Here is a 143885-nt window from a genome sequence, read left to right on the forward strand (position 1 = left end):
AGAGCCCAACCAACATAGGGCTCGATCCCAGTACCCGGAGACCATGACCTGAGTTGAAGACAGAGGCTTAACCACTGACCCACCCAGGCGTCCCTAGAAATGCAAATTCTTTAGTCTCACCCCAGACAAACCCATTCAGAAACTCTGGGTGGGGTCCAATGACTAGAATTTCGGTAAGTTCTCTGCTGACGCTCGTGCATGCCCTGCCCCAAATGTTTTACATGAATGTCTCATTTAATTCCAAAAATGCCTTAAGAGATGGGAATTAATATCTCTGATTTACAGATGAGAAATGAACTTCAGTGAAGTTAGTACCTTGCCCCAGGTTGCACTCTATTGCCCTTTGTCCTCCCAGAAGTGGGACAGTTTTGTTCCCAGAGGGTGTCCTAGGGGCAGGTGTGAGAGGCAGGAGTCCCTGGTAAAGAGGGAACATTCTCCTGGGCTGATGAATAGCATAGCTGGGTATTTTTACATGTGTGCCAGACCAGCTGGACTGTTTTCTTTTATGAAAATGGGCAAATATTTAGTGAGAGGGCTGTCCTACTGAGCTGGCTTTCCAGAGACGACGCTCCTAGTTTGCAGCGTGCCCAGAGCACCTGCCTTCTGCCGGTCGTGAGTTTCAGCAGCACTGAGACCTGTGGCCCCACCTGTAGATAACACCATCAACAACGTACTGGACTCCCGCTGCCGGCTCTAGAGGGCACCTAGAGGGCATCTCCACCCGGCCTTATTACGCCCTTCAAAGGATGAGATTCTCAGGGTCAAAAACTCACAATCAAGGGGTAGGGATCTGGCCTGCCCAGCTCTAAAGTTCAAATTCCTTCCGTCATGCTTCCATTATGAGAAGGCAGTTCTCAGAGGCAGGCAAATCTCGTCCTACCCTTGGCGCCCAGGCCCACTTGCCCTGTGGGGTCCTTGCACCGGGAGAAAGCCAGGGGCCGACCACCAGCGCAGGTGGGCCCAGCGCCAGGCGCCCAAGCCAGAGGAGCCCAAGAGCGCCCTGTCCGTGGCCACAAGATGGCGCTGTGGTTCAGGGGACTCGGGGGCCAGCCGGACACCTGCAGGACCGAGAACCAGGACCCACCAGGTCAGGCCGGTCCCGCGAGGGGGACCCCCAGATCCCGGAAAGCGGTTGTGGAGGAGACTCCCCGTTCCTTCCTGCTCCCGGCCGCATCGGGGAGGCTGGACCCCGCGGAACAGGGACTCAGCAAGGGCTCCCAGGCAGCAAGTGCCCTTGGAGCCCAGCGGCTTCTCCCTCCCCTTGTCCCGAGCGCCTCCCCGCCAGCGGGCCGGGCCCAGCCCACTGCCCTCCCACGTTACACGTCACTTCAGCCCGGTCCCAATTTGAGGATTTTAAATATTGCAAAACTCAGTCTCAAAAATGATCGCTTCCCAACTCAGTAACGTGGGAATAGCTTGTATGGTGACAGATGGGGACTACAGTTATCACCGTGAGCCCTGAGTAATGTATGAACTTGTCGAGTCGCTGGGCTGTGTGCCTGAACCTGATATACCACAGATGTCAACTATACTTCAATATTAAAAAAAATTTTTTAAATCACAATGAAATGATCTCTTCACCTAAGGTACGCTCCAGCTTTAAAACCTAGCCATTGAAGCTTCTTCTTTATATCAAAAATAAGTTACAAGTGGAGTCAGAGTCCTGTGCCTGCTGTTCCCTCTTTCCCAAAGTCTTTTCCCATCACTTAAGAAAAACATGCACAGTATGCTTGTGCACATGCACGCTCGATGAGGCAGAATTCTGAGTTCGAATCCTGGATCTGCATTAAAAGTTGTGTACCACTTAGCGAGTCCTTTAATCTCCCAGGGCTTACTTTTCTCATAGATGAGATGGGAATAATAAGGGCACCTGGGTGGCTCAGTCAGTTAAGCGTCTGCCTTGGTGGGCTCAGGTCATGATCCCAGGGTCCTGGGATGGAGTCCCACAAAGGGCTCCCTGCTCAGCGTGGAGGCTGCTTCTCCCTCTGCTTCCTGCTCATGCTCTCTATTGCTATCTGTTGCTCTCTTAAATAAATAAATAAAATCTTTTTTAAAAAGAAGGATTAAAAAAAAAGAATACACCCAATAAACCATTGCCAGAATCAAGGCCATAAACATATCCATCACTTTCCAAAGTTAAACAAAAAAAAAGAGGAGGAGGAGGAAGAAGAAGAAGAGGAATGGGAATAACACCAGTGGATCGTTGGAAAAAATAAATCCATATAAACTATGGGGAATAGCGCTTAGACATGTAGTAAGTGCTCAATAAATGTTACCATTGTGATTTCCTTCCCACTCATACTTACTGGTGTGTACTTATATTAGTGGTGAGCATAGTCCCTTGGCATTCAGCCCAGGTAGCCTTGTGTTTCGGACTGATTTCATTTGGAATATCTTATGGCCGGGGCATATGTCTATGCTCAGAAGACCCAACTCCTCCCGCCGTGAGACACACTAAAGTGGGTCATCGTGGTCCCCACAGACCACAGCCTCCAGCTGCCACTCTTCCTCCCTCTTGTCTTCTCTGAGTGGTGGGTGCTCGCAGAGACCAGCCATTGCAATGGCTGAGTGTCCCCCCTCTTTTCGGCTGTGGGGCAAGTGGTGCCCGGTTGTGAGTGGTAGAAGATATAGCCTTTTATTTTCCTCTAGGCCAGGGGGCCCCTTCTGCTCCCCAGGGCTGGGGGGATATCTCAAGTGCATAGGGAGCGGTGTCTATGCCTGTTTTATTTCCACCCAGTACTGGGGAGACCCTGTGTTCCGTGGCAAGGCCTGCAAGGGCGGGGAGGACCGTGGCTCCGGAGCATTGGCCAGAGGAAGGTGGTGTGCAACTCTCACCGCTGCTGTGCCGGGTCACACTGGTGAACAGGTCAGTTGTAGACATTGGTGTCTGGAGTTCTGCGGGGTTTCTACTTCTGTCTTTCCTGACTTCTGCATTTCTGAGAGCTGGGTGTTCCCTCACCATCTCTCTGTCTTTCACAAACCCATGTCTGACAAAAAAGGTTTCACAGGCAGGGCACAAGCCTTCCACATGAGTTGACTGACTGCCCGACAAACTGGCTCTGAGACCTCAACCAAGATCTTTCTAGAAGCCGCAGGCAGACCCATGGACCCATTAGATTCCATCAGGCGTCCCTGCTGAAGTTGTTCCCAAAATCACTCCATGCCGACGAAAAGCTACCCGTGTATGCAAATGAGTGTTGGACATGTGGGGAGCAGGGTTGGTAACGGGAGAGTAGAAAGGGCTTCTGGTTCATCTAGGAAGGCTTTCTGGTTGGGGGTGGGGGGTGTGCTGTTGAAGCTGTAATTAAAACGGATGCAGTTTGACAAAAATGAGAGAAGGGTGTGGTTTTAGGCCATAACCCATCCTTTCCTGGTTCAGGTCCTCACTTGAGTCATTCCAGAGTTCCCCTGCCAGCCCCTGGGAAGGTTCCAATGCATGACATGTCTCAGGAAGCTAGCGAGGTTCCTAGAAAACCACCCACAGAGAGCAGATCTACCATCTCCACCCCCAAATCTTTCTTAGAAATCCTACCTGCAGCTAGGAAGGAACAGATCGGAGGTCAAGGATTAAGCAATAACTGGGTTTGGAGCACCTCCGTAATAGAAATCTGGTTTCTGGTCAGAGCCACTTGCTGGCACCTACTCCCTGGGGGAGGACACAGGACAGATGTGGGTTGAGCGCAGCGGGGAAGGGGGTGTCTGAGGGGCTCTCCGACGTCACTATCTCTCGCTCAGCTGGCAGAGTGGGGCCGGCTCGGCCAGCTGCTCTCCGAAGCGCTCATCTTCCTGTTTTCTCTTGGGGTTTTGAGAGGGAAATCTAAACCGTATGTCTCTGATTCATTACTGTGAACTCATCAAGCTGGTGTTTGGCAAGAGTCCTTGGATATTTCAGAAAGAGCTTTTGGTTTGGTTTCGTTTGTTTTTGTAGTGTTTTTCCTTTGAAATAGGAAGTTCGTTTTTGCCGAGAGTAAAATGACAAACTAGATTGGAGTTTGGATCAGAACATAAGAAGAAATTTAGATATTATCCTTTTGTTTCTCTATTTTTGACTGTGCAATACAAAATAAGTAATAGCTAACATTTAACCTTGCAGATTGGGTCCTATTATTATCATCTCCCACCTACAAATAACAAAACTAAGGCCAGAAGAGTTAGGTGAAACGCTCAAGTCCAAAGAACCGGGAAGTGGTAACCTGATATATCCACACGGTGCCAAGGGCCCACGATAATACTTTGGGGGACTTAGAAAAATGTTTTAATTTCTTAAATTTTTAATTAAACTCAGAAGGAAAAAATGAATTTTTAGATCTGAAGATAATGTTTTAATACGTCATAGAAATATTCATCTTGGGGCACCTGATGGCTCAGTCGGTCAAGCCACTGCCTTTGGTTCAGGTCATGACCTCAGGGTTCTGGGATCGAGTCCAGATCAGGTTCATTGCTTAGTGGGGGCCTGCTTCTCTTTCTTTCTCCCTCTGCCCCTCCCCCCATGCTCTCTCTCTCTCAACTAAATAAATAAATAATCTTAAAAAATATATTTGTCTTTATACCAGCATAGCCATGTAAGTTGTAATTATTTTAGAAGCAGCTCTCGAGGCGGGTGCCAGGTGGAATTAGAACACAACAGTAGCAGCCGGTGGTGGAACTGCCCAAGTATGAGCCGATCACTGGGTACAAAGTGATCAGACACCACCTACACCACCACAAAGACTCAGACACCACCTTACCCCCTCCCTGGGGGAGCCAGGTCCACAGCCGAAGTTCGACAAAGTACTACCAGGTCTGCTCGGGGAAAGTCACGAGAGGCTTCATGAAGGAGTCGGTTCTGAACAAAGAGGCTTAAACGTGAAAGGAGAGAAATGAGAAAGTGGAAGCATTTGTGGGAATGGGAACGTCACTCATATGGGGAAATTGAGGCAGCTGAGAGGTTGTGTTGGTCATCAGCTGACATTCAGTTCCAAAACTACTTTTGAACATTTTTCTTATGTTTCACGTCCAGGACTCATATTTAATTACTAACCTCCATCAGTAGTACTGAAGGCCTAATTGCTACTTAAACTCACAAATGATTATCTTACGTAACAGGAGGAAAAACAGGACTTCTGTTTTGCTCATAGTTCTCTCCTGTTAGATATTAACTCATATTCATTCTTTAGTAGTTAGTGTCCACCAGTTATTAGCAAATTGTCCTAAAGTTCATAAGAAAACTTCTCACTTCCTTATTTTTGCATCATAGTGACATACTAAGTTTTGCAGGTTTCCGTGGGGCAGACTGGTGGTTTACAAACAGGGCTCCTCAGAGATAGAGCTTGGTAAAGATGCCCAGAGTGGGGGCTTGGGGCCTTTCTGCCTGCTTTAACCTGAATATTAGATAGATTGATTGATAGATCGATAGCCAAGGACTTTCACTAAATAAGAATAGCTTCCATCTACACCACGTGCTCTCTGTGCCTGGCCCTGTTCCCAGCGCCTCATACGCATTAGCTCCCTTGATTCTCACTATAACCCTATGTGATGAGTACTGCCCTTACCCCCATTTGACAGATCAAGAAACAGAGGCCAGAGAGGCCCAATAACTCGCCACAGTCATAGCACAAGATCTGAATCCAGTTTTGCTCTGTGTGTTACCCACTCACCATGAGGCCTCTGCGTCTGCCATGTTGCAGCCCGCTGGTTGGGGATGTTCCTGGGCCTCAGATCCCCAGTGGTACCCTCCAGTGGGCCTCTCAGCCTCATTCTGGTCCATCGTGTTTGGTAGCTGCCGGTGACACCTTGTGCTCTGTGCAGGGCTAATTGAGAATGTAGACCCCAAGGAAGATCCAGGGCCTGAAGGCCCACAGGAGCACACAGAGGGCCTTCCTCACAGTGGACAAAGCTCGGGCAAACCGAGCCTGTGAGGGAGCGTCAGGGCTGTATCTTACTAACACTAATAACTTACCAACACTAATAACTCATAACTTACTGTATCTTACACTAATAATTAGTGTGACCAATGGCATTTATAGCAGTTGCTGTTCTAGACCTTTCACACTCATGATCTTATTTAACCCTCAAAGCAACTGAGCAGGCAGGTATTATGAGTCTCACTGTCCAGGGGACACTGAGCCATCCGGCAGTTTGAGTGACTCCCCAGAGGGCACACTAGCTCCCCTGTACCTGTTACCAGGCCACAGTACCTCTGCTCCCTATGTGGCCACCACCACATACCCACCAAACCCATCTGTGCAGAAGTTCCTCCATGAGTGTTCTCGGGATCTTCCTCTGCTTCTGTTCCTGCCTCCGACAGTCAGTTCCTCAAAAAGGTGAAAAGTTCTACTCACCCGCTCTTTGTGAGCTGCCCCCGCACCCCCGCCAACCAATGCCAAGGACCCCACAGGAAGTTCCGGGTAAGTTGAACTCTAGTGAGATGTTCCAACTTCATGGCTCTGCTTGCATCAGCAGCTGGCATCTCTGGTCGAAATGTGGAATTAGGGGCACCTGGGTGGCTCAGTCGTTAAGCCTCTGCCTTCGGCTCAGGTCATGATCTCAGTGTCCTGCGATGGAGCCCTGCATCCGGCTCCTTGCTCAACGAGGAGTCAGCTTCTCCGCCTCTCTCTGCCTGCTTGTGTTATATCTCTCTGTCAATTAAATAAAATTTTTTTTAATGGGTAATTAAGGACGCAGCCTCAAATGTAGTTTTCTGTTCCTTTATCCCTCCCCCAAACCACTTACTTGGGGAGACAGGCATAAAGCATATATCTACCCAAACGCCCCCAAAATGTCCCTACAGGTGAGTGTCCAAGACCCAGCCATTTAAATCATCACGCAAATGAGGTGACAGCCTGTTAGGTGGCCAGAGCCATCTCTGCTCACACCCAGAGGGAACGCAAACACTGCCAGGCCAGCCTCAGTCCCCCCAGCCCGTCCCTGGCCTGATGACTCAGGGAGAAGCCATGCAGCGGTTTACTCAGCAGCCTCTCGATTTCCCTGCCCGTCCTCCGGCCCGCACCCGCACCTGCATCTAACACAGACAGGGAGAGGTGGTAATAAATGGGCTGTTCTCAGCTGTCATGGCTGGGCAGCGAAAATGCCCGCTCAGCCTGATTCATGAAAACACACTCCCCTACCTCTGAGTGATCCCTGGGCGTGCAGAGATGCAAAGGGGCAACTAGGGCTGGGCCCAGCTTTGGTCTTGGGAAAGCGTCATTCATCTGTGTGAAGCACAGATTGTGACAATGGAGCACCAAAGTTTCCTTTTCCGCCATCTACAAAGACGTGAATTTCTAAGCAAATGAATTCTATGGTTAGTTTGTGTCTTCAGTGCGTACATGGTGTGCACTTGGTGAGGACTGAGGCAATAACTAAAGATGACCCCTGGTGACAAGAAAAAAATGGGTAAGATAATCAGTTGTAGCATCTTCGCCTATGAGAGAAAATCAGGCATTTCCAAGCCGTCCCAAGGCACCGTAGATCAGCAGGAAAACAGACCTGTGACTGGCAATGTTTCCCTCTTTGCTGGAGCAGATCGGTGGGACCTCCTTCTTCAACCGTCTGTCCCTCCACTCACTAAACATGCATCTGTTTGAAAGAAGCAAAAGCCATTGAACTTTATTTAAATAACTTATCTTCTAAAAGCCCAGACTCTGCTCCCTACCTCGGTTATTCTGAATGAACAAGATGGCCCTACAGAAAGACTTTGTGAAGAATCACGGGGGTTTGGAATGTATCAAGTCCTTGCCACTCAGTTCTGTCTGCAGACCGGCAGCATCAGCATCACCTGGGAGCTTGCGAGGAACAGAGGCTCTGCAGCCCTTCGATCTCCTGGGGCAGGATCTGCAGTTTAACGAGATCCCCAGTCTCTTCCGGTGCCCACGGAAGTTCCAGAAGCCGGGCTGGGTTGGGTTACATCTTCACGGGCAGTGACTTCCCTTGCAGAGTTTTGCTCTGCTCCAATGATGCTACCAGAGGCTGGTCATCTCTGAACAGGTGCTGCATTTGGGGGTGGAGGGGCAGCGAGTTCTGGGGCTTGCTGAGGATAGGGGGGGCAAGGAAAGAACAACCCAAGGTATGGGAAGACAGAGTACAAGGTGGGGTGTGTGCACCAGGACCTTGGCGGCTGGCCTGTAGGTGGGGAGGAACAATGAGGGGAAGTAGCCCAGAAAGCAGATTCTCCCAGGGGGTAGTGGGCAGCAGGGAGGGGGGGTCCATACCCCGTGAGGGGAAGCATCTGTCCTCAGTACAGGTGGTGGGAATGGAAGAGAAAAAACCCTTCAGGATCAGCGCAGTGATCCAGGAGGTCTCTCTCTCAGCTCGGCGCGTGGTGGGGAGGGGTAGGGCTGTTGGCTGGGGCTAGGGAAAGGTCAAAGACAAAGCCAGGCTGAGAGAGAGCTGGGTCAAGGCCCAGTTCATCACTCCTGGAGCATCTGCTCCTCATCTGCACTAAGAATATGAGAGAAACAGACAGTGCTCCAGAGGTAGGGAGATAAGCCTGGGCTTCTGAGCCTCTGGCTGCAGAGCAGAGAAAGACAAAGGCAGATCAAGGCTGGCTCTGAGTTAAGACCACCCATGCCAAATATGTGTCATTTTCTTGGGACAAACCCTGAGCCCATAAGATGAGCACAGTCAACAGCCATACCCCTTTTACTCCCCTAATAAGGTGACATTCCTCCCCCTCAGCACTTCTCAGACAGAAGGCAGACTCGGGCTTCCTGAGTCCCCCAGACTGCAAGGATGTATACGGAGGGCTGTAAGCTCCCTGTTGAATTTCTCTTTCTTAACCGTAATAGATGGAGGCGGCCCTCACAAAGCCTTTCTCGCCCCTTGAATGCACTTGGCGTAGCTGGGAGGTTTCAACTTTCAGACTATAAGCTTTAAGTTACCTCTGGGGTAAACTTATATCCAGTCTATATCTAGTTCCTTTGGAAGGTCTTCTCTACCCTAACAGAGTAGCTGAGTCGAAACCTCAACACTACATCTTGTGTATGTGTCACAGGGAAAAGAAAGCAACTAGGAAGGCCCTCAGTGTTGATCAATATTGGTTCTGTAAATAAGAGACATCCGTTCTTGGGATAGGATGCAGTAGTTAAAAAGAATGAGGTCTGTCTCAGTGTGTGAGCATGAGATGGTGTCAAGATGTATCTAGTATTGTCTTATTTGTACCTAAAAGGAGAGGGAAAGATGTTCTCATAGATGTCTTTATGCATAGAATATTTCTGGATGTATATATTAGAAGCCAGATTATCCACTGCTTTTAAGTAAGGGGCTTTGAAGGTTAGAGCTAGAGAGGGAAGACTTAGTTTTTACTGCACACCATTCAGTAGTCCTGAATTTCTCCGTGTGTGTGCACATGTATTTTCTGTATATTTATAATATATAAACATATATAAAGATATATCTGATGTAAGTATGTGTATATGTATCCCCATTACATTTTCAACTCCCCAAAAATTAGTCATTTAAAATGGTGATTATGAAGATTAATGTAGCAACACGGAAAATTTTATGACATAATGTTAAGTGAAAAGGGCAAGATTCAAAGTCATTATGTGCATTCTGATTTCAATCATATGAAGATAAGGAGATGAATAAAATTTAAGAGCAGTTTTATTATAGTGCTGGAATTTTCCATACTTATAAAAATCAACAACAAAGTGGAGGTATAATTTATATACAATATAATGCATATCAGTTATAAGGGCACATTTGGATGAAATAGAACTATCACTACAATCGAGTTACAGAATATTTCCATCATCCCAAAAAGGTTCCTTGTACCCAATTCCATTCAGTGCTGGGATCAGTCCCACAATCAATGATGTGCTTTCTGTCACTATAAATTGGACGTGACTTTTCTAGAGTTTCATAAACATGGAATCTTTAGCATGTACTCTTTGTGTCCTGGCTTTTCTTTTACTCAGTATATTGCTTGTATCCATCCTCCCCTTCTTCCTTAATAACCAAACTCTCAGTAAAAGATTATACCTCCTAACCCTCCTTGAAACTAGATGTGACCATATGATAAAATTATGGTCAAAGAAACATAATTAGAAGGGTCTTCCGGAAAGTCTATGTAAAAGTGAGAGACAGATACCCACTTTCTTTTCTTCCCCTTTCTATAGCTGTTGGCCTGGAATATGGACCTGATGAATGGCACGCCAGCCGCCATCTTGGAATACGAAATGACATTAAAGAAAAGGAGCCTGAGTCTTTTTTTTAAATAGATTTTTTTAAAGATTTTATTTGTTTATTTGACAGACGGAGATCACAAGTAGGCAGAGAGAGAGGAGGAAGCAGGCTCCCTGCTGAGCAGAGAGCCCGATGCAGGGCTCGATCCCAGGACCCTGAGATCATGAACTGAGCCGAAGGCAAAGGCTTTAACCCACTGAGCCACCCAGGCGCCCTAAGCCTGGGTCTTTGATGCCACAATAGCACTGCCATACCAGCTTGACTCCCTTCCCCTTAAGCAGCTTTTACACGGAAAAAATACATATCTTGTTCAAGCACAAATATTTTGGGCTCTTCTGCTAAATTTGTGGTTGAAACTAACTCTAAATGTAACGTAAGCCTTCAAGCACAAGTTGACATTTTAAAACATTATGCAAATATTTGATTAAATATTAATTTTAATTTTAAAAATAAACCTTTATACCAAAATCTTACAAAAATAGTTCAAGAAAAACACCAGAGACCACTCTTTCCCATGAACATAGTTGCAAAAATTCCTTTTTTATAAAAAAATATTTTATTTATTTATTTGACAGAATGAGATGCAGCGAGAAAGGGAACACAGCAGGGGGAGTGGAAGAGGGAGAAGCAGGTTATCAGCTGAGCAGGGAGCCCAATGCGGGGCCCGATCCCAGGACCCCAGGATCACAACCCGAGCCGAAGACAGACGCTCAATGACCGAGCCACCCAGGCACCCCACAGTTGCAAAAGTTCTTAACAAAATGTTGGTAAATTGAATCCAGCAATATACAAAAAGAATAAGCTACCATGCCCAAATGGAGTGTATCCCGAGAATGAAAGTTTGATTTGACATTCAAGAATAAATTAATGTAGTTGACCGTTTTAACAGAATAAAAGATTTTTGAAAATCAAACCATCATGGCACCTGGGTGGCTCAGTGAGTTAAGCCTCTGCTTTCGGCTCAGGTCATGATCATTGGGCTCTCTACTCAGCAGAGAGTCTGCTTCCCTCCCTCTCTCTGCCTGCTTGTAATCTCTCTCTCTGTCAAATAAATAAATAAAATCTTAAAAAAAAAAAAATCAAACCATCATCTCAGTAGATGCCGGGAAAAAAATTTGAAAAAATTCAGTATTTCCTCATGACCAAAAACTGTCAGCAAAGTAAAAATAGAAGTGAACTTCTCAACTTGATAAAGGGTAATTCTGGAAAAACAGAAAACAAAAAACCCTACAGCTAGCAATATACTTAATGATGAAAGACTAAATGCTTTCCCCCTGATGTGGGAAACAATGAAATGATGACTACTTTTAACGCACGTATTAAATATTGTGCTGATGTCCTCAGCCGATGTAAAAAAGAAGACAAATTAAAAGGCACAAAATTTGGAAAGCAAAAAGTAAAACTTTCTCTATTTACAGGCAACATGATTATCTACATAGAAAATCCCAAGGAATCAGAAAAATAAAATCCAACTAGAATTAACAAGTAAATTTAGTGAGGTTAAAGAATACAAGATCAGGGCACCAGGGTGTTTCAGTCTTTAATGGGCTGCCTTCAGCTTAGGTCATGATCTCACGGTCCTGGGATAGAGCCCCGCATCAGGCTTTCTGCTCAGTGGGGAGCCTGCTTCTCCCTCTCCCACTCTCCCCCTGCTTGTGTTCCCTCTCACTGTGTGTCTCTCTGTCAAATAAATAAATATAATCTTTAAAAAAATACAAAATCAATATACAAAAACCAGCAACAAACAATTGGGAAATCATAATCTTATAAATTCCATTTACAGAAACATCAGAAAGCAGACAAGACTTAGGGGGAAATTTAACGGAAGGTGTGCAAGACCTTTCTGTTGAATATTATAAAACATGGAATTTATAAAAAACATTATATATAAGCAGAGAGAAATTAAAGAATGCTTAAACAAATGAATAGATATATCACCTTCCTAAACTGGAATACTCAGTATTTTCAAGACATTTACTCTCCCCAAATGGATTCACAGATTCAGCACAATCCTATTTGAACACAGCTGTGGTCTTCAGACATTGACGAGTTGATTATTAATTTATACGGAATTTTTAAGATAATACAATGAATCTAAAATAGAATAAAACCAAAGCAAAGCCGTCACCAAGGCAGCAGCGAAGAAGGAAGAAGGGCTTGGATCAGGTAACTCAGGAGCTCCTCCGGGGAGACACGGTCTGAGCTGGTAGTTAAGTACTTAGCAGGTGCAGACATTCATGAAAGGCATTGATTTACTTAGGTTTTCCCAATCGTAAGGAACTAAAATTCACCCCATTTCGTTAAATGAAGGAATTATCTAGAAGATTAAATCTCCCAGAAATCCTTAGAGACACCTCGTAGATTCTGAGCTTGGAGGGCAGTCCTGGATCCAAAGCTCCTCTTCTGGCCGCAGCAGCTGGACCCCCTAAATCTTTAAGGTCAGCTCCTGCTGTCATCTGCTTTATTCTCTCTACACCTCCGGGAAAGAAGCTAGAAGGATAGGTTAAAACCAGATGCAAAAGACTTTGTTTGCCCAGGCAAGTTGGTTTTTATCATTGTAGCCACTAAAGGTTTTTATACAAGAGGAAGAACTGATCGGATTTGGCTCTGGGGCACATAATTCCATTGGTGTGTGGAGACGAGAGGCAGGATGTCAGGGAAGAAAAGTATTGCAAAGAAGAGAGACTAAAGCTCAAAACCAATGGAACTCAGTGAATGTGGGGTTTGGGTCGTAGCAAGACACATCCTACTCCGGTCAAAAATTTTTCTATCTCCTTAGGAAACAGCAGGAAGGGGAGTTCACGCATCTGCATTTTGCAACAACTCGCCAGTTGATGCTGGTTGAGAACGACTAGTCCAGACAAAGTGGCGTTCCTAGGGATGGAGTGAGAACAGAGAGAAGACAGGGATGGGGGACCGCTGGACCCGGCGGAGCAGGCGTCCAGGTAACTGGAGCTTCTCGCTGAGGAAGCTGGGTGGGTGATATCTCCTTTTGCTAGGCCTTGAGAACGGAAGGCCAGTCTCGGTTTCTATACGGGACTGGAGGTGAGAGAGGTGGAGACGGTTACTTCTGCACGTCGCACAGAGAGCCTAGGAAGTCGGTCCCCTGACGTACCCAGCAGGCAGTGCCAGAGATGGGCCGACTCCCGCCAGCGCTTGAGCTTTGCCTCCCTGGGGCAGGCCCTCCTGGCCAGAAAGGTGCTCTCTGGGTGTCAGTCAGTTAGATAGACTCTGAGTCTCAGACTCTGAGCAAGTCCAAGGCAACTTTCTCCCGGTTTTGCTGTGGTGGTTGCCATGTTATTTAGCATGGACTTCGTTAGCCCTTTGATTTAGAATATGCTGGAAGCAATTTCACCAGCATATCCAACAGGTTCCAGGATTCCACTCTGCTGGTTCTTCTGAAGAGACTTTAATAAAGGGGCATGGGCAGGAATGGGGGGAATGGACAAGGAATGTGGAGGCCCCCAAGGGATTTCAACGGCGGGAAGCTGTTACAGGTAGGCCGGACAGAGGGAGAGGCTGGTGCTACTGAGGCCCAGGGGAAATGGGCTGTGGAGGAAGGGTTGCTCCTGCAGGAGAAGCTACAGTCACAGAGGAAGCAGCCACTGCCAGAAGGAAGGTTCCAAGTCAGAGGGACAAGCAAGAAACAGCCTGGCCAACATCTCCCTGCTCTCACACTCCAGTCTCCTACTGGTACCTCTGCTGGGTGAACACCAGCGAGGAGCCAGCCATCGGGAAAGCCCAGGGCGAAGGCCCTGGGGATCGGCCTGCAGACACAGAGAGGCAGGGAAGGCTGGAGAACGGATCAGGTGCAGATGCTGAGGCGCAAACTTTGAGATGCACCAGCACAACCACATCCCCCCCCCCCCAGCCTGTGCGAGGCAGCAGCTTGAAAAGTCTGTGAAAGAACAGAAAAACCACATCCCAGGAAGTCAAGATGCTTGGATTCCAACAGGCCGACCCTCCCACACATCAACTGTCTTTGGGGGCACCCTGCTGGCATCCTGGCCTTGACTGCCTCAGCTCTGAAAGAGTAGGTTGGACCACGTGACTTTCAGGGCCTTCCCGCATAGGGTCCCCTGACCGTGCTGTCAGCCAGCTTGCTCTCTGCCCGGCAGACAGGGCTGGCTGCTGGGTCCCCGCTCCTGGGGCTGTCCCCCGCCCCCATGCCCACTGGGCCCTGAGCCCAACCGAGGGCAGTGCCGGGGAGGGCTCCTGGGGCCGGCCGGTCTCCGGAACTACACAGCCTGCTCCTCTCTTCCAGCGAAGCCCTGCAACCTGCAGAGTCAACCAGGGACTTTCTCAAACGTATTTTTTTGCTGTGATAAGGTACATTCAAAAAGAAAGAAGAGTGTATTCATCTCCAGAAAGCAGCAGCTCACAGACCTGCGCTCCAAGCTCCAGGTCCTATGCCCCTGCTCAGTTCCTGATAACTGAAGACGAAACTTGAACAGCAAAAGGGAAGTCTCCTGGCTCCTACAGGGTATCAAATCCTGTTTCTACCCAGTTTCAGTTCTTAAAGACACAGGATTCCATATTTTCTCACCCAAGATGCTGGAAAGCCAAGCATGTTCAGTGACCACCAACCACCTTCGTTTGGCCCCCGGGGATCAGCCGGGGGGTGGGGAGGGTGACATGGAAGCGTGCCACAGAGCCTTTCCGAAGCCAGGCTTGGAAAGGGCATCTGCCTCTTTGTGAAATGCATCATCATCTTTCTCCTTATTCATCTAAAGAAGCGGTCTGGGCAAGTGCACAGATTTGCTCAGCCTGATCTGGGGCCCAGAGAGCCTCTGATGCTTTTACTTTCCTAGCTTCCTGCGGGGGCCCAGATGACTCATCATTTTCTTTTGGAGGTGGGAAGTTCTGTGCACCCTGGCTTCAGGTTCACTCCAAGAGTGGCCTCTGGGAGCAGCCCGCTCCCCCCCTTGAGCCTCTGCTGGAGAATAGCCCAAGATTCAATGTATTTGGGGTCCTGTTGCTTTCCATGCATTTATTTGCAAATACACGTTCAGTTATGTGGTTGTTTTGTGGGCTCTGTGGTTTATTAAAGAGGACAGAGGAGGGGGGAGAAGAAAGAGCAATATAAAAAAGAAAAGGTGCCATAGGTGTTAGTAAGGGTGCCCATGCATATGAAAATACACAAGAAGGAAACCAAGGGGGTGTGTCCACCGACAGAGAAGATGGGAAATTGTTTCCACAATGGTTCTCTTTAGGACTAAGAAGTTTTTTCACCGAAGTTAGATAACAGAACAAGCAGTAACAATCGAATGGGATGTGTGCTCTGACTCACATCCAGAGTCCAGGAAAGCCCCTTAATCAACTTTGTGGGATCACAGAAGATTGCTGGAGAAAATCACATTTCGTGGTGACGTAAAGGATGGTCGGGAGTTTGTGTTAACAGTAAGGAGGAGGAACAGCAAATCGGAGAACCTGATTCAGGATAATGGAGCCCAGGACAGCAAAACAGGAGAAATGGCCCCGGAGACTCTGCCCCTTCGAGATGACACACTCAGTGTCAATCAATACACTGCCTGGCTTTCTTGGACTCTGTCCGCATGGGGAGAACATCGCCCAAAAACACTAGGGTCATTTGGTCATTCAAGTGCAGGGGTGCCTGGGTGGCTCGTAGGTTAAAACCTCTGCCTTTGGCTCAGGTCATGATCCTAGGGTCCTGGGATGGAGCCCCGCATTGGGCTCTCTGCTCAGTAGGGAGCCTGCTTCCTCCTCTCTCTCTCTCTCTCTCTGCCTGCCTCTCTGCCTACCTGTGATCTCTGTCTGTCAAATAAATAAATAAAATCTTAAAAGAAAAAAGTGCAAACAAAGGCAAAGTCAGGGCCCTTGTTCAGATATGAAATGAACAGGGGTTAAAATTTTTACTTATTAGAGATTAAATAAGATCATAAAGATTAAAAGTCATTAATCGTTGGGGAAGCTGAGCTCTTATGTAGCCCATTCAAAAGAGAATCCAAAGAACCACCATATTTACAGATTCGGAATATTGAACTGAACACGCCCATGGAAGCATGACTGGTTTCTCAAGGAGGAGGGAGGGAGAAAAGTAAACTGACTTCGAGGAACAGGACATCATTTGCATGTCTAGAGATGAGAATCAGTTTGCGTTGTTACCAATTAGCTATCATTTACAGAGTTGTAAAACGGCTCAAAGACATCGAAAGGCTATAATTAGATAACGCCAGAAATGTCCCTCACGACAATACATAGTTTTCCCTTGAGCTTTTCCCCTCTAAGACTCATCTGCTCAATTCCTTTCTTTTTCCCCTGCAGACCAGAGCCACTGGTCTGGTGTGATTCCCGTATCCACCTGCATGCACAGGATAAGTCAAATACCCCTAAGCAAATAGTAAAGACTTAGAAAGTAGTGTTGTACAGCAAATAAAAATATAGTGACTATTTACAGCATTTAAATTGCAGAAAACAACTGAGAGTCTTGTTTCTTGTGTGTTCTCTGCCCCACACCTACACCTCCCTCGTCATCAACCTATTGTGCTTTTGACATGATCGTTACAAGATCTTTATGAGGCAACTTCACTGCTGACTTACAGGAATCCTTAATTTAAAACAGGCAGACTGACCCAGATGAAGAATTATAGGAACGAAGGAAGTAGGTTAGGTCCATGCCCTTAAATGGGGAAATCACACTGAGAAATTCACATCACAGATGAAGTAATATTAAATGATGGGGGTGTGGAATGGGGGTGAGGGCTTACCTGGAATGAGGACTACGGAAGAAGTAACCGTTCATTCCATCAGTCACTCAGACGGGTGTTTCAGGGCTTACCATGTGCTAGCAACCATGGTAAACAACCAGGGATATATGGATGAATAACGCAATCCCTGTCCTACAGTTATTTACGATCTAAGTAGGAATGTTACCGGTTCAGACAAGATGGAAAAGGGTCTGGAGGTGGGATTTCAGAAGTTCTATGTTAAGGTGATTCTCTAAGATACGTGCGTGTGTTGAGGGTTATCTGTCCCTTGCAGGTCCTTGTTACCCTCACCCTGACACGTGCACGCACACACACACACACACACACAATGGACACTTAACTACTGATCATTTAAACAATAGTTAATTCAGGGGTGCATGGGTGGCTCAGTTGTTAAGCGTCTGCCTTCAGCTCAGGCTATGATTCCAGGGTCCTGGGATCAAGCCCCATCGAGCCCCACATCAGGCTCCCTGCTTGGTGGAAAGCCTGGTTCTCCCTCTCCCAATCCCTCTGCTTGTGTTCCCTCTCTCGCTGTGTCACTCTCTGTCAATAAACAAAATCTTTAAAAAAAAAAAAAAACCAAACAGCTAATTCATAAATTAGTAACAACTAATCATTCATAGTTTTATTTTTAAATAAGTGTTTTGTTATTTACTTCTATAAATAAATGTATTGGTTTGGTACAATCAGTTATTAGAGTGAATAAGTAATTACTAATAAAGTTTAGTAATCATTAATATTTAGCAAATTCACCACAATAGTTCGTGAACTACTGCAAGGTACATTCACTGGTTCTTCCCATTCTTTTACCGTGGGATGCTGGCCCCCACTGGTGTTCCTCCAACTCTCTAACTTTCTCAATTTCAGAAAGTACTGCCTGGCAGATTGAGCCTTCTGTGGGTTTGTGACATTTGGGAAGGTACTTTCTTGCCTTGCCGCTAGTCTACAGGAGAGATTGCAAGGAACCCCACGAATGCCGGGGTGCTTGGGAAACACTGCCACTTTCCAGGCCCCGAGCAAGAACACTTGCTCTGTCCACGAGTGAGGGACCGTAGACTGAGACGGAGCAGAGGAAGTCTTCAGAGCTGAACAGAGGCTGATGCCCCGCACACGGCCACTGAGAACTTAAACCAGTTCAAGAAAGGTCTCGATAATGGATGGATAGATAAGTAGCAGGTTTTTTAGGGAAATCAGGGAAGTTCCAATTCCATCTCTGGCCTTTCAGGATGGTGCCTTAGAATGCAAACACTGGGCTGTCCCTCGCACTTTCCTCAGCATCGTGGTCGGAATTCTGGGCTAGTGGCCTTTGGTCTGATCTTGGATGACATTTCTGAACTTCTCAAGAATATCGGACCCGAAAAGGTCACGCTAGAACACCCAGAAGAGCAGGTGAGCTGCCCCTAGGGCCAAAGTTGGCCCTGAACACCGCTCCAGATTTAAGACACGAGTTCTTCAAGCATGCCACACCAAGTGCATCGGCACCTGCTAAATACAGACTTTCATGATGCCTGTGGTGGTGGACGTGAACCCATTGATCTCCTTTGGTCTCAAATAGATAAGTGGGGGCCATCTCACCAAGGAGGTCCATTTCCAAGTGGGCAAGGCAGGAAAGTTCCCTCGACTCCAAGCGTGGAGTGGTTTGCAAACATTCTGGCCTTGGCCAGCACCACTCTCCCCCCTCGAGTTACATGTCAGTATTAGGGGGCTTCCAGGTGCACAAACCCCTGGGGATTCAGCATCACTTGCCCAGGAGCAGAATGCTTTTGGTTCAGAGCTCAGGATCCCCCCTCCCCCTCCCCCTCCTTCTCTCTTCCCCTCTCCCTCTGTTCCTCTCCCCTTCCTCCTCTCCATTTTCCCTTCTTCCTGCTCCCCGACTTTCCTTTATAAGCCTTCTTGCTGTGGCATGGATGACCCTGCCAGGACTTCCCAGATACCGTGGGAAGGGAGATGTGTCCATGAGATTCAGGGCCTCCCCCTTGTCTTCCAGCTCCTGCTAGGACAGAACTCACAGCCCTGGTAAGTACAGCCCAGACTGTGGAAACCCTAGCGTTGATGGGAAAGAAGAGAGGGGCTTTTGGGTCTCGCTTTCCTGTCCGTTAGTGTCATCATTCTCAACCAAGGTTTGGGGCCCAAACTGGGGCCTGATTCATTGATGGAAACCCCAGGCTTCAGGGCTGGGCTGCAGCTACACAGGGAGGGGCTGCGGACAGGAAGTGGTGTGGCCTGTGTGGGTGTGAGGGCAGGGTTTCCTCCCTCTGACACTTTCTATGCTGAAGGGGCCTTTCTCAGCCTGCCTCCTACCTCCCACAGCCCCCCACACACCGGCACTGGGGGACTCAATCCAGATGCGGGGCTCCAGGCCACGCACACAGCAGCCGCGTGAATACAACCGAGTAAACCCGATCCCCGGCAACCTACGGACTTCCCTTGTCCCTCCTGGAATAATACAGTACTTCCTCAAGTTTATACAGAATTTTTGCTTCTTCGGAGTAGGGGCCTAGGGAGTGGAGATGCCCCAGTGGGGAGGTTGATAAGGGCGTTCTTATCAGCTAAGGTCAGTGAACATTTGGTTTTCAAAACTCTTGTCACCATGGCCAGTTATCCCGGAGGGGACTCGGACCCCAGCACCATGATGCACTACCCTGAGCTTCCCTGGCTTGACGTCACATTTATTGTTCTGACATCAGATGTGGGGGCGGCTCCACTTTAGTGAATCCGCAGCTCGGGGGGAAGGCCCCCGTGTTTAGCAGCTAGTTGGAATCAAGGCCTGGTTAGCAGATAAAGCCATTAGCCCATTGGAGCAAAGTGACTGGATCTGGGGGTATTTAGGAGATCCAACGGAAGGGCTTGGTGAATCACTCTGGGAGCATAATGGTTCTAGCTATGATGCCAGGTGGGGACAGAGCCCTTTATTAGACAAGCAGGAAAGATCGAGAAACATCTTTGAAGGGAAGACGATACGATCGTGAGTACAGCTGTGAACGTGTCTAGTGGGTTATGATTGTGTGATGTGCTCTTGGAGACATGGGAAGGGCCCCTGAATATACCAGCCGTTGTTCTGGGTACGGAGGCAGGAATTATTAGTTCAGGGACAGATGGGAGGTGGAGGCCCCAAGAAGAGGAGCTCCTTTCTACTGTGCAGCAGCAGGTAGAGGCATGGAAGGAAATGCAGAAGCTAGCGCCGTAACCTGAGGGAGCAAAGGAAGACAAGACCTGAAGTGTGGCCATTAGATTTGGCAGCCAGAGCTTGCTGGGGCCCTGCAGGAGGACAGTTTCAGTGAGGGGGAGGGAGCAAAGCTAGATCTTCTGACAGAGACTGACAGGTAGTCCCCAAATCCCATTTGTCCCCCACTGAGCACATGGCCGAATTTCAATCCCCAATGTCCCCGGTAGCTCAGTGAGGCCATGCAATTGAGGACTGGCCATGGGCTGTGGGCGGAAATGGTATGAGAGAGATCTGCTCCCCACCATCCTTCCTGGGCCCCTTGTCCTGAGTCTCCTGGCCAGAGGAGAGGAGCCAGGGGGCCCCAAGGCCTTGGGGGTACAGAGCAACTGCATGGAAGGAGATGGTCTCTGAATCATGGTGCAGAGCCAAGGCACTGGGGCCAGGGAGGCCAGCAGGCTCAGACACCCCGGGGCTCGCAGTGGAACCGGGGAGCAGCCGGCCAGACACGGTGCCAGAAGGGGTCAGAGTGGATCAGCGGGCAGGCTGTGGAGGACTGTGCAGGCCAGGACTGCTGGAAGTCCCACGGGATCTGGCTGAGATGTGACCAGCACGGAAGGTGCTCCCTGCAGGGACAGACGGTGTTGGAGGTAAAAGACAGCAGCTTCCAAACACCTGCTGGTACAGGAACACAATTTATGTGTTCATACTTACAGCCACGGTGGCTCTGGGACCCTGGTTCTGAGTCTACCACTCACGAATGGGCTGGTCACCAGCCTGTAGTGGTCCTGGCCAGCCTTGGGAGGTACTGACAAGAGGTCATGCCATGTATAGACCCCAGGTCCTGCCCTGAGTCACCTCCTGCGACATGGCTTCAGCTTGATGTTCTTGGTTCTGAGGTGCACCAGGAGTCATGTCAGACCCTCTGGGATTCCGCCCTGGTTCTGCTCCTTGTTCTCGGGAGACCTTGGGCAAGGCCTTTCCCCCACTGCCTCAGAGCCCCTTGTCTGCAAAAGTGCACGAATGAGGCCGGATGATTATGATTTATAAAATGTCTCCTACAAAGAAATGCCACCACTCCCCTTAACAGCTGCATCCGGGAAGCTTCGGCCCAGTTCTGCCGCTGCCTGGGTCTCTAATGGCAGATTCCAATGCCTCTGACCAGGGAAACCTTGCATCCTGCAGCTGGTGTGAGTTATAAGAGACCCTCACATGAAAGGTCTGGGGGGGCAGGAGACACTTGCCCAGGAAAAAGGAGACCCTCCACAAGTAGCCAATATGTATACTTGTATGAAGTCAGCAAGTTGGTCACCCCTGGGAGGGTCTGGGTTCTCTCTTTTCTTACTTTCTTCTTTTTAACATCTACATTTATAGCAAAGTATTTTCCTTCTGTTCCCATTTCTTGTGCCCTTTAGGATGGTATGGCTCTGCCCTCCACAACTCCCTTGGTCCAGGGAAAAAGAAAACTGCAAGAGGATGGGGGAGTCCTCTGCCGTTTTGCTTTTCTCTCTTGGGCCACCTTCGACTTGTCTTGGTTCTGCTTTTCCTGAAATAATAGTTAGACGGGACTTTTGAAAGGAAATTGCTCTCCTCATCTGCCAAAATATTTGTTTTTTTTCAACTAGGGGACAGATTTCCCCATTCTGTTGTGATTCATACTAACATAAAGTCAAATTGTCCTCTGATCCAATGACTACTTTTGGAATGGGCAGGTGGCCCAAGAGTGTACAGAAGAGACAGGAAAACCAGCCTGGAAGAGAACATTTCCCATGAGAGCCCAGCATGGGCGGGGCTGTTGACAGAGACAGAGGGCCACCCAAACCAGAAGACAAGCCCAAGTCCTGCCCAGCATGACTATCTCTTCACGACCCAGCTGGGGTGGCAAGAAGTCCCATCGGCCTTTACTCTGCAGTTCCCCAAAGGTGCCTCCTGCATCAAGCCCAGTTATGACCACAGGGACGATGACCAGGATGGGGAAGCAAGACCCAGGAGCCACAAAACAGCCTAAGGAGACAGAAGGCGGCCACCTCTCCAGGACTAAGAAACATTCTGTCTTTCTAAATTCCAAGAACTTGGCCGAAGGAGAGATCATAACCACTTTTATTCTCCAAATTCTAGAGGAAATAATTCTGCACAACATGGAAACTACTAGCTGCCAGAGTGGATTGAGGGGACTCCTGAGAGTGGCCTCCCGGCCCAGATCCACTCAGGGCTCCGAGAGGCGCCCTCGGGAGCGTCCTGTGGTAGCTGTGCACTGAGGACACGGCCAGGAGCTCCGAGGAGGTGACCTGGCCACCGGTTCCCCCTGGACACAGACACAGAGGGAACCATTCCCCCACCAGGTGTGAAAAAGACCAAGGCTCCTCCGTCGGCAGAGGACGACGAGCCTCGGGCTTCATCGGGGCAGGCAGCCAGCCACAGGGTCCGGCCGGGGCACCGGCACAAAGTTCATGGGGCACAGCAGCAGCGGGCACATCTTCTCGTGCTCCTTCAGTGCCTCGCTCAGGTGCTTTAGCTCCTCTGTTAGCTTCCCGATCTCTCGCCGCAGCACAGTGTTCTCCTGCTCCAAGCACTCGTACTCCTGCACAGAGACACGGGGTGGGTGACGTGGTGGCTGCAGCCCCATTCCCTCCTGGGATGCCGGCCTCCTCCCCCCGGAGAGCTCCCTCCAGAGCCGAGCCTCCTTCTCCGCTCCTCTGTTTGCTTCCTGTTTCTCTCCTCCCACCAGGATGAAAGGTCCAAGAGGGCAGGGCTGTGCTCTTTGAACTGGCCTGAGATACGATTTACATCGAATAGAATACACCTGTTTTACGGGTCTCGGGCAGTGAGCTTTGGTAAATGTCAACGTGCATCAAGAGAATGTTCCCGTCACTCCTAAAGGTTCCCTTGTGCCCCTGTGCAGACTGCCTCCCTCCCCCAACTGCTGAGCATCTCTGTAAAGATCTCTGTTGGGGTCACTGCTGTGGGCCCAGCTCCTGGAGCAGTGCCTGAAACACAATACGCGTTTGCTGACCGCATGAGTAAATGAATGAAAGTATCCCTTGCCTTGGCTCCGCCCCCAACTCTCACCTGTGAAGTTTCCACCATAGCGGAGTTTGCAGAGACTTACACCTGGAGGGGCTCACAGATACCCCTCAGCCCAACCCACCCAATGCAGAAACCAGACATCCAACTTGGACTGGGCACTCTTTTCTTCAAAGGACAGTCCCTGCCTTTTCTGAGCTGCTCTATTAGAAAGCTCCTCTTTGCACTGATACAAAATCTCTCGCTCCTTCAAACCCATCCATTGGGCTTGGTTCCACCTTACAGAACCACACAGAGTAAATTCAATACTTGTTCAACATCGCAGTTCTTGCAATATTAGGAGACAGCCCCATACCACTTCCCCTTAGGCATTCTCTAAGCACAACTGTCTCAGGTCTCCTGAGCTCCTTGAGTTTAGGACTTTTGGTCCTTCTGTCCTCCTGGGGGTCATCCCAACACACACTCTCACCTGCCAGGATCTATCTGGCAAAGGGTCATTCCCAAAGTGATTCTGGGGATGGCTTGACCATGCACAGGGAAAGGCACAGAGGTGGCCTGCCCTGGGGCTGGACCAGGCCTGCAACCACCTCACCCTGGGGACTCGCCCTGAGCTTGCAGAGAAGTACAAGCTCCGTCTACCTCTGCTGCTTCTCTGTCTATATTTGGACGGTGACTGATGTTCTGAAGATTAAGGTTGGGCTCTACATCCACTTCTGACTTTCACTGCGGCCACCTGGGTGCCTTCCAGCCTAGCAAAGTCTTTCTGAAACGTAACGGGTCAGCTCGCGAATCACGATACTACACAGCTATAAGCTGCCCGTTGACTTGATAATTAGGTCTTCCTTCTCTTCCTCCGAATCACTGGTAAGTTCTATAGTACTTGGCCAATGGCAGAGCCACAGGGCATGTCAACAGAAATCATCTTGAAGCTGAGAGCCTTATTTAAATATTTTTTTTAAAGATTTTATTTATCTATTTAACAGACAGAAATCACAAGTAGGCAGAGAGGCAGAAGCAGGCAGAGAGAGAGGGGGGAGGAAGTCCCTGCTGAGCAGAGAGCCCGATGTGGGGCTCGATCCCAGGACCCTGAGATCATGATCTGAGCTGAAAGCAGAGGCTTAACGACTGAGCCACCCAGGCGCCCAACTTTATTTAAATCTTGCTGCAATTTTGTTTACCATGCATTTCCTGACGTGGGGACCCAACCTTATTATTATCCACCACATCTTTTCTCTTACTAGTAAATTTTCAAAAATATCACTAAAAAAGTCTGATCTTTTTACAGGCCCCTAAAGCACATGCAAATTCTCAACTCTGGCCCTTTGCTAATGCTGTTCTCTTCCACTGGAGTATGTTCCTCCATTTCTGTGTGAGCCCAGCTTAAGCCCACCACCTCCAGGAAGGCTTCCCTGATCACAGCACCTAATGGAACCACAACCCTCATTACGTGTTCTAGTCAATCTCATATCACATTCAATCTTACTTATACTAAATAAGATCGCTTCCCAAAGATCAGAAATGTGTAGCACCTAGGAGCCTCTGCTACCCTCTCCTGTAGCTGCGCCCGATGGGCCACCGCCCAGTGACTCCTCTGTCTCCTTCTCGCACTGGCTTCCTTCCCTCCCCACCTCTAGGCACCAGAGGTGCTGCACACAGAGGCCTGTCTGAGCCTTCCCCAGGCAGGCCCTCAGGGTGGTCTGGAATATGCTCCAAGGCAGCAGGCGGCACCCACCCCCCTCCCACTCCGCAGGCCGTCCCAGGTCAGGCCGGCTTCATTAGCCCATGGGCCCCCTTCCGCCTTCAGCCCTGCTGCCAGCCCCACTCCTCATGCTCTCCTCAGGCCTCTTAGAAGCTCTAGTCCTGGAACCTGAGTTCCATCTACAACGCGGCAACAAGCCCTCCATGGGCCAGGGGAGGCGGTGGACGGGAAGACAGTTATCCAGGGAAGGCTGCCTGCAGCCGCAGGACGACGGGCTACAGCTCTTTGGAGCGTGTGTACACACACAATGCACACACGCACATACACACACACACAACTGGACACACACACACACACACACTAGACGTGCTCCTCACCTCCCAGTAAAATGGAGAATAGATGTGAATGGTTCCAATGAGCAAACATTTTAACTAGATTCCAAAAACCAGGAAAGTCTCTTACTGTGGCAGAATATTCCATGTCTGTATTAGCTTGTTTGCTTGTTGAGTTTTGGGGCAGGATGCTGCGAGCTCCTGAGCCTTATCTCTGGAAGCCAGGAGGGGCCACGCTGCCCAATGTCTTCCGGAAGTAACACTGCTTCCCCCAAACCCCAGCCCATCAGGTCCCCTGTTTGCCTCCTCTGTGGGGACTTTCTCTTCTGGGATTTGATTTTTTACTCATCAACCTGCTAAGGGACTTTCATGGAGCTGAGGGAATAAAAAGGAGAGAAAAAGTCAAGATCTTCTGGTGAGATCAAACAACAAAAATAAAAGGAGGAGGGGCATCTGGGTGGCTCCGTGGCTTAAGCCTCTGCCTTCGGCTCAGGTCATGATCTCAGGGTCCTGGGATCGAGGCCCGCATCTGCTCTCTGTTTTGCAGGGAGCATGCTTCCTCCTCTCTCTCTGCCTGCCTCTCTGCCTACTTGTGATCTCTCTGTCAAATAAATAAAAAAGAGTCTTTTAAAAAAATAAAAAATAATAATAAAAGGAGGAGCTGGGGCGAGTGGAGAGGAGGTGAGAGGAAATGGGGGTGAGAGGGGAGTGAGCAAGACCCACTTCACACCGAGAAGAAGTTCCCCGACTTGACAAACGTGAAAAAACATCTTACAGCGCACAGAGCCCCACCCCCCCGCCACCCCAACAAGGAATTAGCTGGCCCCAAATGTCAACAGTGCCAAATTCAAGAAACCCTGGTCTGGGCATCTAAGGGAGGTTGACTAGGGAACGAGGGGCTGTCTGGGGATATCCAGGGTCCAGGATGAAAAACTAGCAAATGAGCTAATGTGGGTCCCCGGGGCCAGAGGTGACGGTGAAGGCAGAAAGGAAATGAGGGGTGGAAAAGGCCATGAGAAGGGCACAGCCACACACAGACCCCATTTCACAAGTGAAGAAAGTGAAACTCCGAGAGCCACAATGACTTTTCCAAGGTCGTGCAGGCTTGGAACCTGACTTCAAGGTCAACTGCAGCCCTTGAGCAAGGAAGTAATTCTGCTTTCACTTGGCAGTGCCTGGCCCCAAATTTCCCCGTGGTGGTTACCAGCAGTCAAGGGCTGTGAGTGCTCAGGATTTTACAATAAAGCCTATTCCCTCCCCTACCCTGAACTTCCCAGCAGACAAACTGTGTCATCAGGGAGGGCTATACAAATTGGTGTCATCATCAGTTTCTGAACCAAGGAGGGGGGACGACTCGAAGCATTCTCTTAGAACATGCAACAGCTGAAGAAGCCGTGACAACAGACCACAACCGAATTGCCTAAGAAATCTGTCAGTTGGTGACATTTGGGGTTCCTGAGGATGGCATCACTGCCTTCCTTTTCTGACTCAACGTTCTTTCTCAGTCTTATACCTTGGGCTGGCTTGAACCAGTCTGACCCACTTCTGAGACACAGTTCTCCCTGCTGTAGAGCTGGACTGTTCACGCACATCCTTATTTGTGGACGTGGACTCGGGCGTGTGCCCAACGTTCAGAGATGAACAGGGACTGAAATCCCCCTGAGAGGTGTAAGCGCCTTGACAGGACGATTCGAAAAGCCACAGTGAGCGCTGAGGTACAGACACACACGCGTTAGGAATAGCTTCTGGGCACCACACTCGGGCTTCCAGCAACCACCTCCCTGAGGGGCAAACTCAGACTGAAGAGTGACCCCAGCCTCCCTCTGGCAGGGCCTGCTCAGGCTCTCCCCGCCCTGCCCTCCAGGGAGGCCCGGCCCCGACGGGCTGTCCCTCCTGTCCCCCAAGATGGAGAACTAGGAGCTGGGGGAGGTAGCCCAGAGGCTTCTAGAAGCTGGGACTGGAGGAGGTTTCTCAGGGTGTCGGAGGTAAGGGGACTCAAGGTGAGTGAATGAGGCGGGCAGGAGAGAAGGGTGGGAATTCTAAACAAGCTCCAGATGGTCCCCTTCGTGGTGTTCAAGGAAGGCAAATAAAGACCTTGAGTTCCTCTGAGAGACGCACCCATGACATCCCACAGGATGGGACTGAGTACAGAAAGGACTGAGTACAGCCCTTCTCACGGCCAAAGCTCCCCAGGGAGTGGCAGTGGCCCTGGCTACCAGATGGCAGCTTTCTGGACCCTTTAGTGTCTCTGAGAGAGAGAGACTGACCCCATGTTTGAGGTTTCTGAGAACTGTATCTGGTTCCCACGTGCCCCATCCTTGATGGGTCTTGGAGCCCGAGGAGGCCTTGACAGGCTTTTCTGCCATGACCCAGAGCAGTGTGCTAGGTGCTCTGCCCTCAACTCACTTCCTGGAGCAACTAAAGCAATTCTTCACCACATTTTTAAACCAGACACCCCATCCTCAACATGCATATTTTTTTTCAAAGTTTAAAAAAAATTTTTTTTTTTTTTTTTACTATATTTACTCCCCTCCCTCCCCGCCCACCACCATGGTGGCCCTACAGAGCAAAGATTCCTATAGCTGGGATGCCGTCCCTAGAAGGAGGTGAGGAAATAACAGCAGAGCTATTATTCATGTGCTACCCTTCGACTCAGAGACAACATTCCTCTTCTACAGCAGGACTGGGATGTGGTTGCATTTTCCTGGGCCGGCCACCTGCTCCCCCACTGCCCCTTGTGACCAATAACACTAGTATGTAGCTAGTGACAGTAAAGATGGGGGCTATAGCTTTGGGGTCTATATATGGATGGACCCACTGTCCTGGCCTCCTGGACACTGAGTTTCTCAATAAGACTGGCATCGATGAGGTGATCTGCCAGTGATGGGTCAGCAGGATCTACTCTTCCTGCTCCACAGAGGCAGAGAAGGGAGTTTTCTCCCATGGAGGGAATAGGTTTCAGATCAATTAGCTGCATTTCCCAAAACAGCACCTGCCATATCTGGTCACGTGACATGGTAAAGAGACTGCAGAAGAAGCTAGGAACCCTACAGAAGGGGGACCCCCCATGGTTCTAAGGAGGATCAGGCAGGAGTAAATGTACCACCCTAACTTTCCCAGGCACCTGGCTCATTTGGGTATCAAATTCAACAATGACATACTGAGAGAAACTGTCTTCTTTGACCCTGTAGGATTTATGCTACCTTCTGAGTTAGGCTGAATAAAGGCTTCCCAAAGATGTCCCAAAAGATATCTACATCCAACCTCTGGAACCTGTGAACATGTTACCTTATGCGGTTAAAAAAAAAAAAAAAAAAAAAAAAGACCTTGCAGATGTGATTAAGAATCTGAACGTGGGGAGATTATCCTGGATTATGCAGGTGGATCCAATGTAATCATAAGGGTCTTAGTGAAAGAAAAAGTCAAGAGTCAGAGGAGATGTGTCAGAGGAACAGTGTCCGAGTAATGCAGCATGAAAAAGACTTAACTAGCCAGTGCTGGCTTTGAAGATGGAAGGGGACCACAAGCCAGGGAACACTGAGAAACTTCTAGAAGCCAGAAAAGGCAAGGAAATGGATTCTTCTCCAGAGCTCCTGGAAAGAATACAGCTCTCTTGACACCTTGATTTTAGCCCCATTGAGACCCATTCCAGATGCCTGACTTCCAAAATTGTAAGATAATAAATCTGTTTTGTTTTAAGCCACCAAATTTGTCATAATTTACTACAAAGTCCATACGAAATGAATATACTTCTGTTGAAAACTCCTATGCTTTCCAAAATGGGAAGGAGATCTTATTCCTCTCTTTGTAACCTAGCATCAAGGCCTTGTCCATGGGAGTGCTAACAAATATTTGTGGAACGAATCTCCCTGCTCTTGCTCTGTGGAAGGTCTTACCGTCATTTAGCCACCACCACACACATCATCACTTGGGACTTACAAATGAGTGTCCCCTAGTGTTTCCTTATATTAATGCACCTGGCTTGGACGAGAAGCTTCTTGAGGGGAAGGGCCCTGGCTGTCCAGCTGGCACACAGGGTCTGAACGCAGGGCCATGCCCTAACTGGGCTGCAAGTGCCCTCTGGGGTAATCTGGTAACATGAGGCTAGAACCGGGACTGCTTCAACCGCAAGGGGGAAGGAAGAAAGGAGACAAAGGACATTCCAACTCCTCTCTGGGAAGTTTACAGGACCCATTCAGGCTGGGAAGGATCTCTTCTGACCCTATCTCCTTTTAGGGCCCAGCCTTCCTGCTTCCAGGAAAGAGTCTGATATTCGTAATTCATGCCCTGTGAATTTCTATCATTGGTCGCCTCCCCCAGAGTATGTACATCCTAAACCTGTTCTCAGTTCACTGTCAAAGGCTTTTCAGATTGTTTTTCCCCTCATAATACCTCGGTATCTGCTATGTTGTCAATGCCCCCAGACCCACCTTGCTAAGACTAGCTGTGACAAGACAGCAGGCAGGGAAGGGCTAAACTAAAATCCTTAGTGATTTACACCAACCTTGTCTAAAGATGAGCGTTCAGAACTATCATCAGTTCTTTGCACAGGCACTTGGATACCTTTGAGGCCAGTGCCTGATACGGGGCAGTTCCCATGTTCTGTCTGTGAGATTATGTGGGATTAAGCATAAGGGTAGAGGAAAATGGGAAAGTTCAGGGTAAATCCCAGGTTCCTGACGTGGATGATGAGAAAACTGGTGAGCTCCATTAACTTCACTTGAAGACAGGAGGAGAAGAGAGAGTTTCAGGGTAAACACACATATCAGGGCCACGCTGCATCCGAGCAGCCCGCAGCCCACCCATCTGAGGACATCTAAGCAGACATTGGAAATATGGGGTCGGGGGGCCTCGAACTGAGGTCTTGCCTTGAGTAGTCAAAGTGGGGAGCTAATGCTGCGAGAACAGATGAATAGATCGTACCTTCAGGGTGGGAAGGAAAAAGAGCAGAATCTGAAAGCCTGGTCAACACCAAAACTTAAGAGAACTGACAGAGGAAGAGAAGGTAGCAAAGAAACAGAGATGAAAGGTGGTTAGGAAGGTCCAGTGGGAAATGCGGTCTTTTAGAAGCTGAAGACCTTGAAAGAAGGTCTCAGGAAAGGGGGAGGGTCAATGGTATGAAATGTTCAGCAAGGTCAGCAAGGTCACAGTCGATGAGTCTAGAAAGAAGTCCCCGGATCAGGTAGCGCAGAGGCACTACGGGTCCCCGCAGGAGCACCCTCTGAAGAAAGGATGTGTGCGCGGACGTGCACGTGGCCCGCGTACGGTCACGTGCCTGTGGCCCGCGTACGGTCACGTGCCTACGTGCGTGTGCGTGCGTGCGTGCATGCGTGCATCCGTGCGTGTATGCTGGGTGGGGCGGGGCGGCAGAAGCGCCAGCACCGAGGACTGGGAAATAAATGGCACCGAGCGTATGGAGGCAGCAGGTCTCTCTGGGCGGAGCAGGGAGGGGAGGAAGGAAAGAAAACAAATGGGGCTTGAAAAGGAATTGGTATCGAGAGGAGGTTTTGTTTCCTTTTGTTCTGGTTTATAATGAAAGGAACTTGAGAGAGGAGCCACCAGCGGATGAGGGATAAAGATGTCCGTGAAGGATCGGAAAACTGGGCTGGAAGGATGCAGTGACATGAGACGTACGTGTCCAAATTGGTGGTGACCAGGACATGACCTTGGGGCCACCACCACAGCTCCTTTCCGTGGCCCTAATGTGGCTCTGCCCCAACCACAGGCTCACCTCGTGGAGTTTGTCAGCCTTCTGGGTCTGCTTCTTCCGACTTCTCTGAGCAGCAACTCGGTTTTTTTCTCTCCTTCGGACCTTCCGGTCATCATCGTCTGGGCTCTGGGGGGAAAATGTGTGGTTAGGTGTGCTGTCGGGGCGCCTTGCTTCGCCTTCCTTCGCCGTCCTCTGCCTTCCTCTGCCCTGCCCCTTTCCTCCGCATCGCTTCACCATTTTACTTGCAGTCCTGACAGTGCTTGTTGCTAGATGGATGGGACAGCACCAGCCCCTTGTTCAGCCTTGTGTCCTGGCTGAGTTTAGCTGCTCATTCCCATGACCCCCCTGAGAAATGTATGGTGAGACTGCCATTTAAAAGATGAGGATAAGAAACTCAGAGAGGGGAGAAAAAAAAAAAAAAGAAACTCAGAGGGGGTAAGGAACTTGCTCCAGGTATCACCGCTAGACGTGGGTAAATGGGAAGTGGAACTCAGGTCTGTTGGACTCCAAACCAACGTTCACAAACCTCTACCCCACAGGGTGTGTGCCTGGAAGAGGTGCGGTGTCAACGTGCATCTCAGAACAGGGAAGGCAGAAGGCATGTGCTATCTGGAACTCGCTCTGTGGCAGGCCTTGACCCACCACATACAAACAGGTACTTTTGATACTGCATGCACATTTTACACTGATAACTAATTGCAATCACACAATTCTATCAACACATCAAACGATCTCAGACACCTCATTTGAACAATGCTCGATGGACATTTTCACAGGTCAGAGTGAATCAGAAAGCAGACTCATGATGTGTCTTGAAAGCTCTCAGCTCTCTATGAGATTTAACCAAACCTAGTTGAATCCTTCAAGAGTTATCCTGAAACAGGCAGGATTTTTAAAAAAAATGTACCTACCAAGATAAAAAACATTTCAGTTATAGAAAAAACATGGAGAAGTAGAGAATATCTGCTTTCCGGAGCCCTGTGAGAAGGTACCAAAGGGGCAGGGAAGCGATACGCTAACTTTAAACAGTTTAAAAGCCAAGAGGTTAGTGGGATACAAACATAGGAAAGCTACTCAATTATTAACATTAATGGAGGGCAAATATTGATAATATAAGATAATGGGTAATTTCAGTTATTTTATCTGGTCTTGTATTCCAAATATGGGAGACACTTCTCCCCAAGCTCTGGTGAGTAAAGAATTTTCACTATACAGAAGAATATAAGCCTATAGAAGGAGACAGATAAAATATTATAAAGAACACAACAAATGGATGTGGTCTGGAAGTAGTGCTTAAGGGAACAGGCACAAGGTGTTAAAATGTAGCTTTTCAGGGGAAAAGAAGTCTTGGTTAACATAACCAGGACACCACAGGAGCAAAATGTGGTTTACAGGACAGAACTCTAGCTAGAAATATAGAGCCACTGGTTTTGTCTCTTACTGTCAATTCAGCTTGGGGGAAATGGCTTAAATTCTCTGAATGTTCAGTTTTCTCATTTATCCTAAGTGAGAGTCATTCATTCTCTCAACAAGTATTAACTGAGTACCTGCCATGTGCCAGACACTGTTTTAGGCACTGAAGATGCATGGCCAGAACAACCGACCGGTAATCACTGCACAAATCATTCCAACAGCCTAATGCTTGGGACTAGCATACGGATAAAAGGAGATTTTAACCTAAAGCTCCCAGCACATGGTATGCCCTTAATAACCTAAGGAGGCTATTATTATATAGTAATAGGTTACTACTATTACAGTAACCTATGGAGGTTGCCATTTTTCGAGTCTCCCGTAGTGCTTATCTCCAAATCATGCCTTTTTGTTCACAATTAAAAAGTCATAGGACCCAAGGAAGCATCCTGTCCTCTGGGAGCAAGACACTCTAACCTGGATGTAATCACCTATCCATATGGTCACAGCTGAGAACCCAGCAGTAACAGTCAATCAAAACAGAAAGAGGGGAGCGAAGTGTTAATCATAAATTATTAACCATATCTTAATTAGTCATAAAAATTTCGAGAGGTTATTGCTATATTCATTCTACAGATGGGGAAATTGAGGCTCAAAGAAGTTAAGCAAAATGCTCAAGGCCACTCAACCTGTGTGTGGTTAAACCGAGATCCAAACTCAGAACTGTGTGACTCTCTAGCGTCACCCGATGACACTACGTGCCAGGCAACGAATTGGGAAGGCGAGGGGGGGGGGGGCATCACGAGGAAGACTCCCTTCAGAGCAACCAAGTGGGAAGTTCTCTGATTGCCATCCCCGCGGGCAACTTTATCTGTTTCCTGAGTAGGCAGTTGTACATGTTGCCAAGGACAGCACAGAGGGCTGAAGGCGGGCTGAGGGGTTTCCACCAGCGGCGGGACTGGAGTTCTCCCACTGCGGGGGGGCCCCCACCCCGCACCCTTAGGCTGATGGGTCGCGAGTTCCCCATTCGGCGGGTAGATGTGGGGAGTGCCTGGACACGAGCTGCCCCTTCGGACCGAATTTCCCCTCTATGCACCCTGGCGCCCGCGAAGGGCCACGCGCGCCGGGGGTGGGGTGGCAGCGGGCGCCAGCGCAAGGATGGCGACACCGGGACACCGCGGATTCCACGTGCGGGGAAGCGTGGACTCTGCCCGGGCGTCTGCGCCCTGCGGCCTCTCCGCTTCCCGGGGCGCAGGAGCAGGGTCACCGTTCCGGAGGCGGCGGGCACTGTGCGTGAGCTGGGGACCACAGGGCAGAAGCGCCCGCGGGATTCCTGCCCTGCGCCCCGACTCCTGCAGGACTCAGCGCCCTTCACCCCAGCACTCAGCGCTCACCACCCCGGAGCCCCAGACCCATCTCCTTCCTGCCCCTCGGCGCTCCCATCCCCGCATGCCCGCGGGCCTCCCTGAGCCTCTAGTCCACTACCTGCGGCTGCGGCTGGTTCCCCGGCGCCGCGACGCTCCTCTGCAGGACGCTGCCGGCCGCCGGGAGCACTTGCGACATGCCGGGCACTCCTCCGGCCCGGCCAACCCCGCCGCGCAGCCTCGCGGAGGAGCGGCCGCGCGGCCCGCCGCGCCTTGCACGCGGGGCGCTGCCTACGGGCACTCGCGGGTCACCCGCATCCTCGCGCCCCCGCACCTGCCGGCCGCCGCCCTCCGCCCCGCCCCCTCGGGCTTCCCGCTCTCCCGGCGCCTGCGGCCGCCGCGCTGCCCGGGTTTCCCCTCCCCCGGCCCCGGCCCGCGGGCTTGCGCGTCCCGAGTCGGCCCGCCCCTCCTCTCACTCCCGCCCCGTTTCCTCCTCTCCCCGCCCTCTCGCCGCACCTCGGGGTCCCAAATCCCACCCCTGTCGCGGCTTTCCGCTGGGCCCCTGTGCTTCGTGGAAGTCACGTGGCGGCTCCGGAACCCGGGAGGGAACGCGAAGCCCCACTCGCGAGAAGGAACGCTGGGGCCGTAGGGGGTCAGGGAAACGCAGCGCAGCCTTTGGGGTCCTTCGGACGCTCTCGGGGAACTCGGGCTGAGAAACAAGTGGGTGGCTTGGACGGGAAGGGAGGTGTTTCCAGGTCCATCTCGGCATCTTCCTGCGCGCCCGGGGCCCCGCCTTTCCCTAGCGCAGGGGTCAGTTCTTCGGGACTTTCTTCGGGGCAATCGGTTGCCCAGGCTCCATTCTCACTCCTTCCTCGACCCGCGGCTCCCCTGCCCTCGAGGCGCAGGCCAGGAGCCGGCAGCCAGCTTTGCCGGGTCCCAATGCCCACCCTGAGAGCCGCGGCCCCCCAGGGCCTGTCTGCGGGGGGCATGTGCCTTCTTTCCACAGACGCCGCGGGGCTGTGGGGGAGAGCGAGACGGGGGCGGCCCCGAGGGTGAATTCCCTCATTTGGGGGGGGGGGGGGGGGGGGGGGGGGGGGGGGGGGGAGGAGGAGGTTGTCCTGAGAGCGAATCTACCGCGGTGGATGTCATTCTTGACAGGGTCTGAACCTCAGATGCTTTTTCCTTTAGGTTAAGGTGCCAGGTGCTCTGCCCACAAGTTAAAATGCGAGCCTTAATGCCAAGCTGGGGACAGGGTAAAGGGTATTGGCGCTTTCCCCTCCACCTGCCTGCCAGTGAAAAGATAACAAAGTTAAGCAGTATCGTACTTGGGTCCACCGAAGAGAAAAAACGAGCGGTTTCGGGTTTGTGGTCTGCTTACTGCGAGCCCCGGGAAAGAAAGATAACCGCGAACCTACATGGGCGGGTGGGAACCAGCGCCCGGAGGTCGGACGTGCCTTCCGACTGTGGTCGCTTAAGTGTTGAGGCTCGTGGGCAGCAGCAGGGGATGAGGGCGGGCGCTTCGGGCTCTCAGGCCAGCGCACGTGGCTCTCCGTCAGCATTTAAAATCCTGGCAATAGCTTTGAGATGCAGCTTGAGTGAACTTGGTTGCCTGGCCGGGAGCCAGGAAATCAGCAGACGATCTCGTCTCCGGGATCGGGGGTTCCACCAACGGAGCAGAAGGCTGAGGGGCAAGGCAAGGCGGTGGGGAGGACTGAGGGTGGGAGCAGCCCTCTTCAGGGACAGTGCCTCACCCTTAGACCATCAGGGTTACACAGCGGAGCCGTCTCTACGCTAAGTTATCCGCCTAGATTTATTGTCTCATCTTCCGTTTGTCCTTTTCATCATGCTACATCACTCACGGTTGCCCCGGAGCTATTCTTTTGCAAACCACACAGGTACACAGTCTTCCTAGTACAGTGCTACACACACACACACACACACACACACACACACAGAGTAAATTCATTGTAGTACATTGGCTGAGAGCCCTCAATTCCTGGAAACATAAGGACTCTAGCAAGATAGGAAAACATCTGAGTCAAGTGGTCTCGAATTTTCAGAAGTGCTTTCGTTCTCCAGTGCTCGTTAGGAAGAGAAAGGGTAAGGTGTAAACACAGCGGACATTTCGGTGCTGTCCTATCCTACGTTCTGGGTATTGCCAATCTCCTGTTCCCACGGAGCCACACCACACTAGAAGTCCTCTGGGGCTGTACCTTCTACCTCGCTCCCCACAGAGCGTTGATCCATGTCCCAGCACATGAGAACTCTTCATATAGGCATAGGCCTTGTGTCTCCTCAAATATATTTAAAGGACGACTCTGGGTTAACTAGTGAGCATTTAAGGAACAGGTTAATTTGACCTATTACACATCAAAATGGATGGATTAAATAGTTAGATACAGAAAGTAAGACCAGGGAGATAAAACAGAATTAAACTATTTACTAAAGCCCTAGGATTAAGAATCATGGAGAGAATTTTCTAAGACCACATGTGACAGGAGATACCACATCAGAAAGATCTGAACTGTACAAGAATGCTAAAGTGCTTTCTTTAGATGTGAGCATGTCCAGAAATGACAAAGACATGGGGAAAAAATATTCACAATAGCTATGATAAAGGGTTCAAATTTCTACTATTTTATAGCCCATCAAAAGAAATAAGAACAATATTGAGACAGTCTCTCAAAAGTAAACTGCACAAAGGACATGAACTGACATTTCCCAACAGAGGAAATAATCAAGAAAAATAGATATAGAAAAATATGTATATTAGCATGAGAAACATTTAAAAATATTAAATTAGCAAAATAAAAAGTATCAAATGTTGGTGAGAGTATGAAATTGCTGCTTTCATATTTCATTGGCATTGTTATAAAATGGTACAAACTTACTGGAAAGCAAATTTATTGCCACTTTTAAGAACCATGCAGTAATCATTGGTTTTTGACTTCATTTTCCTTAGGAAAGTTCTAGAAAATCATCATAGGAAGATCACTGTAAATACTAGAGAGTAAACTATTATATGCAATGAAATAATAATATTTTTAAGAGTAAAAAATTATAAGCAACATAAATGTCCAATTATAGGGGAATGGCTGACTAAAATATGTTTTAATCATGGGATAGAACAGTCATGGGATAGGGGCGCATGGGTGGCTCAGTGGGTTAAGCTGCTGCCTTCGGCTCAGGTCATGACCTCAGGGTCCTGGGATGGAGCCCCACATCGGGCTCTCTGCTCAGCAGGGAGCCTGCTTCCTTCTCTCTCTCTGCCTGCCTCTCTGCCTACTTGTGATCTCTCTCTGTCTCTCTCTCTCTCTCTGTCAAATAAATAAATAAATCTTTAAAAAAAAAAAAAAGAACAGTCATGGGATAGAACAGTATGCATCTTTAAAATTACAAGCATGCAGACAGATTTGCCACGTGGAAGATTTATTGGATATAAGGTAAAGTGAGAAAAAAAATCAAGTTACAAAAAGGACAAGCATAACATGTATAAAATGTGTGTGTAACACTACTGTACTGTATGCTTAAAAATGGTTAGGAGGGTAAATTTTATGCTTTTTTTTTCTTATCACAAAGACAAAATGTATGCATATGAGAAAAAATTGGAAGAGCGTATAACAAAGTGGTAGCTTTTCTGCTGTGGTGGTGGGATTATAAGTAATTTTCTTTCCCCCCTCCCTTTTTTTTTAACTTTTGGAGAACATTTTATTATGTTAACATCTTCAAACATCTTATGTTTATAAGCAAGCACTAACTATTGCTTTCCCTGATACTAAGCTCACTAGTCACACCAGAATGCCAACATCTCTTTGACCAAGTGGAGGCTCTAATAACAGCCTATTTTCTTGCTTTTCTGTGAGTTCTGATTCATTTTATTCTACGTCAAAAGGAGAAAAAAGCAGTGAAAATGAAGAAAAGATTAACAAGAACAGACATTTCAAGTGTCTTCTTTTCTTCTTTTGCCTTTCCTTTGTATCCATAGTTTTTCCTTTGAACAGGGGAGGGGGCAGAAATTACGTGGTTTGGCAATTTCCTATTACTACCGCAATGACCCTGGATTACATCTCTAGGGATGGGGGAGGAGGTGAGGGAGATTTATCGCTCAGTGATCAAATCCTCTGGTGATTCGCTTCATAAGATGACAGTTCTTCATGTCACTACCCACCCTCTTTTAGGGAAGCTGGCTTTCCAGTAACTCTGTGTTCCCTGCTGTTTCTCAGAAGGTGGTCCTGTGAGGTTATGGTGGGGCTAGAGAAAGGAAATTTGAAGGCAGAGACCCCCATGTTTACCAGAAGTGAGTCAGACAATGGACAAAGCAAAGATCCACACCTCAGGGAGTTAAATTCTAGGGAAGGGAAACAAGCAATAAACAAAATACAGTATTTAGAGGGAGAAAATGTAATATTTAGATGGTGGTATATTCTATGGGGAAATATAGAGGAGGGATGAGAAATCGGGCACAGTGAAGGGAGACCAAGCACAGTTCTCCTGAAGGAGGTGACAGAGGGGGCCAGGCGAATAACTGGGTGGGGGTGGCCCAGGCTGCATGAACAGCAAATGCAAGAGTCCCTTGGGAACATGCCTGACCATTCTAGAAACTAGAGGACACTGGAGTGCGGTGAGGTCAAAGGTGAGGCCAGAAAGGCAAAGGGACAGGCTTTTACTCAAAGCGAGATAAGAAAATATTGGACTTTTGAACAGAGGTGTGACACGATCTAACGTTATATAGGATCCCTTTGATCTAGATGTTAAAAACAGTCCTACTGGGTTAAGGAAGAAACAAGAGGTGATGGCAATAATCCAGGAGAGCGGGGACGAGAGCTTGGAAGATGCTGAAAGCAATGGGGGCCAAGACCCATGTGCCAGGAAGTCAATGTCTGTAGACTTATGGTTCTTCACTTGGGTAGGCCACTTTCAAGACCCAGAGGGGGCCTAGCAATGTGTATATATGGTGATAGGCTGTAATAAGATTTGCAAAAGTGGGATATTTCAACTATAACTGCTTAAGACCACTGTTTCTTTTCACCCCAAACTCTCCCACTCCCTTCATGTCTGGTGGTGTTGAAAGCCATGTCTGGCTACGGGCATCTGGGGGACTTTGCCAAGGAAGGTTCATCAGAGCTCTACTTCTGTATTGGGTTATATTTATGTGGTTTGTAGTCACTTCTGTCTAGAATCACATTATTGCTAATTGTACGGCTGCCAGGAATATCCCTGCTGACCCCATGCTAACTCACCGGAGGCAGTTCTCAGTTGTGCTGAGAAATGAACATTTTCACACAGCACCGAACCAATGGCCCCAGAAGCAATTCTCTGAAAATTCTCCAGATCATCACACATGCAAAATTGTAAGCAGAGGATTGAGTACTTGTGTATGTCTAGTCAAAAAAGCATCCTCTCTTGCCAGGAATAAACTCAACAATACAGCTTATATGATTATAAATACACCTTAAGTGGTTTTTTCTTTGCTAGGTGGTATATTTTATAAAACTTGATAACATTTTAATTGCTGTTCAGAAATGTGTTCTGGAGGGGCGCCTGGGTGGCTCAGTGGGTTAAGCCTCTGCCTTCGGCCCAGGTCATGATCCCAGAGTCCTGGGATCGAGCCCCGCATCAGGCTCTCTGCTCAGCAGGGAGCCTGCTTCCCCCTCCCTCTCTGCCTGCCTCTCTGCCTACTTCTGATCTCTGTCTGTCAAATAAATAAATTTAAAAAAAAAAAAAAAAAAAAAAAAGAAATGTGTTCTGGAATATTTTCAATAGAAGTTAGAAAATACAGACCCCTGATTTGTTCATGTTTGAAGGACACTATCTTTTATCATTGCTAAATTTATTTATGTATTAAATGGAGAAAAAATGTATAAAATTAATGAAATGTAAAAAGTGGGTGAAGATAAGCAATTAAAATCAGTGGAGAATTTTCTGACATGAAAAAGCAAACTGTAAAGACAAATTTCAGGTTATACTAGAAGCAAAGACATCAGAAGAAAAGATAATGTCAGAAGGAAGCAACGAACGGGGTCTTATATGGTCTGATGATGCCATAATGAAGTAGAGTGGACCATACACTATGGAAAAATACTTACCGTTCTTGCTGCTCTCTGTTGAAACACTGACATTGACAGAGATAATGTGCCACCACAGCGGGGACAACGGTAATGATTGCTTGACGGGTGTCACCAGTTCTAAGAACATTTAGGATGAATCAGTGGAAAACAAAAGGAAATGCCCTGAAATACTACAACTCACACATTAAAAATCTTAGAAGGGTTTTCCAAGTGTGACAGTTCTAAAAAATGGCATTACTAAAAATGTGTTGTGAAGGCAGTTATCTAAATATTTTTTAAGTCAGATTTTCATCCACATGGAAAGACTGGATTATCTTCCTACTCTAGTTATAGAAACCCTACATTACAGAAGCATTGTCTTATGAAGAAGAGAACAAAGAGTATGTAGCTTACAATTGTAAAAGGAAAGTATTATAGAGGTATGTCAAGGAGGCAATTAAAAATATAGTATTTTTCTGCTGTTTTTGATATTTGTCAGGTTTTTAAAATTTTTAACTTATTGTACATTTTTTAGAATGAGAAAATTCCCTTCCTAATTTCAGCCCTGTTGTGTGATAGTCAATGAAATTGTAGTAAAGGCAAGAAGGTAGCTTAAGAGTCAGCTAGCTGGCTTTATAACCTTTGATATTTTTGTGATTCTGGTCATACATGATGATAAACTCTAGAGTTGACTGAAAAGCATACAAAAGAGAAAGACTTCCCATTATCCATGCACCCACCCATACAGAGATTACTCTTAATATTTTAGCATATTGTGATGGCCAATTTTATGTGTCAACTTTACTGGGCAAAGAGACACCCAGATAGCTAGTAAAACATTATTTTCAGGTGTTTCTGGAAGAGATTAGCATTTGATTCAGTCGACTGAGTGAAGAAGACCCTGCTTCACCAATATGGGGAATGTCCAATCCATCGAGGGCCCAAATGGAGCAAAAGGGTGAATTCTCTCTCTCTTTCTGAGCTGGGACATTCATCCATCTTCTCCTGCCATCGGACATCAGAGCTCCTGAGCTCTTCAATTTTGGTCCTTCCAACTCTGGGACTACTTAACCAGCAGCTCATCACACCACCCCCAACCCCTGGTTCTCAGGCCTTTGGACTCTGACTAAATTATACAGCCTGATTTCCTGGTTCTCCAACTTAAAGATGACAGCTTATGGGCCTTCTCATACTCCATAACCATCAGAACCAATTCCTATAATAAATCCCCTTTTGTATATCTCTCTATATATATGCTATTGGTTCTGTTTCTCTGGAGATCACTAATACACATATATTACTTTCTCACATTTTTTTCTCACATTTTTTAATGTAAGTGTATACACACTATGTGTTTACATGCATAAAACCATACTCCAACCTGCTTTTTCCCTTGAGAACATAATAAACCTCTCTCCATGAACAATAAATAATCCATCTACATCATCATTTTAAACAGGTATAACACCCCATTGTAGACATATACCATAGCTGATCTACTATCTATTACTTTACTATGTTGTTTTCAGTTTTTCCTTATATGTAAACAACATTGTTCTAAATGTCATTGTCTTAGTCAGCCAGTGCCTCCCTAACAAAAGAGCATAGACTGGGTGATTAAAACAACAGAAATTTATTTCTCACAGTTCTAGAGGCTGGAAAGTCCAAGAACAGTTGCTGATCAGTTAAGTTACTGGTGAGGACTCTCTTTCTGGCTTGTAGATGGCTATTTTCTCACTGTGTCTTCCCATAGTCGGGGAGAGAAAGAACGGTGTCTCTGTCTTTCTCTTTGTAAAAGGCCATGGTCTTATTAGATGGGGGCTCCTCCCTTATGACCTCATGTAACATTCACTACCCTCTTAAAGACCCAATCTCCAGCTACATTCACTTTTGGGACTAGGGTTTCAACATGTGCATTGGGGAGGGACATAATACAGTTCATAGCAGTCACCGTACTCACATAGCTTCACACCTCCCTGAGTATGGCCTTATATTTAATTATCGATAGGAACAGAATTGCTACCTACTTTCAAGGTATTCAACCAATATTGCAAAATGACCTTGCAATTAATAGTCCTGTCAGCAGTGTATGAAAATCCTACTAGCTAATTAGGGAACATTTTTAGGTGAACTACCGTTCAGCGTCAGAAGGATTGAACTTGATTCTCAGGTCACTTGTTGGACTCCTGGTAAAGAAGAAAAAGAAAAACAGGAACAGAAAAATATAACATGAGGACCTGCCCCAAAGAACATGTCAAAGTTTGTTTTTAGCGATTTCCCTTCCCTAACCCCTTCTAGAAACACCCACTACCTGAAGCTGTCTCCCTGCTGCCTAGGGTTCCCCAGGAGGCTTGCAGCCCAAGGCAAAGCTCTGGACCTGCAGCCCAGATGGAAACACATCAGGACATTTCCTCCATACAAACTTCACAGGCCTAGGGCTTTTCTCTCCCTCACTTCTCAGAGAGGAAAGACAAAGACAGCAAGGGTGTTCTTGGTACCATTACTGAAAATATTTGCATTTCAAAAGGAAAAAGTATGGATGATGTATTCACACAAAGGACAAATATCAAATAGTGGAATTGTAGCCTCCCTAATTTTACCAGTGGGAAGATACTTGGAGAATGTGTTTTAGTCACTCTGTGTTAGGCTATTACTCTCTTACTCCTATGTATAGAATTGGCACTGAAAAAAGTCTGACTCTCAATTTCAACTCAGGGTTATGAGATCAAGCCCATGTTGGGCTTCATTGCTTAAGATTCTCTCTCTCTCCCTCTGTCCTTCCTCCCTCTAAAAAAAAAGTGTATGTATACATAATTGTGTCAGATGCCTCATCAGTTATGTCCTGAACTCTGAGGATTTCCTTTTTTTTTTTTTTTCTCAAGATTTTATTTATTTATTTGAGAAAGAGAGAGAGAGTTAAAAGAGAGAGAGCATGAGCAAGGGCAGAGGGAGAAGGAGAAGCAGACGCCCTGTTGAACCGAGAGCCTGAGGTGCAGCTCAAACCCAGGACCCTGAGATCATGACCCCAGTGGAAGGCAGACATTTAATGGACTGAGCCACCCTGGTGCCCTGAGGACTTCCTTTTTGAGTAGGCATCCATGAGCACCAAATCTTCCATTGTTATACAGCCAATAATTGGAAGGCTTGGCCACCAACTAGCTTTGAATGAGTATATTTCAAACCTTCACTGCCTGCTTACTTCCGGTGCCAACACCATAGGACACGTTCATATCACAACAACCTCTGCCTTGCACCTTCGCATGGCAAGTGAGTCGGCATGGTGGGTGTTAAGAGTATCCTGGTAGCCATTCCCTACACCAGTCTCCCAAAGTAAACGTATACCAACCCAACTGCCCTTCGCTGTCTCTCAAAAATGTACACAGTCATCCTGGTGTCACCTGACAGGAAAGGAAATATGCCAAAGAGAAAGTTGGAGTGAAAAAAAGGAGTAGGGGGAAAAACCCCACTGTCTAAATTAACTGCAGTTAAAATATCTTTCTTCTGCTAATGTTATGAAAATACATAACTTAATAAACATAGTGCTATGATCGCTTCCCGGGCCTTGGAAAGATCAGCACGATGTCCGCACACTTCACTGACTTCAAAGTAAAACCAACTCTGCTTCTATCTCCAAACTTCTCTGGAATTCCTCCCACCTTTCATTTCCCCCTCCCCCATTGTCCTCTTTCCCCTGGACTGTAGAACAGCCCTGTAATAGACCTTCCTTCTCCAGATTTCATGAGCCTCCAGCCCATCTAAAAATGCACATTTGGCACATGACTCTTGTATTTAAAATCTCTCCCTGTCATCAGGTGTCCTTTGTCACCAGGGTGAAGCACGACCCATCTCAGCTTCTGTGGCTCCCTCCACCTCTCCAACCTTCTCTTGCTTCTTGAGCCACAGCATCCCTTGTGCTCATGTACTAGGACTGCTTGGGATCCTTCAGATCAGCCGAGTATTCTCCACTCTCTGTGTCTTTTGTCTTTCTGCTTCCATCTTCTTTTTTCCAAACATATCCCCTTCTCAGCCCTAACTCAGTTGGTATGATGAGCATCTACTCCTCTTTCATGGTATAATGTAAGCATCTCTCTCTCCATAAAGACTTTCCTTGACAATCAGAATTAGCTATATATCTTTTTACTCTATTCTTAATAAAGTTCAAAATTTTTTTTAATTTACATAACAAATCCATGAATACACTCTCACTGTAAAAAGGGGAGACTCAACCACTATGGATAAATTGAGTGATCACCACCGCCAATGCTTGTCATTTGTTGGGTGTGTGTTTTTCCAGCTTTTATGTATATTAATGTCCCATTCCTCATTTATACATCTTTCTTCCCCTACTAGATTAGAAAACCCAGGAGGGCAAAGGCAATGTCTTATTCATCACTCTATCCCCACTCCCATGTAGGAATAGCCAGCACTAGAAATGCTTTGAAGCACAGAGAGTTTAAGGAACTTGCCCAGGTTACCCAGAAAAGTGGCCAAGTTGGTATTCAAACTCAACTAGAACATGTACTCACTGAAGGTTTAATTGTTTAATAATAATGAAAACCCACATTAGGACAAGCAGCATTTGGATTAGAAGTGTTGCCTCCAGAGAAGGTCCACCATATACCATCCAAGCCGATATGAATGTGCTTAATGACTCACATAAGAACCATGGTAGCATACATCACAAAAAATTAAGTAATTGCTTTTCCTTTTTTTTTTTTTCCCCTCCAATTTTGTTTCCTATGGAAAGACATCTAGTAAACGTGTTTTCACTAGTTAAATAGTGCTAGTATCTAGGGCAGTCCTACGTTATAGCATACCATGAGAATTATAATAGCCAAGAGGTTACTCATTATTCTTTTTAAAACAATGAGTAAGACATTTGTGGCTTGCTTTTTAAGATAACTTCACTCATTTCCTGTACAACCTACCACTATCTACAATTAATTTTAATTTCCTTGCGGGCAGCTCTAATTTGTATCTAACAAAGAGCTAGGTTCAGAGCGCTAGTCAGACATCTGCTGAAGGAATTTTCCTCTGAAAATGCAGTAGATTTCACTAGAAGGAGAACCATAGCTTTGATAGTCCCCCAGACATTCAAGATGAGTGACTGGGATTGTCTCAAGAAATCTCTTTTCTCTCTTAACAATCACCCATGCTCTTGGCTGTCTAGAGCTGAAAGAGCCTTAGTTTTCTGTAAGAAAGCAGCCCAAAGCCTGCTTCTCAAAAGAAGCTGCGCTAGTTCCCTCCTAGACGTCAGGTACAGAAAATTGGAATAACCTTTATTCTTGGTTTCTTCTACTCTGTTATCACTGGCTCATCAATGGATTTATTTTAATTATTTATTACTTTTTAAAATGTATTCATAACATAACAAGTGTCTCTAAATCTACCACTGAGGGGTGCCTGGGTGGCTAAGTCAGTTAAGCGTCTGACTTGAGCTTGATCATGATCTCAGAGTCCTGGGATTGAGCCCTTTGCGGGGCTCACCGCTCAGTGGGGAGTCAGCTTATCCCTTCCCTCTCATTATTCGTGCTCTCTCAAACAAATGAATAAAATCTTTAGAAAAAAAATCCAAGAATCAGTACACTGACCATCTCTCATTCGCTTTTTTGCTCCTTTCTATTCCATCCCCTTTCACCCTTCACTATCCCAAATTTTGTGTTTATCATTTTGTTGGGTTTTTTTACTTAAATTTTTTATTTGGAGATATTTTAGATTTGATTGCCATGAGAGCTCCGGTGCCCTTCACCTAGTTTCCCCCAGGGGTAAAATCTTAACAAAACTAAGGTATGGTATCACCACAGACACTAACATTGCTATAGTCAAGATGTAGAACATTGCCATCGCCACAAAGAACATGCGTGTCGGCAATACCAGCTATAGTCGCGACCACTGCTTTTTCCTCCTCGGTCCACCTTGATCCTTGATCCCTGATCCCCTTCCTTGATCCCTGGCAACCGCCGATCTGTTCTGCATTTCTAGAATTTTGTCATTTCGAGAGTGTTGTATAAACCCACAATGTGTACAATATATATTATACGATATATAATCTTTTGAGATTGACTTTTCTTTACTCAGCATAGTTTTCTGGAGATTCATTCAAGTTGTTGCCTGTATCAGTAATTCATTTTTGTTGTTGTTACTGGTGAGTAGTATTCTATGGCATATCATTTAATCGTTCGCCTATTAAAGGGCATCTAAGTTGTTTCCAGTTCTTAGCTATTATGAATAAAGCTGCTATAAACATTTGTGTATAGGAATTTGTGTGAACATAGCCTTCATTTCTCTGGGAAAATGGCAAAGTGTGCGATTGCTGGGTCATAGAGTAGTTGAATGTTTAGGTTTTCAGGAAACTGTCAAAGTGCTTTCCAGAGGGGTTGAATCATTTTAAATTCCCACCAGCAATGTATGAATGATATCAGCATGCTCTCCAGCATTTCATGTTGTTACTATTTTTTATTTTAGCCATTTTGGTAGGTGAGTAATAATAGTTCATTGTGGCTTAAATATGCATTTCCCTAATGGTGAATGAGGTTGAATATTTTTTCATGTGTCTGCCATCTGTATATGCTCTTCAGGTAAAATGTCTTTTGTCTATTTTATAACTGGATTGTTGTTTGCTGTTAAGTTGTGATTTTTTTTTTAAGATTTTATTTATTTGTCAGACAGAGAGAGAGTACACACAAGCAGGCAGAGTGGCAGGCAGAGGCAGTGAGAGAAGCAGGCTCCCTGCTAAGCAATGAGCCCGATTCGGGACTCGATCTCAGGACGCTGGGATCATGACCTGAGCTGAAGGCAGCGGCTTAACCAACTGAGCCACCCAGGCATCCCAAGTTGTGATTTTTATATACTCTAGACTCTAGTCCCTAGTCAGATGTATGGTTTGCAGACATTTCCCCCTCCTTCATAATTTGTCTTTTTGTCCTTTGGACGGAGTCTTTTTGCAGGATAAAATTTAAATTTTGATAAAGTCTAACTTACCAATTTTTCTTTTTACTGACCATGTTTTTAGTATAAAGCCTAAGAACTCTTTGGCTAGCCCTAGATCCTAAAGATTTTCTCTTATTCTTTTTCTAAATGTTCCATAGATTTTGCATTGCATTTTATATCTAAGCATGTGATCCCTGTTAATGTCTCTATAAGGTATGAGTCTTAGTTAGGGTCTTTTTTTTTTTTTTTTTAAGTGTATGGATATCTAACTGCTCCATTTATTGAGAAGATTGTCTTTTCTCCACTGAATTGCTTTTGCATTATTGTCAAAAATCAGCTGAGCGGGATCACCTGGGTGGCTCAGTCTTTGAGAATCTGCCCTTGGCTCAGGTCATGCTCCCAGGGTCCTGCAGTCAAACTCCCCAGGATCCCAGGATCCTGGGACCGTTTCCTCTCCCTTGCTTCTGTTCCCTCTCTCGCTATGTCTCTCTCTGTCAAATAAATAAATAAAATCTTTTTTGAAAAAATCAACCGAGCATATTTGTGCTCAGTTTTGCATTACTGTCAAAAATCAAATGAGCATATTTGTGTGGGTCTATTTCTGATTCTTTATTCTGTTCTGTTTATATATGTGTCTCTCTGCCAACACCACATAGTTTTGATTACTATACCTACAAAATGCCTTAAAATGTGAAAGACTGATTCCTGCTAGTTTCTTCCTCTTTTTCAAGATTGTTTTAGCTATTCTAGTTTCTTTGTCTTTTCATACAAATTTTAGAATAATATTGTGTATCTCTACAAAATCGGGGATTTTTATAGGAATTGCATTAAGCTTTTGGAGAAAACTGGTGTCTTTGCTAGGTTGAGTCTTCCAATCCATGAGCATAGTAAGTTTCTCCATTTACTTAGATTTTTTACTTCTTTCATTAGTAGTTTGTAGCTTTTAGCATAGAAGTTCTATATGTGTTTTGTTAGATTAACACATCAATATTTCTTTTTTTTTAGTTATTATAAATGGTACTGTAATTTAAATTTTGATGTCCATGTGTTCATTTGATTTTTATAGGTTCATCTTGTGTACTGTGAACATGTTGAACTCACCTGTTAGTTTTAGGAATTTTTTGTAGATTCCTTGGGATTTTCTATGTAAACAAGCATGTCATCTGAAAATATGAACAGTTTCATTTCTTCCTTTTTGATCTGTATACTTTTTATTTTATTTTCTTGCCTACTGCACTGGCTAGAATATTCAGCACTGTGTTGAATAAGAGCAAACTTTATTACCTTGTTCCAGATCTTATAGGGGAATGCATTCAGTCTTTCACCATTAGTATAATGTTAGCTGTAATGGGTTTGGGGGGTATTGTTTTGTTTTGTTTTGTTTTGTTTTTGTTTTTGTTTTGTTAGATGATCTTTATCAAATTGAGGAAGTTCCTCTTTATTCCTATTTTTCTGGGAGGTTTTTTTTTTTTTTTTTTAAAGATTTTATTTATTTATCAGAGAGGTGGGGGGAGAGAGCGAGCACAGGCAGACAGAATGGCAGGCAGAGGCAGAGGGAGAAGCAGGCTCCCCGCTGAGCAAGGGGCCCCATGTGGGACTCAATCCCAGGACGCTGGGATCATGACCTGAGCCGAAGGCAGCTGCTTAACCAACTGAGCCACCCAGGCGTCCCTTTTCTGGGAGTTTTTATCATGAATCATTGAATTTTGTCAAATAGTTTTTCCACATCAATTGATATGTGTGATTTTTCTCTTTTAGTCTGTGAAGTAGATTATACTGATTGATTTTCAAATATTAAAACTGACTTGTATCATTGGAATCAACTCTATTTGGTCATGGTGTGTATAATTCTTTTTATATATTGATAAACCCTGTTTGCTAATAATTTGTTAAGTTTTTTTTTTTTCTGTATTCATGAAGTACTGACTTTGTCTGATTCTGGTATCAGGATAATACCAGTTTCACAAATGAAATGGGAAATGTCCCCTCTTCTATTTTCTGGAAGAGATTGTATAAAACTTGTATTAATTCTGTTTTAAATGTTTAGAATTCTCCAGTGAAACCATTAGGATCTGGAGATTTCTTTGTGGAGGGCTTTAAAAGTACAGTTAATTCCTTTAGGAGTTATAAGGCTTTTAAAATTGTCTGTTTCATATTGGGTGAGTTCATGTTTTTCCAGGAATTGGTCCATTTCATCTCAGTTGTTAAGTCTATGTGTGTATAATTGCTCATGGTATTCCTTTATTATTCTTTTGATGTCTGGAGGTTCTGCAGTGATATTTGCTGTTTCATTCCTGATATTGGTCATCTGTGTCTTCTCTCTTTTTTTCTCTATCAGTCTTGCTAGACATTTCTCAATTTTGTTAATCTTCAAAAAATCAGCTCTTTGTTTCAGTGGTTTTTTCTATTATTTTGTTTTTCATTTCATTGATTTTTATTATTTCCTTCTTTCTGCTTGCTTTTGGCTTATCTTTCTCTTCTTTTTCTAGGTTCATAATGTGAAAGTTTAAGAGATTTCATGCTATAGATTTCCCTCAGAGCACTGCCTTAGCTGTGTTGTGCAAATTTTAATATATTCTATTTTCATTTTCATTTGTTTCAGGTATCTTTTTTAACTTCGCTTGAAATTTCCTATTTGACCCATTGGTTGTTTAGAAGAGTCCTCAACTATTTGAGGACTTTTTGTGTCCAGTTGTTTCCAGTTCTTAGCTATTATGAGTAAAGCTGCTATAAACATTTATATATAGGAATTTGTTATAGGAATCTGTTATTGATTCTGTTATTGATTCTTGATTCCATGTGGTCAAAAAATGCATTCTGTATGATTCTACTTCATTTTTAATTTGTTGAAGTTGGTTTCATGGCCCATCTTGTTATAGGTTTCATGGGCGCTAGCAATGAAGTGTTTCTGCTGTTTTGGGGTGGGATGCTCCACAAATATCTATTTGATTTGTGTTGGCCAATAGTGTTGTTGAGTTCTTCTATACCCTTGTTGATTTTTGTCTAATTGTTCTATGAATCATTGTCAGATGTCTTAATTTTTGCCTGTCTAGTAGGTGGAAAATGTTATTTTGTGGTCTTGACTTGCATTTCCCTGAGTTCTAGTGAAATCAAGGGTCAGATTAAATACTTTCCTTCCTCTCTAGTTGCAGCTTTTAAAACATGTTGTTGAGACTTTACTTTTTTTTTTTAAAGATTTTATTTATTTATTTGAGAGAGAGAGAGAGAGCACAAGCCAGGGGAAGGGGCACAGGGAGAGGTAGAAGTGGACTCCCCACTGAGCAGGGAGCCTGATGCAGGGGCTGGATCCCAGGATCCTAAGGTCATGACCTGAGCCCAAAGCAGATGCTTAACCAACTGAGCCATCTGGGCGCCCTTTAAGGAGAAGCAGACTCCCCACTGAGCAGGGAGCCCACCTTGGGGCTTGATCCCAGGACCCTGAGATCATGACCTGAGCCCAAAGCAGATGCTTAACCGACTGAGCCACCCAGGCTCCCCAAGACTTTCCTTACAAATTATTCAAACTTTTTTTTCCTCTTGTTTCTGTTTTTTTGTTCTTGTTTTTGTTCTCACATATGTAGTGACCCTGGTGATGCATCTGAAGAGAGAAATAAGGAATATGCCTCTGGATAATCTCCATCTGGCATAGTGCCACAGCAATTAGACACATACTTGGGCCAAAGCCTTCAGTGACCCTCTGTTTTCTAAAAAATACAGTCCTATTGCTTCTTGGCATTTTAGCTAAGATCAAGTGTAAAAAATACAGACCCAAACCTTAGCCTGGCGTTTAAAGTCCATGTGATGTACTTCTGATTTAACTAACCCAGCTATGTCAATGCCTCTCTGTTCTTTGATAAGTTGGCTCTTGCCATTCCGTCTGCCAAGAATGTTCTTGGTCAGTCAAAATCCTACCTATGCTCTAAGTGTTGCTCAAATGCTCCCTCTATAGAGACTTTGTTGATTATTCCAGCGGGAAGTGATTGCCCTTTCCACTGTCCTATAACATCTGTCCTATGATGGTGCACAGCTCAGGATCATAATGTTCACACCTGGTAAACCACTGAGTGGCTTCATGTCAGTGATTCAGACCAGGACTGTGCAGTTGTTACTTTACATCTGTTTCTTGGCTTGCAGACAAAGTGCCCCTCCTTCAGGAATATTCTAGCTCCCATGGTGAGCGTTGTTAAAATTCTATCTCAAATGACCAGATTCACTGAAAGTACTATATTAGGCAAGCCAACAATTTGTTGAGAAGAACAGATTAGATGACTAAATAATTTAGAATACTGATAAACTCGTGCTCTGAAATTATTTCTATATACATGTCAGTTGAATGTGAGACATATACTAGCAAAACAAATGAAAAATATATTTTTAAAAATCTGAGTTTGCCTTATGGACTTCACTGAGTTTTGAACTTTTGTTTCTTTAGGCCAGGTGATAGTTTCAGTAGACTAGTAGACTGTATAATATAACAGGACTTAAAAAAAAGCAAGTCTAGATAATACCCTATGTTATTTTTAAAGTAAGAAATTCCAGGAAAGATTCATACAACTTATCTACATAAAAGTAGCTGTGAAATTTCATATCTCACATTTTCATACACCTGGTAATTCCAGTCTTTATTAAAAATCAAACTTTTTTTTTTAAGTCACAGAAGACTAGAAAAAATTTTGGGGGGAATTCTTACCTTAAGAATGAAACTCTTTTATTGTAAAGAATTAGAAAATAACAATGATAATAGTTTTTATTAATAATTAATAAACTATTAGGTACTTAATTAATAAATAATTAAGTATTGTTACCAACCATAATCCCTTTACTCAGCAATGACTATTGATAACATATGACTTTGAAAAAGTTGTTCTAGATCTTTCTGGTTTGTGTTTAGACAAGACTGTTATTGTTTTTTTTTTTTTTTTTTTTTTTTTCAATGAAGAGTCTATACCTATCCTTGGTGTTCCAGGACGTAATAACACTGATGGTTGGCAGTGAGTGCTTCGTGTTTATTTTCAGTTCCACATGCTGTTCTGCAGACCCATTTCCTCTTGTTCTCTCCCTAGCAGAGGCAGAGAAGTGTTGACCTCTCTCTTCCGCCTCAGAATTTTCCACAGAATGAAACCACTGCACCTTCAACCTGCTTTTCCCCAGGGTGAATCAATCATCTCTCTCCTTGACATTTGAGTCCCATTTTCCAATTATTTTTTCACTTTGAAGTATCCTCAGAAACTTCTAAGGGCTGAGAGCAAGGCATATTTTTCCCAACAACTAATTGACTTGGCTATTTCACGTTCTCTTTCCTGAGAGCAGGGGAACTGAATAGATGATTGTGGAGGCTTACTTTCACTTGTGACTTCACTCATCTTTTTATGGTGCCTGACATGAGGATTCTACATGCGGCAAACATTTAGTAAGCCTTCCTGGCTGTCTGACTCAAGAGTGTAGTTCCAAATAAGAGCCACAAATGGTAAAGGCAGTTCCAGGAATGTGCTGGTTACTCAGCAGTGTTGGATCAAGCTGGGAAGACAATGCATGCCTCCTGCCCATTTCCCAGCCTCTTCTCCCTACATTCATTGTGAAATAGATGGTCACAAAGAATGATCTGAGGAACGCCACATTGCCCCTCACAAGGCACTCCCTGGCAGGGAACGTGCCTTGTGGATTATGTTCTTCAAAGAAGCTCATGCCTCATGGGGGCGGCTTTACTCAACATGGAATAGAGCTGTGGGTAGTCGAGGCTCACCTGGTTGCCTCCTCTGGTTTCATTGTTTCTTTCCAAGGAAGCCATTTTTAAACATAGCATTATTGAGGCCATCCATTGCTGCCCTGAGATATGGCCATGTTCATCCTGTGCCTCGATGTGAACCCTTTCAGAAGTGAATGGGAAGACCAAGGGAGTGGGAGTCCAAGCAGTGGAGTGACAGTGCCAAAGTGATATTCTTCTACAGTCTGCCTCAATAAATGTTCACCTTTGCAAAAGCTTTCCAAACACTGGAAAGCTTTTACAGAAAGTGCCCATGAGTATCAACTCCCAAATTGGCCCCCCCTTCTTTGCAGTTACTCACCAACCCCTTCACCCATCTTACTCTTGTGTTTTGGATATTTTCTTTTAGATCATACTGCTTGCCCAGAATATCACCAATCAACTTCTATCTTCTCCCATCATTCAAAGCGTTTCTGAAACCACCTCTTCCAGGAAGTCTTCCCTGACTCACTAGAACAATGAAACCTCCTGGCCTCCCTCCCCACTAACCACTCTCCTCAAAGAACTTCCCCTTTGTTTCCACAGAACATAAATGCTGCAACTTATTTATTAGCTTAATGTGTATTTTGAATAGATTCTCAGGAAGGATGCCTTCCTGAGGCATCATAATAGGTGATGACTTCCAAGAAGGAGGATGGTATCTAACAGAGGTATAATGACCCCAGACGTAAGAGCAACAAACAAGCATTGCTATAGGTATGATTTTGCAGATAGCTGCTCAGACTTTGCCTTTGGAAACTGAACTTCTACATCTACATAGTAAAACGGAATAAAGAACAAAAACACTGATCATTCCTGAAAATAAGAGGGGAGTATATGATCTTCCAAAGTGGCTTCAAGATACGTTGATATATTAAATGCTTCCAAGTTTAACAATCAAGTGTACTCATGTTAGCAACAGGTCTTAAAAAACAAAGTCAAGCAGAGAGAGTCAATTATCATATGGCTTCACTTATTTGTGGAGCATAACAAATAGCATGGAGGACAAGGGGAGATGGAGAGGAGAAGGGAGTTGGGGGAAATTGGAAGGGGAGGTGAACCATGGGAGACTATGGACTCTGAAAAACGATCTGAGGGTTTTGAAGGGGCGCGGGGTGGGAGGTTGGGGGAACCAGGTGGTGGGTATTAGAGAGGGCACGGATTGCATAAAGCACTGGGTGTGGTGCAAAAACAATGAATACTGTTATGCTGAAAAAAATAAACAAATTAAAAAAAAAAAACTAGCCCATACCAAGTTCTTGGATAACAGTTGACACAACCATCTTCCTTAAAAATAAGCTATCAAATTAGTGCAATCCCAAAAATTACCAACAGGATTTTTTTGGCCTCTGATGCTAAAGTTCATGCGGGGAAATAAGCAAAAGTAGCCAGGAACTTTCTGGAAAAATAATGATAGTAAGTGGAGGAGGAAGAGTCTTAAGGGAAAATAAATATATCATGAAACTATAAGAATTAAAGCAATTTAGTATGGGCATTTGAATAGAAACAGACCCCAGATTATTAGGTTTTATTAAATGGAAAATGTGGCATCTCAAATCAGTGGCTACTATCAAAAAGAGGTACTGTTGAATAAATGGGGCCAGGACAGGTAGTTAACCATCTGAAAGAAAATAAAGGGATCGGGGGCACCTGGGTGGCTCAGATGGTTAAGCATATGCCTTCGGCTCAGGTCATGATCCTGGGGTCCTGGGATCAAGCCCTGCATCGGGCTCCCTGCTGAGCAGGAAGCCTGCTTCTCCCTCTCCCTCTCCTGAGGCTTGTGTTCCCTCTCTCGCTGTGTCTCTATCTCTGTCATATAAATAAATAAAATTTAAAAAAATAAAATAAAATAAAGGGATCGGATCTCCCCTATAAACTACTATTCTATTGAATGGTAGGAGGAAAAAAAAAAGCCACTAGCATTAGTCCAACTCTGAAAATCTAGTTCAGTCCAATTATTGAAACAGTTTTTAGGAAGTAACTGGCTCTCCTATATGATTTAATATCTTTCAGATTTCCTTGTTCCTCATCAAGATTGCATATGGAGGGGTGCCTGGGTGGCTCAGTGGGTTAAAGCCTCTGCCTTCGGCTCAGTGATCCCAGGGTCCTGGGATCGAACCCCGAATCGGGCTCTCTGCTTGGCGGGGAGCCTGCTTCCTCCTCTCTCTCTGCCTGCCTCTCTGCCTACTTGTGATCTCTGTCTGTCAAATAAATAAATAAATCTTAAAAAAAAAAAAGATTGCATATGGATGTGGGGGGAAGAAGGGTCTCCAGAGCCATCCAGGCAGATCCTTGTACCTTCTTTGGCCCCCCTGGTTTCTGTGGTGATGCACCTGCCACCTGGTGTCTGGGCACATCTGACATTGTGGTCTAGACAATCTGGTCGAGGCTTGTGGCCTTTTCTGCCCACATAGCTCACCTCAGCTCCCACTGGCCACAAGGATGGCTGTGACTCCCTTTTAATGTCCAGACCAATGTAGGGTGATTCAGTCATTCTTCCCAGTGTCCCTGTGATGGGCCGCCAGCCACCTCCACAGGCTCCTCCCACAGTCATGTAGGCATCTCCAAATGCCTTTTGTGAAACAACAGAGCTAAGACAGTCTCGGGGGCTGAATTGTGGAGCACCATCCCAGCACTGATTTTACCTTCCTGTCGGCTCATGGTTAGATGGGGAGCACGGGGACAGTGTGCTTCCAGGCCGAGTCCCTTCCTTCTCCTCTAGTCTGAGACCGCTCCCCAGAGAGGGGACGTGGGGCTCTGAGTCTACCCCCGCTGCTCCTCTTTCACTCTAGTCCTGCTTGACCAGCCTGTTGGATTCTCCAGTGGCCAACGGTAGGTGGCTTGTGCGCGGGGTCTGTTCCTTGGCTCACATGTGCATAGCCATAGGCATCTTAGCACCCTGTTTGGATTCATTGAGTATTTGTGGAATAAAAGAAGGCATGTATGAAAAATGGCTTTATTTTATTCTTTAAAGATTATTTATTTGACAGAGAGAGAGACAGTGAGAGAGGGAACATAAGCAGGGGGAGGGGAAGAGGGACAAGCAGGCTTCCTGCTGAGCAGGGAGCTCTACGTGGGACTCAGTCCCATGGCCCTGGGATCTTGACCTGAGCCGAAGGCAGCCACTTAGCCCACCGAGCCACCTGGACATCCCTGAAAAATGACTTTAAAATATTGTATGGCACGTGAGTGGGAAAGACCAGGAGGCTCCGAGGCTGGGGTTTGGGGACCTGGAGCAGAGGGAGACAGGTTACCCCAATGTTATTATGCAGCCACTGCCACCCCTACAGCCTCCCGGGATCAGAGATGGGCAGATGTGACGTACCTAGAATATGACAAATCAGCGAAAGTTCATACCCACACTAATTCTAACCTTTTTTCCCACCAAAATCTTGGTTTTTTTTGTTTTTGTTTTTGTTTTTAAATCAGGGAGGGAAATGAGGCAAGATATGCAGGTCAAATCATTCCTCTTCTTTTTCTACCTTCTCTCCCAGTGGAGATACCCTACCCAGCTGCAAGACGAGGCAAAAGAAAAGGAGGCTCAAAGGCAGGAACAAAGGAAAAAGCCACCAAACCAATGGCATAGCCAGAGGGCAGGGGAGGGAGTCCTAAGGGGTGGCTGGGGGGGGGGGGGTCGGTGATGCAGGCAGCAAGGGCCCTGAGGGGGAGAGCAACCTCAAGTTGCTTGGTGGGGAAACCAAACCTCAGCAGAGTTTGAAGAAACAAACAAACTAGCGAAATGAAATGCTCTTTCACTACTTAGGGACTGGTGAAGAGGAGCACGGAGGGGATTCCCATCCCGGTAACGCCAGAGGCAGGAGTGGACAGAGTTCCAGTGCCGCCAGTGGCAGGAGTGGGCGGCAGAGCCACGCGTGTGGGCAGCAAGGGAGGTCTTGGAAGTCTCTGACGAGGTATGAACCCAGAGGCATGGGGGCCATTCTCTGACTGAGGCTGATCAAGGTGAAAATAGACTGCCTGATCCTTCACAGGCAGGGGGGGCAGCCGGAGCAGGGGACCCCAAGGGGCCAAGTTTTCTTATCTGGCTCTGCCAGGTCACACAAAGTCAAAGGAATGCAACCCAAGGAGAAGTGGGCCAGACGGAAAATAGATCTGTTAGCACCATGGAGTCAGTTTGAGAGTGTAATGCCATCCTCTGCTCTGAAATCCTCCGGGATATGGGAAGCAGACTTCAGCTTCAGTAGCCAAGAGCCCCTAGAGTTCTAATTCAGGCAAGTCCCCAGGATTTGCCCCCCAGTCCTTTAGATCCCACCCCCTCTCATGCTCCCACCCCGACTTCCTGCAGTACAAAGCTCATCTTCTAAACTCAAGTAATAATGAACATGAATGCCAAGTCATTAATGTCAGACTGTGAGCTAGAGGAAACTGACAAGTCAGAAATTTGCAATGTGAAATCATTCATCCATTGAACTAATATTAGTGAATAGCCCAGAGGGTATAAGCAATGATTATGGGGAGACTTTGAGCTCTAGAGTTTCAAATGAATATAACATTAGTTTCCCCCAAATCCTTTCATAAAATCACTGCAACCTCTTCAGTGGTTCTCCAGAAAGATACTTTTTCATAATTTTTATACACAGAGGCTGCATAACGGAATCCTATTTGCAAAGCAATAGTTCAGGGAGAAAAAAAAAAAAAAAACCCTCTAAAGAAACCAAAACTAAACTCTCAGCTAAAACCAAAGTCTGCGAGTCTGATCTGAAATATACCGAGAGAATGGAACTGAAACCCTGCAAAAGCCTCTGGGGGATTTGTTTCTTAATTCTCAGTGATAGGAATAATGAAAGAAAGAATCGAAGATTACTCATATTCACTCGCATATTGCGTGAGTTTTAAAATCACTTAAAAAATGTAATTTATGCAAGTATTACATGCACATAAAAGAATCAAATCCTTAAAGCTTATAACAAAAAAATCTCAGTTCATCAGCCTGCTCCAGCCACCTCAGTTCATTCACTTTCCAGTCTCTTAGCAGTTTGTTTGCTTTTTCTGGTATTTGCTTGAATCATATCCACCTTGTGGTGTCTTTTGGTTCAGCTGTTTCAGGGATTATGCACAGACTTTTACTTGTGGTGAAGATTTTACTCCCCAACATTCCCACTTCATGGCTGATGCTCAGATGGTCACACAGTTACGACCACGTGAGTGGTTTCAGTATTACAAGATGAACTTCTGCATTGGTTGGTCCAGAAGCTCCCTCCGTGCCCAATCCCTGTCGCCCTGGCCGCTCCCAGCTGGGACACCCTGGACTTCCCCAGAGCCCAGCAGTTAAGGGGGGACCCTGAACCCAGCTCTAGTGCTTTCATCACTACTCGCCCCAATTGCCAAGTGCCTTCCTGTACTGATTATTTCCCAATCCTCTTACCCCTGCCCCCACAGAACTGTTCCAGTTTTTCATTGAATTCAGTTTAGAGTGTTCCTTATTATATCTGTATAAACACTGGTCACTGTGAAGCTGATTTGTAACTGTGAGTACATTTCCTATCGTTTTCTGCTTGTACTATAGCGAGTAGTTGTCTGATTTATTTGGTTCGTTTTTCTGGATATCTAAATATCACAAATATCTCCTTTATATGGTTCTCCAGGTGGTTAAAACGATCACTCCTTTTGTCAGTTCTATTTCCTCCTCCTGAAAATACCTCTTTTCTAGTCCTTCCTATTCCTGCTGCAGCCTGGTCTGGCTGCATGGACTGTTCTCCAGATTTGCTGACTAGTGTCCTGTAGACTCGAGTTTGTAGCTCTCCATCTTTTAGCTTCTCTTTGCTAGACCCCATGGCTGCTGCTTTTTTGTTTACCCTTTGTAGTGGAGCACATCCACTAGTAGTGTCCCAAACAGCATGCTTTGGGGGTAAAATGTATATATTTTAAAGTATGTATTTGTTTAAATTTTATATGTCTGAGAATGGCTTTAAGTTAAACTCTCAATTGACTGATAGTTTGGCTGGGTGTAGATTTCTAGGTTGCAACTCATTTATACTGGATGTTTCTAGGTTTATTGCTCCAAAGAGTTCTAGATTAAAAGTTACTGTTTAGGGGCACCTGGGTGGCTCAGTTGGTTAAGCGTCTGCCTTCAGCTAGGTTATGATCCCAGAGTTCTGGGATTGAGCCCACATCAGGCTTCCTGCTCAGGGGGAATAAATGCTTCTCTCTCTGCCCCTCCCCTGCTCATGTTCTGTCTCTTGCTCTCTCCCAAATATATAAATAAAATCTTAAAAAAAAAATTACTGTTTAGTAGTTTGATGCCATGCGGATTCCTCTTCCTTTATGATCTTTCTCCCCTAGTGGAAGCTTTTAGGAACTTCTCTTTAATACAGTGATGTGCCTTGGTGGGGGCAATTTTGGTTTTTTGTTTCTTATCTTCATTTCTTGTGCTAAATACTCAGTGGGCTTTTTCCTTCCGGAGTTTTGGAATCCATGTGGAGTCTTGGTATCTGGGAATGTTTCTTGTATTATTTTTATTTCTTTACTCTTGTTAAATTGAGGTACATTTCACATCCCAGGTAATTCACCCATTTAAACTGTACCAACCAGGGGCGCCTGGGTGGCTCAGTGGATTAAGCCTCTGCCTTCAGCTCAGGTCGTGATCCCAGGGTCCTGGGATCAAGCCCTGAACCGGGCTCTCTGCTCAGCAGGGAGCCTGCTTTCCCCTCCCCCCAACCTACTTGTGATCCCTGTCTCAAATAAAGAAAAATCTTAAAAAAATAAAAAATAAAGTGTACCAACCGATATTTACCGATCAACAATCACTAATACCAATTTTAAAGCATGTTCATCACCCCCAAGGGAAACCCAGTACCTGTGAGCAGTCACTCCTCGTTCCTCCTACCCTCCCCTGCCCTCCATCCCTGTTTCTATAGATTTGCCGACTCTGGAGATGTCATATAAATGGAATCATACAAAGTTTTTTTGTGAGTGATTTGTAACTTAGCACACTTTCAAGTTTCATCCACATTGTAATATGTACTGTACTTACTGCCAAATAATATCCCATCAATTGGATATACCATATTTTATTTTTCTATTTATCAGCTGATAGACATTTGAGTTGCTGTTACAAACATTCATGTACAAATTATTGTGGAGACATGTCTTCAGTTCTTTTAGGTTTGAATCCCTGGGTCACATGGTAACTGCATTGTTTGATAATTTTGCTCCTTGGCACTTTCTCTACTTTCTGGCAGATATAGGACCCTCTGAATTTATTCTCTTTATTCTTATCTTTTCTAAATTGCCATCAGTTAATCTTCTTGTTTTGCTTTTGGGAAAATTTTGTATTATCTTCCAGCCTTCCTAACTGAATTTCTTTCAACTTCTACACCTATAATTTTCAAGAACTCTTTCTTGTTTAATATTCAGATATTTAATTTAATATTCAGATATTTAATAAATGAAGTATCTTCTGTTATCTCTGGGAGGACAGTGATTATTCTGGAACTTTGTTTTATATGTATCTCTAGGTTTTTTGAGGTCTTATTTTCTCTTTGGTTTTAGTGTACTTGTTTTCATTCACTCGGTTAACCAGTATGCACTAAAAAACTATAGGCCAGGCATTTTTCTAGGTGTTTGGAATACATCAGAACAAAGATTCTTTCCTTTGTGTAACTCATAGTCTTTGGTCTCTGCATTTAAAGGTCAGTCAAGTGTCTGACTCTTGGTTTCAGTTCAGGTCACGATTAGCGTCATGATCTCAGGGTTGTGGGATCGAGCTCCGTGGCGGGCTCTGTACTCAGTGGGGAGTCTGCCTGAGAGTCTCTCCCTCCCCCTCTGGCCCTATCCCCACTTGCACATGCTCTTTCTCTAAAAAAAAAAAAAAAATCTTTAATAAATAAATAAATGCCTCCCTCAAATGCTGATGAATCTTGATTTGTGTGTTTATTTTTTTAGATAAAACTTACATAATAAAATGCATAAATATGTAGCGAAACAGTTATACACAACATTCGGATCAAATACAGAACCTTTCCTTTACCCAAAAAAGTTCCTAGTGACCATTCCCAGTTAATATCTCCCCTCTCCCCACAGGTAATCACCAGATTGGTTTTGCCTATTCTGACTTCAGACACAATATGCACTCTTTGTGTCTGGCTTCTTTTATTCAACATAACATCTTTGAGATTTATCCATGTTCTATCAGTAATTCATTTTTTAAAAATCCTTGTGTTTCATTATATGTATATGCCACAACTCATTTTTTTCATTCTACTACTGATGGAGATATGGGTAGCTTCCAGGTTGTTTTTTATGATGTCCACTTATTTTTTAGAATAAAATACAAAAATGTTTCTGGAAGCTCTGTGTAACTGAAACTTAGACACTGAATGATTGCAGTGTAGGGTGGTTGGACTGGCCAGCTGCATATGTGGTTTGGGGTCTTTAAATATCCCACTATTGTGGCTCTTTTCTGTCAGGTTGTTCAGTTTCTCTAAAGGAACATCTAAGATGTGTGAGCCAGAATACCGTGACCAGTATTCTGGAACTTCAAATCTTACCATTCCAATGGAGAATTTTATTCTGAGCATTTGTTTGTTCTGAGCTTCACCTTTACTCTCCAGGGATTCTTTATTTCATTTTTTTTCAGAAAACGCACTCCTCTGGCAAAGGCAATTACGACAGTGAATGGAGGGGCGGTGGACACAATCTCATTTATAGGCTCCTCCATCTCATCTCAGCCTTTTGTAGTGTCCTCCATTCTTCAGCTCGCCAGAGATCCTGGGGGCCAACAGGCAAATGTCTCTCTTTGCAGACACTTCTTCTGATCTGCTAATTCATTACCGTTTCCTCCATACACATTCTTTCTTCATATGTTATGGTCTAGGCAACATACCTCCTGGTTTCATCATCAGATTGACTTCGTATTTCTCTCATTCTTGCTATTTGGGGGAAATGCTACACAAGAAGAAAAAGGGATTCATTGCCAATTCTAAAAAGTACAAAGTCCTTAAGAACTGACCCTGCCTCTTTTCAAGTTCACTTATAGCAAGTCTTTTTAGACAAGATACATATAGCTGTACCTGATGGTCCTCGGTACATCATGCTCTCTCCCAACCACCGGCCTTGGGAAATTCTCTTCACACTACCAGCAATCTTCCTGATTTTTCACCTAAAATAATCAAAACTGCTGACACGTCACCTCCTCCACAAAGATTTTCCGAGCTTCTTCCCAAAGTTTGCCAATATACATCTATTTAGCATTAGCTGCTTTGCACGATCATTGTTTACATGCTTATTGTCTCCATTAGAATGTATGGGCTTCTTGAAGACAATGTTTAGCCAATGTTTAGTGTTTTCATTTCTTTCATCAAGCCAAGCAGTAACAGTGCTTACAGAATGCTCACTATGTAAATTGTGCACCAAATACTAGCCCAAGGACTTTGTTATGAACACATTTATTTCACATAACCCTGTGATATAGGTATTATCATCATCCCCATTAACAGAGAGGTTAAGTAACTCTGGTATTCCATATTCCAATACTATTTAACTAATATTAACTGATATTAAACTAATATTAACTAATAATAACTAATAGATGATCTGGGTCTCTGAACCTGACTTTTGAACTGAATAGGTGCCTAACATGTATTTGTTGAATGGATGACTGTGAAGAGAGAGAAGGAAAAACCATGGCCTTCAGCAGAACTCAAACAAATTCAGTCTTAGAAAAAGCTATATTTTGAAGCAAACAAAAAGTCTGATTTTACTGACTTTGTTCTTCATGCAGCCCAAGCCTTGATGACCCAGAGAAGTTCTAGGATATGATTTCTATTGCCTACTGGTATGGACTGAATATTTGTGTCCCCTCAAAATCCTTCCAGTGTGGGCTCTATTTGGAGATGGGGACTCTAAGGAAATAATTAGGGGTAAATGAGGTCATATGGGTGGGGCCATGATCCAGTAGTATTAATGCCCTTATAAAAAGAAGTACCAACACTCCTCCCCCACCACCATACATATACAAAGGAAGAGAAACCTCACCAGAAACTGAATTTGTTGGCATCTTGGTCATGGACTTTAAGCCTCCAGAAATAGAAGAAATTAAATTTGTTTTTGAAGCCATCCAGTCTAATGTGTTACAGCAACTCAATCAGACTAATAGTTTCCAATGGCTGAAGTTTAGAAAACCCATTTTCCTTCACTTCTTTCAGAAACTAGCTGCTTTAACAGCATTCTCTCTCCCTTGGAACTGGATTTGACCTTCTTGTGCTGGGCTTTTTTGTTTTGTTTTTGTTGAAAGCAAATTTTAAGACACCATCCAATCCAGTCTTCTTTTTACCATAAGGAGGCCAACACTTGACTTTGTTTTCCTTCAACATTGCCTACAACTACAGACTTTCTTTTCATTATCTTTGTTAGCTAACTCTTGGCTTATGCAGGAATCCAATTTCTCCTCCTAAAAATGTATACTTTGGGCACCTAGCTGGCTCAGTTGAAAAAGCATGTGACTCTTGATCTTGGGGTCAGGAGTCCAAGCCCCATGCTGGGTGTAGAGATTACTTAAAAAAAAAAGTATACTTACCCAATACTTTCACTGATATCAGCCAGGCTTATCCTAATTAATAATGCTAATATACTGTCCTGCCTGGTATTTCATTTGGAACTCTGCTATAACTGTGGAGTGATACTCTGGGCTCTCTGAGGGATTTCAAGTTTCAGTTGTCTGGGAACTTTAAAATGTAACAAACTTTTTTTTAAAATTTTACAAATTTCCAAACAGGTACAAGAGTAGAAGGATGGCTATATCACACAGATCCAACATTATTAAGATTTTTGCCACATTTACTTAATCTATTCCTTTTTTTCCCTTGACGTCATATTTCAGAGCAAATCCAAGACATCGAGTCATTAAATTCTATGTCTCTCAATATGTATCTCAATATGTCTCTTAAAAAAGGAAGACATTTTCTTATATAATCACAAAGCAATTATCTAATCTAGGAGAATTTACAGTAAGTGTTTTGTTTATAGGCTGTTGAAATGAAACAACTCATACAGAATTTTATGCTATAAAAATATTATAAAATACTATAAAAAACATAGCACTGTATTATAATAACAATATTCTGTAGCTTCAAAACAATTTCAAAGGGAAATTTAGTATGTTCTGAAAGGCAGGATGTTTACCTATCATTCAACTAAAGCTGAGTTCAAGATGTTTCCAACAACTAAAAAATACACAGTATCAAGATTTCAGTCTTCATACATTATTTTAATTAAAAACACACTGCAATTACAAACATACAGATTTGAAATTGCAACATTAAAATACAGAATGCGATAAAGTGGCTTTGTAAATTTTCTTCACTGAGACACTTTGTCACATTTTCATTGATTGTTAAGACATAATAAATGAGAATTACAGATTTCCCAACATCATGATTAAATTCCTCTGCAAACGAATGAAGTTATAGGCATCAAAGGAGAAAAGTGAGATGGCCCTGCCTACACTGTATTAATGTGTGGAAGAGACACAGTAAGAGCTATAATAAGCTAAAGTGAAATATTAGAGCTATAGGTGATACAGCTTTCTTTGCCTTCTACCAATAACATCCTTGATAATAAACAGCCATAAATATAAAAATAGTTCAGTATGATTGCAACTATATTTGTTCCACAATGACAATTTGTTAATTTTTAATCCAATATATATTTTTGAACTGCAATCATGTACGAAGATATAATAAAAAAATTCTGAAGAGAAACCCTTAGTCCCAAGTCAAATAATATTTAGAAGTTGAAAGGCCTATAGAAAATAAGTACGGACAAGAAACATTGGCTACATGCCAATTTTTATTTCTAAGAGAAGTCTTATATAAATAAGTCATCTTTGTCTTACAAAACAAAAACAAAAAAATTCTAAAAATAATACCACAAACCCAAATTAGCCAAACTTGGAGTAACAAAGTCAAAGCCAGTCTCCTCATCTGCATATCAGTGTGATAAATCAAACTGCATTGGGGAAACAAACAAACAAACTTTATCTGCTCCTAGCTCCTAAACAGAACTGATGATTACTTTTAGCACTTAGAGACAACTGTGACACTGCTCTTCTTAAAAGAAAGATGTATACTAGAAATCCAATAGAACGTGTTACTAGTGATATTCCACAAAAGCTGTAAGACAGCGAAGAGCTAATTACGTTTAAGGACTGTAAAAGCCTGCACTCTTAATGCCCACTGATGGGCTTTGTGCCAATATTCAAAAAACATACTTCTCATCTACCAGAGATGAAATGATGAGGAAATACAATTATTACATTATATCCTAGCATAGAGCTACTATATTTGTATAAAGGAATCACTAGTTAAAGAGTTGTTTGTTTGCCTTTTTAAATGAAGTCCTGTCTAGGCATTAGGCTATAATCTAAATGTTGACAGGGTCGAATTTCAACTCTCAAGACAAACAAGAAGAGTTTATGTGTCAAGATTAATTCTCTTTGGCCGCAGTGGATACCATTTTCTCTGGGGACAGTCTTTAGGTCGCCTTCTTTTCAGGACCAGGTCAGTGGCTTTCCTGGTTGAAGTCTCTGTTGGTGTGGTTTCTATTTGTGTTATAAAGCTCTCAGGTTTAACATCTGGTTTCCTATAACAACCGGAAAAGACTTCTTGGTGGACCCTCTGGAGCTGGATAATAGGCTGCATCTTTAAAACTTGGGAAAATCCATCTCCTTGTTCAATTAATGCAGGCAAGGACTTAAACAAACAACAGGAATACATAGCATTAATCTCAGGTTGGAACACAAACACACAGAGACAGATACAATGCTCTAGAATTTCATTCTTCAGTTAAGGCTTTTTCTAAGACCTAATTATTTGGGTCATGGATATTTGGCTTGACCTTAAAATACCAATATTAATTGAGGATTTTAAACAAAAGCTAAAACTAAAAAGATACATTCTACTCCTACAATGCCTGGTAGTAAAATAAAACTTTGGCAGCAGGAAGTAACAGAATTTCAGAACTGAGGATTTATTGTCTAAAATTCCATATTTTAGGACAGAAGTATTTTAGAAATCTTGATCATCAAGAGCAAGAACCAGTACATTTTTCCTGTAAAGGGCCTTACATCTCTGTCACAGCTACTCAACTATGCACTGTAATGTAAAGGAGCCACAGACAATAAATGAATGGAAACAGTTGTGTTCCAATGAAGTTTTATTTGCAAAGACAAGTGGCAAGGCTAGATTTTTGCCACCAGTTTGCCAACTCTTGATAAAGAAAATGCTTTTGGGTACCAGAAAATCATGGAATCAATACAAACCGCAAAAGAATGTTACAGAATATTATCAAAACATGGGAGATTCCAAAGAGTTTTGAAACAATTTTCATAAACTAGATATACAGATGTTTTCCTGTATGCATAAAATAAATGTCAAGAATATAAACAATTTTATTATAACAATATTAAGATATCCAAGTCGGATATGCAGCATAATATAGCAGTTAGCAATACATATATAGGCTCTGGAGCCAAATATCCAGGGGTTAGTTTTGACTCATTTATTTATTTGGGCAAGCAACAGCCTCTCTCTGTGCCTCAGTTTCTCAACTATAAAACAGGGAAATTAGCAGTTATCTATTTCATAGGATTATTGGAAGGTAACATATGTAAAGAAGATAAATGGTGCCTGATCCATAAATGCTCACTAAAAGTTAGGCAGTATTATTATCCAAAACTGTTTGATGTACTGCTAACTCTCAGAATTCAAAAATATGATCAATCTTCAAAAAAACCAGATAAGAGACTGGCATATACTGGTGCCTACTAAATGTTAATTATTCTCAGTGTTACTGTCTCTTTAATAAATTCATTAAAAATCTACTTAAAAGACTACTGAGAATTCCTGTTACAATACACTAAATATATATCCATTTTTAAAGCAAATACCTAGCTACATTTTTTTCATTTTATAACTTTTCGGCATATAGCTTTTACCTTCATGGCTTCACTGATTTCCTTAGCTATTGTTTCTCCTCTGCATTTCAAATTTTCCACACGACAGGCTGCAAAGAAACCGCCAAATAGTATTTTAGGTTTTTTATCTAATATAAACTCATAAGAGACATAGATGTTATTTGGACAAAAATCTGTTAGGATTATCCACCTTAGCTCAATCTTTCTTAGAATACTTTGTAATCTATTAAAGTAAGTGTCCTATTAAATTTATTTAGATAAATAAAAAGGTCGTGGAAACATTAGAACAGTAGAGTAAAACTAACAATTACGACAGGCAACAAGAGTTCTATTAGGAGCAGTCTTAGCACCTGATAGCCCTGTATTTGTTCTATACGTATCTACACTGTGTTCAACATCCTCAAGTCCTGTCACCACATTTTAAATAGATATAGGCTAATATCTGATATCTGTATTCCTGAGTATTATATAAACAAAACATCTTTGAATTTGGAATATACAATATCACACTGCATCAAGGATACCTAAATGTTATTTCTGGGGGAAAAAAACCTGGATTAGACTGTCAGTAATATTAATTTTTCTTTCCTTCCTTCCTTGTTGCTTTACTGATTCCTAATACATTTTATTTCCTTCCAATCTTTGTTATAAATGTTCACGGCTACTTCACAACAGAACTGCATATTCAATGATATAATAAAATTATAATACATAATTTTATTCAAGGAATAAAAATGCTACTAAAACTCCAAGCAAAACTGGATAAGAAAAATCATTACTTGGGGTGCCTGGGTGGCTCAGTCGGTTAAGCGTCTCTCTTTACCTCAGGTCATAATCCCAGGGTTCTGGGACAGAGCCTCACATCGGGCTCCCTGCTCAGCAGGGAGTCTGCTTCTTCCTCTCCCTCTGCTGATCCCCCTACTTGTGCTCTCTCTCAAATAAAGAAATAAAATCTTGGGGCACCTGGGTGGCTCAGTGGGTTAAGGCCTCTGCCTTCGGCTCAGGTCATGATCTCAGGGTCCTGGGATAGAGCCCCACATAGGGCTCTCTGCTCAGCGGGGAGTCTGCTTCTCCCCCTCTCTCTCTGCTTGCCTCTCTGCCTGCTTATGATCTCTGTCTGTTAAATAAATAAATAAAATCTTAAAAAAAAAAAGAAATAAAATCTTAAAAAAATCATTCCCTTTGGAAATCATCTACAAATTAGTTTTAAGAAGAGTAGTTATCAGTAGAAATTACTTCAAATCTAAGCAGATACATAACCATGTTAGGAGAGCTACAGCCTTACTGGCTTCAAGGAAGTGGCAAATAACAAAGCAAAATATTTCTTTCATAGCTGCTGTTTTCCTTTTCTGACTTTCTTTAGGTCAAAAAGTGAGAACACATGTAGAATAAAGGGGAAATGAATAGCAAAAGTAACTGGGAGAAAGAGGGTACTCAAAGAAAGAGAAAGGCAAAGGCAAAAGGATAGCCTCTGTAAAAGGGTTCTTAACCAGGGGCGCCTGGGTGGCTCAGTGGGTTAAGCCTCTGCCTTCAGCTCAGGTCATGATCTCAGGGTCCTGGGATCGAGCCCCGAATCGGGCTCTCTGCTCAGCAGGGAGCCTGCTTCCCTCTCTCTCTGCCTTCTTGTGATCTTTCTCTCTGTCAAATAAATAAACAAAATCTTAAAAAAAAAAAGGGGGGGTTCTTAACCATCTTTGCTACCAGAGACTTCTTTGGCAATTTGATGAAGCCTACAGATACCTTCTAAGAATAGTTCTAAATATATTAGTTTTTTAATTGAGGTATAATTTACATATAGTGAAATGCAGATGTCAAGTTTAACATTCAGTCACCTGTGATATATGCATACCATGCACAGGATACTTCCATCACCCTAGAAAGTTCTTTTGTGTCCCTTTCCCAATCAAACCTCTCTACAAGAAACAACCACTCATCTGATTTTTATCATTATAACACTGCTTTTGCTTACTCTAGAATTTCAGAATGTTTTTAAATTTCAAAATACAATTATTACAAAGTTATGATAGGTAATACATGTGCTTATTAGTGATTTAAGTAACAAGATCAAATACCAGGTCTAATAATTACCATAATGTGAAAATAGTGAGCATAAACAATAATGTGAGGTAACTGCAACAACTGAAATTGAAAATATCTATGGCTTTTGGGGCACCTAGTGGCTCAGTGGGTTAAAGCCTCTCTGCCTTTGGCTCAGGTCCTGGTCCCAGGGTCCTGGGATCGATCCCCGCATTGGGGCTCTCTGCTTAGCGGGAAGCCTGCTTCCTCCTCTCTCTCCGCCTGCCTCTCTGCCTACTTGTGATCTCTGTCTGTCAAATAAATAAATAAAATCTTTAAAAAAAAATCTATGGCTTTTAATAGCAAAAAAAATGTTTACAGGTACTGCTAATACTACCACTGTGACCTACATTCCACACTGAAAGAAATGTTAAATCTCAGTCTGAGGTTAGTAAAAAATAATGTAATTTTTTTTCTATCCAAATTCATAATCCCCCTTTATTCTAAGGACCCTTACCTTAGAATAATACGCTAATTTCAATTCTTTTAAGATTTAGGGAGATTTCCCCAAAGTACTTAGGCAATTACTAAATTTCCTTCTGAGGTCGCCTGGGTGGTTTAGTTAAGCATCTGCCTTCGGGCTCTGTCCTGAGATCAAGCCCTACATGGGGCTCCCTGCTCAGGGAGAAGCCTGGTTCTACCTCTCCCACTCCCCCCCAACCCCTGCTTGTATTCCCTCTCGCTGTTTCTGTCAAATAAATAATCTTTTTAAAATAAGTAAATAAATAAATTTCCTTCTGAGTATGACAATACATGATCCATCCGCTGGTACTCTTGTGGCAATCTGGCTTCTGGCCAGGCCCGCCTTCCAGTTCTCTCCCACCTGTGTGGGAGTTGCCCATTCTTCCAACATTTATTATATATTTTCCGTGGACTAGGCCCAGCACTAGGGACTCAGAGTAAGGAAAAACGGTCTCTGCCTCTCAAGGAACTTTCAGGTTAGAAGATAAACACACAGAAACAAACCAGCACTCACTGAAAATCGGCTCAAACTTTTCCTGTGCAGCCTCACATTTCCATGATCCCTGCCACGAATTCTACCCTCTGCCTGAACTGCGCATTCCCGGGCTACAGACTGTCACTTGTCCTGACAGTTCCAGTAGAATATCTGGAAGACAGCCCTGCACTGATTGGTTTAGAACAGCTTCTCAACCCTATCAGTCTCAACTTCCTCCTTTAGAACATGTTTCGTAAAGTTCCCCTTACTATTCCAAAAAAATTCATAGATGATATTTCTGTAAATATAAATAGAAATACAAAGGATAAATGGACATTTATAATAAAATATTAATATGTTTAGTATGTTCATATCCACCACATCAGAAGACATAATGAAGTACTCAAATAATTGTAACTATTATACTAAGTTTGGATTTAAGAAAATTTATATTAGAAGTCCTTCTACATAGAAAACACAAGATCAGATAAACACAAATAGAAAAATTAGTGTTTTATGAGAAATAACAGACTATGCAATTTTAATATGGTTAGGAGGAAACAATGAACTATGAATAACATACTGAGACAAAGTATAGGCTGTTGAAATGGTAAAAATTAGAAGGTGCAATATTTCTATAAATGAAATGGCCTTATTAAAAATGCTGTATCAAAATAATTCCCTAAATTATAATATGAGAAGGTGTTAAGATTAAATCCTACTCTGAAATTCCACCATAATTCTGACTACATTTGTTATAAACATTTACTAGAAAGACTTGATGAGGAACAAAGATAGACTGGGCCAAAATGAGAATATGAGAAACTATAGAGGAGATACATGGTAGATCTTTATGGACGAATTCTGGATTGTAGATAGATCTCTGGGGATAGCTTTTGAATAAGAATAAACACAGGGGCGCCTGGGTGGCTCAGTGGGTTAAAGCCTCTGCCTTCGGCTCAGGTCATGATCCCAGGGTCCTGGGATCAAGACCCGCATCAGGCTCCCTGCTTCCCTTCCTCTCTTTCTGCCTGCCTCTCTGCCTACTTGTGATCTCTGTCAAATAAATAAATAAATCTTGGGGTGCCTGGGTGGCTCAGTGGGTTGGGCCTCTCTCCCTTTGGCTCGGATCATGATCTCGGGGTCCTGGGATCAAGCCCCGTGTTGAGCTCTCTGCTCAGCGGGGAGCCTGCTTACCCCTCTCTCTCTCTCTGCCTGCCTCTCTGCCTACTGTAATCTCTGTCAAATAAATAAATAAAATCTTTATTAAAAGATGCTATTGGAAATGCCCCTAAATAAGTCATTGTCCTTTGAAAAAAAGGAGTATTAAAGTTGTAACTGAACCTAAAACATTTGCATAGACTGATAAAATTTAGCTCTAGTTGCAAAGATTCCTTTGTTTAGTTTGTTTCTTTTTAAAAGTTTTATTTACTTTTCCTGCACACGTTGACTAACAGAGAAGAATATTTTAAGAAATATGATGACGTAAGTCAGAGTGGTTACCTCTGATACCCAGGGAGTACTAAACAGAAAGGAAGGTGAGGAAACTGCTTTGGGTACTAGAAATGTTACGTAGCACAGACTGTCCATAAAATCAGGAAGCAGGATAAATATGTGTTAGTTACATTTTCGATAATATATTCAATATCTCTTTCTTTAAACTCAAATATTTCTAAATTTAAGGCAATGGGTCCAATTATTAATACATAATAAATATACTATTTTTCTTGTTTCTAGACTTTTGGGATACCTTCAGTTGTACTTACTGTATACATGAAAACATAATGGGCACATTATGTGACAATATGACACACTATTTACAAATAAGTTTATCCTATGTTTCCCAACCATGCAGACACTCAGCATATCCAGATCAAGGTGGCAGTTACGCATGTTTATGTGTATGAATGTGTATGAATTCATCAAGCTATGCATAGTCCATTATACCTCAATATATACACACATCCATACAATAATGAACAGAATCTTTTTTAACATCTACTCTAGAGGGATATGGTAATATATATTCTTCATTGTTACTGCATGATTTATAAAATAATCTGTCACCCAAGGGATTCTTTTTTTTTTTTTTTTTTTTTTTTATTTAAGATTTTTTATTTATTTATTTGACAGATAGAGATTATAAGTAGGCAGAGAGGCAGGCAGAGAGAGAGGAGGAAGCAGGCTCTCCAATGAGCAGAGAGCCCGACGTGGGGCTCGATCCCAGGACCCTGGGATCATGACCTGAGCCGAAGGCAGCGGCTTAACCCACTGAGCCACCCAGGCGCCCCTGGGATTCTTAATTTTTGTAAAAATACGTGCTATTTTGAAAAAAAAATTGTCCATAAACCCACACTAATGGACAACAATATCTGTTATCTCTTGTATAAGCAATGACAATGTAAAAGTGCCAAGAGTCGTTTATGTGCAGAATGGAATTAGGTCCCAGGTTTGGATAATTATAAACATATTTTCACACATGAACTTCTGGTGGAATATTCTAAAGTTTTGCTGGACATAGAAGACATTTAGTGTTCCTGGCTCCTGACCACAAAATGTCAGCTGCACCCTCTCCAGGACTGTGGTAACGAGAAACTTACCCCACTTTCTGAAAAGGGCCGCTAGGGGGCAGTACTGTCTCCAGTGAGAACCATGGTGTTATTCATCTATTAGCATTCCTTGGGAACAAGAACCTCATTCTCTTAACCTTGAACTCCCTGGTGTTGAACACAGTGCCTGACATGTAGAGCAGATGCTCAAAATGTACGATGAAACAAGGCTATGACAAGAGTGCTGTGGAGGTACAAAGAAGGGTTAGGTCAATCCAACAGGGGAATTGAAAAAGAGTAGAGGCTTCACAGGTGTTATAAGAAAGTTTCCATAGAAGAGGATCTGATGCTGGATGGCTGGGGTGAGTGGGAATAGGAAGTAGATGGTAGAGGATGTGCTATACCTAAACAAGGGAATAAATCAAGAAAGAAGACAACACAGGAACCAGGAAATATGATTCAAAACAGAAGTGCAGGAAACTCCTAGGATGGTGAGGAAAGGAACGGATGGGACAGAAGCTTTGCAGCAGCCTAGACAGCAACCAGTCCAGATTAGACTAGGAAGACAAAAGCCTCCCAGAAGAATATCTCCAAGAAAAAGGAAAAGGTTTTAAAATTAATTTGATGGATAACCTTAAGTGTTTACCATACTGAGAGGAATTCTACAGTTCTATTAAAGAGTTTGGGGAAGAATTACTGATAGACACAACAGCAAACAAAACAAACAGAAAAAGCAATTATCATTCCAAAGGAGGATGGGAAGCTGTTCAAGAAAAATGTACTCACAGTAATGATGACTTGACTTACACGGAAGAACATGTAGTCATAACAACATAAATACTAAATACTACTGCTTTTTTGACAAAAATGAGATATTAAAAGCAAATCTGATGAGTGCAGTTTATTTTGAAAAGAAAACAGAAGTACCGAGAAGAGAAACACTATGACATGACAGCCCACTCCTACAGCGGCAGGGATGGCATCCATTGCCAATCAATCTTGTGTAATAACCATTAGTAACCCTGTGAGGCAAGCAGGTTCCATCAGCCTCCTTTTACAGATAAGAAAACAGAAACTGTGAGAACTGAGAAATGATCTAGAATAGAAATAGAACCCACATTTCCTAGAATTCAAAGCATATGCTCTTTTATACTCTGTATGTAACTTTCCAAAATACCCGGCTGTCCAGAATTATAAGAATTAAAGTTAACAAATGCTAAAAAGTTAGCTCCAATGTAATAAAAATCCCTTTGAAATAAAAATAAATTATGTCTGGTAAAAAACTGAAAATAGCACAATTCTAGATTTAACTCTTTTAACTATTAACATTATAGTATATTTTTAAAGTTACATGAATTAAATTTCTTTCATTGAAAACTAAGGAAAAGCAATGATTTTAGGGATAAAAGCAAGCACACAAAGATTTTAATAAGCACTAGAAGACGGGGGAAACACACACACAATTAAAAATGATCACTAAATATATGAATGTTGCCTCTAAAATGCATCAAAAAAGGCATTTTCCAATATTAATATCTGCTTAGAAAACTTCAAAATATATAAACTTTTCACTCCCTCACTCAAGATTATTTTAAATGAATTTCTCACTTCTTGTAACTAGTAAAAGAGCGTGTAAGTACTCCTGACATACAAACTTCTGACTAAAGAATGTATCACATGCAGACGGCTGGTCTCTGCCATGTTGGGGACTGCAGATGACCTTCTCTCCACAGCTTTCATGGGGACATCTCTGTGACTCCACTATCCTGTCACTGCAAAGGTATTTAGGGATCCAAACTGTTCCCTCTAACTCCTATTTAAGCATCTGTACTGGAACAAATGTGCATCTGAAACGTGATTTTCCTAGTATTTTTCAACGTAAATGGGTAGTATTTCAGCTACATTATAGGAAAAATTGGTCTTTAAAGGGTAGCCTAGAAACTTACCCATTTATACTACTACTTGCAAATTTTTTCAGAGGGGAAATGCATTTCAAATTCTAAAGCTCAGACTGAATAAAAATTTTGAAACGTAACCATTTGTAAGTGAGTAACTACCTGTAAATATTCTGGCAGTGGCTGAAGCAAGTTGGCATTATTAAGAAAGAAGAGGAACTGTCCCCAAGTCTTCTGCTTGTAGGGTCAGCAAAAGAACTGGAAGTATTAAGTCTACTATAGAGAAACTTAAAATAGCTCCTTGTCATCACTACATGTTTAGTGAAGGACAGGGGAAAAAGGGAGTCTCTTCAATTAACTTTAAGGAACTTTTCAAAAAAAGAAGACAATATAGAAGCAATTATTAGTTTTACTAATAGGATCACAAAAGGTTATAGCTGACAAATGAAAACTCATCTTACTGGTAGACAACTAATCAGAGGATTGCTGCAAGGATATTAAAAAAAAAAAAAGTTGCCTCTTAAAAATGTGGAAGCAAGCACCGTTGAGGACATTGCCTCCCCTAGGCACTTGCTTTCTAAAACATAGGGAAATGAAAAAGTGGAAATGAAAGATTGGGTAATCAACCTAGTTTTGCTTTCAGGTCACTGCACTGACTAAACTGGGAAACATGAACTTCGAAAAGCCTGCACGAATGTAGACATTCAGCAAAAAAGCACTAACTGAGGGCTTCCTTTCTATTCCCAGTGTATTTTATGTGCATAAATGAGCAAGTGAGCCTGCATTACATAGGATGTCTGGCTTATACTGGTTGCTAAAGGGATGATTAAAGGCGTGAATAAGAACCATGAACTGAAAAGTAGCACCCCTGCTGAAAATGAAACAAAAAACTAAGCAGTGATTTATGACTTTCCGGAAGGTAACCATTTGCTACAATTTAAACAGAGCTGTCGAACACACCTGCTAGGTCACAGATAAAACATAATCTTGTATATCCACTCCCACTTGCACCTCACCAGCATCTTCCATACTGAAGAGTTGTATCTCTTTTAAGGTACCATATATTTTCAAACTCCTCGCCTGTGGTTGCTGGCCTGGGCCAAGGCTGTAACACTGTCCAATAATGTTCTTTCCTACTATTCCCTTTACTGTATCCTCAGTGGTCTTTTACTCCATAAATACTCAAGAACTATAAACACTCTCAACTTAGGAAGCTTGTTCTAGCTCTACCCTAACTGAAAGGCTCTTCTTCTTGTCATAAGAGAAATTCCTTCTTGCTACTTTCCCAGAAAGTACTTATCACTTAAACACATGACCCTACACGGACTGTTTACTTTTATATTTGTTTATACTTTTCTGCTCACAACTAGAGCATCAGCTCCACAGAGCTTGTTTGTGTTGCTCACCATTATATCCTCTATGAGGAGAACAGTTCTGCATACAGTGGACATCTGATAAGTATGCTGAGTGCATGGATGAGTAACAGCCCCTCAAAATGTCCTGACATGGTGCTATATGCTCGGCACATATAATGCAAATACAAAGTAAAAAAGCTCATGGAGCTTTCAGTTTTGTGAGACCATAAACAAGGAAATACACAAATATACTGTAATACGCACTACTGAGGAAATAAACCAGTATTATGATAGAGTACTGAGAAGGGGCTATTGTCATTAGGGTGGTTAGGGAAGATCTCTCTGAGGAGGTAGCATTTATTTATTTATTTATTTATTTTTTTAAAGATTTTATTTGTTTATTTGACAGACAGAGATCACAAGTAGACAAAGAGGCAGGCAGAGAGAGAGAGGGAAGCAGGCTCCCCGCTGAGCAGAGAGCCCGACTCAGGACTCGATCCCAGGACCTTGAGATCATGACCTGAGCCGAAGGCTGTGGCTTAACCCACTGAGCCACCCAGACGCCCCTATTTATTTATTTTTTAAAGATTTTATTTATTTATTTGACTCGCAGGGGGTCGGGGGTACGGGGGAAGCAGGCTCTGTGCCGAGAAGAGAGCCTGATGCGGGGCTTGATCCCAGGACCCTGAGATCATGACCTGAGCTGAAAGCAGAGGCTTAATCCACTGAGCCACCCAGGCACCCCTGAGAAGGTATCATTTAAATGAGAGAAAAACTGAGAAGATGTCAACTTTAGAAGCACCAGGAAAAAGCATGTTTGAAAGTGAGGCACTTTCAAAAAACTGAAAGGTGGACCACAGGGCTCTGGCAAAAAGGAAAGTGACTGAAATGAATTTGGAGAGGTAGGTGGGGGCCAGACCATATAAGGGAACATTAAGATGTTTGAAATGTGGGGTGCCTGGGTGGGTCAGTTGTTAAGCATCTGGTCTGCCTTCCGGCTCACATCATGCTCCAGGCGCAGATCATGATCTTGGGGTCCTGGGGCTCCTGGGAGCGTCAGGGTCCCTGCTCTGCAGGAAACCTGCCTCTCCCTCTCCCCCTGCTTGTGTTCTCTCTATAAGTGTCTCTCTCTGTCAAATAAATAAAATCCTTAAAAAAAAAAAAAAGTGTTTGTAATGTATTATATATAGATAGATAGATAGATACAGATGTCTTTTTCAATTGGAAGATTTTAGGATTTAAGCAGAGGAATGAAAACGGATTTATGTTTAAGAGTAGTTGGTCTTGGAAATTCACAAACTCCCCACCTTTGTCCAAAACATCATCTGATAAATACAGAAAATTAAAAAGCTATCCCAAAGCATATACAAAGGAAACATTTCTATGAACTATAAAAAATTAAAAGAGAAAAAACTATAAGTCAGGCTGAAGTTACAGATCTACCAGTAGGGAGATGGTAAGTAGGTAGTAGGTAATCAGGAATTTGCTTCTATAACATAAAAGGGGCCCACCCAAAGTACCCCAGAGGAGCAGGGAATGGGAAGAGTCAGCTTCACTGTCTGAAACCAAGGGCTGAGATAGAGTTTTCCTACCCTGAAAAGCAGGCTGAAAAAGACTTGCCAATAACAATGGCCAGGAGCTGAGGCATATATTAGAAATAATGGGAGGCAGATAATGCCTCAAAGCCTGGTCCTGGACCAAGCCGTCTGCTGCCTTAGTGACTAGATCTGCTCTCTCCTATATTATAGGGGAACAGAGGGGCCCCATGCTGCCAACTCTAAACTGGCTCTTTGCTGAGACTTTTTAAGGGCCAGATGAAAGGCAACCACAAAAAGTACTAGACAGGAAGGAGGGAAAGCAGTGACAAGAAAATAGGTGCATAAATAATCTTAGTGAAGGAAAAGTCTACAAATCAAAATTCTAAAATACAAGAAGAGATCACAACCATGAAGGATAGCCAATATAACTAATGCCAAGGTGAGAATACTGCAGATGGCATAAAAATAGAGCAATCTAAGAACAATTTTAAAAGCTTAAGATCTTCTCATAGATGAAGGAAATCATAATAGCACAAAAGAAAAATAAATTATTATTTTTTAAAGATTTTGTTTATTTATTTGACAGACAGAGATCACAAGTGGGCAGAGAGGCAGGCAGAGAAAGAGAGAGAGGAGGAAGCAGGCTCCCTGCTGAGCAAAGAGCCCAATGCAGAGCCCGATGCAGAGCCCAACTCGATGCAGAGCCCAACTCGGGGCTTGATCCCAGGACCCTGGGATCATGACCTGAGCCGAAGGCAGAGGCTCTAACCACTGAGCCACCCAGACACCCCAAGAAAAATAAATTATCAAATAAAAACAAGAATAATACAAAAATAGAAGAAATGATAAAGAAGCAAAGTTGAAAGATTAGGTTAAAGATTTTCTAGAAGATGGGAGTCCTCTGACTGAAAGTATACTTGGAGACATGAGTGGAAGATGGGAAGGAGGATGCAAGCAAAACAAATAAAAAATCCCACTCCTCCCAAATGTACATAATCTATTTAAACAAAACTGTGTGTGTGCAAATCACAAAGAAATTGCCAACAAAATGCAGAGTTGAACTACTGTTACATTGTTGAGTGAAAAAGTCACAGAATGTGTTATGTAATAGTTACATAAAAAATAAGTTAAAATCCCCTGTGCCTGTCTGCTCACTTACAAATACAGTGATAAAGATCGAAAATTGGACATATCGAACTGGTTTTCTATTTGAAGGCGTGTGGGATCAGCAGACTTGGGAGGATTTGCATTTACTACCATATATACACCACTGGTTATTTAAAATTTCATATTAAACTTGCATTTACTATGAACACAAAAACTATAAAAATATAACAATTTAAAATACAAACACAGATCTATGGCAGTTGAATTGGAGGATTTCTACCATATCCTTAGGTTAAAAGGGTAAACTGTACATAATGTGAATACGTGAACCAATTTTCTGTAAAATAAATTACCCCGGTAAATGTCCAGTACGTATTCCTGTATGATTATATAAGTGGAGAAAGATGGATAAATGGATTTGTACCAGTTTAAGATTGGATTTGTACCAGGATAAGATTGGATCTCTAAAGGTGAATAGGAGAGAGAGAGGAAGCCAAAAACAAAAAGTATAAAATAGAATACTACCTTTATTTTTTTTTTTAAGATTTTTTTTTATTTATTTACTTGACAGAGAGTGATCACAAGTAGGCAGAGAGGCAGGCAGAGAGAGAGAGGAGGAAGCAGGCTTCCTGCTGAGCAGAGAGCCCAATGTGGGGCTCGATCCCAGGACCCTGAGATCATGACTTGAGCCGAAGGCAGAGGCTTAACCCACTGAGCCACCCAGGCGCCCCTACCTTTATTTTTTAAATGTATATGATCAATTTACATAAAATTGTATATTTATTTCATAGATACTTCTTGAATGTACAACGTCAGAAAATGAACTCAGAGAGTTAGCGTGGGATACACAAGTACAAAACAAAGTCCTTATTCATGGGCAGTTTAAAATATGGTGGGGGGGGTAAAGATGATAAAACAAACAGAAATTATATGTCTTAAGTGGTGAAAAAACAAAAGCAGATTAAGGGGACAGAGTATGACTAAAGGAGTCAGAAGGGAATGTGATAGAGGTTGTCAGGAAAAACCTCTCTGACGAGGTAACTTTGAACGGAAAGCTCAGTGAAGTGAGTCAGGCAGGTGGTTTCAGATAGGAACCAGGAACAGCAAGTGAGAAAGCCACAGGGCAAATGTGCATTTGGCATGTCTTTGGGGAAACAGCAAGAATGCTAGTGCATTTGCAGCACAATAAGGAAAGGTGAGAATGATAAGAGACCAAGGTCACAGATGAAATCCAAGAAGCAGCCAGGGATCAAGTCAGAAAGGATCTTGTAAACCAAGGGAAGGAGGATGGGGAGCCACTACAGGGCTTTAAGCAGGGGGTGAGATGATCTGATTATGTTTTGAAAGGAATTCTCTGGCGGCTGGGTGGAAAATTGGAATGGAAGGAAGGAGACCAGTGAGGTGACCATCGTAGAAATCCTGCCAAGAGAACATGCGTAAGAGGCAGTGATGGATTCAGTGGGACGTGGCTGAATTTGGAGTATGTTTGTAAAGTAAGGGGAGTAAGATTTGCAGGTGGACTGAAGGTGTAGAAATAAAGCAATAATCATAAGTATGTAAGTTCATGTACTGTATTTCTTATGCTTTTAACATTTTTAGAATGTGAATGTGTTTTTATACAATCAATAAAAATAAAATTATTTTCAATGTTAAAAAATAAGAAACAAGTACACATAAAACACCCTGCTAGAAAACTAAAAATAAACATCTAGACACACTGTGGTAAAATTGCAGAGCATTAAGAATTACAGAGAAAATCAGGAAAGAAAAAGGGACTATGTATAAAAATGACAGTTACACTCTCAGAAGACCTCTCATCAACAATGAAAGTCAGGTATGCAGACTGGAAAGGGAGAAGTAAAACTACCTCTATTTGCAGATGATATGATACAATCTTTTATAGAGAAAATTCTAAAGAATCTACTAAAAAACTATTAGAATAAATGAGCTCAGCAAGATCAATACATAAAAATCAATTCCATTCCCATATAATAGCAATGACTACAGTGAAAGTAAAACTTCTCAAAATTCCAATTACATTAGCATCAAAAGAATAAAATACTTGGGAATAAATGTAACAAAAGAAGTGCTAAAAACTAGAAAACTTTGTTGAAAGAAATCAAAGATCTAAATAAATGGAAAGGTGTTTGTTGTGCATGGACTGGAAAACTTAACATTAAGTTAGCATTACTCCCAGAAAAATCTTCAATTTCAACACAATCCCTATAAAAATCCGAGCTGGCTTCTTTGCAGAATTGACAGACTGATTCTAAAATTCATATGGAAATTTAAGGGAGCCAGAAATGCCAAACATTCTTGAAAAAGCACCAAGTTGGAGGCCTTGTACTGCAAAACTTTAATAATCAAAACAGTGTGGTACTGGCCCAAGGACAGATATACAGATCCATGAAATAGAACTGTAGGACCAGAAATAAATCTGCACATTACAGTTAACTCACTTCTAACAAGGTTGCCAGTACAATTCACCAAAGTAAAAAATAATCTTTTCAACAAATGGTGCTATAAACAATTTAGATATACATAAAAGAATGAAGTTGGAGTCCTACCTCACACCATACAAAAAATTAACTCAAAATGGATCAAAGACTAAATGTAAGAACTAAAACTATAAAACTCTTAGAAACAAATCTTCATGACCTTGTATTAGGTAATGGTTTCTGAGATAGGGTATCAAATATGTAAACAATCAAAGGAAAAAAGTAAATAAATTGGACTTATCAAAATTTAAAACTTTTGTACTTCAAAGAAAACCATCAAGAAAGTGAAAGACAACATAAAGACAAAGGAGAAAATATTTGTAAATCATGTATCTGATAATGGACTGATTTCCAGAATATATAAAGAATAATTACAACTCAACAATAAAAAGATAAAGAGGGGCGCCTGGGTGGCTCAGTGGGCTAAGCTTCTGCTTTCGGCTTAGGTCATGATCTCAGAGTCCTGGAATTGAGCCCGCTTAGGTCTCCCTGCTCAGCGGGGAGCCTGCTTCCCTCTCTCTCTCTCTGCCTGCTGCTCTGCATACTTGTGATCTCTCTCTGTCAAATAAAAACATAAAATCTTAAAAAAGGTGAGCCTGGGTGGCTCAGTGGGTTGAGCCTCTGCCTTCCGCTCGGGTCATGATCTCAGGGTCCTGGGATCGAGTCCCGCATCAGGCTCTCTGCTCATTGAAGAGCCTGCTTCCCCCCCTGCCCCGCCTGCCTTGCCTCTCTGACTACTTGTGATTTCTCTCTCTGTGTGTCAAATAAATAAATAAAATCTTTAAAAAAAAAAAATCTTAAAAAATAAAAAGATAAATAATCCAATTTAAAAATAGTCAAAGCAGGGGCACCTGCATGGCTCAGTGGGTTAAAAGCCTCTGCCTTCAGCTCTGGTCATGATCCCAGAGTCCTGGGATCAAGCCCCGCATCGGGCTCTCTGCTCAGCGGGGAGCCTGCTTCCTCCACTCTCTCTCTGCCTGTCTCTCTGCTTGCTTGTGATCTCTATCTGTTAAATACATAAACAAACAAACAAACAAACAAATAAATAAATAAATAATCTTAAAAAAAAAAATGGTCAAAGCATATGAATAGACATTTCTCCAAGATAAACTAATGACCGATAAACACAAGAAAAGATGCTCATTGTTAATCAGAAGAGAAGTGCCAATCAAAATCACAGTAAGATAAAACTTCCCACCCATTAGAATGGCCATAAAAAGAAAGACAAATATAACAAGATTTGGTGAGGCTGTAGAGCAAATGGAACCCTCACACTCTCCTGGTAGTAATGTGAATGGTACAGCCGCCTTGGAAAACAGTTCAGCAGTTCCTCAAAAAGCTCAACTAGAGTTGGGGCACCTGAGTGGCTCAGTCGATTAAGCAACCCATTCTTGATTTCTGCTGAGGTCACGATCTCAGGGTTATGAGATGGACCCCCCAAGTAGGGATCCATGCTCAGTGTAGAGTCTACTTGAGACTCTCTTCTCTCCCTCTCCCTCTGCCCCTACCACAGGTCACACGTTCTGTATCTAGATAATTAAATACAATCTTAAAAAAAATAAGGGAGAGGGTGTCTGGGTGGCTCAGTCAGTTAAGCATCTACCTTTAGCTCAGGTTATGATATCAGAGTCCTGGAATGGAGCCCCACATCAGGCTCTCAGTTCAGTAGGGGGTCTGCTCTCTCTCTCAAATGAGTAAGTCTTTAAAAAAAAAAAAAATCTAAACTAGAGTTACCATATAATCCAGCAATCCCATTCTTAGTTACATATACTCAAGAGAACTGAAAACATGTCCACACAAAACTTGTACGTAAATGTTCACAGCAGCATTATGCATAATAGTCAAACATGGAAACAACTCAGAAATATCTCTACACTGGGGATGCCTGGCTGGCTCACTCAGTAGAGCATGTGACTCTTGATCTTACGGTCATGAGTTCAAGCCCCACACTGGGCACAGGGCCTACTTTAAAAAAAAAAAACAAAAAGTATCTACACTGATGAATGGATAAATGGAAAGCATATACATAAAAGGGAGTATTCTTTGGTGATGAAAAGAAATGAAGCAGTGATACGTGCTACAACATGGATGGACCTCAAAAACACTATGCTAATTAAAAGAAGCCATTCATTCTTTTTTTTTTAATTAATTTTGAAAAAATATTTTATTTATTTATTTGACACAGAGAGAGAGAGTATAAGCAGGGGGAGCAGCAGGCAGACGGAGAGGGAGAAAGAGACTCCCTGCTGAGCAGGGAGCCCAATGCAGGACTCGATCCCAGGATCCTGAGATCACTATCTGAGCCAAAGGTAGCCACTTAACTGATTGAGCCACCTAGGCACCCAATTTTTTTAAAAACTAAAATCAATTAGTTAACATAATGTATGATTTGTTTCAGAGGTACAGGTCATGATCCATCGGTCTCATGTGATACCCAATGATCATTATAACACATACCTTCCCCAATGTCTACCAGCCAGTTACCCCATCCCCCATCTCCCTCCCCTCCAGCAACCCTCAGTTTGTTTCCTAAAACTATGAGTCTCTTATGGCTTGTCTCCCTCTCTGGTTTCGTCTTGTTTCATTCTTACAGGACGACATACTGCATGATTCCATTTATATAAAATGTCCAGAACAGTCAAATCTATAGACAGTAAGCAGATTAGTGGTTGCCTAGGGCCAGGAGAGAGAGGGAAAGGACTGGGGCAGAATGGCTAAGGAGTATGAGACTTCTTTTTGAAGTGATGGAAATGTTTAAAAATTAATTTTGGTGATGGCTGTATAACTGTGATTATACTGAAAGCCTGTCAGTAACAAATGTTGGCAAAATATGGGAAAGCAAGAACTTTCAAACACTGCTGGTGGGAATGTAAACTGATAAAACTACTTTGGATGGGCAGTGAAGTTCATATGTAATAGAACGTTACTGAATAGTAACAGTTCAAATGTAATAGCTGAATAGAAACAAACCTTATGACCTAGAAATTCTGCTTCCAGAAATGTACTCCAGAAAATCTGTGGCATATTTACACTACACAAGGAAACAGTTATAAGAATGTTCATTGTAATACTATTTATAATAGCAAAAAAAGAAATAATCCAAGTGTCTTGCAACAGAGGAATGGATAAACAGTGGTTTATTCATATTCTGGAATACTATATATTAGCTCAATGCACAGAAAGCTTTGTGTATATACAGTGTCAAGGGGGGAAAAGTTGCAGAATATGATCGGTATGATACAATTTATATAAAAATCTAAACAATGAATGCCATACATTATTTCTGGTTACATGTCTATAGAGTAAAAGTAACATGGACAGTAAGAATCCACTCAGCTTGAAGATAGTGATTACTTCTGCAGTAAGAGAGAATAGAATAGAATAGTAAAAGAGTACAGAGAAGTTTTCAAGTGCATCCACAGGTTCCTAAAAAGGTCTGAAACAGATTTGGCAAAAATGTGAATAGCCCTTAAACATGGGTGGTAGCAACAAAGATGTCCATTATGTTATACTCCATATTTTCTATATGCTTGAAATATTTCAAAGAACTTTTAAAAAATCAACTCTGCCCAATATACATATACAATGGAATGGGGAAAAAACAAGAGTGAACCAGGAAGGCCTTCTAGAAAGTATGTGCAGAAATCCTGACTAAAATGATGATGACCTAGATTAGAAGTGATAATAGCAGGATGGAGAGAAACAGATGAACGTGAGATTTTCAAAGGAATCATTTGTAGTTTATTGATGGACTGGATATGAAGAGTTCAGGGAAGGAAAGGCTGACTTCTAACCAAGGCAAAAATGCAGATGAAGGTACCATTTACTCAGGGAAAACTGGGAAAAGAACCAGTTAAGGGCATGAAAGAATTGTTTTATGTTCATCTCTTACACTCAAACATAAGCTCTTCATAGGAGAATCTGTCTACTTTAACTACGTATACCTCAAAGTACTTAATGTGACTGCCAAATTAATGTTACACACATTGACTAAGTATTGCTTTTTGAAAACCAGAAAAACTTCTTTTAAAAATGTCAGTTTTCAAATAAATTTGATATCACTTAATATTCTAATAACAAGAAAAAATTTTCAAGAAGTTCCCACAAAAACTTTCCCATGCAGATTATTCAGACTTTTAGGTTCCATACAAATGTATGCTTTCTATTTTTCTAAGCCACTTTAGTTAATTTTGTATGATTTTATCAGTTAGATGTATTACAAGTTAAGCAGTATTATAAGGGATGTTGTTGTAAATGAGATAGCATTTACCAAAAGGTTATTTCTTTTTTAGTTTATTTATTTATTTGAAAGAGAGAGAGGAGACCTTAAAGATCATTAAAGTAAATTTGTTTTCCCTCCTAAGACTCAAAAGTTTACAAGTTTCTTTAGAGGATAATTATACCTAAAAAGTAATACTTGAGGCAGGGGCGCCTGGCTGTCTCAGTTGTAGAGCATGTGACTCTTGATCTCTGGATCATGAATTCATGCCCCATACTGGGTATAGAGTTTACACACAAAAAAAAAGAAAGAAAGAAAGAAAAGAAAAGTAATACTTGGGTAATTATGATACCACAAGTTTCAACTGTTATCTTCATATTGCTCAAAATCAAAACAAGTCTATGTCAACTACTGCATTTTGGCAACTTCCCCTTTTTAGTGGGCCTAGGTCAATTTTTATTTGTCAAACAGAGTGAATGCTGTGATTTTAACAAATTTCTGAGTATCTATACACTTGTACATCCCCCTCTTGGTTTATCCCTATTGGCCGCGGGAGATTTAGGAGGGGCAGGGGACATGTTAGAAAGTAGTGCACAATTTGACAAAGATAAAGTACACAAAACCATAAGTATAAGTAGACCATACAAACAAATCAAGGTTTTAACTGTTTTTCTAAAAGTTCAGAAATGGTACTTAAAAAAAGGAGGGGGGGTGCACCAGGGTGTCTCAATCAGTTAAACACCTGAGTCTTGATTTCAGCTCAGGTCATGGTCTCAGGGTTGCAGGACTGAGTTCCACATCAGGCTCTGTGCTCAGCACGGAATGTGCTTGTCCCTCTCCATTAGCTCCTCCCTGGCTTGCACGTGCACATGTGTGCTCTCACTCTTTCTGATAAACAAATTAATACAATCTTAAAAAAAAAAAGAAAGAAAGAAAGAAATGGTATTTTTGAATGCCAAGGAACACCAAAAGACCTGTTGGGAAAATTGTTATGAATTTTTAAATGTGTGAATAGAGTCATTTAAAAATATATATGATCCACAATGCATCCATAATGCAAATTCTGTTGCTAGATTTATGTAAGATTTATCAATTTTATTTCTCTGAGTTTTAAAGGATGCATCTAAATGGAAACAGAATTGAGTTGAAAGGTTTATCAAGCATGCATATCTCTTCTTAAGCTCAACAATGTATTTTTACTGGATTTTATTTTGCAAACATTGAGAAACCAATGACGGTTACCACACTGGGGAGTGACACCATGAATGCTTTTAACAGTATAACTTAGGCCATAATACAAAGCATGGACAGTATAGTAGCAGTGAGAAATGGGACGGTACTATAACAGAAGTTAGAGACTGAGATGTTGTAATAGTCCATGTCAAGGGAGAGCTTTATAAAAGTCCAGATTCCTACTTCTGGAAATTACTCAATCAGTACATATAGAGCCACATTTTTATAATCTTAGAGAAGAGCTAAACACAGTAGTAAGTTAGAGCGTTGAAGGGATCCTTCACACTGACACCTTTAAAAGAGTATTAGGGACTCATAAAAATTACAAGCTGATGCTTCACTTTTACCACAAATGAGCAATGACTCACCTGGATCAGGGTCATATTTGAGGTCCATTGGATGTACAACAGGGTAGTACTGCTTCTAAACACAATATAAAGTAAAACAGATTTAATCACTTAATCCTTCATATAAACATTTCCTTCCCTGGGCAAGGATGACATGGAATAAGATCTACAATTTAGCAAAAAGAAAGAGTAAAATGTTCCTTACTCCTGCCCAAAGCCAGCAGGAGCCAAAAATGTTTTCTAAAAGGGCTGCCTTTAGTATCCTCATCCCATCAATCCATTTTGCGTCCATTTTTAAACATCCACAACAGTACCTCACCTGGGCCTGCCAGCCTTCTTTCTTTTATGCAATACTCATAACCAGTTAAGTTTTTTTTTCCAGGAAAGAAGGGGGTAATAACAGAGAGAAAAGAAATACATTTTGAATGTTTTTCTTAGGGAAGCTTTAAAAAGCAAGGCTGAGTGGGAGAGGATAGAGTAGGGTATTTTTTGAAAATGCTTTGGAAGAAAAAAAAGAAAAGAAAAATTCTGCTTATATTTTTTTCTCATAGAACAATGCCTGCACTGTCTAAAACAATTCCTGACAAAAAGCAACTGGAAGATTTAAATGTGGAAGTATGCTAATTTCAAAAATTAATAAGTAGTATAACATAATTTAAAGCAACATGTGTTTCTTGCTCCAGAGGCAGTGCCATTCCCAGCAAACCTACTCCCACACCATCATGACTTTTGGAGCAAAACAAATTACACACAATTTATAAAGCAAATTTCAGTGTTATGACAGGTATTCAACCTTCATCATCAATTTAAGCTAAAGAGGCCTTCCAGAATTTATAAACATATACAAATAATGTGCCAAACACAAATGACACAAAGAAAGAAAAGGCTTAACAGATAAATTTATTGAGGCGCCTGGATGGCTCAGTCAGTTAAGTGTCTGACTTTTGGTTCTGGCTCAGGTCATGATCTCAGAGATTGTGAGATTGAGCCCCAGGTCAAGCTCTGCACTTAGCAGGGAGTCTGCTTAAAGATTCTCTCCCGCTGCCCCACCTCAAATAAATAAAATATTAAAAAAAAAAAAAAAAGATAAATTTATTTTTCTTTCCTGTCTCAGAATTATAAAGTTAGTCTTCTTTCCTCAAATTATATTTTAAAATCAGCTTTGTTCAAAATCTAGTATAACTTAGAACTGGAAAAAAAAAATCTTACGAGACAAACAGTAGTAATTGAGTAAGAAAAGACAAAGAAAACAAAATGTCATGTGTGTCCACCTAGACCTCATACTTTAACTTTCTTATAGTAAAACAGACATAAAACAAAGCTTATTATCTCAAAGATAAATCATCTTACCAGAATTTCTTGTTTTGCTTTTATGGTTTTGACGACACATTCAAGGATCTTTCTAGGATACTGCTTACGTTTTGTGGCTATATCTACTATGATTTCATCAAACTGATCTTCAAGTATTTTGATATCAGACTCTATTTCAAGAGACAAACAGTATCAGAAATTTCTTAAAACACATTGCTTATATTCTATATAGAAATGTAACAATCTAAATTTAGAAAATACAAAATAATTGAAAACAAATATGTAAGTTAATAGGACCCCCCCTTTGATGATTAATTCATTTATTTACTCACCTAAATCAGAAAAATACAAAGGTGAATATAACACGATCCTGCTTTCTAAGAGCCTGGAAGAAACATAACTGCAAAACAACTTGATAAATGCAATTGAGGTCTGAACAAAATGCTATATAGACACAGAATAAGAGAACACTAACTCTGCCTGGGGAGTTAGTGTTAACTCCCCAGGCAGAGTTAGTGTTCTCTTATTCTGTGTCTTTAACTTTATTAACTTTAATAAATTCTGTGTCTTTAAGTTTATAACTTTATTCTGTGTCTTTAACTTTAAACAGAAAGCAACATTTGAGCTAAGGCTTGAAATATACATGTAAATCCATTGGATTAAAAAAAGGTGGGACAAAAAATAACAGGAGGAAGCACCTTAGGCAGAGCAAACTGTATTTTCAAGATCACAGAGGTTTTGGGAAACTTTGTTCTAAAACTAAAAGTTCTAATTGGCTGCAGGACAAAGTGTAAGGAAAGAAGGATGATAAAATATAAAAGAACTAGACTGTAAAGGGCATTTAATGTTAGAGTTTCCAACATGTTTTGACTTTATTCTGTGCTGCACCGAAGCTGTGACAGTAGCAGGCAGAAAAGCGAAATCTGAAATAGACACAAATGGATAAATAGCAGGAAAAAGTAAGAGACACAGTGACTTTATACTTTAACTAAAACTCCTATCTGTTGCTTTCCTGTTTTAATAGTGAATCTCAAACTTCAGCAAAATAACTACATGGGGAACTTGTCAGAAGTGCAGAAATTTTGATTCAACAGAGGCCTCTGGAATGGGGCCCCAAAATTAAGCACTCTAGATGAAATGAATGCAGGTGGTACATCAACCTTATTTTGAAAGTCGTCTTGAAGAGTAAGTAGTTAAAAGTACTAAAGAACAGGGTGCCTGGGTGGCTCAGTCGATGACAGGTCTGACTCTTGATTTCAGTTCAGTCATGATCTCAGGATCCTAGGATCCAGCCCGAGTGCCTCCTTGCTCAGCGGGGGGAGTCTACTGGAGCATTCACTCCTTCTCCCTCTGCCCCCGACAAAAAACCTTCTTCTTACATGTGCATTCACACCCTCACTCTCTCAAATAAATAAATCTCCAAACAAAACTAAACTAAACTAAAGAGCTAGATCATTGGCTTAACTGGTCTCACATCCTAGCTGTTCTATGTCACGGTCTATGCTAGAAATTTATCTATTTTATTAAGTAGAAGCTTCACTAAGAATTCTGAAACTATGATATTTATTTTTGGAAGCTTTCAAACATTGCTGACATATCAGCATATATATACACACATACATACTGGGTAAAGATTGATGAAGTACATCAGGTATATCTCATTCGTGTAACAAATACTAAGACCAACTAAATTCTTTTGAGAGTATTATGAGAAAAACAATCACTGCTTACTTTGAATATTCATTTAGATGAGTAGCCTTTCCTAAATTTTAACTTACCATTTAAAAAGTTCAGTCATTAGCCTGAAATAATGTACTATTTCACAGTTAAGAAAAAAAACGTCTCCCAGCTAAATCTTCTATGGAGGAAAATGGTTTTTCAGCGCCACCTAATGATAAAGCTATAAAACTGAATGTATAAACAAATTTGAGCAGATTTGAGAGAAGATTTTGTCACCAATTTAACAAGTATTTACTGTGTACCTACTATATGCCAAGCTAAGTGCTGAAAAACAAATATAGCCCCTGCTCTTGAGGAATTTACACTTTAATGCTTAAATGAACCTGGTCACCTGAAATCAAGTCCTTTCAGGGTAGCTACAGAGGAAGGGAGAAAGTTGTTCTCACTTGTATATTCATCCGTTCTATCCTTTTATTTGTTCACTCATTTCTACAATGATCCCAGTGAACAAAACAGACAAACCTCTGCCCTTGTGAAGCTTACTTACTGCTTCTATGTATTTGATCAGACACAAACCCTTTTAATCTCATCTGCAGAACCTTCTCTCCTTTTCTCCTGTCTTTGAGCATGTCTTAACTGTCTCTTACTGTACTACTGCAATAACTTCCCTCAGATCAGCCCACCTTGAATTTCAACCCTCTCTAATCCATTCCCTACACAGGCAGCAGTCAGTGTTCTAAAATGCAAAGCTTTTCATGTAAATTCTATTTTAAAAATCTCCACTAGCTCCCCATTGCCTACAGGATAAAGTATAAATTCCTTGGCAAACTCTCAGGGCTCTTTGTGATCTGGCCTTAGCTTACCTCTGGTCACACCTGCCGTTAGTTTTCCTAATTCATTTCTGACATTTTCCAAACACATCACTCTTTTGTGCCTTTGCACATGCTGTTCTCTCTGCTTCAAATATCCTTCATCCTTTTATCTAGCATGCTGTCATTCATTAAATGCATTTAACAATAATCTATTCTATTAGGACTTATCCCCCTTCCTAAGCAGTATAGTAATTCCCTGTCCATTTCTTTCCATTAACAATGAGTTCCTAAATAGTAAGGACCCTGTGTTTTCATCTATGGCCTAGAATTTGGTATGTCATTATCAAGTGTCAGTGAAAGCAGGTAAAATTATAGTATTCTGAACCATTTCCCCTCACAATTATAAGGAAGAAAAGGGACAAAGAATAACCACACTCTATCCAGGCTGCCAACCAATTAGAAAATATGTATCTTAATCTACAAATTGATGAATCAGATTGCTAAAGACAGCCTGAAGCAAACAGAACAAGAGTCAAATAAAGACACAGGGAAGGCCGTAGAGTTTAAAAATACTCTTAGGTGATTGTGATACACTTCCTCTCCTCTACTAATTGGCAATCATTCTATTGTTCGGGAAATCTAATGTTATTGCTTTTACCATTTCAATATATAAACCAGAAAGTAAATTTTGGTGACCATGAAGAGATAACTATTATAATCCCAAGGGCTAAACATTGAAGTTTTCTGGGCAAAGTATTATCTTAATGTTGAGAAGAAAAATTATAACCACAGAGGGTTACCTAATGCGTTTGGAATCAGCTCAAGGGTCTAACTGGATAGCAAGTAATACCAAGCAGTGATACCAAGTTATTATGCTGGTCAGACTCTATAATATGACCATGGGGAAAGACAAGATACTCTGACCCTCTTGTGAGGGTAGCCCTTCTCCTAGACTTTGCTGGAGAATTCTGACCCTTTTTTTACACAGATCATTTCTTTTCTACTAAATTTGTTTCCTTCTTATACTGACCACGGACCATTTTCTTTCCATTAAAATTTTGATTTTTTTTTTTAGATAGGTCAACACCATTAGTTAGGGTGCTTTGAAACACCTAAGTCTGCTTTGAAGAAAGTATTGTGGGGTATCTTTGTGGATCAGTCAGTTAAACTTCAGCTCAGGTCACAATCCCGGGATCCTGGGATTGAGCTCTGCATCAGGCTCCCTGCTCAGCGGGGAGTCTACTTCTCCTCTTCCTCTGCACCTCCCCCACTTGTGCTTTCTCGGTCTCTCTCTCCCTCTCAAATTAATTAATTAAATAAATATTAAATAGGAAGAAAGCATTCTGTCTCTAAGGGGGTTTCTCCATATATTTACTTCATCCTTTACATGGTTGGAACTCTTAGAATTTAACTTCATACTTCTAAGGGTACTTCGCTGTCTACTATAAGGATCATTTGTAAAAATACAACTTGATTTATACGGTTTTAATCAGAAATTCTCTGGGCCTGTTTCTTCATCTGGAGATAGTAGTACAGTATTTTCCAGCAACCTACTGACCAGAATACTTTCAAAGACTAATCAGATGAAAACCTTATTGAGAATGCCAGATAGCATATATTAAAAAAACCAAGGTAACTACTGCATTAGCTTGCCTCAGTAGCCTTCTAGATTTGTTTCCCTTTTCCCCCCAGTGAAGGAAACTTTTTTTTTTTTTTTTTTTTGGTGAAGGGAAATTTTTAGAAGAAGGGACACTGAGGGGCCCCTGGGTGGCTCAGTCAGTTGGGCATCTGCCTTTGGCTCATGTCATGATCCCAGGGTCCTAGGACAGAGCCCTGCATGGAGCTCCCTGATCAGTAGTAAGCCTGCTTCTCCCTCTCCCTCTGTGCCCCCCACCCTGCTGCTGCTATCTCTCACTCTGTGTCTCTCTCAAATAAACAAACAAACAAATAAATCTTTTAAAAAAAACAAGACTGAAAATTGGGATTAAAAATTAGCATTCAAGATAAAATTAGCTAAAAATTAGCTACTCAGAAATTAATGACAGAAGGAAATTTAAATCACATACCCATAAAACTATCTGAAGCTTCCTGCCATGCTTGTCCATTAATGCTGACGTTCTCTTGCACAGCTGATTCAAAAGTCTGAAACAAATTTACAATACTCAAGTCACTGAAAATAACTTTGAATATTGAACTAAAACATTTTGGCAAAGTAAGAATTTCAGATTTGTAATACAGAATATCAAGAAAAACAGACAAGCTTATTACTGTATTCTTCTCAATGAAGATTCCATTTCAATCACTGATTCTTCCTACTAAAATGTAGGAAGAATGCTCCATCTGAGAAAATTTGATGCCAAATTTATATACTTCTTTAATGAAGAAAAAATATAAGCTAACAAAGTTGAGCTCAGCTGAATCTCAAGGGTACAAGTACTACATATGCTGCTGAATAAGCAAAAGTGTTAACAAGGGAAAAATGCTTCAAACAAAATAAAATTAATTTCTACTTCGTAAAGGACTGTATTTTTTAGAGACGTACACTGAGGAACAAAGAAATGAAATGACACAAGATCTGGAGTTTGCTTTAAAATAGAAGTGCAGGGATGCCTGGGTGGCCTAGGGGGTTAAGCCTCTGCCTTCAGCTCAGGTCATGATCTCAGGGTTCTGGGATCTAGCCATCCATCAGGCTCTCTGCTCAGCGGGGAGACTGCTTCCCCCTCTCTCTGCCTGCTGCTCTGCCTACTTGTGATCTCTCTCTTTCTGTCAAATAAATAAATAAAATCTTAAAAAAAAAAATAAGAAGTGTGAAGGGACAGCCTGCTAGCTTAGCAGTAGATTGCATGACCCTTTTAATCTCAGGGCTATGAGCTCAAGCTCCACCTTAGGCATGGAACCTACCTAAAAAATAAATAAATAAAATAGGAAGTGTAACAAATTTCTGATAACTGTTAAATTTGGTGATGGAAATACAGATGTCCACTGCACTAGTCTGTTTTTTGAAAGGTTAAAAATTTTCATAATACATTAAAAAATAAGGGACTAAGGGAATTTGGTTAAAATTTTAAATGCACATTCCCTATTACCTTACAATTTCACTCTTAGCAATGTATCCTAAAGAACTATTCTCATAAAAACGTAAAAAGGATGTACTAGGAATGTTTATTAAAGCACTATATGAAATTATGAATTATTGAGGGGAAAATAAAATCTAACTTCAAATTCAGAAAATAGTTAAATACACTATATCCATACCATACAATAGCTAAAAAGAATAAAGTATATCTCTACGTAACTTTGACAAAGAATAGTCAAAGACAGATTTGGAAGAGGAAAAAAAAAAAGCTAAACTGCTAAATACATCAGCCTAACCCCATTACCGTAAAAAAACAAACAAAAAACTAAAACAACAAAGAGAGATGTAACGCCATAAAAAAGGGTATAGAAGGATTATAGCCCCCTGGACCCTCCCAATAATTATTTCTGGGAAGGAGGAGGGGTGGGGGAGAGGAATTCAAACTTTTGCTATATGCTGTTTTGCTGGGTTTTTTTACAAGAATGTATTTTACACACTTTGTGTAAGTAAAAATAAGCATAATTCAAATAATGACTGATAATGAGTTAAAGTATACACTCTTCACTTTATAAAGATTTTATAAAATACTTTATATATGGACATTCAAGGATTACCTCATAATACAAACTAATATTCATTGCACAATTGTATCAATACAATTTTTTTAGAATATCCATTACAATATCACGTGGTTTTCAATAAAGAGATATGTCAACATAATTAAAGCCTCTGCCTTTATCTGCTCTTAATATGAAACACAAGTGAATTCCTTGGTAGTTTGTTCAAATCTTTTTTCTCCCAACTCACTTTATCATCCACTAACTAAGGTAGAATAGGTTATAAGCCAAGATTAGCCAAGCTCCTCTTTTTCTGAAAGTAAATAGATTAGCACTTCTTAGAAAGGGGCAGATTCTAAGACTTTTATGCACCCAAACAGTCTTTTTCCAAAACAACTAAAAATGTCCTGAGGGGGTCTGTTCTTGCCTTCCTCGCAAGAAGGTCGTGACAGTGTTCCTGTACACAAAACGGGAACAGACCCACCAGCCAGGGGCTGCTTTTCTTCTTCCACTCGGCGTTTACTTTTATCGTCTCACACTGTGGCCTTGCTAACTCACAAGTGTGCTGCACTATGAGCTTTTACACTTATTTTCTACGGACAGATTGTCTGCTTGCTTAAGGCAGGTACCAATCCCTCAATCTATTGCGTCTTTCCTTAAAAAAAAAAAAAAAAAACCTAGCTTCTTGAGGGCTTTGCAAAATCTGTGAGAAAGGAAGGGGAAACGTTAGGCGGTCCAGAGAAGTTACTAACCAAGACAGCTTCCTTATCTACTTAGACTTGGCGGGAAAATGTTTCCACGGACTTTACAGTAAGTTCTAAAACAGGCCAAAGGAAAGACCGGTGGCTCGTGCGGGGACTGCCTGAGTTCCAGGATTCCCCCTCCTTCCGCCTCTGCCCCCACGGTCCGACCCGGAGCCACGGAGGCCTGGAACCGCGGCGCGCCGCAAAGACCAGCTCTGAAGTTAAGGCACCCGACATGAAAAGCTTCTTAGTACGAACAAAAAGAAAAAGACCTCGTTCACTTTTTTTTTTTTATTACAAGTTAAAACGCTATCTTGGATAGAGCGGGCTAAATAAAACACATTAAAATCGATTCCACCTATTCTTTCTTCCTTCAATTTCGAGTCCCACGCAGGGCTCGCCGCGTCTCTACGGACCCGCGCCGCTCTAAGCGGGGAGTCCTCGGCCGACACGAGCGTGTTTCGACACGAGCGTGTCTCGGGCCTCTGCCACCGGAGCGCGCGGCACCGCTAACTCCGCGAAGCCGGCCGTAGGCTCTTTCTGAGCCTTGAGAGGGGCAGAGGGTGAGGGGTGAGAAGAGATGGCGACTGCGCCCGTACCCACTGCACATCTCGCAGCGCGGGCTCCCGAATCTCCTCTGGCAGCGTGTCCCCGAGCTTTTCCACAAAGCGGCCGCACAGCTCTAGCATTTCCGTCACGGCCCGCTTCGAGGTGCAGCGCACCCGGAAGTCCTCTCGGGAGGTGGCGGCGGCCGAGTCCCCGTCGTCCGCCCCGGTCGCCCCCTCCACGTCCCGCGGAGGGGAAGGGACTACCACAGGAGCCCCCGCCATCTTCCCAGTTTGAACTGCGGGCGGGAGCTGGGAGCGGAAGGGCGGGCTCTCACTGGCGGAAGGAGCGCGCGTCCGGCCGGAAACAGTCCCCTGCAGCGGCAGCGTTCCGCCTGGAGCTCGGCGGGGGCGTGGACGGCGGCGGTGGCGGTGGCGATGGGGGCGGTGGGCGTGGGGTTGGTGGACTGTCACTGCCACCTCTCGGCCCCGGACTTTGACAGCGTATGTAAGGGCGAGGCCCGGCGGCTGGGAGCGGGAGGCACCCCGGTCCTTTCCCTTCGGGTTGATTTTGCTCTCCTGCCTTGGGACGCAGCGTCAGATCCTCCCGGGTCGCGTCCGTGGCCCTGAGGGACTGGCTCCTGTCTCTCTAATCTCAGGCTTTCCGGTTTTTCTTCCCGGCGCTGCGGAGCGCGAAGCCCTCTACCCCTGCACGGCCTCTGTTAGCCCTTCCCGTTTGCGAGTCGGCGTCCCCCTACCTCCCCTTGACCCAGCCGCTGACCCCACGGGCCTCGCAGCTCCGGGCGGGCCTGGCCGAGCGTCCCCTCCGCCCGGGCGGAAGGTGCTGCCGACGGACACCCCGGCGCGCCGCGTGCTGCGGCTGCGGTGCGGAGAGACGCGAGCGGAGAGCACACACCCCACCCCGGAGTTACACAGCGGTTTACTCGCAAACTGGAAACAGAGGCTGATGGAAGGAAGAGCAGAGCCTCTAAGGGGGAAAGACCTCTCAAGAGGTTGTTGACACTTGAGCTGGAGCCGGAAAGGCAAAGAGCCGCCAAGCCAGGAGGTGGTGTGCGGGGGGGTAAAAAGCGAGCGGGTCGGATTTGACGCGTTCGAGCTGCAGAAGGGCTCGGTGGGGGGTGGTGAGCTGGAGAGCCGCTGGAGTAAGACTGGAGGTTTGCAGGGGCGAGGGGGAGCAGGTCAGGAAGGACAGTGTGGAGCCAGGAGAGGTGTTGGGTGGGGTGGGTGGGTTGGCTGGTTGGTTTCAAGGGAGAGTGACAAGATCTGATTTCCATTGAAGAACGCTTTGCTGATGGAGAGTAAGTGCGGAAGTTAGAAAACCAGTCTGGAGGCTTTTGCTGTGTATAGACAGGAGATGACGGTGGTTGCAGAGGAGTTTGAGAAAAGCAGATGGATTCAGTGTGTGTTTTAGAGCTGGAATCTAGGGCACTTGCTGAGGAACTGGGTGTGTAGAGGGAGGGAAAGACAGGGCGTGAGGATGCTGTTCCCTGAGAGGAGGAAGACCGGGTGGGGAGGGCAGATAAAAGGAATAAGCTTGTAGAGGAGAATTATGTTGGGCACATGTTGAAGCCTAATGTCCACCCAAGTGGAAATGTCGTATGGTCAGTTTTTTAACTGGCAGGTTTGGGTTCAGGAGAGAATTCTAGGCTGGAGCTCAAAATTAGCATAACGATGATATCAAAACCTATGGATGAGATCACCTGAGCTGTATACAGAGAGAGGAGAATAGAGTCCTGAAATCCGAGAGGAGGGAGCCAGCTGAGGAGCCTGAGAGGAGCAGCTAGGGGAGGGTAGAGTTTGCAGGAGAGCGGCATTGCAGAAGCCAAGAGCAGGAGATACTTCTAGGAAGGAAGGCATGGACAAGTGAGGAGCTCTTAATGTCTCTGAGGGGCAGAGTAAGACGAGGACAGGGAGGTGTCCTTTATATTTGACCATGACAGTTTCTGTTTTAGTGGAATAGGAACAGAAGGCAGATTTTACTAAGAGGAAGAGTTAACAAAAGGCGGGTCAGTGTAGCTCTTCACATCTATCACACTGCTCCTTGCCATTGTTGTCATTTGTTATGCTGCCTCAACTACACTGATATATATAGCCATAGAGAAGTTACTTATTCATCTAAAATAATTGTGATTACTCGCACTTTTTTTAGGATCTGGATGATGTGTTGGAGAAAGCCAAGAAAGTAAGTCAATATCTATAGTTGCCTTTTGTTTTCCTATTAATTTCAAGCTAGAACAGCTTGAAATTTAGATACACTATGCCTATGTTGCTTTGTTAATAATAAGTAGCATTAACTGTTTATTGTATACCAGGCACTGAGCTACGCCCTTTCTGTACATGATTTCATTTAATGTTTCACAACATCCTTGTGAAGAAGCTACTATTTTCTAGCTAACCATTACCCATTTGCTAGAGGAGGAAACTCAGACCTAGAGATTAATTTATCCAAAGATACATTGTTAGTAAAGTAATAGACAGAATAGTCTGAATCCAAAACCTGTTCCCACAGCTACCCTGCTTACCAGTTATATGGCACAGATTGGTCCATCTATCAGTTCTAAAATTAACATTATTCCAGAGATCTTGGAGAAATTATAAAACTTTTCTGAGACATTTTTATTTGTTTCAGGAAAGAATAACTAATTTTTAGAAGTTGTTATGAAATTCATTATAACTACCACTTTGTAGCTTTCTCTTAAAGTGATAGTCAGAAACAGTTGCCGGTACATTTTTACATACACAGCCATCATTCAATATGGCAGCTTAATTAGGAGCATGGGCCCTGGCATTACTCAGGCACAATGAGCTTGAGCAAGTTATTTGACTCCATCCAAAATTTCTAATCAATATGATGGATTACAGCAGTGCCTACCTCATAAGGTCATATAGATTAAATGAGGTAATATTTTTATTTACTGAACATAGTGCTTGAAACATAGGAAGTACTCAGTGATAGCCGTCGTGATTATACTGATAGACTATAAGTGAGCAAGAATAACTAGAAGTACAGAAGACTTTAAATTTCTGTTCAGTTATGTTAGATGTATATTGTTTGAGACTGTTGTATTCATTTTTGTTTCAGGCCAATGTTACGGCTCTTGTGGTGGTTGCTGAACATTCAGGAGAATTTGAAAAGATTATGCAGCTTTCAGAAAGGTGCTGCTTTTCATTAAGAATTTAAAGAGGTGGGGTGCCTGGGTGGCTCAGTGGGTTGAGCCTCTGCCTTCGGCTCAGGTCATGATCTCAAGAGTCCTAGGATCAGGGCCCCAGGTCGGGCTTTCTGTTCAGCAGGGAGACTGCTTCTCTCTCTCGCTCTGCCTGCTGCTCTGTCTACTTGGAATACTTGGAATCTCTCTCTCTGTCAAATAAATAAATTTTAAAAATTGAAGGGAAAAAAAGAATTTAGAGAGTTGCGGGGCGCCTGGGTGGGTCAGTTGGTTGGACGTCTGCCTTCGGCATGGGTCATGATCTCAGGGTCCTGGGACTGAGCCCTCCATTGGGCTTCTTGCTAGATGGAGAGTCTGCTTCTCTCTCTCTCTCTCCCTCTGTTCCTCCCCTTGCTTGTGCTCTCTCCCTCAAATAGATAAATTAAATCTTAAAAAAAAAAAGAAAAATTTAAAGAGTTGCTAATAAGGATGCAGTTATGATGTCATATTTGTACTATCAAAGGTCATCCAATTTTAAAGAGAATGAAAAGAGAAAAATCACATCAACATAGCCTTAAGAAACTCTTTCATACTTTTTCTTTAGGACAACATTGTCTACTAGTTCAATATTCCACTTTCTAAATTTGTTCTACATTTTTAGATATAAGGGGTTTGTCCTGCCCTGCTTGGGTGTTCACCCTGTTCAAGGAGTTTCTCCAGGAGACCAAAGATGTGTCACATCAAAGGTAAAAGTCATGTAAACCAAAAAGTATAAAAAAAGATACTTGATTCAGTAATGCTCTTCTTTCTGCTTTATATTCTAAGGCAATAATCCAGAAGAAGGAAATGCTACCTTTCACAAAGGTGTTTGTTGCAGCATTATTTGTATTTGAGAAAAAACAGAAACAGCCCAGAGGCTCAGAAATAAAGGAAAAATTAACTTGTAGAGTGTTAAATATATGTGTGTATGGAATGCATGCATGGAAGATGACAACTATAGGGTTTGTTTTATGTAGCAATGAGGAAAGTGTTTTAAAATGTAAAAATATATTCTATAAGAGGGAAAAACACAGAAATGACATTCGCTGTGATGACTGGGTAGAATTATAAGGGACTTGCTTTCACATGTTTTTACCATGTTGTCATATTGCTTTAGCCAAAAAGTAATAAAATATCTAGAAAAAGAAAGATACAAATTTATAGATGTAGTACCATAAAGGAACAGGTGAGTTCAGTACATAGTATCTTCTTGAACGTTAAACTGTCTCTGAGGGAATGCTCTTGATCTATTAAGCTGCCCTGCTGGGGTGCCCAGGTGGGTCAGTGGGTTAAAGCCCCTGCCTTCCGCTCGGGTCGTGATCTTGGGGTCCTGGGATCGAGCCCCACATGGGGCTCTCTGCTTAGTGGGGAGCCTGCTTCCCTCTCTCTCTCTCTCTGCCTGCCTCTCTGCCTACTTGTGCTCTCTCTCGCTGTCAAATAGATAAATAAAATCTTAAAAAAAAAAAAAAACTGCCCTGCTTTTATACCATCTCTAAAAAAAAAATCCTTCCTAGAAGATCTCACTGACTCATAGTAGCCAGTATGTCTCATATTTCAGACTGGTCTCCTGACTCAGAATCAGGGAGATACAGTTTCTTAAGTGCTTTATTACAAAATGAGATTGATAGCTCCCCATTATGAAGAAGTAAAGACTTTTTGTTACCTATGAATAAATTAAAATACAAGGTCTTTCATTTTTTATAATAATCTGTATTCCTACGTTAGGATACCCCAGGTAGCTCTATTTATTTCGAAACAAAATTGCTTTTAATTCACTTCAGGTATGATAAATACTTGTCCGGGGCTCCTGGGTGATTCAGTTGGTTAAAGCCTCTGCCTTCGGCTCAGGTCATGATCTCAGGGTCCTGGGCTCTCTGCTCCGGGCATCGGGCTCTCTGCTCAGCAGAGGGCCTGCTTCCATCTCAATCTCTGCCTGCCTCTCTGCCTACTTGTGATCTCTGTCTGTCAAATAAATAAACTCTTAAAAAAATAATAAATACTTGTTCTATAGGTGGAGTGGTTCTCCTGGGATGATAAAATTAAATTGCTGAGAGATACAGTTCCCAAAATGTTGGAGATCATAGCAGAACAGGATTTCTTTGATTTATATAGAGATTTATATGAATAGGCATTCATTTAGTCTGTCAGTCAACAAGTGTTTTTACTGAGCACCTACTGCATTCCATGCACTGCTCTAAGCACTGTAGAATGAAATCCCTCTCATGGAAGCTAGATTCTAGCAGACAATCTACAATTAGATACCTGAACAGGAAAACTATAGGTAGCAGTCAGTGCCTTAAGACAATAAAACAAGATCATGTGGTAGGGATTGTGGATGCTGATTTTTGGATTATAGTCAGGGAAGGCCTCTCTGAGGTGGTGATATGAGAACTGCAGCCTGAATGCTACCAAGGAATTGGCCCTGCAGGGAGAGGGCTCAGAGTGTTGTAGGCAAAGGAAAGAACCCAGCATGAAGGCCCTAAGGTAAGAACAAGTATGATGTGGTCAAGAAACAGAAAGAGAGCTGATGTGACTGGAGAGACGGAAAAGTTATGGTGGTGAGGTCAGAGGGACTGGGCAGGGAGCACTGTGTCTGGGGCTGTGCTGGAGTTCATATATATATATATATATATATATATATATATATATGTGTGTGTGTGTGTGTGTGTGTGTGTATTTCTATATATTTTATATATTATATATAATGTATATTTTTATTTACATATATCCTATATATTTACTTATATATATATATTTTATACTTTTTTTTAAAAGATTTTATTTATTTGAGAGAGAGAGAGAGCATGAGGGGAGAGAGGTCAGCGGGAGAAGCGGATTCCCTGCCAAGCAGGGAGCCCTATGTGGGTCTTGATCCTGGGACTCCAGGATCGTGACCTGAGCCAAAGGCAGTCGCCCAACCAACTAAGCCATCCAGGCACCCTGGGATTTATATTTTGAAGAGATCCCCTTGGGTATGGTATGAAGAACAAATCTTGAAGAGTGCCAAAAAGGAAGACAGGAGGAGTGAGAAGACTATTGGAGTAGTTCCTAGGAGAGACGATGTAGCCTGGACCAGAGTGCTAGCAGCACAGGCGAGGGGAAGTGGGTGGATTTGTCGTATTTTGGCATGAATGTAGAACTGACAGAACTGTTTAACTTAAAAAGCTAATGAGATAGCAACAATAGATAGGTAATTCCAGATTCTTACAGCAGGGATGAACTGAAAAAAATCTCAGGATATCCCTCTGGAAAACACCAGAGGTAAGCAGTTATTCCTCTTTTATTCTTAGTGTGCTTGAAGTCCATACCGTAGTATGGTTTTCTCATAATGATTAGATTATAAATCCCTAATATGTGGTACAAAGATGGTATGTAGTAGGTGTTAAGTAAATTCACTTGGTTCATAAAACTAAAGTTGCTGGGGTGCCTCAGTGTCTCATTCGGTTCCAGGTTGGACTCTTGATTTCTGCTCAGGTTGTGATCCCAAGGTCATGAGATCAAACCCCACATTGGGTTCTGCCCTGGGTGTGGAGCCTGCTTGGGATTCTCTCTCTCCCTTTGCCCCTCCTTTCTCTCTAATAACATATCTAAAATTAAAGTTGCATCACACAAATCTTTCCGCATGTTCCTGAACTAATTCATTCAATAAATACTACTGCCAGTCAGGGCTTGGGCCCCAGAGCTATTTCAGGGAACCACAATTCACCGTGTGCGATCTACTGCCCCCTGCAGGCAAGGCATGTGTTCTGCAGTTGTCTCCCATCCCTGCTTGGCTCACTTCACTTATTTGGGTTATGCACCCCTCACCCTGTTTTCAAGACTGTGGAGACTAAACATTTTATTTAATAAAAAAGCTACTGTATTTAAAATCATTCAGAATAAATCTAACAAATGGTAGTAGTCCTAGTCATAGGTACCTCATAATAGGGGTACCTGGGTGGCTCAGTGAGTTGAGCCTCTGCCTTCTGCTCTGGTCATGGTCTCAGGGTCGGGGTGGGGGTGGGGGTGGTCAAGCTCCATGTCAAGCCCTGTGGCAGGCTCTCTGCTCGGCGGGGAGCCTGCTTACCCCCCTCTCTACCTGCCTCTCTGCCTAATTGTGATCTCTCTGTGTCAAATAAATGGATAAAATCTTTTTTAAAAATACATAATAGAACCATTAGCATGTAAAGATCTTGAGAACATCATTCAAGAGGTGGGAAAAGAAATGAAGTCAGAAATAGACCTATGGGGTGCCTGGGTGGCTCAGTGGGTTAAGCCGCTGCCTTCGGTTCAGGTCATGATCTCAGGGTCCTGGGATCGAGTCCCGCATCGGGCTCTCTGCTCAGCAGGGAGCCTGTTTCCTCCTCTCTCTCTCTCTCTACCCGCCTCTCTGCCTACTTGTGATCTCTCTCTCTGTCAAATAAATAAATAAAATCTTAAAAAAATAAATAAATAAATAGACCTATGAATGTCTTTATAAAACTATTTACATCTATTGAAATAAAATGGAAGAGACCATGCACACTCAAATACACACATATAAAATTAGTAATATGAATTATATTAATTTCTATTTCCTATCCTTGACTTGCCAGAAACTTTCAGATTATTTCATGAGCGTTGGAACAGTGTCATTGTAAATTTGTTTTGCTTTTTTCACAGTAATAGATATTCCAAGAAGCATTTTTCTCCTCTATCTGGTCTTCATCCAAATGTACACTTTCTTTCTAAGACTTTCCACGATCAACCATTTCCTGGGTAATCTCCAACTTCTCCAGCCCCTCTGAACTTCAGAGACAGAGCAGTTTGGATATTTGATTGGAAAAGCTTTGGCTGACGACATTTAACCTCCTCAGCTGTTGTTAGACACCTTCTCTGGCCTCTAGGTCTCTAGGCTCTCTGGTCTCTTAGCTTCTCATGACAGTGTTAAATCCTCTTTACCGAGTCCACTAGAATGTATTTCTAAGGCCATGATCTACTCTGTCTCTCAGGTTTTCTGTCTCCAGAGGTATAGTTGTAGAATCTCCTCCTGCACCTCTTTTCTTAATTCTCCTTTGTTCTAGCCTCAGTAGAAGTTCTTCACAATTTACATATCCTGAGACTAAAACCCTCAAAGTAGTTTGAAAAATATCTAGAAGCAAGTTTTCCATATATTTGTCTTTCCCTTGTCTTACAAGGGAACTCTCACAGAGTAAATTCTCTTTAAATGGAAATAGTAATATGGAAACTCACGGTACTTTGTTACTTGAATAATTGACAAGCATATGTGTGATAATTAGTGTTTAGACTGTTGAACCTTTAGAACAAAAATAGGCTAAGCAGGATTATAAACACAAAAGAAATCAGTGAAAATAGTGCAAAGGATGTATGAGATTTTTCCTATTAAAAAACTCAAAAACCATTAGTATTTTGAGAGGAGGACATAACACAGCCCACTCCCCAGGAACTCAATTACAAAGGCGACTACCAAAGATGGCTTTCTTCTGTCTTGGTCAGCTATTGCAGGAGGAAATCCAAATCAGTCCTAAATGTCAGGAAATTCTTCCTAAATGTTAGGAAGTATTTAAGGGAGACTTTTCATTGAAAGTCATGTTCTTGTGACCTGACTGGGTGTGGGCTGTTTCTACTCAAATTTCCAAATAGTAGTGCTCACCATTATAGAAGGATGACTATGGCTACCTCTTCTACTGGTTAAAGGTATTGAATGTATGTAAAGGACCCAATATGGTACAGTGCCTGATATGTAAAAGGTGTTTCCTAAAATATCAGTTCCCTTACCCTTCTACTTAAACAAATTTCCTTTTTTTCTCCTAGGATTTGGATGTAGCTTTGCCTATTATGGAGAATTATAAAGATCAGTTGTTGGCAATTGGAGAGGTAACACCAAATAGCTGATCAAAGGACTTCTAATCTAGACTTTCATGTGATAGACGGATATAATCGTTAGTTCGCTATTGGTAATTATAACTGACTTAGATAATTATACTCACTTTATCTAGCTGGATAATAATTTGTCAGTACCTTCTCAATAAGCAAAAGAGCCTGAGGTAGGACAGTAGAAAACCTACTATAGACTTATATTAATGAAAAGAAAAGTACTTTATTAGCATTTCTGTGTACTTTGTTCTTTTTTTTCCCTTTTCTTAAATACAGGCATCATCTCTACATTTAGTTAACACAGTATATACAAACATACTTTAAATATACTGGATTTTGTTGGGGTGCCTGGCTATCTTAGTTGGTAGAGCATGTGACTCTTGACCTCAGGGTCATAAGTTTCAGCCCCACAGTGGACATAGAACTTATTTAATAAATAAATAAAATATTTTTTTAATTTAAAAATAGTCTAGAGTTTGTAATTAAAGAACATTTTTTATTAAAGAATTTACAATCAGGAAGCATTTTTATCACTTGGTAATAAACTCCACTTCTAATCAAAGACAGAAGATAAAAGTAACACTTAAATTTAGAATGTAGACTATAGGAGTGCCTGGGTGGCTCAGTGGGTTAAGCCACTGCCTTCGGTTCAGGTCATGATCTCAGGGTCCTAGGATCAAGCCCCGCATTGGGCTCTCTGCTCAGGGGGAGCCTGCTTCCCCCGCTCTCTCTGCCTATCTCTCTGCCTACTTATGATCTCTCTCTGTCAAATAAATAAATCTTACCACAAAAAGATAGAATATAGACTATAGCAGTCTATGACAAAATAGTATCAAGAGAAACAGTGATTTATAATCTTTACTGTCCAATGTAATAACTTCGTAGAGCACTTGAAATGTGACTGGTCCAAATTGAGATACATATAAATATAAAACACACAGGATTTCAAAGTCTTAGTACCACCCCCAAAAAAGTAAAATAATGCAATTATTTTTTAATATTGATTTTGTGTTGAAATAATAATATGATTATATAATAATGTTTTGGATATATGGACTAAATAAAGTATATCATTAAAATTAATTTCACCTGATTCTTGTTAGTATTTCTAATGTGGCTACTAGAAAATGTAAAGTTATGTAGGTGGCTTTCCTGTATGGCTCCCATCATATTTCTCTTGGACAGCACTGCTCCATAGTATGTCTTTTGAATTCATTAAACCATAAACATGTAAATCTGTTTTATTTTTCTGTTACAGGTGGGACTAGATTTCTCCCCTAGATTTGCTGGCACCGATGAGCAGAAGGAAGAGCAGCGACAAGTCCTAATCCGACAGGTCCAGTTAGCCAAAAGATTAAATTTGCCTTTGTAGGTTAATTAATCATCTTTCTATATTAATAGCTATAGAGAAAATTGAATAATGTTATTCTCCTGAGATGAAGCTCTGTATTTCTTATTCTCTGAATTACTTTAATAGAACAAAAATAACACTTTCAGATAAAGTACCAAAAGGAATTTTTTGTTGTTAAACAGAAATGTTCACTCACGCTCTGCTGGAAGACCCACCATCAGCCTCTTAAATGAGCAAGGTACTTATTTTCCTGAGAGAAGTGTGCCTAGTATTTACGTTTAACAGTTCCAGTCCATATTCTCATAGAATAAGCCGCGTTTTAATTTGATTTCTTAAAAGGAAGGGAAGGGAGTGGGGTAAGGGCGGAGGTGGAAGTGAACTGAGGTGATTCTGCAAGTCAGCCTACTTTCAAGTGTGATTATGACATTTAGAAGGCCAGCGTAGAGCAAACGAAAAATTGGGAAAGTAATTTATATTCCTTCATTTAAAAATTAACAGCCCTGGAGCGCCTGGGTGGCTCAGTGTGTTAAGCCGCTGCCTTCGGCTCGGGTCATGATCTCAGGGTCCTGGGATCGAGTCCCGTATCAGGCTCTCTGCTCAGCAGGGAGTCTGCTTCCCTTCCTCTCTCTCTGCCTGCCTCTCTGCCTACTTGTGATCTCCCTCTGTCAAATAAATAAATAAAATCGTAAAAAAAAAAAACAAATTAACAGCCCTAATTTTTTAATCAGCTTAAGCAACTGATTAATGAGAGATGAAAAACACAAAGCAAAGATGGGTTTACTGTGTCTTGCATGTTTCCTGGCTGCTGCCTCAGAAAATGGTATTATACAGGTCGTGGCCATCATACCTGAAATGCACTGTCGTATTCACCAGTTGCTCCTGAAGTAAAAATATATCTTACAGCATTACTTTTCAGACTTTTTAAAGTACCATCCACAGTAAGAAATACACTTAAGTGCTTTTTTTGGTACTAAGCCTTTATTTTGACACACAGTATGTACATATACAGAAAACTGACCCAAGTTTTGGGTCAGGGTTTTAAGTTCAAGTTCTATATGCGGTGTAGAGATTACTTAAATAAATTAAAAAAAAAAAAAAAGGAAGCCATAGAACCTCATCTTTATATTACAGTGACCAACATTTACTCAAAATTTATAATCTGTGTTGCCCAGTTTGATTAGTGGGAAAACTTCTTGTTAAGGAAATGAAAGGAAACTCTAAATTATCTTGAATCTTTAACAGGTGCTGACAAAGTGCTCCTGCACGCATTTGATGGTCGGCCATCTGTAGCGATGGAAGGAGTTAAAGCTGGGTACTTCTTCTCAATTCCTCCTTCTGTAATAAGAAGCGGACAGGTAAGTTCCATAACTAAGCCTCATTTTATGCTTTGTGAAATACCCTTTAAAACATGAGTTTTTATTACATGCTTGTAATACTATTCTAGTTACATTATAAAAATTAATCGTTGGTTCCTACCTCATACTTATATGAAAAGTAGCTTAAAAATGAGTAAAAGAGCTAAGCCTAAGAGAGCTGAAATTTATAAAACTATTAGAAGAAAACAAATTGATATCTTTGTAACCTTGGAATAGGCAGTGGTTTCTTAAATATGACACCAAAAGCACAAGCAACCAAAGGAAAAAATAAGTAAATTGGACATCGGCAAAATTGAAAACTTCCAAAATAAAACAATTTTTGAACTTTTATGCTTCAAAAGACACTATCAAGAAAGTGAAAAGATAACCCACAGAATGCGAAAAGATATTTGCAAATTATATCTGATAAGGGTCTAGTATCCAAAGTATATAAAACACCATTACAACTCACCAACTAAAAAGACAAATAATCTGGGGCACTGGGTGTCTCACTTGGTTAAGTGTCCAGCTCATGGTTTGAGCTCAGGTCGTGATCTCAGGGTTCTGGGATTGAACCGTGCATCAGGCTCCGTGCTTAGTGGGGCATCTGCTTTGAGATTCTCTCTCTCCTTCCTCTGCCCCTTCCCGCTCACACTGTCTCTCTCATTTCCAAATAAATAAATAAATCTTTAAAAAAAAAAAAGTTAGATTTTGTCAAAATTTTTTTTTCTTTTTAAAGAAACTCTTTATTTCTATCAACCTTATTTCCATTTAATGTTTATCACATGTTTGTTCTCCCTCTACTGAGCTGATCATACTGGTTTTCTTTTCTTGGTCTGTAAATTGTATTGATTGGTTTTCTAGTGTTGAACTAACCTGGTATTCCTTGGCTCAATTCTCCTTGGTCACGATCCAGGCATACCTCAGTGCCGTTGCAGGTTCCATTCCAGACCTCTGCAATAAAGCATATATCACAGTAAAGCAAGTCAGGTGAATTTTTTGGTTTCCCAGTACATGTAAAAGTTATGTGTACACTATGCCATAGCCTGTTAGGTGTGCAGTAGCACTGTGTCCAAAAAAAAATAAAAATAATGTACTTAACTTATAAGTATTTTATTGTGAGACACCTGGGTGGCTCAGTGAGTTAAGTGTTGAGCTCTTGGTTTGAAATCAGGTTATGGTCTTGCAGTCATGGGTCCAGCCCTGTGTCTGGAAGAAGAGTCTGCTTCAGACTCTACCCCCTACCCTTCCCTGCTGGTGTGTGCTTGCTCGCTCGCTCACTCGCTCTCTCAAATAAATAAGTAAAATTTTAAAAATAAATGAACAAGAATATTTTATTTTTTAAAAAATGCTAGCCATCATCTGAGCTTTCAGTGAGTCATCATCTCCTTGCCAGTGGAGAGCTTCCTACGGTGCTGGTGGCTGCGGAGTGACCAGGGTTACAGTCGCTGAAGGCTGGCGGGGCTTGGCAATTTCCTAAAATAAGACAACAGTGAAGTTTGCTGCATCCATTAACCCTTCCTTTCACAAGTGATTTTTCTGTAGCCTGTGTTGCTATTTGATAGCATTTTGCCCACAGCAGAACTTCTTTTGAAATTGGAGTCCATCCTCTGAAACCCTGCTACTTCTTTGTCAACTAAATATATGTAATATTCTAAATCTCTTGTTGTTTCAACAATCATCACAGTGTCTTCACCAGGAATAGATTCCACCCCTAAGAAACAACTCTTCATTCATTCATTCAAGCTTTACTGTGAAATTGCAATAGTTAATTCTCATCTTCAGGCTCCACTTCTGACTGCGGTGCTCGGACTGTTCCCACCACGTCTGCAGTTACTTTCCCCCCTGAAGTCTTGAAGCCCTCGAAGTCGTTTATGAGGGTTGGAATCAATTTCTTCCAAACTTGTGTTAATGTTGATATTTGGATCTCTTACTCTGACTTACAAATGTTCCTAATGACATGTAGCATGGGGAATCCTTTCCAGAAGATTTTCAGTTTGCTTTGCCGAGATCCATCCAAGGAATCACTGTCTGTGTGATACGAACTGTAGCCTCACAAAAATGTATTTCTTATATGATAAAACTTGCAAGTCAGAGTTATTCCTTGATCCACACACTGCAGAATGGATGTTATGTGAGCAGGCATGGAAACAACACTACTCTCCGCACACATCTCCATCAGAGCCCTGAGAGGACCAGGTGCATTATCAATAAGCAGTAATATTTTGGAAGGAATCCTTTTGTCTCAACAGTGGACTTAATTTTTATTAAATCATGTCGTAAGCAGATGTGCCTGCACGCAAGCTTTGTTGTTCCATTCATAGAGCACAAGCAGAATAGATTTAGTGGGGGCACCTGGGTGGCTCAGTTGGTTAAGCCTCTGCCTTCACCTCAGGTCATGATCCTGGAGTCCCAGGATTGAGTCCCACATCAGGCTCTCAGCTCCATGGGGAGTCTGCTTCTCCCTCAGACCTTCTCCCCTCTAATGCTCTCTCTCTCAAATAAATAAATAAAATCTTTAAAAAAAAAAAAGGATAGGTTTAGCACTATTTCTAAGGGTCCTAGGGTTTTGGGAATGGTGAGTAAACACTGGCTTCAACTTAAAGTCAACCAGCTGCATTATCTCCTAATGAGAGTCAGCCTGTCCTTTAAGTTTTGAAGGCAGGCATAGACTTTTTCTCTCTAGCCAGGAAAGCCCTGGACGGTATCTTCTTCCAACAGAAGACTGTCTACGTTGAAAATCTATTGTTTAGCTGCCTTCACGAATTCTCTTAGCTAGATCTTCTGGGTAACTTGCTGCAGCTTCTCCATCAGCACTGGCTGCTTCTCATTTCACCTTGATGTTTCAGAGACGACTTCTTTCTGGAAACTCCACGCACCAACCTCTGCTAGCGTCAAGCTCTTCTGCAGCTTCCTGCCATCTCTCAGCCCACATAGAATTGAAGGGCCTTGCTCTGAATGGGGCTTCGGCTTAAGGGAGGGCTGTGCCTGGTTTAATCTTCTATCCAGATCACTCAGACTTTCTCGTATCAGTAATAAGGCTGTTTTGCTTTATCATTTGTGTGTTCCCTCGAGCACCACTTCAAGAACATCTTCACATTCACAACTCAGTAAACAAGCCAAGAAGTTTCACTTTCAGCCTATCTTGGCTTTTATCACCCGGCTTAATCATTTCTAGCTTTTGATTAAAATGAGAAATGTGTGACTCTTCTTTTCCCTTGAACACTTAAAGGCCACTGTAGTGTTTTTAGTTGGCCTAATTTCAATAGTGTGTGTCTCAGGGAAAAGGCCCAGGGAGAGGGAGAGAGAAAACAGAATGGCTGGTGAGTGGAGCGATCAGAACACACAAGACTTATCAATTAAACTTACCATCTTGGGGTGCAGGGGGGGCTCAGCTGAGCATCTGCTTTTGGCTCAGGTCATGGTCCCAGGGTCCTGGGGTGGAGCCCCGCATTGGGCTTTCTGCTCAGTGGGGAGTCTACTTTTCCCTCTTCCTCTGCTGCTCCCCATTTGTGCTCTCTCTGTCAAATAAATAAATAAATAAAACCTTTTTTTTTTTTTTTTTAAGATTTTATTTGTTTTTTTGAGAGAGAGAGAGAGAACATGAGAAGGGGGAGGGTCAGAGGGAGAAGCTGACTCTCTGCCAAGCAGGGAGCCGGATGTGGGACTAGATCCTGGAACTCCAGGATCATGACCTGAGCCAAAGGCAGTCGCTTAACCAACTGAGCCACCCAGGCGCCCCTAAATAAATAAAATCTTTAAAATAAATAAATGTACCTTCTCATATGGGCACAGTTTGTGGTGCTGCAGAACAATCACAATAGCAATGTCAAAGATCACTGATCACAAACGAGCGTAACAAATATAATGACAATGAAAATGTTTAAAATATTGCAAGAACTACCAAAACGTGTTGCAGAGACACGAAATGAGAAAATGCTTTTGGAAAAATGGCACCAATAGACCTGCAGGGTCGCCACAAACCTTCAATTTATAAAAAACAAACAAACAAAAAAACCCTCACTATCTGTGAAACACAATAAAACAAGGTATGGCTGCATATTATGCTTTTTATAGCTTCATTTTATAGTTTATGGTAGAACTTTATTTATTTCAAACCTTGTTTTCTCATATAAACCTTTGCTGCTGTACTTGCATTAGCACTAACCAGACCTGGTAGTTGCAATCCACAGATTCTGCTAGTTGCTGTATTTTCACCTTCTTTCAGTTGGAATATTTCTTAATTTACCTTGTGACTTCCTCTTTGACCATATCAGTTATTTCAAAGTGTGTTGCTCAATTTCCAAATACTTAGGAAAATTTGTGGATATCTGCTTGTGTCTCTAAGTACGGAATCTGCCTTATCTTTAAAGTGATTACATAATACTTCACAATGTGGATGTACCCTAATTTATTTAATCACTACCTTAAGTAAAGTTTAGGTCATTTCTAGTTTTTCACTGTTATAAACAGTGTTTCAGTATTCAGCCATAAAAAAGAATGAAATCCTGCCATTTCAACAAAATGGATAGACCAAGAGGGTATTATGCTAAGTGAAATAAATCAGACAGAAAAAGACCAATACCATGTGATTTTACTTTTATGTGGAATCTAAAAAACGAAACAAATGAACAAAGAAAACCAAACAGACTCATAAGGGAACAAACTGGTGGTTGCCAGAAGAAAGGGGGTGGGGAGATGGGCAAAATAGGTGAAGGGGGTTAAGAGGTACAAACTTTCAGTTACAAAAAACAAGTGTTGAAAAGTACAGCACAGGGAATATAGTCAATAGTACTGTGATCATCTTGTATGGGGACCGATGGTAGCTACATTTATTGTGGTAACATTTAGTAACAGTTGAAAATTTTAGTAATTAATTGAATATGAAAGCATGAATTTTAGGTTCCTGCCAAGTAGAATGCATTGGTATATGGGTTTAATGCTTTTTTTTTTTTTTTTTTAATTTTTATGTCTCATGTTTTAAACTAACTAGCTTTCTCTTTTCTCTAAGAAGCAGAAACTTGTGAAACAGTTGCCTTTAACTTCAATTTGCTTAGAAACAGATTCACCTGCACTAGGACCAGAAAAACAGGTAAATGATTATCTAATTCCTACATTATTTAGATTGTCTTTCTTTTGAGTTATTTTTCCTTAGCTGTGTTTCTCATTATGGTATAAATACAATGGAATCCTTTTTTTTTTTTTTTCAAGAAGTTATTTATATATTTGAAAGAGAGAGAGTGAATGAGAGGGAGAGATAATCCCACACTGAGCTGCCACCACACTGAGCACAGCCTGACACAGGGCTTGATCCCACGACCACAAGATCATGATCTGAGCCGAAACAAACTGAACCACGCAGGCGCCCCCACTGGAATCCTGTTTTAATGCTTGGTTGAGAGGTTTTATTAATTGTATAGCTGTTGTGCTCCAGCAGATACTCTTAGATATTGGCCAGTGTTAACTTACATAATAATCAGAGCCAGACCAGTATAGTAAAAAAGGCTCAGTTTCTCTGCTACCCGCTAGGTGTGTGACTTTGGGCAAGTTACTTAATCTCTTTGAAACTGTTTCCTCTGGGTGCCTGGCTGACTCAGCTGGTTAAGTGCCTCAGGTCATGATCCCAGAGTACACAGACAGATCCCTGCTGCAGGAGGGGGAGTCTGCTTCTCCCTCTCCCTCTGCTCCTCCCCCTGCTGGTACTCTCTCTCTCATTCACTCTCTCTCTCAAATAAATAAATAAACTTTTTAACAAAAACCCATTTCTTCTACAAAATGTAGAGCAAAGATCACATCAGTAAATCCATGACTGTATCAACATTTATACTGAAAGAAACAGAGCTTCATTAAAAGAAGGAAAATAAACATATCCTGAGCATCTTCTATCTACCAGACACTGATAGACATTTCATATACGTTATTTCACTTAATCCACACTGTAATATTCTTATGTTATTTATATCTCTAAATGATAATTGACTAAACAAAAAGAGTTTAATAGTATACTGTTGGCTTTACAATATATACGAAAATAAAATGCATGAAAGCAATAGCATAAGGGCTGAAGAGGGAAAAATGGAAGTTATCCTATTGGAAGATTTTTTATACTATATGTGAAGGGATATGATACCACTTAAAGATAGACTTTATTTAATTAAAGATGTACACAAAAAATCCTAAGGCAAGCACTAAAACAACATTTTCTCTTTTTTTTAAGGTTTTTATTTATTTGACAGAGAGAGGGAGAGCACACAAGCAGGGGGTGCGGCAGGCAGAGGGAGAGAAAGAAGGAGGCTCCCCGCTGAGCAGGGAGCCTGATGCGGGGCTCCATCCCAGGACCCCGAGTTCATGACCTGAACCAAAGGCAGAGGCTTAACCATCCTTCCACCCTTTTTAATATTTATATGTATTTATATTAATATATATTTTTCATAAAAATAAAATTCACTTGAACACATTTCATGACTTGCTTTTACGTGATAAATACCTGTATATGTCAATAAATATACTCCTCCTTATCATGTTAAATAACTGAATATTCCAGTGTGTGAACAGTCCATAATATACGTAACTTGCTATTGTCATTTACGTTGTTTCCAATGTAGTATCATAAACAATATGATGAATGTCCCCGAGCAAAAATCTTGGTGCACATTTTTCCTTGTTTTTTTTTAGGCTGATTATCAAGGTCAATTTTTTTAAACTTTAACAGTTCTCTTATTCCTCTGAACATTATCATCCTGAGTAGAAAAAAAAAAAATGAGGGGCGCCTGGGTGGCTTAGTGGGTTAAAGCCTCTGCCTTCGGCTCTGGTCATGATCCCAGGGTCCTGGGATTGAGCCCAGCGTCGAGCTCTCTGCTCCGCGGGGAGCCTGCTTCCTCCTCTCTCTCTGCCTGCTTCTCTGCCTACTTGTGATCTCTCTGTCAAATAAATAAAATCTTAAAAAAAAAATGAAATTCATAAAATCTAAATACTACTGATTATAGATACACCACTATTTTGTAACCATTAAAAAAGGAAAAAGCACCGCCATTTATGCTATGACATGCCATTTCATGTAAGTAAAACATCCATCAATTTCAGAGATGTTAAATAGGAGGAAATGCATCTTAGAATTAGTGAAATACCATAATACACAATCTATTTAGTCTTCCAGATACACCGTAGCAATTCTTTTTTTTTTTTTTTTAAGATTTTATTTATTTATTTGACAGACAGACATCACAAGCAGGCAGAGAGGCAGGCAGAGAGAGAGGAGGAAGCAGGCTCCCCTCGGAGCAGAGAGCCCGATGTGAGGCTCGATCCTAGGACCCTGGGATCATGACCCGAGCTGAAGGCAGAGGCTTTAACCCACTTAGCCACCCAGGTGCCCCACACCGTAGCAATTCTTGAATCCAACTGTAATATAACCTGCGAGGTGAAGAGGCCCAGCCGTAGAGCAGTGACCTTCACAAGGAGTCATTTACATAACAGACTAAGCACAGTTAATCCACCTGGCCGGGCAGGTCACCAAGTGGTCACCACCCCCACGCTGCTTTGTCTCCTAGGCGCCGGGGCCTCAATAGTAATAACCAGGGCTCTTTCCAAGAGCAACACCGACTACCGTCAGCGTTGTACAGGCCAGCCTTGCGGCTGTAGCTTTTAAGCTTAAGTTCAGGGCCTTCTCCCCAGGCTTGGCTCCTTGCCTCTCCTAACCTACCTGTTAAAAAAGAAGAGCTCATTGGTTTTTACCAGCTCACTGCATTCTGTTTTATTGATGGTCTCCAAGATTTCCACCCTGAGTGTCACGTCTGATACACTTTCTGTTTTATTCTGTTTCAGGTACGAAATGAACCCCAAAACATTTCCATTTCAGCAGAATATATTGCCCAGGTAAAGGGGATCCCAGTAGAAGAAGTTATAGAGGTGACAACACAGAATGCATTGAGACTGTTTCCTAGGCTTCGGCACCTGCTCCTGAAGTAGCTTCAAAACCAAATGCTGCAGGGGAAGCATTTGAGAGCAAGAAATGTTCTGATTAAGAGTCTGAACTGAAGAAGCCATTATGTAACGATATAGAAGATTATCATTTTAGAGAAGTATTTCTAATAACCAGACTTAGATCCTGAAACCCTGGATTCTGAGTCTGTCTTGTGCTTGTGCTTCCTTGTAATTATTGGAGTCCTAGCAGGAGATTGGGAAACACTTCTGCTTTTTACCGTATTCCATTAAGTAGAACGACCATATGACCTGAAACAATTTCTTCTGGCAAGGGAGGCTTCCCCAGCTAAGACCTGAGCGCTGCTGGCGCAACTAATGTTTGATCCTTAGCCACCACAGGATTTATCTTGCAGAAGGAGATCGTCTCGTTTCTTACACTGTCAGAGATCTCTTTTCTGGATTTGTAACATTGAATTGTTTGTACTTTGAATTACTTCTTTTTAAGAGAAAAATGTATACGTTTTTATATTGATGGTAGATTCTGACTTATGAGGCCAGTGGTGTGTGCAATCACCATTAAATGCCAAACCCCAAAGTTTGGGTAATAAACTGAGTTTAAGTTCCAGTTTGAATATTGTCACATGTTTAAAATGTACATAGCTTTATTAAAATGTGTCTATTTTTGCATATAGTGATATTTTATATTTTTAAGTTTTAAAAATCTTGGCTGCAAAGAGTTCCATGAATCGATGGTGGGTATGGTCGCACAACAGTGTGAATACAGGTAACCCCACTAACCCACACACCCGGAAGTTATTAAAGTGGTATTTGATTATGTGTATTTTACCACAGTTTTAAAAAATCTTACATGTAGTTTACTTGGTGTTGTGACCCATACCAAAGCCTGGGTATTTTGTTCTACTAAATTACACAAGCAGAAAAATACTGGGGAAAGTACCTATCATAGAAAAAAGTTAACTTCCTAAAAAGCTAAGTGACTTTATATAATCATTAATCTTTTGAAATTAATTTATTTATAGAGGACTCAAAACTAGTTCTGGGGCAGACTGTTCAAACCAAACTAGACTAAGAAAGAGAGGCGGGGCGCTTGGCCACCGGTCAGCATTATGAGTTGAAATTCCTAATGCAGTGGGAGGTTCTATTAAAATCAGACTTCTGGCTCTCTCTTTCAGCTCTGTATTTCTTCTGCCAACTTCCTGCCCTTTCTGCCCACACTCCCTTTGTCAGCTTTCACCTACAAATCTTTTAAGATCCATTTGAATGACTTCCCCCAGCCTCATCAGCCAGCCAGAAGCGATTCCTGCCGCCTAAACTGTGCAGCCCCGTTCTCCATTTCCTCATCAGCTTATTCGTTTCATTGATCACACAGCTGTGGAGCCTCTCCAGTGGGTTTCCCACTAATCTAGGTCCATAAGGCTACAGAGAGGAATAGGACATGGTCCCTGCCTTCAGTTCCAAATGTAATAAAGGAGACAATAATCCCAAAGCAATGTGAGAAGTACTATAAAAAAGGAGGAATGAGGTTCTACAAAACCAGTTTGATGACATTTAACACACATTCCTTTTTACTAAGGTTACCTTGTGTATGTTTTCACCTTAAGAAATTACAGACCATTTGAGAACAAACCAGTTTTTTTCTTCTTGCATCTTCTCTGTGGTCTGAAACAAGGTTTGCAGTATCATATGCTCTTACATATCTTTTAAATGACCGAGTGGAGGTAGTTAGTCCACTGACTGCAGCTGACAAGCTAGAATGTTCTCCTTCAGTCTACTCTTCGAAATGGAGATTTAATGTTCTATACCTTTTCACTGATTGGGCTTTTGTTTTGTTTTGAGGTACATATTTTTCATCTCCACACTTTTAAGTGTATTAAATGCTATTCAAAGATTTCCTAATGTTAAACATTCTGAAAAATAGGAATAAACTCTCATGGTCCAGAGAAGCAGATCCTTTTTTTTTTTTTTTTTTTTTTAAGATTTTACTTATTTATTTGACAGACAGAGATCACAAGTAGGCAAAGAGGCAGGCAGAGAGAGAAGGGGAAGCAGGCTCCCCATGGAGCAGAGAGCCCGATACTGGGCTTAATCCCAGGACCCTGGGATCATAACCTGAGCAGAAGGCAGAGGCTTAACCCACTGAGTCACCCAGTGGTCGCCACCTGCACACAAAAACAGAGCTTTTATGTTCTGTAGGAACATCCTTCCCCAAGTAAAAGGCTAGAAGGGCTCTTCTCCCCCTCCCCCTGCCAGCGTATGGTGACCTTCCTTACTGATGAATCAGATGAATATGTATTATTCTTTAAATTAAAAAAGAAAAATTAATATCAACTCTTTTCTTTATTATTATGCGACCAAGCATTCATTTGATCACCTTGCTGGGGCTGCTTCTCTGTCTCCTGCCCACTACTTTGTTCAACACCCTCCACCGTCCTCTTGCTGTTGCCTGTTTCCTTCCCCTCCCCCAGATGCTTCTTCTAAGCTGAATATAAAGAAGAGTTGTGTGTTTGCGCGCTTGAGGTACACTCGTACTTCGGAGTTTAATTTTTTTATTTGCCCTTTCTTGCCCCTTTCATGCTTTTGATTAAATACTTCACAGTAACATATTTGGACTGACATTTCATTTACAGGATCTGAGTGATTTACAGAGGGTTTCCAGTAACTGTTCTTTGCTTTTTAGAGCTTAACTTTTCAATCCTAAGCAAATCTCACTGCGCTTCTTTTTTTCACAGCCCTTTTAAAACTATGACAGAGTCTGTGCTAATAGTTACAGTTAGTCAGAAGGATAGAGTGGAAAGAAATTAGATAATTCAGAGATTATCAGTGTTAAAAGCTTAAACCCGAGGAGGCTCCAAGCGAAAACATCCTAGTATGCCCTCCTCCCCCTCCTTATTTTTGGCTAATTCCAAAGCAAGTACATCTCCAAAAAATATGGCTTCTTTGGTGAGCATCTCTGTAATTCATTAATAACCTGAGTATTATTTATACTTTGCTCATTAAAACTGGTACAAATAACATTTCTCAAGTTAATAGTTGAATATAATAAATACAGAGAACCATGCATAACATATAAGAGCAACCGACCGGGTGACTCAGTCGGTTAAGTGTCTGCCTTCGGCTCAGGTCATGATCCCAGAGTCCTGGGATCCAACCTTTCATCAGGCTCTCTGCTCAGTGGAGAAGCTGCTTCTCTCTCTCTCCCCATGCCTGCTGCTCTGCCTACTTGTGCTCTCTCTGTCAAATAAATAAATAAAATCTTTAAAAAAAAAAAAAAAGGCAGAAAGTGTTAAAAGTCTGATGTCCTCTGTACAGGACCTTTCTGTGGATTGATTCTGAAGCCCAAGTAATTTAAGTAAATCGTATAAATGCTCACATTTTATGTGTGATGCATTTGAGATCATGATCCCCTGACTTCCATTCCAGCACTTTCCCCCAAATAACCCAATTTGATCTTCGCATTAATTTAATATCCTTCAAAAGCCATTCTTCATGGGTGCCTGGGTGGCTCAGTGGGTTAAAGGCTCTGCCTTCAGCTCAGGTCATGATCTCAGGGTCTTGGGATCGAACCCTGCATCGGGCTCTCTGCTCAGCAGGAGCCTGCTTCCCCCCGCCCCTGCCTGCCTCTCTAACTACTTGTGATCTCTGTCTGCCAAATAAATAAATAAACTTTTTTAAAATCTTTAAAAAAAAAAAAAGCCGTCCTTCAGATATTTAAAATCAAGAACTCTGAAGTTGAGTAGATAAGCAGTAACTAAGGGAAGCGGTAGGAGAGAGGCGGCGTCTTGAGGTTCGTACGGATGGGCATCTGACTGTCTTTTTATTTTTTGGCCATGATGCATGTGAATTGCTTTCTTTAGAGAATCTCTCACCTTGTAGAAGTTGAGAGTGCCAGGCAGTCACTCTGCAGCCTTCTTTGCGACCAAGTCACTGATGCCATGACCCACCCTTGAGTTTGAATTAGTCCAGGAACACGAATAGGCCAGGACTGACCGACTTCATTCTGATGAGGGTGGGCAGGATCGCAGTGAATTTAGAGTCCAGCTCGGCAAGGTTGGCAGTGTTCACTGCAGTCTGTGCCCAGTGGCTGTGACAGTGGTCCTTATGCTTCTAATTCAATGCCATGAATTTGGTTTCTCAGCCCTTCCAGAGATTTTATCCAATATCCTTCAGTAAGTTCATTTCCTTAAATTAGCTAGATTTCGTTTCTGTTGTTTATATCTTTTTTTCCCTTCAAATTTTATTTTATTTTATTTTTTTCAGTGTTCCAAAAATCATTGTTTATGCAGCACACCCAGTGCTCCATGCAGTACGTGCCTCCACAATACTCACCATCATGTGTCCGGCTACTGTTAAGGGATATAGCACTGGCAGTCCATGGGGATGGCGATTTGTCTCGTGAAAGCATTTTAAAAACACATTCTTAGAGCAAGGAAGGATACGTGTTGATTTGGGGATAAGGCAAAGGCTATGCTGCATTTAACATTTTCATTCTTTTTCTCCACTTTTCCTGTATTTGTGGAATCTGTTACGAGACACAGCCCACCTTCCACTCTAGAAACTGAAAATGCCAAATACTTGCTTTCCCAATTTTTCTTACCAACTATGACAGTTATGTGACCTAAGTTCGACCAATTAGTTGCAATCTGAAACCAGGGATGTAAAGATAAAGAATCTGAAACCAGGATGTAAAGATAAAGAAACAGCTTTAGGACACCGTGCTGGGGTGGGAGGTAGCAGCTGCACCCAGCTGAGAGGTGCTGGTGGCCTTGATGGCATTGCTGTATCCAGAGTCCAAAGGCCCTGAGACTTCCTGCGCCTTGTGGCCCGATGTGGCCGATTGTTTCTAGCTCTGTAGCCTACAAACCCAGTTCTCTGGCCTTCTTGGAGCTTGTATGAGCTATCCAATATATTTAATAAATTTCTTGCCTGCCTCAATTATTCCAAGTTGGTTTCTGTTTCTTAAAATTAGGAACTCTGACTGCTGTCGTAGTCCACAAAATTCCTCCCTGTGGGTGTCTCACATTTCTGTCCTCACCACCACCACAAAATTCATCAATGCGATACTTTCACGAAACAAATTTAAAGTCCATTTTAACAGGCTCCTTCTGCAATCAGTGGCTCCCTAATAGAGGAATTCTGTATGTAAGTCCATTTTCATCTGCTTCTTCTAACTTTCTGATCCTGGGCCCAACTCAAAGCATTAATTGTTAAAAGAAGTTAAGGAGTCTGGAACTGTCATTGAAATATGTGAAATTTTTAAAAATAGAGAAAACTTTTCATTGGTGCAATGAGTAAACTCAGATATTTGGATTAGCTATATAATTCTTGCATGAGTTAGATATATTTATAAATGGTTGGAAAAACATCAAAAGAATAATATTTTACAATATGTGAAAATTATATGAAATTCAGATTTCCCAGGTTTATTGGGACACAGTGATGCTCATTCATTTTCCTGTGTCTGTTCTCAGCGACAATTAACTCGTTGCTTCAGAGATCACATCAAGGTAAAGACTAAAATACCTTTAGCCTTTTACAGAAAATGGTTTGCGGACCCCTGGCCTGTACTTTTCAGAATGATGCCTGAGGCCCAGGGTTTCTTCTGGTCTGGAATTCACCCCCTTAAAGAGGATCCTGTCACCTGAATTTTACTGGAAGCCTCACTCAGCCCCAGCCAGAACGGTGGCTGTCGTTCCTGGCTACAGAGCAGTACCCCAGAGGAGCTTTTAAAAAGTATGTCCTCCCGACCCAGATTATTTAAATGAGAATGCTGGAATCAGGGTCTAGGAAAACGAATTTTCGGAAAGCTCCGTAGATGTTTCTGAGGTGCAGCCAAAGCTGAGAGCTGTGTGCGGGAAAATGGAGTGACTCCAAGGTGTCTGGGTGCTGCAGTGCTCCTCAAACTTTAATGTCAGCTGAGGATCTTGTTAAAAGACAGGTTCCGTTTCAGTCGAGCTGGGGTGAAGCCTGTGGTGGGCTTCATGGCAGGCTGCCCTAAAATATGCCCCTCTGCAATATTAATTATTTGGGTTATTCTGAATCACAGTTACTTAGGCAGCAGCTGTGTAAGGACACTCTGAGCTTCCTTTATCCCCCCTGCAAGCAGGAAGTCTCCCCTGTGGAAGGTAGCGTCCCGGATCCGGACGTAGAGACAGGGAATTTGCACTGGGAGGCTGTACAACACTCACTGCTGCTTCACCAGTTGACTGGCCCAAGCCCACACTTGTCAATTCCTCACCAATTGTTTCTTTGTCTGAAAGGTAAGTTTTGCTTTGGTCACTTCCTTTGAGTCTCACGTGTTTGTGAGCTCTCCTATGAAATCAAATTTGTCTCCTGTTACTCTGTCTGACATCAACTTAATTATTAACCAGCCAAAGAACCCACAAAGGAAGAAAGGAAAAGTTTCCCTCCCTTTTGCCAAAGATCCAATATTTCAGAAAAACTGCGGATGCTGCTCGTCCATGAGTAGCAAAGTGAGGGCAAGGATTTCACTGAACTTGTGAGAACATATTCCATGACTTGTGTTCTTGCCTGGTTAGCAATAAATAGTTGCACGACAGAGTTCTTTCTACTTCAGACGTGGCAGTCAGTTAGAGCCTCTGAGGACATGACCTGCTAGTTGAGATGCTGAAGGGTTGGAAGGGGCCAGATCTGAGAAGAATGGGGAAAGACTCCCCAGGCAGAGAGGAGCCCGTGTGACGGCCCTAACGCAAGAAGGACTCACTTTTGAATGGCCTGTGTGACTACAGGATGACAGAGGTTGATGCTGCTTTGTTTCATTATGGGAAAGATAACGTTTAAAAAGGAGATGCCTCCATTCATCCTTGCTGGATGTATCACCTTGAAATCAGTTCTCAGAAAATCAGAGAAATTCTGTCACCAGAAGAAGGAAAGCAACTCACAGGAAGATGTACAGGTGTGTTTGCTGGGCCATACAGAAATGATGGGACAGAGAAGACTTGTGACAGACTTCGCTAGGTTCCCCTATTCCACACCTAGTTCATATTACACTGTAGTCATAGATGGCGATAACTCTCCTCCTGAAGCAGGTCCTCTATGAAATTCTTTCGGGCAGTTAGGGGGAAGGTCAAGGTTCCTTGCTGAGTCTTTGGGGCCTTGATGGTGTTCAGCTCAAGAGTCACCTACAGGCCAAAATGGCACATCTTAGGACAACTCATTCGTAATCCCTACGACAGCTTCAGCGGCAGTGGTGGGCCATGCAGAAGTCTTTTCTGGAGTAGCAAGGGTGCCACGGGAAGCCTTCCTGCAGGACCATTAGTGGCCTTGACTTGGAAACTCACCTGCAGACAGCCAAATAGGGAGCCAGAGCAGAAACGGAGGAAAATGCTGGTCCGCACGTGTTTACAAGGGAACACGTGTATCAACAGCTGTGAAACGTTCCTGGGAGGAATGGTGAGACAAAGCACAAGCGGACCTCCTGCAACCGCCCCCTCCCCCACTCCTGGGTGTGGGGGGAGACGTGTGAAATTCTTCTAAAATCTCCCAACTATCTTAATGTTAATACCTTGCTAGAAGGGAAAACAACCTTAACTCCACAATGGCAGGGCCTGTGGTATCTCATAGGTATCTTGTAGGTTGACCTATGAAAGTTCTTTTGAAACCTCCCTTTGCCTTACTTCCTCCAACTCCCCGGCATATAATCACCACTCCCCAAGCCACACACACACACACACACACACACACATGCAGCAGCTCTTACTGCCCAGGGGTCCTGTCCCTGTGCTTTAATGAAGCCACCTTTTTGCACCAAAGACGTCTCAAGAATTCTTTCCTAGTCATGGGCTCCGGACCCCACCCCACTGAACCTCACCTATATTCCAAAACCCCATCAGTACCATCAGAGTTCAAAGGATACATGGTTTTGTGAGTTTCTCGTTTTAGCCCTAGGTTGTGGCAGGGTGTATACAGAAGGAAGATGTGGAAACACCTCACAGGGAAAGGGGCTGGGGGAGGGAAGGTTTCCAGCAGAAGGTGGCATTTAAACTAAAGCAAGCCAAGAGAAGGGAAGATAACAGAATAAGGCAGAGAACCACAAACGGTTCCTTAAAACCTGGAGGAGAAGGTAAGAGAGGATTACAAAGAAATGAAGTTGAAAGGATTGTTAATTACATAGTACATAGCTGGACACTCATTCACTACGTGTTTATTGCCCAGGATTCGTAGAGTGGACCCAAGGGATGATGATGTATGTGATGGTCTTTATTGGTGTAGGAAGGTAATTCCCCCATAGAGCTCTCACATTGCTGCTTGCCTTCGGAGCAGAGGCACTGACAGCTTTTGTTCCAGACTTCCTCTTCAAGGATGCTTGTAGCCAAGGATCTTGGATGGCAGAAATGTCTCACTGGAACAGAAGGCAGGCTTATTTGCGATCCAGTACAGTAAAGGTTGGGTGTCTTAAGCTCAGAGAAACCTCAGGTGTGAGGCAAAACCTGTGTGTGTGGCATCTATCTGGACAGTTCCTGATTGCCATGGAGGGGTTGGGGGAGGGCAAGGGGGACCCTCCTAAACATGAGGCTGGGGCTACTTGCTATGGTGGGAATAATAAAGTCCTTTGCCTCAGAGCTAGGAGTCTTCTGCCTTCTGTCAAAGCTCACGAAGCCGTGATAGACTAACCTTCCTAGCTCTTGACACTAGGTGTTTGCCTTCTGAGAAGCAAAAAATTAGTTTGGGGCCTGGCTCTTTTTTTTTAACATACCCTCAGAGTTAATGAATCTTATCCATACTGGGCACTTGTGCAGTCCTAGCTGAGGTAGGATTTTAGGCCAAATGAATGCTCCATATCCCTTCTAATACGAAAATGTTCTAGCTTATGAAGCTTGTGGAGCCAAAGGGCAACGAAATACAAGGTGAATATTTCACTGATGTAAAAACAAATGCCAAGAAGCCAGGCAGTGCTTGGCTTACCAAATGGGATAGGCGATGACCTCAGACTGCAACTGGGAACACACATACCAGGTTAAATTGAAAAATCGCCCACTATCCAGGAAACAAGGACACAGTGGTGATGGTAGCCAAATGGGGTTTAGCCACGAGATGACTCTAGCAATGTCCACTTTGGGGATGGGCAATAAAATAAAACAAAAGTCTCTGTGGGCACCTTAGATTATCTTCTCAAGTATGTACTTTAAATTATCAAAATCGTAGCCTCAACAGAGTTAGTTAACGCAATTAAGCAATAGAAGCAAGTGTTAACTTTGAGAAACTTTAGTCTTTAACTTGACTGAGTGGGATTACATTCTACTAATTTCAGAAACAAGCGGTTTAAACATTCTAGGTTGGGGCATCTGGCTGGCTCAGTTGGAAGAGGATGCAGATCTTGATCTTGGGGTCATGGGTTCAAGACCCATGTTGGGTATAGAGATTACTTAAACTTAAAAAAAATTTTTTTAGCTTACAAAAGAGAAGATCACTGTAAAGTGAACTTTTTGGTCATTCATCTTTGAGACTATCTTTAACCACTCAGAACCTCCTCAGAACATCCAAGTCTAAATAATGGGATGAAATAAAAAAAGAAGTGTTTTATGTGACAATATAATGTTTTCTTGGTGAGCCAGTGAATTTTTTTTAATTCTTTAATAATTAATATTCAGACATTAGAGAAGGATCAAAGGGAATATAGTTCTGTGTCTCTGGAGATGCACTTTATCCAAATATGGCATTACCTGAAAAATAAAAAGTACTTGTTAATATAACGTGTAATACATTTCTTAGTTCCAGAATAACCCTGAAGGCAGAGAGGACGAGTACTGCTTCACAGATGTAGGAAGTAAGGCTTAGCAACATTAAATGACTAAGCACATGACACTAGTCAATAGCAGAAGCAGAACTTGAATCCAAGTGCAATGGACTGAATGTTTGTGCCCCCCTCCCCAATTCCTATATTGCACCCTAATCACAGTATGATGGTGAGGAGGGCTGGGGCCTTTGGGGGGTAATTAAGTCATGAGGGTAGAGTCCTCATAAATGGGATTAGTGCCCTTAGAAGAGGCCAGAGAGCCAGCTGGCGCTTTCTGCTGTGTGACACATGGCAAGAAAACAGCCCTCTCTAAACCAGAGAGAGGACATTCGTGAATAACCCGACCATGCTGGCACCCCGACTCAGACTTCCGGCCTCCAGAACTGTGAGAAGTACATGTTGTTTAAGCCACCCATTTGTTGTGATTTGTTATAACAACCTGAACTAAAATACCTGTGTCTTCTGTTTTTAAGGCTAGTATGTTTAAGTAAGACCACCTCTCTTTTGGCCTCCACATCTCCAAGTAGAAGGCTGAAAAGAGAGCTTGGAGATCTCCAGCTAAGAAAACCTGCTCCCTGGTCTTCACATCCCTATTGATAGAAGCAAAGAGGAGTCCCCAGAACCCCAAGTGCTCTTAGCAAAGCCCCCAACCTTTCTCAGATTTAACACTCGTGGCCTCACCACCACTGGAGACCGTGAAGACTAGTCTCATTCTGTTCCTTATCCCTGTTTACTTGGGCTACCTCAGGAAGCCAAGAGTTCTGCGAGGGAGTCAAACCAAGAAACAGACTCAACTACAGAGTCAGAAGCGATGGCTACCAGTGGTGGGGGGAATGGGTCAAATAGGTGACGGGGATTAAAGGGTATACTTACCATGATGAAAAATAATAAAATTAAAATAATGGGGGGAAAAGCAGCCAGGAGTTGTGGGTTGCCCCACATATCTCTGTGAGCAGCGGTGAATCTCCTGACCGGCACTTCCTGTTCCCTCCCAACCTGCTGCTTTGTTTCTCCATCGCACTTACCCACTTACAACCCCCTGCCTCTACCTACACAAGTCCCACTGAAGTCTAAACTTTATGAGGCAGGGGTTGTTTCTGTCACTGTACTGCCAAGCAAATGGAACAGTGCCACAAAAATCTGCTGAATGAATGCTTCATCCTCTATGGGTATGTACAAAGGGAAAGTGTAAAGTACTTTCTAATTCTTACTGTGTATGTCCAGCAAAATGTAGCTCCTTATTACTCTCTTCCAGTTAGTCTACAACAACAAATGTGCCCTGGGAAACTCTAGGTTTGTGAGCCTTTGCCCAAGGGCACAGCTACCAGTCTCGAGAGGAATGAGGTAAGCTTTACCACGACTTCTGGAAAAATACAACCTACGTCCCAGTATTTACTCAATCATCAAATGAATATTTTCTGAGTGCCTAATTAACGCCAGATACCATTCTCGGAACAGAGTGAATAAAGCGATGAATAAACAGATACCATCAAGGGGCATTAGGGAGTGACAAACACTGTGGAGGGAAAGGACACCGGGTATGGTGTTGCAGGATGGATGTCTCCAACTCAGGAGAAAGGTCAGGGCCAGAAGGAGAAATGTGGGAATCCTACGAATACAGAGGAGATTTTCAAGCCCCCAAACAGTTGAAGACCAGCAATCTGTCTCATTGAGATCACCTAAAAACTAAGGATAAATGATGAGAAGTGGGCCATCTTATAGAAAGAGGATGTGATTTTACAGTTAATGATGTTTATCGTTCAATTTAATACTTATTCGCTGATGGTTTACTGGAGTAATATGTTCATTGCATTTTATAAGTGATGTGCTATCTTATTTTTACAAATGAGGGTGGTTTTTTTCTTTGCATCTGCTAGCCCCCTGGGGGAGGGGTACTCTCTCATATCTGTTCTCAGTCTAGTGCGGTAGGGCTGAACTTTTGGTTTGGAATGTGGTAAGTTCTCTTTTGGGTTGAGCTTAACTTTCACTGCTCTTAAGCTATCTCTTTTAAATCTCTTTTAAAACTATCTCTACTGGAAAGACCCTATATCACGGGATACCTGGGTGGCTCAGTGGGTTAAGCCTCTGCCTTCAGCTCAGGTCATGATCCCAGGTCCTGGGATTGAGACCCCTATCGGGCTCTCTGTTGGCAGGGAGCCTGCTTCCTCCTCTCTTTCTACCTGCCTCTCTGCCTACTTGTGAACTCTGTCTGTCAAATAAATAAATAAAATCTTTAAAAAAGAAAAGACCCCATATCAAAGTGTTGTTCATGTGTGTTGTACCTCTCAATATTTACCACATCAGAAATTTAAATGGAGAAAAAATTTAAAGCTCAAGAGTGCAATTCCCCATTCCATTTAGTGGTTAGAAGAATGATGTGATTGAAATCAAATTGCTTCTGGAAAACTCTGTTGTAGTCCCACGAGAGTAAAAAAGGTAAGTAATATCTCAGCATCATTATGAAATAGCTTTGAGCTTGTGGATCCCCGAAAAAGACCTGAATACTCAGGAGTTCCCCAGGCCACCCTTTCAGAATTACTAATTTAGTCTAAAAAAGAAAAAGCATGTATTTGCATGCTCATTATCATAACATTTAAATTTGATCTATGCTTATTGTGTATCTCATCATCATAAAGTTGAATTTCTTTTTGAGTCTGTTCACTTAAAAGAAACAAAGAGCTTTTCTGCAATATTTAAAGGTTTATTTCAATGTTCCAGAATTGTTGGTTACTAACCTTGATGTCACTAATGTTGGCTATGGAAATTACGTTTATTAGACTCTGTTTTGTAGAAAACCATGTGTATTCATGTGACGTGGCAAACTATGTTTGTCATAGAAGGTAGATATTACCCTCTACCATTAAACTTGTGAAAACTAACCTACTAGTTGTGGCTTAACGCATCTAGTTCCAAGTAATTCAAGCAGAGTAAAAGATTATGCAGATGCACCTAGGACACCAGAAGCATTCCTCCTTGTAAAGAGTTATTTTTTTAGTATAATAAACACATCGCTGTTACAGATTAACTCTGAAGCACATGGAGCACCTCAGTTTCCCACGCCACCCTGTGTCACCTCTCTGTTCCACTGACTAAGAGCCTGGGGCAAATGAAAAGTCATAACTCCTTCATCAAAGAAGTTAAATCTCCAAAATAGTGATTCTTTTGTTTCTGATCTAACTCAATCGTGTTGTTTGTATTTATTACAATTACACTTTTTTTCTTCTTTTTACATAAAGGACAAAATGCCATCAGTTGCTTGTCTTGGCTTAGAAACAAGTATTCACAATCAAGCCTACTCAATGAGTCAGTCTGGAGAAGGAGCTTGGGATTCTCTAAGCACAAGAAACTGACAATCTCTGGTCTAGAGTAGATCTTATACCAACTAATCTCCTTTACTGATGTTTTTTACTTCAGACAGATTTCCTTTAAACTATCCCAGAACGATACTTCCTGAAACTCTCTCACCCCCAGAAACTCCCCACAAGTTTACTTATAAATCCCCCCTCTGTCAACTGAGCGGGAATCCTACCGTAACAACTTACTTTTGGGGGGAAAGTGCCTTTTCTCCGTGTGAACAAGGAGACTCAGTGTGACCCAGGAGCTCCTGCCACTATCAGGGACAGATTCTTTGCTTTGGGTGTGAGTAGAAGACGTGTATGCACCACTGAAATGCCTCTTTTGAACTCTCAGTAAACTGACTTGATTGCTTCTTTCCACAAGGCAGTTGGATTCACGCTTTTCATTGATCTCCTCCAGGAGACAGCGTTTGCCTTCTTTGAGCTTTCTAATTATTTCACTGGTTCTTCTCTTGGAAGTCATTATGCTGACAAACTAAACATCAAGTGATTCTTACTGTCCTGCAAACAAAGGACAAAATACTATCAGGGACTGCTTGACCTCGCAGCCAATACTCCTGGTCGGTTCCTCCTTCCCCTCGCGGAAAATACCACCCCCACTGCGCCCCTCACCCCACATCTCACTCCATTTTATTATTGTTTCCAAAGGTCTATTTGTTTTTTGATGTTTCTTCAGGGGAAAAACATCGTGAAAAGAGGATTTTCATTGAACTACATAAAAAACTAATGAGGTACCATATGTTGGCTAATCGAATTTAAATACATAAAAAAAAGGGGGGAAAAGAGGATTGCAGTAAAAGAAAATATTTTGGTTTTGAAACAAATACTATGTGTTGATTCTTGCTTTAAGGGACTCTTGTTTCTTTTCATTATAAAATAAAACATATTAATTATAGAAAATCAAGAGAATGCAGAAAAGCATAAGGTAGACAAGCTAAAATCACTCTTGATCCAGAGACAACCAAATTAACACTTCGGATGTTTCTTTCCCAATAAATATCCAAAGGGATTTTATTATAAAAAGTACAGGAGCACTGGGTGTGGTGCAAAAACAATGAATACTGTTACGCTGAAAAATAAATAAATGTTTTTAAAAAGTACAGAAAAAGACATTAAATGGACTATGGCTGAACAGAAACTTAAAATCTTAAAGTATTGTTAAATATTTAGGAAGATTTTGCTTGTTAGGTCTATCAATTTGTCTTTTAAGACACATGAAATACTTAAATATCAAATAATGTTAAATTTACAAAAGAAATTTAAAATATTTAAAGTATTAAATAAGTTTGTAAATGGACTGATTACTTAAAGGTATTTAGTCTTCTCAATTTGGGTTAACTGAACATTAATTTCAGCGAAAATGAGGGTGAGCTATATATAAAAATAACTCAATTTATAGATAGAATACAAGAGTTATATGTTGAAATCAAAGGTTGACAGAAAGGTTTTTAATGTTTTAATTTTATAAAATCAATATTAAGGGTGCCTGGGTGGCTCAGGCGTTCGACATCTGCCTTCCATTCAGGTCATGATCCCAGGGTCCTGAGATTGAATCCAGATGTCAATCTCAGGACCCCTGCTCACCGGGAACCCTGCTTCTCCCTCTCCAATGCTTGCGTTCCCCCTCTCGCTATGTATCTCTCAAATAAAATCTTAAATATATATATATATATATATAATATTATATATATATACACATATATATATAATCAACTTTAATTTAAAATCCAAGTAACTATAAATGGTCCTTTTTACACACAAAGGTTCCTCTCAGACATTAAAAAAAATCTCACATTAACATTTTATCTCACATTAACATTTTATATAGATGAACAGAACTTTCTCTTAAGTGACTATGGTAGACTACATTATTTAGACATAACTCCCAGTGAAAACTACTAAAAATTCTGGGGGAAGTTTTTTTTTTTTAATTTGTTAATAATGAAATGATAAGAGAGTTAGAAAATAGCAGGTCAAAATGAAGGAAAGCGAGAACAAGGACATAGAGAGGTAGACAGAACCTGTGCTTGCCTGAGGACATCTTCTGATCCTGGAGGTTAAAGAAGTCATTTTGCTAGCCTAGAGGACAAGGGACAGAGAAGTCAAAGCCCAAAGTCTATGCACAGTGAAGAGTCTAAAGGAGACCTTTTCCATAGTAAATTGGTGTCCAAAGGCTTACCGCCTCAGGGGAAGAGTGAAGACACAGTAAACTCACATTCCATCACGTACTTGCTGGAAGAATGTTGCTTTAGCATTAAGTGTAGCTACGGGGGAAAACCCCACCAGGAAAAGTTGTAAGTGCTTCCTGATTCTCACATGGATTTTCAACCCCAATTCACAGCTAGAGCAGTTGCAAGCAATAGCAAGGTGAAAAACAAGAACAGGGCAAGAAATAGCAAGCTGAGGAGCAAGGTGGTAGCAAGAATTTAGCTAAGGGGGTTCCAGGCTGGGAAGACATCCAAGTAACTGACAGAAGCAAACTCAAGTCTTTTCTAGAAGAATTTTATCCTCGGCATCTGGGACTCCCCAACAATACTTTTTCAAAGACAACAAATAGCACACAGCCAAGGATAATCAGTCAAGCGCAAAGGTAGATGACGCATCGTAAAGTGAGAACAGCAGCAACAAAACCATGAAATCTACATACGTGAGAAGCATCAGATGAATTATAGAACAATTATACGTACAACATCTAAAAAAACAAAAGAAAATAAGTTTGCAGCAATGTTCAGGAAACAAGAAGCCAAAAAGAATTTCTAGAAATGAGAAAATGTTATTAAGCAACATTTAATATAGGCTTAGCAGCAGATACGGATTCAGATGAAGAGATAATTAGAGGCCTGGGGAATAAATCAGAAGCCAATATCCTGAATGCAGCACAGCCAATATCCTGAATAAGTACAAAAAAAGACAAAAGGTATGAAAAAGCAAAATATGTGGAGGACACAGTGAGAAGGTCAAACCTACACGAAATGGGAAATCCAGAGAACAAAAGTGAGGCAGAGACAAGACATAAAAAGATGTTTGAGAAATATTCAGAACTGACAAAGAACTGACTCAAGAAGCTCAAAGAATAACACTCAAGATTTTTTTTGTTAAATCCACGCTTAAAGTGAAATTTGAAAAAAATTAAAAGGAAATCTTAAAAGCCATGAGAAAATAAAAGGACAGTGAACTAACAGCTGACCTCTCAAAAAGGAACAAGAGAAGCCATAAAACAGAGAAATTATATTTTCAATGTAGTAAAGAAGTTATACAGATGGTAAGTCAGCACACCAAGAGATGCTCAGTCTCATTGATTATTAGGGAGATGTAAATCAATACTGCAGTGAGATACTGCCTATCACTAGAATGGTGGAAATTGAAAAGATTGACCAAATCAAGTGCTGAAGATGTGGAGGAACTGGAACTCTTGGACACTAATGGTTAGGATGTAGAGTGGTACAACTACTTTGGAAAACAGTGCAGTAGTTAAAAAGTTAAACATAGGTCTGCCGTATGTTCTATTCCTAGTATTTACCTAACAAAAGTCAAAGTCTCTATACAAGTGTATGAAGAAACTATCAATACACAAGAAAATTTAGATATGAATGTTCATCACAACTTTATTTTTATGAGCCAAAAAGTTCTACCAACCCAAATGTCCATCAACAGCTGAATGGATAAATTATGGTATATCCACACAATGGCTACTACTCAGTTATAAAAAAGGAACATATTATTTTTTTAAGATTTTATTTATTTTTATTTATTTGACAGACAGAGATCACAAGTAGGCAGAGAAGCAGGCAGAGAGAGGGGAGGAAGCAGGCTCCCCACTGAGCAGAGAGCCCGATGTGGGGCTTCATTGCAGGACCCTGGGATCATGACCTGAGCTGAAGGCAGAGGCTTTAACCCACTGAGCCACCCAGGCACCCCTAATAAATATTTTTTGAATGAATGAAAAGTATATTACTTATAAATCTTGACTCCTATTCACTTACTATTATATCATGAGAATTTTTCATGCCATCACATATAGGTCATTCATAATAAAAGTGAAATATTTTAAGACAGTGTGGTAGTTTTTCACATGGAATTAAAATAATATATTTGATTAGCCCATTTATTGTTAGACTTGTAGGTTGTTTACACTTCGAACAGTACACTTTGAAACGTATTGAAGCACAAAAATCACACAAACACTGTTTTAGGAAACCCATTGGAGTCATCAGTTGGTCATTCCTGGATACACAAAAGGAGAAGAGGCGTATTTCAACATTCTCTGGCTAACACATAAATCTTTTTTTTTTTTAAAGATTTTATTTATTCATTTGACAGAGATCACAAGCAGGAAGAGAGGCAGGCAGAGAGAGAGAGGAGAAAGCAGGCTCCCCACTGAGCAGAGAGCCCCATGCGGGGCTCGATCCCAGGACTCTAAGATCATGACCTGAGCTGAAGGCAGAGGCTTTAACCCACTGAGCCACCCAGGCGCCCCTAACATGTAAATCTTACATGTATTTGTACTTGCAGAAGATAGTCCCTGAACAAAAGGAAAGGGTTTAAGGGAGATGGAATTTGAACCCGTTACCGCCCCCCCCTGTCCAAAGCCCAAGGAGGACTAGAATTTAATGCAAGATGGTAAAGAATTGTCTCAGGCAGACAATGCCATAGAAAAGCTGTAAAACTCAACAGCATACAACAATAAACATTTATTCTCATACTCAGTAGTGGATTGAGCTGGGCTGGGCTCACCTGAGAACTTGGCTTCTGGCTTAAAGGTCTGACTGGGCTTGGCTCCGCGGTGAAGGTTGAGCTTAGATCTGTTCCCAAAATTTTAGAACTGGGAAAAACAAAGAAATCTATTTTCCTCTAATCTAACATGTCAGATGGGACATCTCCTATCTTTATTTTGTTCCTAGGAATTTTAATAGTATAAGAGAATTTTTTTTTTTTTAAGGCAAAGGATAGGAGAAGAAAACAGTTTCTTCTTGAACTGCAGTGTCATTCTGCCGCCTCCGGCAGGCGTAGTATTTCCATTTTCCATTTCTGTTTCCTGTCTCCCTGGAAAACCCTTGGTATTAGGCAGCATATCTTTCACAGTAAAATTGGAGTTCAAGCTCATATAATGTAGTAACCCAATAAAAAGCAATTGACAACTGACCTTTTTAAATGTATAAATCCAGTAATGTTTGCTCACAAACATAAAAGAAAATATATAACTACCAGAAAATGAACACTTGGTACTCAAATGATTTAAGTAAACTTTCTCTTTAGACAAGATGTCAGTTGCAGACATGAAAAGAGAAAAGATGCCTTTTCAACTTTGGATCTAGCAAGTTTAAATTGAAAGAAGACAAAATATTTTACGTACTCAATTAACACTAAAGAACTGAATTGGCCTCAATAAGCCTAACTCTATTCCAATCACCAATGAATTATCCAGTGTAGTGGAAACAAAATATGGTTTTACTTAAATAGTTTAAATACCTCATTTTTTTGTCATCAGTTTCAACTTACTTTTACTAGAGATACTAGTTTGTCAGAATTTAGACTTTTTGAATTATATCCCTTCTAACACTTTTACTGCTTATCCTCTCTAGGGGATGAAATCAAATTGGGACATGAATGAAGGAAAAGAAAACAAGGTATGTTTTTATATGACACATAAAATAACTGTATGACCTTAGTTAAGTCACCTTCTCTGGGCACTCAGTTTCCTTAAATGTTAAGTGGAAATAATACCCAACCCTCAGAGTGTCATAAGGATTAAATAACCTAATATAGCCAATCCTTAATAAATGGTAACCTTTTTGTAAAGATTTGTTTATTTATTTGAGAGACAGCACAAGCAGGGGCAGGAGCAGAGGGAGAGGGAGAGAGAGAATCTCAGGCAGACTCCCCACAGAGCTCAGAGCCTGACGAGGGGCTTGATCTCACGACCCTGAGATCATGACCTGAGCTGAAACCAAGAGTCAGAAGCTTAACCAGCAGAGCCACCCAGATGCTCCAAATGGTAACTTTAGTACATCAGTTAAGCACTGTGAAATAAAGGATTTGGGCAATTGGAGAAATAGTATTTCTTGTCCCTCCAGTTATGTTTTGTTTTGTTTTGTTTGTCCCTCTAGTTATTGATCTGTTTACTTGCTATGTAGCCAGAATCAGCTACGTAATTTGTGGGGCCTAGTGAAAAATGAAATTGTACGGCTCCTTACTGAAAATTCATTGAAAATTTCAAGATGGCAATAGTAGAGCATTAAAGCAAGTGTGGGGCCCTTTTGAGCATAGGATCCCTGTGTTAATGCAGAAGTCACATGCCTATGAAACTGACTCTGTGTATGATATAGTAACAGGATGATTTCTATGATTTATTCACCCAGTTTTAGTCTTTTAAATGGCGATAAGTGGGCACCTGGGTGGCTCAGTGGGCTGAGCCTCTGCCTTCGGCTCAGTTCTTGGTCTCGGGGTCCTGGGATCAAGTCCCGCATCGGGATCTCTGTTTGGCGGGGGCCTGGTCCCCCCCCAACCTGCCTGCCTCTCTGCCTGTGTGTGGTCTCTCTGTCAAATAAATAAATAAAATCTTTTAAAAAATAAAATAAATGGCAATAAGTAATGTGCCTAACCTATGGTTTTTTAAAGGGCTTTGAGTGGCGCCTGGCCGGTTCAGTTGATGGAGCATGTGACTCTTGATCTCAGGGTTGTAAGTTCGAGCCCCACAATGGGTGCAGAGATAATTTTAAAAAAACCAAAATCTTAAAAAATCCACAAAAAATAAGAAAAGGGTTTTGAAAATATTAAGCATACACAGAGAGAACATCATTTTTCATGAATTCCATATTAGCAAATGTGTCTACTCATAAAAATTTGTTATCTCAAAATCAATACTTGTGACATTTTCATTGTTATTCCCAGAAATTCGCAGAGCAACAAAAATTTTAGTTTCCTTGGGGTGCATATTCCCAGCTAAGGTCCAACAAGGGAACACTCTGCCTTCTTGCTTCAGCTCTCATACTATAAACCAGTGTCCTTTTCCTCATGTATTCAGTGTCATTATATTTTAGGATGCTCCCCACACGAGTTGAGTGCCAAAGTGTTGTCTGGTGCTTCGAACAGCAAGAAGGCTCTAGTGAGCCTTATGTGTGTTAGATAAACTTTATTCAGGTATGACTTCTAGCGATTTTGGTTGTGAGTTCAATGTTAATGAATCAACAGTATGTATTAAATACTGTGTCTTTAAACAGATACATACATAAAATAAAGTTACATATTGATTGGTTGACAAAAATGTTATGACCAGAGGCTCACAAGAACCTAACCCTCTTTTTCCCCTAGGAACAGTGGCTGAGTATTTGATCATTCAGTGTTTGGGGCCACTTTATAGAACATAACTACTGCAATAACAAGAATCAACAGTGCAAATAGAGAAAATATACCACTGTTCCTACAGGTATGTTCTCATAAATTACCTTTACTGTACAGCAACCCGAAGCCTATTTGAAGTCCACTGGTTTGCATCAGCCTACTAGAACGTTACCCTGGTGATGGAACATTATGATCTAAGCCATTCCAATGTTGTTCTATTCATAGAACCCTAATTAAGAGAAACGATAGAGTTAGAGAGACCATTTACTTATCAGCCATATATCCTTGAATAAATTACTCGATCTCTCTTAATGTCAGTTTCTTCATCGGAGATAAAGATATCAATTTTGTGAAGTTGCATGTTTGTGTGTGGGTGGTAGGAGTTAGGAGGGGGCTGGAATTAAATGAGATATGCGTGTAAATTAAATGAGAAATACATTTTTACATTGTGCCTGCTATCGATTTATTACATGTACTGATATTTCTTGAACATGTACTCGGTGCCTGGTATTGTTCTAGGTAGTGAGGACAATTGGGTACCTTCCCCCACGAAGCTTAGAGTTTAAAGGTTTAAGGTAGGTACTTAGTAAATCATACCTATTCTTACTGATTTTTTTTGAACCTCATATTTTACTTGGGAATTATTTCATTCATTTATCATTTTTTCTCAGAAGAGGAAGCCTCCCACAAAAACAAGTCTTCAGAAATACAAAAGTCATAATTTCTTTCTCTCTTTACAGGACTTTGTGATAGAAGAAATAAGACGGGTATCGAAGAAAGCAGTTCACAATGCCAGAGAAATGAATTCCCTATGGACCTATAGGAAGGGTCAACAACAAAAGACCACCTGACTCTGCTGATACTGGGGTAAAACAAACAAACAAACAAACAAGAAAACTCTTGAGACTAATGCAGGTGGTTGCTGAGGATGAAAAGGTATTTTGCCACTGCTGGCTTGTTTTTTAGCAAAGTTCCCAGATAATCCAAAAGGCTTCTAAGAGACCTAATTTGTTGGGCAAAACCCTGGCATCTGAGTCCCAGAGGCTATATTCAAACCCTCTTCTTATAGTGCAAGCTGGAGGAAGATTTCTCCCTCCGTGGGCTTCAGTGTCCTTAGCTGTGAAATGGGCTTCTATCACTACAGAGCTATTGTGAGGATTAAATGAGATAACACATGAAGGGACTTGGAAACCATAAAGTATATAAAGCAAATGTTGGGGAAGAAAAATTTTTCTCTACCCTCAAGCTTTTTCTGGCTGGTCTAAGAATTAAATTAACATGAGACAGGTAACAGGAAAGAATCAATCTAATTTGTACATACAGAGGTCCTACAGATATGGCTAAGGCAGGAAGCTTTTTTTTTAAACAGAGAAACAATAAATTAGGAATTGACAGGATAAAGAAAACTTATGTTTGGGAACTTCAACTAGTAAGGAATTCTAGACAGAATTCGGTGGAAGCTGTCAGTTAATAAAAGTAACAAGGTTTATTTATATAGGCTTCGTCACCCTAAATTCTCTACCTGTGATGATAAGGATGTCTCTCTACCTCCTGATACAGGGAGGGTACCTTTCACATGGGAGGTTAGTTTCTTGCTCTCTGGACACAAGGGACAGTCAGTGTATCTATCCTTTTTTGCACTGGCTATTTCTTAAGTAACTTTAATTCAAAATAATCAAGATGCCAACATAGCATATTTTGGAGTAGCCTACCCGGAGCCCCAACACAAGCATTATGAGTTCTTCTAAAATGTACATTGGTTAGATAGATTATTAATTCAGAAAGTTATGTGTGTTGTATCCAAGAGTAATTCTCCATCATTATTTTACAATGCGATTATTCATCACATAAGAAAGCCAATTTGAGTAATTCTTTTTTTTTTTTTTTTAATTTGAGTAATTCTTAAGCCAGTGATTTTTCTCTCACTCTGGGAGAGGCTGGGGTGTTGACAATATTAATTCCCAGGCTTTAAAGAATGGTAATGTCTCTGAAGGCCAGGAAATGGGCTCTGGGGTGGTCTCTGGGAGAAGAGCATACGGAGGTTTAACAAAGTCTACAGAATCAGGAATCCATTGACTGCAGTAGCCAACTACCCCCCCAAAATGTACATAATAGCCACTTACTTGTCTCGGGGAGAGGGATGAACAAAAGTGACTCAAGGTGTTTTGGAGCCAGCTTTCCAATGCCCTGAGATCTCTCCTGTCCTAAGTAGTGAACAGTTGTTCGCATGCACTGCAGTTTACATGTGGAGGCTTTACGGCCTCATTCAGTCAGTGCCTTTAGGAGGATGAGGGAATCTATAAGAGCTCCCTGCTTGGTTTGATTATCCCCTGATTAGAATCAGAGGTGACAGGTAGAGATAAATCCTCTGAGCAGATGGTAGAGAAAGTCACATGAGTGTCAAAGAATCCCATTCCTGGGTCACCTGGGTGGCTCAGTGGGTTAGGCCTCTGCCTTTGGCTCAGGTCGTGCTCTCAGGGTCCTGGGATTGAGCCCCGCATTGGGCTCTCTGCTCAGCGGGGAGCCTGCTTTCCCCTCTCTCTCTGCCTGCTTCTCTGCCTACTTGTGATCTCTGTCAAATAAATAAATAAAATCTTAAAAAAAAAAAATCCCATTCCTGATCCTCTATTTTAAAGTTAATGGTGGGCTTTGAGGTGTGACTGAGGCCTGGCTGCCACTGCCATTTAAGGGCAAATTGTCCCTCAGGAGAAAAACACATTCTCTCAGGGTGATGGGGCTTAGGGACATTGCTTCTTAAACTTTACTTTTTCATAAGTACAGGACAATTTCTCTTCCAGTGACCTGGATTCTTGCAATATCTTTGATTGCCTGGAGGCGAACAGGGAGAGCTCTGAATGGGCCTTGAATTACTCAGTCACGCTCTTACCTTTCCAAAAAGACTCAAGTTGCAAAGCAAGAATTGTTGCTATGAGTTCTTTTTTAATCCTGTTTTCCTGCTCTTTTCAAAGAATTAAGTAGCTGCCTCCATTTTTATGCCAAGTGGCTGCCCTGACCAACTGACCACATGGATTTGTTATTGGATATCAGGGAGAAAATATCCCATTAAAGCAGAAATTAAAAGTTCCTATGTTCCAGGGCTTCTGGATTTAATAAAGTCTGCCTTTGAAAAGTTTATATAAAACATTCAACAAAGGCTTTTATGCACTCTTCTTTCTAAGTACATGGTTTAACCTCAGACCAATTTACTTTGAGGGGGAACACCTCTAACAGAGCTCCCATGCGAGCCTCCAGCAGCTTGAGCTGTTTCCTGGTATATGTGCAGGACTGCCTGAGAAAGGCTCAGGCCATCTGTTTCCTCTGTGAGGGGGTTTTCTCCAGAGACCATCTAGCTTGTCTCCTAACCATCATATAATCCTGGGTAAGAAGAACACCCCTACATAGCCGGTCTACGTCTCTGTGAGTGGAGTTGTATATAACCACTAATCTTTCTAACTCATCTCTAAATTTGGTAGGATGTGGAGAACAAAGGCAAAAGAAAAAATTAAATTTCCTTACAACTTACGGCCCATTGACAAGTCCTTGAGAGTGACTGACATTCCTTTAGGGACTCAACTGCCTCCATGTTAATACTTTGAGAAGGGCAAAAGGCAGCCTTAGCTTAACATTAGCACAAACTGCAGGACCCTATTGGTCTTCTTTAACATATGGAAATCCCTTTGGAAACTTCCTTTATCTCTCCCCCCAACCCCAAGATATATGTTAGAAATCATCCTCCAAGCATATGGCCCACTGATATACACCTGAAGGGTCTCATGACTAAGGTTTTACTAGACAGTAGTAAATGACCTTATTCGAACAATAGCTAGCCCCTCAAGGTACTGGAAACCTTGCCCCCAAATTCCTTAGAGACTTCACCATTCCTACACCCCCTCCCAGCTGGAGACTATATGATCAGCCACTCTTCATGACCCCAGTGCTGCTGCTCTCTCTGCCTGCTGGTCCTGTTCCCTAGCTTTCATAAAACCACCCCTTTCGCACCAAAGACACCTCAAGATTTCTTTCTTGACTGTTCACTACCGAACCCCAACATTTTCACATCACTCCAAGGGCAGAAGTAAAAAGATTTTATAATTTAAAAGATCTGCTGCTGTCCTGGGGACATGAATTCTTTGCCCAGGCAGTCCAGGATACATGCACAAAGGACATGGCACAGAAATGCCTGAAACTGGCAGAGCTTGATTACAGAGCCCTGGGAAGTAGGAGGAGTTGAATTGTAAGGGATAGCAAAGCAAGCCCTGTTGCTCTCCCTGGGCACTTTTGCTAAATTCACTTCCTGACATTCAATATTTACATAAGGAAACTGTTATTTCCTGGGCCTAGAGATCAGGCAGAAGTATTCTCTGCAAATCTCATGAAGAAAGGGAAATTTTAACAGGCAGCTGGGTGTTAAAGAGTTTTTTTTGGGGTGTGGGGGAAGGTGATAGCAAAGGCCTTTGTTGTTGCACAGGCAATAAAGATGCTGTTGTGAAAACATGAAACATCTCCGGTCACAGATCACTAATCTGTGACACCAGGCAGGTGCTACTGAAATGGGACTTTTCCGGCACTAACAAGCAACAAAGTTTGAGAAAGCAAAGGCCCCTTATGTTCTGGGCCTCTTACAACAAAATCCTCTGATTGCTGACACTGCCAGTCAAAGAGCATGTCTTGGAACCCCAACTGGCCACCAGGTAGATTTCAGGCAGTGCACCCTCCCAATGGTGAAGACCAGAGAGTGTATTTTACTGGTCATAAAAATAAGCATCAAAGGCCTTTACTTTTATAGTCTATCTTTGTAAATGAACTCTCTAGATCTTATGAGCGCAGCATATTTTACACTCTCTTGTGAGATGCCTCTTGTGTCCTTGGCTTTGCTTTGACTCACTGTTGAGATGAATAGATCCTACTCAACAATCACCAGACAATGGATCTTCTTTTTTGTTTGTTTGGGTTTTTTAAGATTTTATTTATTTATTTGACAGAGAGAGAGAGAGATCACAAGTAGGTAGAGCAGCAGGCAGAAAGAGGGGGGAAGCAGGCTCCCTGCCGAGCAGAGAGCTGGATGCGGGGCTTGATCCCAGGACCCTGAGATCATGAACTGAGCCAAAGGCAGAAGCTTAACCCACTGAGCCCCCCAGGTGCCCTGACAATGGATCTTCTGAATCAGAGAAACTTTGATGTTTGAAAAATTTAACAGGGCTCTCATCCTAAAGAATTGTCTTAATGGCATCTGTGCAAAGACCAAATTCAGAAGTGGATACAAAAGTATATAACATCCTTCTTCCAAGGGAAATCTTGGAATCCTTTTTCCAAGATGAGAACAAAAACAAAAACAAAAACAGAAATTAGACTTGGAACAAAAATTTAAAAAATTAAAACTGCACACCCGACATAAAATTCCTCCTTGTGGGAGGAGTCAGCTTCTACCTTGTCCTCAGCTTGCTTTCTGCTCCCTTTCATTAAGAAGGAGGAATTTATGTCAATGTGGAGTTTTAATTTTTGTTCTAATTTGTTTTTGTTTTTGTTTTCATCTTGGAACAAGGATTCCAAGACTTCCCCCCCACACCATAGTATCTAATCAGCCACCCCATGCAGCAGCTCTTTCTGCCCACGAGTCCTGTCCCCGTGCTTTAATAAAACCACATTTTTACACCAAAGACATTGCAAGAATTCTTTCTTGGTCATTGGCTCCTGACTCCACCCCACCAAACCTCACATGTATTCTAAAACCCTATCATTAAGAACCAAACAATTAAATGCACCATCTTCTGGCATACCTGTTTATTTTATGTCTAAGATCTGTGGTCCTGGAAACTGTAAGAAAAAAGTTGGTTACTATTGCTTTAGCAGCAGATTTTGCAATACCTTTAAGAATCAAGGGAAAGTTCCTGATTATAGCCTTAATTTACATTTATCCCTAACCAGAGAAGTAGGGACCTGCCAAAAGGACTAAAACCCTTCTAGTGGCTCCTTTCTAACTCCATGATGTAAATTTGGGGAACTGACCAATGAGATGTCTTCTTTAGCTTGTAAACATTTAGAGGCATAGTTAGATTTTCTGCTTCCCTGAAATAAAAGGTTGCTTTCAGTTCCAGAGGTCACCTCTTTAGCTATGGCCTGGGAAATACAAATGAGAGCATTATCCTTCTGGCCAATGCCAGAATCAAGGAAAGGAAAAAGAAAGGGTTTCATGTTTAGTTCAAGCACGAAGTCTTGATCTGTCGTCTTGGGCAGAAGCAGTTTACCTCAATGCCAGCTACTTCTCTTCCTTGCCAATTTGATTTGGAAATCTCCAGCATCTATGGAAGGATCATGGGGACCTCCTTCAGCTGTGATGTGTATACCCAAGGCTCAATGCCTTCTACTTTTGCAGCAGTATTGGTCATCAGGGGCACTTGCTAAAGTCTCTTTCAATGGGGCTCAAGGGCTGTCTTTCTTTGATAATATTTTCAGAATACCTCATCATCAGGCTTTAAACTGTGATCAATAGAATCCTTTGAATTGGGAAACCAGGGAGCCTTCTTTAACCTGTGGATGATAGACATTAGAGACTTACAGCCGCTCGTCATGCTTTCGTGAGACAACCAGGTCAGCAGAAAGTAGTACAGTGGTAGAATTTTAAGAAGCTTGCAAGGTTTTCATTAAGGCTGGTGTGATATGCCCAGTGAAGTGGGTGTCCCGATCATTACAGGTGTACCCCAAGTGGGAAGTACATTTTTTAAACAGTTTTTGTTTTTTTAAAACCCATTGTAAAGGCATCAGACTTGCCATGGGGAGAGGCTTCAACCCACCTGGAAAAACATACAAACAGTAACAAGAACATATTGATCGCCCATATGAAGTGGGAGATGAATGAAGTCCAGCTATAGGTGCTCAGAGGGTCCAAAGGGAAGGTTTCTAAGGCCTATGGAGACAAAAACAATTTTTTTAGGATTATGGACCTGACAAGTCAGATATTGCTCATGGACTGTTCTTGCAATTTTATACAAGTCTCTCCACCAACGTCTATAGTTTGAGTCATCTTAAATGCTTCATGGTGGGTAAAGGGATGAAAAACCCACCAAAAAAATGGGATTTGCCAGGGACCTGGGAAAAACCCAGCAGCTGTCTTGGCTTTCCCATAGCCCTGACTGTTTAATTTACAGTGATTGTTCAATTTTGCAGATTCAGGAGGGGACTGTTGCTATGTTACAAGGACATCAGGATAGGAAGAGTTTCTCTGTGAGGGGCCATTGTTTGTAGAAGCAGAATGTACTTGTCACATGTGCCCAAATCTTACAAATTCAACATAAAGAAAACTTAGTATTACCTCTAATTTGGCAATGCTTCCTATATAATTTGACACATCAAATGAGCCTACTTAGTTCAGTAAATCTTTTGGAATGGTCCAGGTCATAAAGACTTAAGCAAACCAAAAGTCTACAAACAAAACAAAACCAAAAAAACTCTTTATCCTTTTAACTTAGAGAAAACCAAATTTTAATTTTGTACCAACTATTTTTGATATTAAAAAGTACTCATTTTAGTCTTAGTCCTGACCACCCATAAAATTCCTTTTTCTAAAGATACCTTTTTCATAAACCTCTGGCAACTTTCTTTTTTACATTCAGATTTTGTCCTGAGGTTTCCATCTTAAAATAACTAGCCTCACTTCGGACAGAATTACTTTCTTCTCCCTCAGCTAAAATGTATTCCCATCCCTCTTATTTATTATTTTTTAAAAATTATTTTTATTAACATATAATGTATTATTTGCCCCAGGGGTACACGTCTGTGATTCATCAGGCTTACACATTTCATCGCACTCACCATAGCACATACCCTCCCCAGTGTCCATCACCCAGCCACTCTCTCCCTCTTATTTATTTTAACCAAAAATACACATCTTTCTTCTTTCACATGGATAATGTTTCTCTTGTTAGAATTTTTTAGCTCTTAGAAACCTTAATTTCTAGTGAAAGCTAATAAGTAAGCAATGATGAATTCTGTTACACCAGTACTTTTTTTAAGTTGGTTAACTAACATTTTGATCCACTCTTATTTTGGGGTCCTCAACCTGACGGTTACTGATCGAAGTTCCTCAGGATACGAAACAGGCTTAGTAAGATTTGCTGTTTTTGCTACATATCTACAACTTCCGGGGCTACAGTTCTTACACATAAGATATGCTGAAAGGTGGCACACTTGACCCTAGGATCCAAGGATCCCATTAGCTAAGCCTTTGGGTTTCTTAGAGCCGAAGTAATACTTAAAAGGAACATGCCACTGGATTTGGGGACTGTGTTTGACAGTTTATCTCACTGCACTGAAATTTTCTTGAGGTTGGCAGGTGACCTAGTGTCAGTTTAACCCATTCTGTGACCCACTTATCCTATCACTGGAGTCTTCTTGAGGTGCTTATAGCTCTAGCAGCCTTTAAATGGTTGACCCATGCCCACAGTTTTTGTGGTTTTTTGGCCTCTGAGATCCCCTCTAGCGGTAGCCTTTATCTCCACCAAACAAGACAAACATGTGCACCTTAAAGTATTGGCAGTTACCCAGAGATAGATATTTCTTCATCTTGACCACAAGAAGTGCCTGTGCACATACCATCAATTCCCATGGAACCTTGCTAAGGTTTTACTTGGGGGGACCTATGGCCTGAAAGGTTAGGGCCTTGGCTCTGGGAAGACCTTTCTCCAGCTGAGTTGGGCTATAAGCAAAACTGCTAGCTCTCCTGAGCTCTAGGCTGACCTGTCAGCTCTGTTGGCAGAGTAGCCAACTCAACTGGGCTCCAGCTGGCTCCAGGCATAATGCAAATTCACCAGCTCAGTTGGCTGCAGGCATAATCATGTCAGCTCAAGCTGACCTGCCCAGTAAAGGAAAGCCAATTAGACAGGGATCTTAAACACACAAAGAGCAGAGCTCAGAATCAACAGGGACTTATCCATAGCCCTTGGAAATGTGAGAAAGTCAACTCAAAGTATTCTCGGGTACCACACCTGTTTTTCTTGTTGTCTCCAG

The 143885-nt window shown here is 42.2% G+C and overlaps 4 protein-coding genes across 22 annotated transcripts in view; 1 reads left to right on the forward strand and 3 right to left on the reverse strand.

Moving 5' to 3' along the window:
* Positions 1-22137: 22137 nt before the first annotated feature.
* BATF3 (basic leucine zipper ATF-like transcription factor 3) lies at positions 22138-33979 on the reverse strand. The gene is made up of 3 exons (XM_059414011.1): positions 33716-33979; positions 30842-30946; positions 22138-22636 (listed from the first exon to the last, which is right to left on the reverse strand). The coding sequence occupies exons 1-3, from the start codon at positions 33791-33793 to the stop codon at positions 22451-22453; spliced, it is 369 nt and encodes a 122-aa protein (XP_059269994.1). The 5' UTR covers positions 33794-33979; the 3' UTR covers positions 22138-22450.
* Positions 33980-63517: 29538 nt separating this feature from the next.
* NSL1 (NSL1 component of MIS12 kinetochore complex) lies at positions 63518-95057 on the reverse strand. 2 transcript variants are annotated; one of them, XM_059412636.1, is made up of 6 exons: positions 94777-95056; positions 91868-91943; positions 87349-87479; positions 86020-86074; positions 66266-66333; positions 63518-65021 (listed from the first exon to the last, which is right to left on the reverse strand). In XM_059412636.1, exons 1-6 carry the CDS (start codon positions 95005-95007, stop codon positions 64743-64745), a joined length of 840 nt encoding a protein of 279 aa, XP_059268619.1. In that variant the 5' UTR covers positions 95008-95056; the 3' UTR covers positions 63518-64742. The 2 variants fall into 2 exon arrangements, with proteins under 2 accessions (XP_059268619.1, XP_059268620.1); XM_059412637.1 differs by lacking the exons at positions 63518-65021; positions 66266-66333 and adding an exon at positions 84408-85328 and having other exon boundaries at positions 94777-95057.
* A 36-nt stretch (positions 95058-95093) lies between these two features.
* Positions 95094-115099, forward strand: TATDN3 (TatD DNase domain containing 3). Of its 4 annotated transcripts, none has more exons than XM_059412638.1 (10): positions 95095-95226; positions 96893-96925; positions 97826-97899; positions 98551-98635; positions 103722-103784; positions 105043-105152; positions 105318-105373; positions 106378-106490; positions 111502-111582; positions 114312-115099. In XM_059412638.1, the coding sequence occupies exons 1-10, from the start codon at positions 95161-95163 to the stop codon at positions 114453-114455; spliced, it is 825 nt and encodes a 274-aa protein (XP_059268621.1). In that variant the 5' UTR covers positions 95095-95160; the 3' UTR covers positions 114456-115099. The 4 variants fall into 4 exon arrangements, with proteins under 4 accessions (XP_059268623.1, XP_059268621.1, XP_059268622.1 ...); XM_059412639.1 differs by having other exon boundaries at positions 111505-111582; XM_059412642.1 differs by having other exon boundaries at positions 95218-95788.
* An 8775-nt stretch (positions 115100-123874) lies between these two features.
* Positions 123875-143885, reverse strand: part of SPATA45 (spermatogenesis associated 45) — a 37982-nt gene continuing 17971 nt past the window's right edge. Inside the window, exons 2-10 of one of the 15 annotated variants that reach the window (XM_059412645.1) lie at positions 143864-143885; positions 141674-141786; positions 141128-141410; positions 140889-140999; positions 140660-140696; positions 134987-135111; positions 132276-132363; positions 127728-128042; positions 123877-124111 (exon numbers count right to left, since the gene is read on the reverse strand). The exon at positions 143864-143885 is cut by the window's right edge and continues 44 nt beyond it. In XM_059412645.1, coding sequence (XP_059268628.1) covers positions 124092-124111; positions 127728-128004 — 297 coding nt within the window. In that variant the 5' untranslated portion in view covers positions 128005-128042; positions 132276-132363; positions 134987-135111; ... (3 more) ...; positions 141674-141786; positions 143864-143885 and the 3' untranslated portion in view covers positions 123877-124091. Of the gene's footprint in view, positions 124112-127727; positions 128043-132275; positions 132364-134986; positions 135112-140659; positions 140697-140888; positions 141411-141673; positions 141787-143863 lie in introns of all 15 variants that reach the window. The other 14 variants (XM_059412643.1, XM_059412644.1, XM_059412657.1 and 11 more) reach the window with 14 other exon arrangements.

Source organism: Mustela nigripes, chromosome 10 (assembly GCF_022355385.1).
Source record: "Mustela nigripes isolate SB6536 chromosome 10, MUSNIG.SB6536, whole genome shotgun sequence".
Lineage (NCBI taxonomy): Eukaryota > Metazoa > Chordata > Mammalia > Carnivora > Mustelidae > Mustela > Mustela nigripes.

Bases quoted from the DNA above. Each gene is read 5' to 3' on its own strand.
- BATF3 (XM_059414011.1), bottom strand. From the start codon at position 33,793: ATGTCGCAAGTGCTCCCGGCGGCCGGCAGCGTCCTGCAGAGGAGCGTC. The intron at 30,947-33,715 runs GTAGTGGACTAG...TTTTCCCCCCAG, and splicing joins GGAACCAGCCGCAGCCGCAG to AGCCCAGACGATGATGACCG. The intron at 22,637-30,841 runs GTGAGCCTGTGG...GTCTCTGTGCAG, and splicing joins AGGCTGACAAACTCCACGAG to GAGTACGAGTGCTTGGAGCA.
- TATDN3 (XM_059412638.1), top strand. From the start codon at position 95,161: ATGGGGGCGGTGGGCGTGGGGTTGGTGGACTGTCACTGCCACCTCTCG. The intron at 98,636-103,721 runs GTAAAAGTCATG...TTTTTCTCCTAG, and splicing joins AAAGATGTGTCACATCAAAG to GATTTGGATGTAGCTTTGCC. The intron at 103,785-105,042 runs GTAACACCAAAT...TTTCTGTTACAG, and splicing joins AGTTGTTGGCAATTGGAGAG to GTGGGACTAGATTTCTCCCC.
- NSL1 (XM_059412636.1), bottom strand. From the start codon at position 95,007: ATGGCGGGGGCTCCTGTGGTAGTCCCTTCCCCTCCGCGGGACGTGGAG. The intron at 91,944-94,776 runs GTACGGGCGCAG...AATTTGTTTCAG, and splicing joins CGCTGCGAGATGTGCAGTGG to ACTTTTGAATCAGCTGTGCA. The intron at 65,022-66,265 runs GTAAAAGCTATA...TGTTTGTTTAAG, and splicing joins AAATCAGTGAAGCCATGAAG to TCCTTGCCTGCATTAATTGA.